General features: G+C 55.1%; 13 protein-coding genes across 19 annotated transcripts in view; 8 read left to right on the top strand and 5 right to left on the bottom strand.

Annotated features, from left to right (window-relative positions):
• The first annotated feature begins 2221 nt into the window (after positions 1-2221).
• Positions 2222-20604, top strand: C27H17orf113 (chromosome 27 C17orf113 homolog). 5 transcript variants are annotated; one of them, XM_040087100.2, is made up of 6 exons: positions 3704-3817; positions 8982-10362; positions 11031-11076; positions 12707-13331; positions 14286-16739; positions 20466-20604. In XM_040087100.2, the coding sequence occupies exons 4-5, from the start codon at positions 12813-12815 to the stop codon at positions 15816-15818; spliced, it is 2052 nt and encodes a 683-aa protein (XP_039943034.1). In that variant the 5' UTR covers positions 3704-3817; positions 8982-10362; positions 11031-11076; positions 12707-12812; the 3' UTR covers positions 15819-16739; positions 20466-20604. The 5 variants fall into 5 exon arrangements, with proteins under 5 accessions (XP_039943036.1, XP_039943034.1, XP_039943038.1 ...); XM_040087104.2 differs by lacking the exons at positions 8982-10362; positions 11031-11076 and adding an exon at positions 11497-12661 and having other exon boundaries at positions 3792-3817; positions 12756-13331; XM_040087102.2 differs by lacking the exons at positions 8982-10362; positions 11031-11076 and having other exon boundaries at positions 2222-3817.
• ZNF385C (zinc finger protein 385C) lies at positions 19166-32822 on the top strand. The gene is made up of 10 exons (XM_058423644.1): positions 19166-19334; positions 20466-20608; positions 21648-21737; positions 22717-22803; positions 25059-25169; positions 26571-26742; positions 27129-27545; positions 29017-29204; positions 29358-29471; positions 29768-32822. The coding sequence occupies exons 1-10, from the start codon at positions 19166-19168 to the stop codon at positions 29990-29992; spliced, it is 1716 nt and encodes a 571-aa protein (XP_058279627.1). The 3' UTR covers positions 29993-32822.
• NKIRAS2 (NFKB inhibitor interacting Ras like 2) lies at positions 32756-34901 on the bottom strand. The gene is made up of 3 exons (XM_040087105.1): positions 34731-34901; positions 34307-34548; positions 32756-33924 (listed from the first exon to the last, which is right to left on the bottom strand). The coding sequence occupies exons 1-3, from the start codon at positions 34822-34824 to the stop codon at positions 33685-33687; spliced, it is 576 nt and encodes a 191-aa protein (XP_039943039.1). The 5' UTR covers positions 34825-34901; the 3' UTR covers positions 32756-33684.
• Positions 34902-35130: 229 nt separating this feature from the next.
• Positions 35131-52303, top strand: DNAJC7 (DnaJ heat shock protein family (Hsp40) member C7). The gene is made up of 14 exons (XM_040087544.2): positions 35131-35248; positions 43556-43644; positions 43888-44012; positions 44099-44212; positions 44520-44594; positions 46066-46184; positions 47636-47789; positions 48529-48693; positions 49688-49779; positions 50233-50306; positions 50640-50786; positions 50987-51139; positions 51623-51685; positions 51991-52303. The coding sequence occupies exons 1-14, from the start codon at positions 35157-35159 to the stop codon at positions 52026-52028; spliced, it is 1500 nt and encodes a 499-aa protein (XP_039943478.1). The 5' UTR covers positions 35131-35156; the 3' UTR covers positions 52029-52303.
• A 4390-nt stretch (positions 52304-56693) lies between these two features.
• Positions 56694-62786, bottom strand: CNP (2',3'-cyclic nucleotide 3' phosphodiesterase). The gene is made up of 4 exons (XM_040087545.2): positions 62705-62786; positions 60066-60735; positions 59425-59564; positions 56694-58874 (listed from the first exon to the last, which is right to left on the bottom strand). Exons 1-4 carry the CDS (start codon positions 62705-62707, stop codon positions 58422-58424), a joined length of 1266 nt encoding a protein of 421 aa, XP_039943479.1. The 5' UTR covers positions 62708-62786; the 3' UTR covers positions 56694-58421.
• Positions 62787-63009: 223 nt separating this feature from the next.
• Positions 63010-71833, bottom strand: ODAD4 (outer dynein arm docking complex subunit 4). Its single transcript, XM_040087490.1, has 12 exons — positions 71711-71833; positions 71225-71356; positions 70787-70940; positions 68518-68579; positions 67676-67820; positions 66688-66912; positions 66188-66395; positions 64619-64705; positions 64239-64435; positions 63973-64073; positions 63681-63759; positions 63010-63246 (listed from the first exon to the last, which is right to left on the bottom strand). Exons 1-12 carry the CDS (start codon positions 71819-71821, stop codon positions 63164-63166), a joined length of 1584 nt encoding a protein of 527 aa, XP_039943424.1. The 5' UTR covers positions 71822-71833; the 3' UTR covers positions 63010-63163.
• A 1662-nt stretch (positions 71834-73495) lies between these two features.
• Positions 73496-98608, top strand: ACLY (ATP citrate lyase). Of its 2 annotated transcripts, XM_058423637.1 has the most exons (29): positions 73496-73608; positions 78997-79166; positions 80506-80628; positions 81630-81692; positions 81968-82158; positions 83103-83182; positions 83622-83756; positions 85060-85174; positions 85666-85802; positions 86215-86276; positions 86445-86562; positions 86694-86848; positions 87242-87332; positions 87726-87755; positions 89417-89558; positions 91324-91492; positions 92748-92852; positions 93086-93282; positions 93438-93519; positions 93880-93990; positions 94474-94601; positions 94794-94887; positions 95138-95292; positions 95647-95797; positions 96307-96450; positions 96631-96744; positions 97246-97328; positions 97568-97644; positions 97807-98608. In XM_058423637.1, the coding sequence occupies exons 2-29, from the start codon at positions 79008-79010 to the stop codon at positions 97899-97901; spliced, it is 3306 nt and encodes a 1101-aa protein (XP_058279620.1). In that variant the 5' UTR covers positions 73496-73608; positions 78997-79007; the 3' UTR covers positions 97902-98608. The 2 variants fall into 2 exon arrangements, with proteins under 2 accessions (XP_058279620.1, XP_058279621.1); XM_058423638.1 differs by lacking the exon at positions 87726-87755.
• Positions 98609-99666: 1058 nt separating this feature from the next.
• On the top strand, positions 99667-105884 carry KLHL11 (kelch like family member 11). The gene is made up of 2 exons (XM_040087111.1): positions 99667-100163; positions 100377-105884. The coding sequence occupies exons 1-2, from the start codon at positions 99667-99669 to the stop codon at positions 101971-101973; spliced, it is 2094 nt and encodes a 697-aa protein (XP_039943045.1). The 3' UTR covers positions 101974-105884.
• Positions 105885-106181: 297 nt separating this feature from the next.
• Positions 106182-109761, bottom strand: KLHL10 (kelch like family member 10). The gene is made up of 5 exons (XM_040087114.2): positions 109580-109761; positions 108369-108855; positions 107658-108275; positions 107058-107207; positions 106182-106550 (listed from the first exon to the last, which is right to left on the bottom strand). The coding sequence occupies exons 1-5, from the start codon at positions 109723-109725 to the stop codon at positions 106182-106184; spliced, it is 1770 nt and encodes a 589-aa protein (XP_039943048.1). The 5' UTR covers positions 109726-109761.
• A 958-nt stretch (positions 109762-110719) lies between these two features.
• On the top strand, positions 110720-115485 carry NT5C3B (5'-nucleotidase, cytosolic IIIB). Its single transcript, XM_040087115.2, has 9 exons — positions 110720-110769; positions 110892-110990; positions 111445-111514; positions 111939-111985; positions 112423-112508; positions 112695-112784; positions 113778-113940; positions 114060-114260; positions 114513-115485. The coding sequence occupies exons 1-9, from the start codon at positions 110767-110769 to the stop codon at positions 114621-114623; spliced, it is 870 nt and encodes a 289-aa protein (XP_039943049.1). The 5' UTR covers positions 110720-110766; the 3' UTR covers positions 114624-115485.
• A 312-nt stretch (positions 115486-115797) lies between these two features.
• FKBP10 (FKBP prolyl isomerase 10) lies at positions 115798-121411 on the bottom strand. Its single transcript, XM_040087112.2, has 10 exons — positions 121181-121411; positions 119718-119863; positions 119252-119441; positions 118854-118999; positions 118557-118746; positions 118170-118315; positions 117882-118071; positions 117406-117548; positions 117088-117251; positions 115798-116826 (listed from the first exon to the last, which is right to left on the bottom strand). Exons 1-10 carry the CDS (start codon positions 121399-121401, stop codon positions 116641-116643), a joined length of 1722 nt encoding a protein of 573 aa, XP_039943046.1. The 5' UTR covers positions 121402-121411; the 3' UTR covers positions 115798-116640.
• Positions 121412-123436: 2025 nt separating this feature from the next.
• P3H4 (prolyl 3-hydroxylase family member 4 (inactive)) lies at positions 123437-127492 on the top strand. Its single transcript, XM_040087364.1, has 8 exons — positions 123437-123931; positions 125265-125414; positions 125524-125695; positions 125767-125895; positions 126000-126145; positions 126230-126313; positions 126493-126634; positions 126725-127492. Exons 1-8 carry the CDS (start codon positions 123437-123439, stop codon positions 126733-126735), a joined length of 1329 nt encoding a protein of 442 aa, XP_039943298.1. The 3' UTR covers positions 126736-127492.
• Positions 127493-129618: 2126 nt separating this feature from the next.
• JUP (junction plakoglobin) overlaps positions 129619-131775 on the top strand; it is a 17408-nt gene continuing 15251 nt past the window's right edge. The window contains exon 1 of one of the 2 annotated variants that reach the window (XM_040087412.2): positions 129619-129684. The gene's annotated coding sequence lies outside the window, so the exon portion shown is untranslated. Of the gene's footprint in view, positions 129722-131775 lie in introns of both variants that reach the window. The other variant, XM_040087413.2, reaches the window with a different exon arrangement.

Raw genomic sequence — 131775 nt, forward strand, 5'->3', positions numbered from 1 at the left:
GCCTCATGCCCCTGAGCGATCGCTGCTTTTGGACAGCTTACTCACAACACTGCTCCAGCTCACCTTTGGTATTTTCTACAGCCACAGATTTATGAGGAATAGTTTCATTTATCTGGCCATTGCTGTGCCAGCTGGAGTTCCTCGGCGTGTTCTGGACTGTGGCACCAGAGCATTTGCCCAGACGAGCTCCCTGGGCACCAGCAGCTCCTGAGGGGCCAAAGCTAAGCAGATGTCAAGACCAGAGACAGCATCACCCCTGGCTAATTAAACTTTTGGGTAGTTTGTTTCCATGCCAAACCCCAGCTGACTCCACGTGGGCCCTGTGGCCCCCCAGGAAATCTGCACTGGGCCAGGAGGAACCAAAGTATGGTGGAAAGGTGGAACCCTCTGCCCTGTCCCTTCCAGGAGGGCCCTCCTCTATTAGATGGAAAATCTTACATTTTCTCTCTGAAACTATTTCCAGGTGTAATTTCCACCCCTTTCCTTGATAATTAAATATTTTTAGGTCATCCAATTTCTCCACCCTATTCACAGACTTGTCCTGGATGCCTTTGTAATTAGGCATCTCCCTGGGAAAGATGATGCGGGTGGGAGGCAGAGTCTCCCTTACCAGAGCCCTGCCCACCTTGGCTCATCCTTGGGGGTCAGAGCTGGGGGTCTGTGTCCCCTAGGATCGCCAGACCCCTCTGCTGACACATAGCTCCCAGCTTTGCTCCTTTTAAATTAACAAAACCAGAAATCTGCAGAAAGGATTCATTAAAAAACTGGGGATTAATCAAAAAATTGGATCCAGGTGGGCACTGTGAACTCAGCAGTCTCTGTTTATCAGGGAGGATCATGGAGGGACTGTGAGCCACAAACCCCATTCTCTTTGTGTGGGAAGCCCCCCGGGGGAGGAGGATTCAGCCCTTAAAAAATGTTACCTTAATCCTGAGCAAACTCAGGAGCAGGAAAGGTCAGCGCCTGCCTTCCTGGCCCGGCAGGGATGAACCGCCGGCGGCTGCTTCAGCCGGAGCCTTCTGCTTCTGATGGGGCTCAAGTTACAGAGCAGAAGAAAACTGATACACATTCTCCAGGTGTATCAGTCTTGATCCTATCTGGCGTCTTTCACCCCCAAATTATACCCTAAATCCTTGGCGAACAAAGTCAGCCAGAAAGGCTCTGGAAAGCTCAGGAGACTTGAGCAGGGGAGCAGTTCTGGCTGGGCTTTTATCCCCGTCTCCCTCCTCCTTTATTGATGTGTTCATTGCCCAGTTCTGGTCACTATTTGCCAGGCTGCCTCTGGAGTCTAAGGCTGGGAAGAGCCAGTTCTGGATGTCCCTCAACCAGCAAAGAATTTAACACCGCTCTCAGCAGGGTTCGGAGAAATCCCTCTGTTGTGGTTCCTGGAGTCTGTTGTCACTAAGAGCCCAGTGAACTGGTGTCACTGGCGGCCCAACTGAGCCCGAGCAGCCTCCTCCCCTTCTCCCTGCCCTCCCTCATCCTTGAAGCCACAGGCAGGATTCGAGCAGACCTGCCCAAGCAAGCCTGGCTCTAGGCGGCTGCTGGCAAATGCTTCCCCCTCTTAATTCATGTTTGGGATTTGCCTCTCCCGGGATTTGTGTGACGAGCTGAGGGCTGGGGCCATTTCACAAGAAACCCTCTGGCTCCATCCCTACTCTCTTGGGGATGTCCCGTGTGTGGACATCAACCTGTGTTGGAAAGCGGTGACCACGAGGGGCTGTGGCATCTGACCCATGTTGCCTCTGGGGTTTTTTTAGTGCCTCCCACGGGATGGTGCAGCTGGTTGTCGTGGCCCCCGGGTGTCCTTCTCAGCCACTCCAGGACAGACGCTTCAGCAGCTTCATCCCGCAGCGGAGGTTGTGGGGAGCTGCAGCCACGGGCTTTGCTCCCTGGGATGTTGGGGCAGCTGGCAGCACCACTGGGAGGGGGATGTGGGTCTGGACCCTGTGGGAGGGTTTGTGCTGCTGCCCTATGCCAGCTCCGGGGTCCAGGGACAAATATAGCGAGTTATGCACCGGACGGACCCACACTGCCGAGCTGGGAAATTCCAGCGATCCGCTGGGCTGGGCAGGGAGGGCCGGAGGCGTTAATGGCAGGGGCTGTAATCAGCACCTGCAATTAGCCTCTGCTCCAGCTGGCCTCAAAGGCTCGGCCACAAAGTGCAGCACCCCACACCGCCGTTCCTCCCTCCCACCCCTCCCTGTCACTCCAGCTCGAGCCCTTTCAGCCGTGGCGATGCCGGCCAGGACCTGCTCTCCTGGCTGGGATAAACGCAGCACGAGCTGCGGCTGGGAGAGGGTTTATTGAGGGAATTGCTGGGGGAACTGAAAGGGCTGGTCAGGGCTGGGGGCGAGGGCAAATGGAGGATGGAGTCAGGGCTGTGCATCGGTCCAGCCGGTCCCTGCCAGAGGGGCTGGAGGTCAGGAGATGCCAGACTTGCTCGTGGCTCATGGTTATCCCCGAGGAAAGGAGAACAGCCATCGTGTGGTCGTCAGCCCCCTGCTTCTCCCGGTCCTTTACGTTTCCAGCTCCCTCTGCTCGACGCTCCCTGCAGTAACGCCAAACTGCTGATGACATTAAACAAATTAATATCGGGTTTAAATAGCCTGCGGGAGGCCGGGCCAGGCGTGCGGGGCCAGCTGTCAATCCCGGATTAGCGAGTGCCCCGGCTAAACTTACTGCTGCTGTTAACGACCCTGACAGCAACACCCTGCCCGGGGCTCTGCCAGTGCTGCCCCGGTGCCAACCGAGCCGGAGTGAAGTCTGGGAGAAAGATCCATGCTGTGCCCTGGCCCTGCAGCAGCGCCCAGAGGAGCCCTGATGGCTTTAGTGCTTTTCAGTGCACCAAAGTTCTGTCATTTACCCCCAAAGTGCCTAGTCTGGCTGTGGCACACGGGAAGGGACTCAAGCATCTTGTGGTTTAGAACATGTTAATTTTCACTCTGCTTACGGCCCAGCGGTTTCTGCCCACCTCCTTGTATCGTTTGACTTGAGAAAAAATATTTAATTCCTTCCTTGTTCTTGTCTCCTGTTCAAGGAGGCAGGGGAGGCGATTGTTTCCTCTTTTCACAAGCAGGTTTTTCATCATTTCCCCGTTTAAAGGGCAGCAATGTAAGCAAGTCATGACCCTCGCCTCACGAGAAGAAGCCAAAAAACCAGCACAGAGAAGGTGCTGCCATGAGGAACCCAACTGCTGATGAACTGGTGGGGAGGACAGCGGGCTCATAAAAACCCCAATCAGGGGCAGCTGAGTCGAGCAGCCCACCCGGGCCAGGCTGCCCGTGTCCACTCAGGGTTTCCAGCACTCAGGGCTGGGGCTGAACGGAGCAGGGCCCCACGGCCGCGGTCTCCAGGCAGGGAGGGACACGCTGTCCCTGCTGCCGAGCCTTTCCCCGGCCTCGGGGTGCGTGGCTGCAGCTGAGTCTCCCCTCTCCGAGCAAACCCGGCGGTGCACGTATCCCCCCCAAGCAGTCACCTTAGAGAACTCTCCGAAAGAGCCGCGGAGGTGCAGCGGAGGCTTTGAGGGTTCCTCTCCCCTCGCCCCAAGTTTCGGGGCTCGGGCAGCCCCGGCTCGGGGGCGGCTCTGCGGGGAGGGGGAGCACCCGGTCCCCCCGCCCATTTTCACGCTGATACCCGGCAGCTCCGGCAGCTTCTCCCCCCGCGTTCCTGCGGGGCCGAGGCGGGGCCGGACGCGGGGCGAGGGGCGGCAGCGAGCGGGGCTGCGCCCGCCCGGCCCTGCCCGCAGCTCTGCCCGGCGAGCGGGAGGCACCAGCAGCGCCGAGGAGAGACGCAGCCGCATCCAAAATGCTTCTAGGTGGGTGAAACGCAACTTTCCCGCAGCCTCATCTCTCTCCCCGTCGCCCTCCATCTCTCTCTCCCCTGCATCGCTTCTCCATCCCCCGCCTCGCCGCTGCTCGGGGGTGCAGCGGGACCGGGGCAGTGCGGGGGTCCGGGGGGACGTTCAGCGGGGAGGGGGGACGTGGTATGGCCTCGCCGCTGTCCCGGGGCTACCGCTCCCCGCACGGCCCCGGCTTGAGCATTCCCGTCTTCTGCCGGGTTCCTTCGGCTGGAGGAAAGGGCACTTTTCAGCCTCTGAGCTGTTCTTTATGGATAGAAACGCACCGAATTGGTTCTTATTTCGCCGGGAGCTCTGCGCAGACTGTGTGTGTGGGGAGGGGGGGTCTCTTCTCCACTTTGCGATTTTGGCCACTAACTTAACTCTGAATAGTGAAACACTGAGGTTGGTTATTTACTGCCGGGAAAGAACCCCGGGAATAAGCGGTGCTCAAGGAGTCCGGGCTCAGAGTGAGGGGCTGGGAATGGGCTCAGCATCAAATTCAACTATTGATTCACCTGTGGGGTCCCCATCCTGCTCCCAGCAGGGCTTGGCACCCCAAATTATCCTCATGAGATTTTCTTGTTTCTAAGCGAACCATGTCGTTCCCAATTCCTTATTGCCGTTCTGCCTGAAAACCCCGTTAAAGAGCTGCTCGTGTTATTTGCATCAGCTGAGGCTGTACCCTACACCCACAAAATGGTCCCTCCCCGCCCAGCACATAGGCAGCCTGTTCCCTCGGCTCCCAGCCTGATAATCCTAATTACTTACGGGATTCAAGCTGAGTTTGACTCACTGCATCTTATTGATTTTTCCCAGGGCTGCAGAAAGAGGAGGGAAAAAAAGGTTGTGTGCTGACGGGGCTGGATTTTGCCCTTGCTCTTTGTCTGGGTGTCAGCTCCAACTTGTGCTTCTGCTGCACCTGCGATGCAAATGTTCCTTGCTTTTTTGTGTGATGTGAGGCTGGGGGAGAGCGACCGGCGGTGTCCTTGCCAGGGTGGCCGGTGCTGGAGCTCCGTGGCCAGGCTCGGCCGGCGCGGACTCGAGAAGAGGAGCAGCGGCAGCAAACGGAACGTGACGCTGTTCTTGGACCCGTTTCGTGTGGATTCAGGGCTGGTAATTTTAGTGGTTTTGTTTTTATCGGCGTTAACTTTGCGGCAGGTGCTGGGGAGGGAGGGTGGCCCCCGGCTGCTGGCAGCGATGGGTCTTGGCGCGTCGCTGTGGGCAGCGGCGCCGCTTCTCTCCGCGTGTGTGCGTGTGCTGTGCGCATCTGTGTTGGCATGGGCACGTCTGGTAACGTGTGGTTGGCATGTGCTTGTGGGTCCTGTGGTTGCCCGAGGGCAGTCAGGCTAGGAGCACGGATGTTGTGAGCCTGGCCCATCAGTCAGGTGCCTGTGTCCCATGGATCAAGCTGGCCCCAGCTGATCTTTCACGGATCAATTTAATTTTTCTAATAGTTTCAAACACAGTCTTTTCTCTGAAATGTCTTTCCCTGTCTCTCTGGAACGCGTGACGCTACTCGGGATATTTATCTGGAATACTCGTCACGCAAAGCAGGCTTAAAAGACAAACAAAAATCCAACCCCAGAGCTTGCTGTTCACTCTGTGTGGCCTCAGGTACAGAGGAAACATTGAAAAGCTTCAATTTTGACCCTGCAGTGTCTTGGCTCACGGATGATCCCCGTGCCAGGACCTCGTTGCTCCAGGTGGAAGAACGTGGTGGTCAGACAGTGCTTTCATGGTGACTCCAGTCCTCTCAGTAGCTGTGGGGTGACCGTGTGGGGAGCCTGGCCCCACCGACCTGCTGGGTTTGGCTTTGGGGCTCCTCTGCCAGATGGTGGGACCGAGCTTTCCCTGTGGTTGTTTTGGGTGGATTTCCCTGTAAATGCAAGAGTTGTTTTTATTACTGAGGCTTGCTCCAAGCAATGTCCTGGGGGACACATCTGTCCCCTGGTTTCAACCCTGAGCAATATTGTGGGGGGGCACAGGGGGCTCTGACCTCTTCCAACAGCCTCAGCCTCCCCTTCAGAGTATTTTTAGACCAAGCTGTCATCTAATCTTGACCTCCAGGATGATGTGGGCTAGAAAATATCACTGCGTCTCCAGCATCAAGCAGAGGATATAATTCACAAATCTCTTTAGTCCATTTTTAATTATGCCTCACCTTGCTGCAGTAATGAACTGCTAACAAGTATTTTGAGCAAACGTGAACTTTTTTTTTTTGAAGTTTCTCAGTGCCGATGCTCCTGGCAGGTGCTGGAGGCACTGAGGCTTTGATGCTTTGTTTCAGCACCCACCTGATGTCCCTGAGCTTGTAATGACTGCAGGGGCTGGGGATTTAGCAGATTGCTTTTTTTTTTGCCTTTCCTGAGCGGGATGTTGGAAGGAGTGGGCTGGCTGCTCCCACTCTCCTCCAGAGTGATTATATTAGCACGGCCCGGGTAGGAGTGGCGGAAATAACAATGAAATACTAGAGGTAGGAAATAAAAATCTTAATTAAAAAATAATGACAGATGTGTGTCATCTTCCAAAGCCTAGGCATGACCGTCCTGCCCGTGGGGCAGCCGTGGTTGCAGGGGAGCTGTGTTCTACAGCTGCTGGGGAGCTGTGCTCAGGGAATAACGCTGGGAGCAGAGAGCAGGCGAGGAGAGGAGAAGGGCTTTGGTCTCTCTAAAACTTGGGTAGGGAAATATGTGAGTGGATCGGGGTTTGAAAGCCCTCTTAGTCCCCCAGGACTTGCCCTACTGGAGTCTGAGCTGGTGGGTGCCCTTGGGACAATTTCCCCTTTCCTCCCTACCCAAGCAAAGCTGCGACTGGCTGAAGCTCACGTGGTTTCACTGCTTAGGGGGGTTTTTGGGGACCTGTGGCACTGTCACATGCAGTGGTTTAGTTGTCACCATGGTGGTTTGTGTGCAGTGCTCTGGGATGGCTCCGCTGAGAGGGAGCAGCCCAGCAGGGCTGGAGCCTGGCTCTGCCACTGACCCCGCTGGTGGCCCTGGCCAGGTCACTTATCCCCTCTCAGCCTGTCTTGTCTTCTCGTGGGTTTTCTTGGCTCTCTGGGGGCTCAGTGCCAGCCCAGCCCCGGCTTTGTGAGGGAGGCACCTGCCTTCAGGTGCTTCAATAATAGAAATCATTAATTTTCACTGCTAATGGAAGAAATGCTGCACTATGAAAAATGTGCGTTGGCTTGGAGGCAATTCAAAAGGCTGGTGGAGACGGGAGCCCCTAATTTGCTCCAAATTGGTTATTTCACTGGAATGGTGAGAAAGCATCAATCTGAGGAGCTTTTCTCCCTTTTCATTTCTGTCAGCCGTTCCTCAGCTGTAACAAATTGGACTTGGCTGCAATTTTTACAATTTAAACAGTGTCCAGAATAAAGGCTGAGCTGATCAGGGGCTCCAGTGCACTCCTGAGCTCTCCGTGTCTCTGGAGGACCTGGCCCTCTCCCCACCACCCAGGGAGGGGTGGGCAGGGCAGTGGAGCCCGTGTCAGAATTCAGTGCTTGTCACCTCCCTCTTGCTGCCACCAGCCAGGGTGAGCCCACATCCCTGCCGAGCCCCTCGGGACCTGCAGCAGAGGTTGGTGGGGTCTCGGCTGGGCTGCACCGGGCTGGCAGCGCTGCTGGCCGTGACACAGGGGACACTGAGCTGATTGGAATCTCTGCTGGGGGAGGCATCCTTAAATGCTGGTTTTTTCAGATCATTACCTGGCAGATGGGGAGCGTTGGGAATTAAAATCCATAGGGAGCTGGGCTCAATGCTTTTGGACAAGGGAGGAGAAGATGCTCGATAGAGCAAGACTGATATCCAGTTTTGCTGATTTTGATATCAGTGCTGTGAGGGGAAGCTCCCTTTAGCTCCTGGGGAGCAAGATGCAGCCGAGCTGCCTCCCAAGGACCAGGTGCATGGACTGGAGGAAGCCCAGGCAGCGAGATCACCCTGTCCCTGCTTCTGCTCCTTGACAAAAGGGCTTTGCGCTTCTCAGCTGCTGCTCAGAGGAGCCTCAGCCCGGAGCTGGGGTCGCCGGCGGGGGGAGATGAGCATGCTCCCCCCCTGTCCCCAGCTCAGCTCAGTAATCCTGTTGTGGCCATGTCCAGAGTTTGCAGGAATGTCATCTGAGTTTATTTCAAGGCTTGTTCCCTGCCAGCTGCAGTCACGCAGCTGAAGGTTGTGACAAGGCTGTGCAGTGGAACGAGGCTGCATCCTGCAAGCTGGCAGTGGCTGTGGGGTGTGTGTGTGGGGGTCCCACATCAGCAGGCTGGGGGGCTTCTTCTCCAGCAGCACCCCATGGTTCTCTATCTATGACCCACTGCCCATCCAAGCCCCTCCACACAGACCTTGAGCATGCTGGAGCCAGAGCCTTTGTTCCCACAGTGGTGCTGGAAGGCCACCCCCAGCAGAGGAGGAGCAGCCCCCTGAGTACCCTGAGTTGTGCAGGAGAGCTGGGACACAGCTGGGAAATACTGGGGTCCCCCAGAGCGCGTCCCATCCCCTTCTCTGCGTGGGAACACCTTCTCCTCCCCACGTCCCTCCCAGTGTCTGCACATCCCGCAGGCCGTGTCCTTTCCAGATCCGCCCGTCGAGGCAGCAGCCCGGGGGCTGCAGGAGTATTTTTAATTTGGCTGAGCTGACATGGTGCCGGGTGCTCTCTCCCACATGAGACAGCGGCTCCTCACAGCCTTCCCCCTCTGCCACACACGGCAGCGATGGAACTGAGCTGTCACCACCTTCGGGTGCGAGGGATGCAGCCGGGCAGCTCCCATGAGTCCTCCCTCCCCTGCATGCCCCCAGCTCATTTGGGGGCTGTCACAGCTGGGGTTTTGGGTGCAGAGGTGAGCAGGGAGCTGCAGGGTGCTGGGTTTTTCCTGTGATGGCCAGGGGTGAGAGGGCTGGTGGAGCCAGGCACAGCGAGGTGGATGGGCAGGAGAACTGGGGGCTGTGTGGGGACGGGGCTCCTCGGGGTCAGCAGCTTTGGGAACACCAGCACCTCTGCCTCCCTTCGGGAAGAGTGTGTGCGTCATTTCCCAGAGCCTGACTGGCTTAGAGCAGGGATGGAAACAAAATCTCATAAATATCTTTGGACGTGGGGATTTGAACATTTTTTTTTTAGGATAATATGGCTGGGTTTGGTCTCTTCTGTTCAGCTTCTTATAGATGCAGTACGAAACCCTCGGGGAACCCATCCATGGATGTGGGGCTGGAGTGCTGGAAGGGGTGCCAGGGACCGGCCCAGAGCATCCCAGTGGGAGCTGCGTACCTGGGATCTGCTCTGGCTGCCGGAGGTGTGGGATGACAGTGGAAACTGGGACTCAGATGGAAACTGTGGCTCATGGCTGCCGCCGCCCTCGTGCCGCGGGGATGATGGATGTGCTGGCGCGCCCGGGGCACCTGCCCACCCAGCTCCTCAGGCACGGCACAGTCGGGAAAAATAGCAACAACCGGCTCGAGCCAAGGCGGCTGCTGCTGCTGCTGCAGGGAGGTAAACAGGAGTATCTCCACTCCAGTTCCCTTAGGAAGGACGCCTGACATCCGGCGGTTGCGTGAGGGCAGGGTGCTCGGCAGGGTCAGGGACATCCTGCAAGTGCTGCCCAAAATTCGTGTTTAAAGCTTGAGGCTTCCAGCAGGAATGGGTTTGCAGGGGAGAAGGGGTCGGTGGTTTCAGCCTTGCACGGAGCAGGCAGAGCAAGTGCGTTCTCCTCTGGAGTCCACTGGTGCCGTGGATCCCGGGGCGGGGGCTCCGGAGAGGGGTCCCCATGGGAAGTGGAGTTGGTTCCAGCCACTGCTAATTTGGGGTCGCTGACCTTCGCCGTCCTGCTCTGGATGCTGGGAACCAGGGAATGGGACCAGGGGATGCAGCAGGCTCCTGCCTAAAAACTCATTAAAAAGGCTCAATCCTCTTTTCTCGCGGCATTAGCACAAGAATAAAACGGGCGAGTTTTTCACCCCAGGAGCCGGCTCTGGTTTCACCACCTCCTGCTCTCATTAACCCTGGGCTGAGGTGGCTCGGGAAGAATGTCCCCAGAGCAGGAAGAGCCTCTTGCCCCGGGATATGTGGAGGAACCTAAAGAGGGGAATTAACCGGGGGCCGCCAGACCCCCGTTGGTGCAGAGCCAGCCGGAGCCAGGTACAATGCAGCTCCTAATCCAGGCAAATTCCGGTGGAACTCATCCCTCCTCATGGCCCAACTCTGCACCGGGAGAAGGGCGAGTCTGGGTGGGAGCATCCTTCAGCTCCCAGGCACAGGATATGTGCTGGGAAACAAGGAGCCAAGTTCCCATCAGGGGTCCCACGGGACACTGGTGCCCCTTGGGATTTCAGTGTTCTCAGGAGCCTTGTTTGGGGAAAGCAAAGGTGGCACAAAATCCTCTTTCTGGAAGTAGTCGAGAGGCTCTAAATTACACCTGCATTTATTGCTGAAAGTTTGGGGTTTTTTGGGCTGTGAGGAACCCCTCTGCTCATTAGGGAGCCCGGGGGCAAGAGGCTGTGTTTCAACCCCAGCCCTGCAGCTACGGACCAGGAGCGCAGGTAAGCCGCATTCCCTAAAGGGCTTGGACTTGCATCCTGCCGAAACTCCTTTGTCCACTGCCGTGCGGGCGGGAGGCGGTGACGGGGCTGCTCTGCCCGCTTCTGCTTTTTCAGCACACTCCCCAAACCCACAGCCACCCATCCTGGAGAGCTGCAAACCCTCCTGCGGCTCACCCTGCTGTAGGTGCGCAGCTCTCCGCGCTAAGAGACGCAGGCCAGCGGGCACCTCGGCGGTGCTGCGGGCAGGTGGAGCCGGGCGCTCCCCGTCCCCGGGGGCGCAGCCGCCGCCGTCCCCGCGGCCCTGAGGCCTTTTCCCGGTCGCGGCCACCGCTAGTGGCCACTGCCAGCGCCGGCAGCGTCGCTGCTCCAGACGGTGCTGGCAGCAAGATGGCCGCTGCCGTGCTGCGCTGAGGGCGGCCGGCACCCGCGGGCTTTGTTCCCGCAGCTCGGAGCCGCGGGGCACGGCGTGGTGGTGGTGCCTCTCAAACGCTGCCCCTCCCCACACACACACACCCGCCCTGCTTTTTGTTATATTTTTGGCTGAGTTTGTTTTGGTTTTTTGTGTGTGTTGGGGGGGAGGGTTGTTTTTTTTCAGTTTTTTGGGGTGGTTTTGTTGTTTTTTTTTTAATTGGATGATTTTTCCTTTTTTTCTGTTTAAAATCTGGGAGGTTTGCAAGCCTCCCCCGCTCCAAAGCTCATGGCAGCCTTTCCATGGTACGTATGTAGGGGCGGGTGAGCGGGGTGGGCACGCTGGGCTGGGCGCTGCGAGGCACGGGCACGGCGAGGGCTGAGGCACCAGGGACAAGGCTCAGGGCAGTTTGTCCTCTCACAGGTGAATCCTGATCCTGCCCAAACTTCCCGACGGGGGGAGAAGCGGGCTGGTGGGGGGACCGGAGTGTGACCCCCATCCCGAGCTGCTGCCGAGCCCCCCACGACGCGCAGTGCTGCTCTTGCCCGTGGGCAGCGGCACCGAGGGGTGCTGGGCTGGTGCCAGGGCACCGCGGGTGCTGTGGGAAGGGGTGCCACGGTGCTCTGCTCCATCACAACCCCCGCCCCGGCCTCGTGCATCCCACGCACTAATTGCTGCTTGATTTTTTTTTTTTTTTTTTTTTTTTTTTCCCCTCTCTTTCCAAGGTGGCAGCTTCTGCTGGAGCAAGTTCTGTGGGGATGGCTTGGGAGTGAATGGGGTCAGTGACAGGGAAAGAGCACAGGGATTCTCCCCCGGGGCCATTGCAGCCAGGAGCTCCGTGCCTGCCCGGCGCTGGGATGGATGGAGTCACTCCAGGGCCACTTGCCAGTGATGCTGAGAGCACCCATGGGGTGCTGGCTCTGTAAGGGTGGGCATTCACAGTGCTGGAAGTCGTGGTGTTGTTCTAAAGCCTGAATTGTGAGGGTTCCTTCCCCCTGCTCCAACAGCGCTGTGGCAATGGCTCTGGTTTGGGGGCTTGTTCTTCAGAAAAACCCCAAGTTCCTCTTGGTGTCTCAGCAAGTTGTGTGGACTGATGGTTTTCCCCAGTTTCCCTGCTGCTGAGCATTCATGTTCTTTCTTCTTTCCTCTGCATTTTGGTTCTCCCCCTTCCCCATGCAGTGCTGGGTTCTTCCCCCTCCTCCTACCAACACCTTTATCAAGGCTCAGTTTGGATTTTCAGCTTGGTTCATGGAGAAATGTGAGGATCAGACTGAGCGGGCTTGAAGTGTAGGGAGGAGGTCAAGTGAATGCTTAAACCTGTCAGGTCCTGCTTTGGTTCCATATTTGAGTGCTTTACAGCTCAGTAGATATTTGTGAGCCTGGCCTGGAGTGGATCCGGTGTGTCACCCCCTGGGAGGGACACTGGGATGCCACTGAATGTGCAGAGCATGGCTGTGCTGCCGGGGGACGTGCCACGGCTTTGGCAATTCCCTGGAAGAGAGACAAGCCAGGACTGAGAGCACAACGTGTGCGCACAGGCACGTGTGTCTGAGCTAGCTCCCAGTCACCCTCGTTCAGTGGGTGCCGCTCCTCTGGGGCTGAACGCTCCTTTTTGGGTGTTTCAGCCAGCGCTGAGCCTTCCTCACCTTCCCAAAGCCAGCTGCTCCCGGGGGAAGCGTGTGGGTGTTCCTGCGGTGATGGGACCGTGTGTGTGTGCGCCAGTCCCACCAGAGACACCGAGAGCTTCTGGTGAGGCTGATGAGGTGCTTGATGGGATCCCCTGCGTGATGCTGGGGCTGTTGCGCAGCCTGACCTGCCCTCAGCACCGCTGTCACCGCTGCTGTCGCTGTGCCACCGTCGCCGTGCCGCCGCAGCTGAGCCCTGGCTGAGGTTTGCAGGGCCCTAATCCCTTTCCCTTGTCTCTTTCATCTCCAGTCGGACCAGGAGAGTGGTAATAGACCTTCTTACTAAATTAAATGTGCAGGCTGCTCCTCAAGGCACGGCGCGGTTCAACCGTAGTTGATTTCCCAGCCACAGCAGCATGGTGCCTCCAGGGAAAAAGCCAGCTGGGGAAACTTCCAATTCCAATAAAAAGTGTAAACGCTATTTCAATGAACACTGGAAGGAAGAATTTACCTGGCTGGAGTTTGACTATGAGAGGAAGCTCATGTTTTGCATAGAGTGTCGGCAGGCGCTGGTGAAGAACAAGCACGGTAAAGCGGAAAACGCCTTTACCGTGGGCACGGACAACTTCCAGCGCCATGCGCTGCTGCGGCACGTCACCTCCGGCGCGCACCGCCAGGCGCTGGCGGTGAACCGGGAGCAGCTGGCCTTCGAGACGCGTGTCCACGGCCACCCCGAGCTGCGCTCGGTCATCAAGGTGGAGGTGAACCCCGCGAAGGTGGCCATCCTCACCACCGTCTACTGGATGGCCAAAGAGGAGATCCCGGATGAGAAGTGCTCCTCCCTGCTCAACTTCCAGAAGTTCAACCTGTGCCAGGCGCTGCTGGCCTCGGAGCACAGCGAGTACTACCACCCCGGCAGCGTCAGGGGCATGCAGGTGTGTACGCAGGGGCTGGGGGTCTGCACCTGGGTGACCGCTGTGGAGTGTGGTGGCCGCTGCGCCTGGCAGAGCAGGGCCGGTGCCCGTGCCCTGTGCGGGAGCTCCCCGAGCCTGCCGGGCTGCTCTGCAGGATGAAAGCTCAGGAGTTCAATTAGTACACGAGCGCTGTGGGTTTTCGCCCTAAACGGAGCGATCAGAAAGATCAAGTAGCCGGAGAGTTTAAGAAAGGATTTTCTGAATTTTACCGATGCTTCACGCCTGCTAAAATCAAATTAAATTTTGAGTGAGTCTTGGCCGTTTGCCAGGCTTTTCAGCTCTCTGCAGAGCCCTATTTTGCTGCAGATAGACTAAACCCACTAATTAGGTTTCCCAGCCTGTGGTGATCCTTGCAGCACTCACACACACAGAGGAAGTTTTTCCTCCAAAGTGGGGAGTTTGCCCAAAATGGGGAGAATTGTGAGTAAATGAGTAAAGATGGAAAAAATGTTGCCATTTTGCTGCTGCTCCTGCTGGGCCAGTGAATTGGAACTACCTGAGCTGAATGAGGCAGGTGGGTTCCTGATGTCCTGCCTCACTGCCAGCAGAGGTGGGGGCTTGGGAACGGGATGTTGGCGCTGAGGGGTCAGCGCTTCTGGTGGTGCTGTGTCCTGCTGCATCTGTAGGGCTGACCCCAAGCTCAGGGCAGGAACCCTCGAGCTCTCAGCAGCTTCCCCTGGTGCTTGAGCTGCCAAAGAGGAGCAGGAGGAGCAAGCTTATTAGGGAAAAAGAAAGTGATTTCCAGCCTCTGTGTGTGCAGCTGGTGTAAGGGCTTTTCCCTGGCTTGGGGACTGCAAGCCTGTGGGTGGGAGCCCACCCGCTCACTCTGTGCCGAGTGCAGCGCATCTCCCACTGCCTCTGAATCTCATTTGTGTTTCTCTCTCCCTCTCTGCACCCCTCCTTCAACTGGCCCAGGCAGCCATTGCCAAAGTCCTCCACAACGAGGACAGGCACAGGATCAAAGCCTCGCCGTTCATTGGGCTGGTGGTGGACGAGACTGTGGACGTCCTGGAGCACCGCAGCCTGGCCATGTTCACCACCACTGTCTCCCCCTGCAACGGGCAGACCTCCACCACCTTCCTGGGCAGCTTCGAGCTGCCCACCGGGGAGGCCTCCACCGTGGCAGGCAAGGTGGGTGAGGTGATGCGCTCCTTCGGCATCCCCACCATGAAGCTCACCTGGCTCAGCGCCGACAGTGCCTCGCTGGTGGCCGAGCGGCTGAGCGGGGTGGGGACGGCGCTGACCCCGCTCTGCCCGCTCCTCACTGAGGTGCACTGCCTGTCCCACGGCACCTCCCTGCTGCTGGCCGAGAGCATCAGCACCGTCGAGTACCTCCAGAAGTATGAGACCACCGTGGATGCTGTGTATAGGCTCTACTCCAGCTTCCAGGGGGAAGGCGGTAGCCTGCAGGAGCTGCGGAGAGTCCTGGACCTCTGTGAGATAGACCTCGGGAGCCCCAAAGCCGTCCACTGGACTTCTATCTTCCCAGCTGTAGAAGCCATCGACTCCTCGTGGCCCACGCTGGTGCTGCTGCTGGAGAGCGAGGCGGAGCGCTCGCCCGTGGCCCGTGGCCTCTGCGAAGAGCTCAAGAAGTTCCAGTTTGTGGCCTTCACCAAGATCCTTCTGGATGTCCTCCCCATCTTCCAGAAGCTCAGTCGCTTCTTCCAGATCGAGGACTTTGACCTCTCCATCCTGAAGCCCATAGTGTCTGCCACAGCCACCACGCTGCAGGCCCAGCAGAGCACCAGCGGCCAGAACCTCCGGGAGTTCCTCAGTGAGATGAACCAGCACCCGCAGGACGGCCGGGAGGGCGAGAGCCGCCTCTACTACAAGGGTGTGGAGCTGGCCAACTGCTCCCAAGTGCACCTGAAACACTTTGAGCACCTGAAGGAGAGCTACCTGGAGAGAGTGCGGGGCAACCTGCTGGACAGGTTCCCCAGCAGCGTCCTGGAGGCCATCAGCTCCTTCTCCGCCATCTTCAACCCCAAGTGCTACCCCCAGTCTCTGGAGGACATTGGCAGCTATGGGGTCAGCGAGCTGAATTTCCTGCTGCGGGTGTACTCGCGGGTGGTGGTGAGCGAGAGGGCCCTGAGCGACTTTCCCCTCTTCAAGCGCATCGTCTTCAGCCTCAGCCAGCTCTCCTTCAAGGACCTCTGTGTCAAGCTGGTCTACAGCAGCTCTGAGATGCACGAGCTCTTCCCAGACTTCGCTGTCCTGGCAGCAATTGCCCTGGCCTTGCCGCTGGGCTCGGTCCTTGCCGAGAAGATCCGGCGGGGCCGGGAGCTGCTGAGGCGCGGCCGGTCGCGCCATGCCAAGGACGAGGGGCTCTCCGACCTCATGAAGATCGCCATCGACGGGCCAGCCATCAGCGAGTTTAACTTTGCACTGGCCATCGAGTACTATGAGAGCATGAGGGAGTCTGGGTTCATCGTGGCGCAGGTGAAGTGAGCGTGGCTGGTGAGGGCCGAGCCCCCGGGGCCAGCTCAACGCCACCTTGACCCGTCACTGCTGGGGCCGGGCAGCCGCAGTGGATGGTGACCGGCTCTGTGCTGGGAAAAGAAAACAGAATCCTTTGCAAAGCCATGCTGCTCCCGTGACCACCTCTCCTTCATACCCCAAACCTCTGTTTGAATCGCCCAGAGTTCAGAATGCTGGGGCCGCCTGAAACCCCAAACTGCGATGAGTTTCTTCCAAGGGTTTGTCGTTATTTTGTTTTAGGGAGATGAAGGCAAAGCTCTTGAGCTCAAATGTCACGTTGCCTTTGCACGAAGATACCCAGCAGCTTTTGCTTAATGCTCTGCAAAAATACAGGATTTCTTATTCCGGAGCCTGGAGAGTGAATGCGGAAAAGGCAGCGCATCCTCCGAGCTCTGCGCCGACCCCAGCGTGCCTGGCGGTGTCGTGTTGGTGTTCCTTCCACACAGCCCAGGGTATTTTTAGCAGTGGCATCAAGTCATGATCATTTCAAGAGCGAGAGATTTAGGGAATGATATTGTAATGGCCGAGGAATTAGTAACTTTAAATGCATCGTTGTGTACATATGTGTATGTGTGTATATATATAAATATACATATATAAATATATATATTATAAAGGTCGATCTTAATTTTCCTAAAGTTTAAAGTATAAAGATATCTAAAAGGACTTTTTTTTTTGTAAGGACAGAATAAATTATGAGCAGGGGTCCAAAAACCGTCAATAGCTAATTCTTGTTCTTTCCAAAACGTCCTCACCTCCTGGAGTTCCCTTTGCACCCCGAGCTCTTGGCGACCTGCAGTGTGGGAGAAAGTCCTTCAACACCTGCTTTCGGGACCAACTGAAGGTGTTCAGCTCGTATTTCTGCTCTGAAGTGTTACTGTCTGTCCCGAGGTGAGTGGAGCTGCTGGTGCCCTCAGCAGCCAGGAGCTCAGGCCCCTCTGCCCACGGGTCTGGCGGTGCCAGCGCAGTGGCTGAGCCTGGCTGGGGTGCTGCTGGTGTGTTCCAGTGTGACAAAAAGCTGGTTTTGACGTGGGGGGCTGTGTCCTTTAGTTCAGGCTGATTCTAATCAGCAATAAACCCAGTGCAGCAGCATGAAGTATTACCTCAGCCGAATCCTGAGCGCTGACTCCTCTGCTGGGGCTGCCAAAGCTGGAAATGGGAGGATGTAGCAGATCTGCTGCCCCACGGCCCAGGTCTGGTTGCTCTGGGAGCCCAATGCAGTGCAATCTGTTTGTTGCTAGTCTGGATCCCAGAGGTGCTGGGGCCGCACTGGTGCTGCCATCATGTTGTGACTGGGTGTTGCTCCTTTTCTCTGGTCTTCGGCCTTTGGCATTGGGGAACCAGAGACAAAAGCTTTAAAGCTCTGGGTGAGGATTTAGAGGCAACATCAGAATTTGCTGAGAACGTCTCCCAAGCAGGAGGGAGCCTCGGTGTGAATAAACAGCTCCTTCTCCATCTGGCCTGGGCAGACTCTGTGCCAGATGCTCTCTGAGGCAGCGGCGTCTGCAGAGATGGGTCCTTGGCAGGCTCGTGTTGGGATGAGAACCTGCAGTGTTGGCCCCTTCAGAGGCAGCTCTGCGAGCTTCACACAGGCTGGTGTCAGAACACAACAGTTGCTCTGCTCTGCCTCACAGGGACCAGGAGAAAAACCTGCCACAGGTGTGTGTTCAGTGGCTGTACAGAGTGAAGGGGTGCGGGACAGGCTGGGGAGGACAGCCAGATACAGTCCGGGTGAGTTTGGTTAAATGTAGGGCTGAGAACTCCTTTAAATTCTGAGGGATCCCTACAAAAGTCACCCGTCTGTGGGACAGGAACTGGGCTGAGCTCCAGAGGGCTGGGAGGGGGCTGAGTCCCAGGTAGAGGATGTGCAGCCCCGATGGCTCTGGCTGAGCCCCAAGCAGGGGACACGCAGCACCACATCAGGGACATCGTAGCTTTGACATCTCTTGGTCAGGCCTGGACCATACCTGTGGAACTGGGGTGGGGGGCACAGAAACAACCCCTCCAGACTGCAGCAGGTGCTCGTGCCAGGAACACGTGGTTCCTGTGCTCCTCTCCTTTGCACCAGCCCCTTGGAATGCTCTGCCAGAGCCTGGAGCACGTCCTGTCCCAGGAGCAGCCGCAGTGCCAGAGCAGCAGCATTCGCAGTGGAGGTGTGGGGCTCTTCTGCCAAAACGAGGGGTGACAGAGCAGGGGCTGTGACAAAAATCTGCACCACAAAAAGCTGCTCCACCAGCGCAGCCCCACCTGCTGCTGGCCGTGCCTGTCACCTTGCGTAAGGTCGTGTCATTCTATACAGACCTGGGACCCTGCCACTCTCCCAAAAGCAAATCCCCTAAATTGAGTGACTAATTAATACCTAAAAATACTGCCCTCAGCTGCTGCCGGAATCTGCCCCGCAGCAAAGGTGAGGCAGGGCCCACAATGCCATGGCCCTGTGACCTTGGGAAGGTGCCCCAAAAGCATCCTGTGGGTGTCCCAGCAGGGTGTAGTGACATGCTGGGGAGCTTCCCTGGGGTGGCCTCAGCCCTGCTCCTGCTCCTGAGGGTCTTGTGTGCTTCAGGGACGAAGCCAAATGAGAAAAGACCTGCCCATCTGCAGGGTCTCACAGAGGTTTCTGAGCTCTCTCTGACTGCCTGGTTTATCCCAGCCCAGAAATGTGTTTATTCCTCAAATCTGGGCTCAAGGATGTGCCAAAGGGGTTGACGCATCTCCTCTGTACCGTTGGTGGGTGGCAGCCGCTGCAGGTGGTGGCCGATCCTGGGAGTCTGTGTCCCCTCAGGACTCATCCTGCGCCTGCCCAGTGCAGGAGCTGCTCCGCAGGGAGTGAAGCCTTCAGCCCAAACACCAGCTGAGCTGCAGCGTCCCTCGTTGTAGTCACTGATTTTGGGGATGAGGGGATCGCCCACCTCTTGTTCCGCCCATGTACATATATTTTATATATGTGTGTATTTTCTGTTTTTAAGGCCAGTGCAGTCCATGCAGATCACACTGACTGTGACTAGTGGCCCCCCTTGTGATCCAGCCCCAAATGCCTTTGCTGCTCTCGCGTGGGGCCCCGGCTTCGTGTGCTGGGGGGTCCCAGGGCAGCTCCTCTGGCTGTCTCAGATGATTTGATGTAGAAACGCTGTTTCACGCCTCAGAAGGTTAACGATGCACCCCTCACCCAGTCCTGCTCGCTGCTGCTGCAACGTTACTTATTTATTTTTAAGCGGTTTCACAGATTTCCCTTCTGGGCGACTCTGGAATTAACTCGATCAGTGCACGCCTGATGAAGCAAACTGTAATTCCTCCCTGGAGTCAGGCCTGGCTCGGGGATGGCTCCGGCGCCGTGGCAGAGCCGCCGCGTGCGCTCGCCCAGAAAGAGGTCGATGGTGCCCGTGGGGCTGGCGACGGGCGCTCGCTGCTCAGATCCAGGGAATCTCTCAAACTTTGAATTCCAGACGCACGTCTCGGATCCTGCGGCAGCCCCGGGATCGGCGCGGGGTGGGTGCGGAGCAGAGTGAGGAGCAGCTCCAGCCTGGGGTCCTCGCTCTGCGTGGCTGCCGTCAGGATGTGGGGGCTGGAGCGGGGCTCAGGCTCTGTGCTGTCACAAGAGGTGCTGGTGGAGAGCGTTCCTGCTGTGGGAGTGGGTGCTGGCCACTGCCAGCCTCCCACAAGGGTATTCTCAGGTCCAGGAGCGTGCTGGGATGGGGTTGTGCTGTGCCAGGTCAAGGGATCCATGATGCCTTTGAGGTGAAAGAGAACCCAAAGCTCAAAAAAATCCAAAGGAATGAGGAACACTGACCTTGTCCTTGTGCAGGAGAAGGGACTGGACTGTGGGTGGGTGGGAGTGGGTGTGAAGCTGTGTGGGATGTGAATGGGCTCTTCTGGCTCACGGCACTCTGAAACCATTTCTTATTTATTGTGTTTGATTAGTTAACTTTTATTTTAATTTTTCCCCCTCCTTTCTCCCAGAGCTGGGCAGGGACTCCCTCTGCCACTTGGAGGATGCTCTCCTGTGCTCATCATCTGTGATGAGTCCGAGTTGGGATGGGGAGCAGGCTGGAGAGAGATCTCTGCTTGGCCTTGCCTCCCTCCTTCCCTCTGTCCCACGGGTGTTTTGTGTTGAAACAGAGCATTATTAATAACTCCAGGCTATTTTTAAATCTCACGCTGGAGCGCGTGGTTCACTTGTGGGTGACGGGGAGTGGCGGCTGTACCGCAGGAGCGGGGGCAGCTCAGCCTCTGCTGCCGGTCCTTTGGCTGCTGCTGGCAGCCAGAACCTGCCCAGCCCTGGTGAGGAGCCCTGGTGGTGCTGGTGTGGGGCGCCCAGGGCTGTGTGGCTCCATGGGGGAGCCCAGGGAAGAAGGGGCTGCTTCCCTGGGGGAGATTTGGACACCTTTTGAGGGTTCAGGCTCCTGTGCCTGTCCATGCTCTGATGCTGGCTCCATCCAGCTTCAAACTGGGGTGCTGGTTTTGAGCCTGGAAGGCAAAGGAGTGCCTAGGGCCACCCTGGGCTGGGACCTTTCCCTGGAGGGGTTCTGTAGTCCATGCAGATGTCCCCGTGTGCTCTGTCCTCCTGCTGCGAGCAGGCATCACCAGTGCTAACGCTGCTCTTTCCCTCTGCCTGCCCAGGTCCCTCCGGACACAGCAGCCCCCTCTTGGCATCATTGCCCATCCCTGGCCGGCCTCTTCATCCCCCCTTGGACATCAAGCACTTTCTGACCTTCAGGCTCAACGGGACATCACCGCTCAACCTCTTCCCCAACTTCAACACGGTGAGTCCCCAGGGAGGATGGGCATCGGCTGCTGGACCCCTCCTCCCCCACAGCAGTCCCTCCTGTACATGGCACCACTCCTTGAACCCTACCAGGTAGTTTCTGGATTAATTCCTGGGGTCTTTGGCTGCTGGACGCCAGTTCATCGTGTCTGCTTTGCCCTTAGCTCGGAGAGGTTCCTGCCCAGCCAGCGCCTGTCAGTACCAGAATTAAAAACATGGTTCATTTTAACCAAGATCAATTGGATTTTGGCCCTGGAATCAATAGTAATAAAGTAGCTCTGGAGAGCAGTTCATTAGTTGAAAATTAAATAAGGAAAAGGAAAGAAAGAGAGGGAATGTACTAGAGATATGAGGAATGTGGCTGGTGCTGTGGATGTTGGGGGAGCCAGAGTGCTGGGGGCTGCTCCCACCCCCCGCCTGGGCTCCAGGTCCCCAGCCTTGGACCACCAACCCAGGTGCCTGGGGTGGGCAGTGACACCTCTAGAGATGTTCCATTAGACAGTTAAACTGCCACGGATGTGGCCAAGGACACACCACCGTGTTGGGTGTGAAATGGTGTTTTCCCTATGCTGCACTGCTCCCCCAGGCTGGTCCCAGCCCCGTGGGGGTCTCTGTAACCCCTGGGTGCTGCCTGGAATTGTTGTGGAGCAGGTTCTGCTCTGGGAAGGGCAAGGGCTGCTCTGATCTCTGCCCCAGAGGCCCTGCATGCCAGTGTTTTGGGGTTCAGCCAATGTTTTCTTTCATGAACCTGGAAATGGGACTTTGCTGAGCACCATCCCTGCTCACTGGCCTTTTGTGAGTGGCTTTGAGCTTGAACGTGCTCGGAAGGTGCAAATTATCGCCGAGATCCTCAAAGACAGTTCAGAAATTAAGTGCAGCATTCCTGTTGCTATTGAATGGGATTCAGGCATCTGAGTCCTTTAAGCTCTTTTGAAGCTCCAGCCCATCCTCTGCCCGGGCTAATGAGCTGGAACACAGGACAGGAGGGGTTTTGATGCCATTATAGTTCCTGCTTTTTGTCTGGGCTCTTTTTTTAGTCACCGGAGTCAGGAGTGAACTTGACCCAACGCCTGCTGTTCGCTCCTCTTGGCTCCCACCTGCCCCTGCCTCAGCGCCTCTTCACCCACGTTTGTTGCTTATAAAAAATTAGTAATTTGGAAGATGAATCTGGTACTTCCTGGAGCCACGCAGTGTCACACAGCTGCTGTGCTCTCTGTGGGCTCCTGCCACAGAGGATGGCTCAGACAGGGACAGAGATGCCAGGGGAGGCTGTCCCAGCCACTGGGGACCTGGAGTCAACCACTCTGAGCTCAGACCTGAGCCCGGTGTGTGCTGTTGGCTGACGGTCCTGGGGCAGGAGCTGCCCCTTTGGGGAGTGTCTGTGCTGGAGCTGTGGCTGAAGGAGGCTGCGTGAGGTTCAGGGCGTGCCGGGCTGGTGGCACTGGAGGAGCCAGAGCAGAGCTTTCAGCCCACAGGATGAAAGGCTGGAGCATCCCTGCGGCCTGGCCAGGCTGGTCAGCCTCCACATGAGCCTCAGTGTGAGGAGAGGGTAGGGGACAGCAGTCAGGGTCTGTCCCTTGTTGAGGTCACATTGGAGCTGCTCCGCAGCAGGGTCTGGGGTTCCCTTCTCATGCCCTGCATCGCTGGTGGTGCTGTGGGGGCTCAGCGGTGCCCTGCGGAGCGGGAGCTGTTTGCACTGCCCAGAACATTCTGCACTCAGAGCAGGTCACAGGGCTCCCACGAACCCAGCAGATGTTTTACTCCGGAGCGAACAAAACCCTTCCAAACCGCCTCCTGTCATTTAGAGCAACAACCTGGGGAAAAACAACCCTAACAGCACTGGAGGCACGTTCCTTGCTCCAGAGGCCCTTCCCTTAGCTCGGGATGTTGCAAATCCCCAGCACCCAGCAGCGCCTCGTAAAACTCCGTCAGCAGGCGCGATCTGAACGGATGCTGCATCCCTGTGAATTCCTGCTCCTGACCTCAGCGGCCGCAGGGAACTCGGCGCAGGGATCGCTATTTATATCGGCAGGAACATCCAGGGATAAATAAAGTAATGTGAGTCAATACGAATTGACTATAAAGCTGGGATCTTTATTCCCCAAGATCGCGGCGCCCAAAGCCACCTCCGTTGCTGGCTCCATTCTTCTGGAAACCATCAGGAAGAGCCTCAATCCCTGGCTGCAGGCACCGGTATGTAGGGCTGCAGCACAGCCCCCTGCCAGCCCCGTGGGAGCTGGGGGGACTTTTCCGTGTCTGAGAGAGCTGCGAGGGCGTGCAGGGGGAGGAGATCGAGGGATGTTTGCGTTCGCCTTCGGGGAGAAGCACAAGGGCTCTCAGGTGGCACCGGGCTTCAGAAATGCTTAGTGTGGGCTGGGGCTGGGCTGGGCTTCTGGCAAAGCACCTGGGACCATCTGTGCTCCCATGGGGGTGAGCAGCTGAGGGCTTGAGACAAGTGCTTGTGTTCGCTTTGGGGCAGCAGGAGCGGCAGTGGCCACCCCGTGGTGCGTGCCTTGGCTGGCATGGCTCGGGTTAGGGTGAGGAGCCAGGTTCTGGGTGCGCTGACCAGCCCAGCCCCTGGATCTCGTGATTCCTGTGCCTGCCCAGAGCAGTTACAGGTGCTCTGGTGGACACAATTCCTTGCTGTGCCACAGGGTCCAGCAGGGTGGACTTGAAAAAGCATGGGAGGTGGAAAGACACAGATTGGTGCCTGGTATAACCCCAGGAGGATGAGGAGACCCTGTGCTGGGGCTGCTCAGCACCATCACGGTGTAATTGAGGCTCAGACGTAGCCCTGCCACCACTGGCTTCACTGGCAGGTTTAGGATGAGGCCAAGACTGTCCCTGGCCTCATTTGTGTCCTTGTGCCAGCATCTCCCTTTCCTCTGCACCCTCCTCTGATCCCCACCCTGCTCGTGCTGCGGTGCTCAGGGTGTGGATGAGCCCATGGGAGCTGGCAGTGCCCGGTGGGTGCCAGTGTTTGGTGGGAGCAAACAGCTGGAACCTGGTGGCTCACGCTGCTGGGAAGGTTGGGGCCATTTTTCTTTTCTGAATAGAAAGGTGGGTGTTTCTCTGGAAAACAAGCACTGGCCTGGCAGCCCAGCAGCATGGGGGTGCTGCCAGCAGCACGTTGCAACGTTTGTTGTCAGGCATGGGGCAGCATCTTGGCCGTCTGTAGCTTCCTGCAGGTCTCTGCCGAACCCCAAATGCCTCTTCATTTATATGCCAGATAAGTGAGTAAAATTTCATAGCAAACAGGCACTTCATTAATCACCTGCTTTTACCATTCTGCTCACTCCTGGAAAGGAATTCGGGGTCTTGATAATGGCGCTGTTGTCCAGGCATGTGCCTCGAAGACTGATGCACCTGTCTCGGCAGTGAAATAGCTTTGTAGAGAAATACGATCGCTGAAAACCCCGGGCTCTCCTGACAGCAGGACTCAGATAAGATAATCTCCCTGTGCCACAGGGTAGGGAACAATACTTGCATTATAGATTGGAGCCACGCTCAGACAAAGAGGTTATTCTTATGTTTTCTTCCTTAATAAATGCATTTTGTTAAAAACAATTATGGCTTTTGGAAGCAGTTTGGTGCTTGGGTTGTGGAATGAGGCCGAGCCCTGAGGCGAGACAGAAGGGACAGGGCCTGGCACCGACCACATGCTTGGCCCCACCCCAGCCCTGGGCAGGCTGGAGGACAGAAAGGGCTCCTGGCAGGTCATGGAAGTGGTTCTGTGTGTGCCCAGCCCAGTGACCGAGTTGTCATTGCTGGGTTTGAGTGGGTGCAAAGCACATCTGGGGGCAGCCCAGAGGGGCTTTCGTGGGCACTGTATCTTGGGTGAGCTGTGTCTGGGGCAGCAAGCACTGGTGTCCCTCCTGCCCTGGCACCCTCATGGGCTGTCAGTGTCCTATGGCCCTGCTTGTGCCTTTGGCACATTCCAACTCTCTGGTGAAGAGCACATGGAGAATGAATGGCCAGATGCTTGTTCTGGCCACCTCTGTCCCCCATTTTGGTGGTTTCTGCTCCTGCAGAGGTCAAGGTTAGCCACTGAGGTTCAAACTGGTGATTTTCTACCTGTGACACAAGTGTCTGTGTGGTGGGAGAGGGGACTTGGGCACACACTGGGGCAGATGGGGTCTTTTCCCTCCTGCCAGACCCCAGCTGACATTCAGACCTTGTGGATTCGATGGATTCAGGAATGCTTTAAGCAGGACAGGAGCCGGTGTTGACACAGCACATCACCGTGTGCAGGGGAGCCTCCATGGCCGCAGGGCTCCTCGGCAGATGCAGCCCCTTGCTCCTTCCAGCCACCCAGTGTGAGCCCTGTGGCGTTGGCAGCGGCTCCTTGGGAGTGTGGCAAGCGTGGGTGTCCCCAGGTCACGGTGCCATGCCGGGGCAGCCATCAGGACACAGCACCCAGCCGCCCTCTGCCCTCCCTCCCCTTCCAGATGGACCCGGTGCAGAAGGCGGTGATCAGCCACACCTTCGGCGTGCCAGCCCCGCTCAAGAAGAAGCAGTTCATCTCCTGCAACATCTGCCACCTGCGCTTCAACTCTGCCGTGAGTGGGGCCACACGTGGGGCTGGGAGGGAGTAGGGGCCACGGGGCCAGCCCCTGCCAGGGGCATCCCCACCAAGGGGCCGGTCTCATCCGCCAGAGCTGCCTTGGTGTCTGGCAGCACGGGCGCCGTGGGCTGCTGGAGCTGCCTGCAGGGAAGCCCTGCCAGCCTGGCCCTGCTGGATCTGCCGTGCCTGGGGCTGATGCTGCTCTGCCAGCAAAACTCCCTGGTTCTGGGCACCCTGATTCTGCTCCACAGCCAAGCGGCTCAGAAAAAGCATTGCTTCCCTTTTTTCAGGCTGCTTCCCAGCTAGAGATGTTGTTCCAGGAGAGTCAGTCCCACTGTGTGCTCCCAGTGTGCCCCCCTGAGTGCCCCATGGCCCCATTCTTACTCTGCCCATGCCCCTCCAGGTCCCTCTGGCAGGCCCAGACCCTCTCAGCCCGTGGGTGTTCCAGCACTGAGGCTGTGACCTACTTTGGCTGCACCCAGCCCTGTTATCCAGGGGGAGTTTATTGTCTTTGCTAATGAGGCACCACGCTCGGGCTGGCCCTTTGCTTTCCCACGTACCAGCCCCAGCCCTTGGAAAGCCACAGGGGGAGGGAAGGGAAGGGATGGGATAGGATACTTCCCCATGTCGAGCCCGGGAATCCTCAGCTGGCCCCCAGGAATGCTATGCAAATTAATCTGTCCTACTCAAGGGTACAGTGTCTAATTCATACTGGGGTTCCTCCTCATAAATTGCCAAAACGGGGTTGTTTTGGGGGACAATGCAGCATTGTCCCTGTTGGGAGGACACCAGTGTTTGGGGGATTTTTTTTTTTTTTTTTCTTTTTGTGGCCATTTTTATCAGTTTGGTGCGGACATGAATCCATCAGAGCCACGCTTCATTATCCAGCGTTCACTGAGAGAGAGGAGCTGGGGATGTGAACCATGTGTTGGACACCCCTTAGGATACAGTGGGTGATGTGTCCTCCCCAGCAAAGAACCTCTTTATTTCATTTTTATAGCAACAACTCATTGTACGTTTCTGGAGGCATAAATTTTGCCTGGGAGCTGCTTTTAGGAGTGACTTGATGCATTTAATCACAGCAGGGTCCTTATCTCGCCAAGCAAGCAACTTGGTGATGTCTTAGAGAGTGATACCTTGGCCTCAGTATGTTGGTGGCAGAGCAGGCTGGGGAGGGGAGAGGAGGGAAAAGGCTCTGTGCTACTCCCCCCTGCCAAAACCCCCCTCCCAACACCCCTCTGCGGGGGTCCTACCCAGGGGCTGGGTAAGGTGCCTGCACTACAAACGTCCCTGAGCGTCCACATCCTGGGCCTGACCCCATCACCTGCCCTCCCCGTGTCCGTCTGTCTGTCTGGTCGCTGCAGTGACGTGTCCATCTCGGTTTTCCCCCCCCCAGAACCAGGCAGAAGCCCACTACAAGGGCCACAAGCACGCGCGGAGGCTGAAGGCCATCGAGGCCATGAAGAACAAGCAGAAGGTGGCGGGGGCTGCAGCGGGGACCCCTGGCCAGGACAGCACGGCCGACCTGGCCCCCAGCCCCGTGGGCAGCGGGGAGCTGGGCAGCACAGGTACGAGGAGGGGCTGTGGGGCTGAGGCTCGGTGTGGCAGAGGTGCCGCCGGTTTATAAATGAGCTCCCGTGCCCGTGGGGGAACAGGGGGTGTTTTCCCTGTGTTTTGGTGTCTCTGGGAGGTGTTTTGTATGGGTGTGGGAGAGAAAGCGAGCCCTGTCTCACACATCCCCAGGGCTCTGCCACACGCAGGGATGGGGCTGCTGGGAGCCGTGGCAGCACCGGAGCTCACCCGGGGGTTTTGTGCTGAGCCCAGCTTCCCTGCACTGCGGATAACAGCTGTAATAGGAGAGATCTGGGGAAGAGCTGCTCTTGGCAGGGATGGATGCATGCAGACATTGTCTGAGATGGTCTTGGGGAAGACGGGGGTGCTCCCTGAAATCCAGAAAACCTGTTCAGGCACAGAGAACTTTCTCTTCCTGCCCATTTCTTTCTCTTTTCCCCTTTTCCCCCTTTCCTTCCCCTCCTGCCAGCTGATGCCAGTAGCCCACAGGAGTCGGAGGGTGAGGGCAGCAGCCTGGGGCTGGTGCCCAGCACTGAGGAATCACCTGTGGAGCTGCCAGGCAGTGTTGCCCCGCTGGGCTCCCCGCCGGCCTCCGAGCTGTCGGAGGGCACCTCTGATGCCACCAGCGTGGCCTCCTCGTCCGCCCAGGCAGCTGAGGCGCAGGCGGCCGAGTCGGGCAGCAGCGTCAGCTCGGCCCCTGAGAGTGAGAAAGAGGGGAAAAAGAGCAAACAGCACCTGTACTGTCCCACCTGCAAAGTGACCGTCAACTCCCTGTCCCAGCTGGAGGCTCACAACACCGGTAAGGGCATTATTGGGGGGACAGGGGGGACAGGCTCCCTGCCACTTCATCAGGGCTCTGAGCAAAGCCCAGCCATGCCCCATAACCAAGCAGCCTTGCAGTGAAGTAGCGAGCATTAATGAGTGCTGCTGTAATTAAAAAAGTGTTTGTTAAAATGACCTGCACAGATAAGCCATGGGGCTTTACCTGGGCTGCAGCTTCTAGGATGAATTTTCACAAGGTCACATGCTCCTATTGTTCAATTCTCAGTTAAGGACATTTCCAGCTACTTTTTATCAAATGACTGAGGCTACTTTATTCTCCATTTAGCTCAAAGCTGATAGCTAGGGCTTCTTCCAAACCTGGAATAATACTTACCAAAGCAGCTCTGTGGTTTGGGCTTGTGGCCCTGTGGAGAAGACCCCTGGGAATGCAATGAGCTGGGGAGCCTGCAATGACTCCCAGGCTGTGTGGGGCAGCCCCTTGGGGTGGGCAGCTGTAGGAGCTGCTGAGGGTCCCCCTGAAGCCTGGGGGTGGCCAGGGTGGTAGCAGGGGGTGGCAGCCATGGCACAGGGGTGCAGTCAGCAGGCCCTGCAGTTCCAGCTCCTGGCTCACCCCTTTCTCTAGAGGATGCTTAAGTTGGGCACCCCAACTTTAAATGGAATGTCCTTTTCTGCCCCAGCTCAGCAAGTACTGGGAACCAATTCCTCCCATCCCACTGCCTGCTGGGGCAGCAGCAGCTGCCGTGTGCAGGGTTGGCTCAGGACACTGCTGCGGCTTAGCTGCAGACGTGGCCTTTTGCTTTCGTCAGCTCCAGTTACAAATTCAGGAGCTGATTTGGGGGAAAAGAACAAACAAACAAACAAACACTTGCAGGCTGGCGCTGCTCTGTGGCTGTCACACAGCTCCTTGCTTCACACCTTAAAAAATAGAATGAATTAGCAGCGGCTTAAATTACTTGCTCCCTGTGCACCCTCGCCATCCCGGCGCTGGCAGGGACAGGACAGAGTGCCCTGTCCCCAGGTGTGTAGGGATCTTGGGTTCCTCCTTCCCCACCTGCTGTGACCCTGCTGAGCTATTCCTGGCTCCACGGCCGGCTCTGCTCTGACCTTGGGCATGGCTCGGATGCTGCAGCACAGCGGGCGACGTGCGCCCGACTCCGCAGACTGTGCTAATGCCCGGGGACAGGCTCCAGACTCCAGTGCATGCTCAAAATAGCAGCTTCTCCAAAGCTGGCACATGGAGGAGGGGTCTCTGGGAAGATGGGCATCTCTGTTCTGCCTCCAACGTGCACCTTGGCAGGGTTTGGGAATGGGCTGCGCAGCGCTGGCAAAAATCCGGGCTCCCAGGCAGCTCCTTGTCCCCTCTGCCTGCAAGCGCTGCTGGGCACAGGTTGTTGGGGTTCCCCCAGTGCTGTTGGAGGGCACTGTTCTCGCTGCCATGGTACTGGTACCAGGCTGGGCTGGGTTTGCTGAGTGTCCCCTCTCGCCAGGCGCCAAGCACAAGTCAATGCTGGAAGGTCACGGCACCCAACTGCGGCGAGGCCGGGGCAAGCTGCTTTCCCGGGCAGGGCACAAGTCCAAGCGGATCGGGAACAAGGGAAGCATCAACATCCAGAACAAGGCGTTTCACTGCCAAGTGTGCGAGATCTACGTGAACTCCGAGACCCAGCTCAAGCAGGTGACAATGCCCTGGGAGTGCCTGGGCACCGGGTGTGGGTGTGCAGGGACTCTGGGTATGGGTACCTGCAGGGTGATGGGTGTACCCACAGTCCTGAGCCGTGCAGTACCCGGCTGTCCTGGCTCCCAGTGATCCAGCTGTTTTCCTCTCCAGCACATGAGCAGCCGGAGGCACAAAGACAGGCTGGCAGGGAAGCCACCCAAGCCCAAGTACAGCCCCTACAACAAGCTGCAGAAGAATGCTGCCCTCGCAGTGAGTATTCTCAAGGTACCTGTCTCCCTGCACAGCACTTGCTCGGTTTGCTTGCAAAGCCTCGTTCGCCATCAGCCGCCCTTTCAGTGAGTTATGGGAGCTGCTTCTCTTAAACCTTTGTTTCCATTGCCACAGCTCAGCTTCTCCCCTCAGGGAGGGTGAGCTCTGCTGGTGGGTTTTGAGTCTATTCCTGGGCAGGCCAGCATGGGGATAACTTGGGAGTGCTTTGGCAGCAGCATTCACAATGGCAGCACTTGTGATTCCTCCACCTGTTCTGCAGTCTCACGGTGTCTCCTCCTCCCTCCCTGCAGTCCAAGCTGGCTTTGCAGAAGCACCTCACCAAAACCCTGGCAACCCGTTTCCTGCCGAGCCCGCTCACTGCCGCTGCTGTCTGCGCCATGCCCGGACCCCTTGCCTTGCGACCGGCAGCTGCCACCACCCTCTTCCAAGCCCCGATCCTCGGACCAGCTCTTTTCCGAACGCCGCCGGCCCACGTCCGTCCCACGCCGGGTCCCATCGTCTTCGCGCCATACTAGAGCCGCTGGCCCAGCGAGGGTCTGTCCGCTGCGGCTGGGCTGGGCTGCGGGGGCTGCGCGCTGGGGGCAGCGCTCCTGGTACCTCCTCTCCTGGCTGGTGGGAAAATGTAGTCGTAGACATCAACCCCGGCTTCTCCTTCACTTGGAGAGGGCTCCCACTGGGGAGAGGTGCCCCGACAGAGCCCGGCCAGCCCCGCCGCTCATCCCCACCGCTCCCCCAGCCTGTGCTGGCCCTGTGCTCAGCAGATGAGCCCAGGCAGTGCACAGAAGAGGACAGTGTCCAAATCAGCAGGACTGTCTCATGGCCAGAGCCTGCCTGCCTGTCCTTGGCCTGCTGGCTGCTTCTTCATCGCCCTCCCAGTTACCAGACTGGAAGGAGAGGAGCTGGCTGGTCCCTGGGAGAAGGAGCATCCCTCTGGTCCCTGCCAGCCCAGTGGGAAGGGAACTGCGAGGGGAATCTCAGCCCAGCTCTTACTGGGAGAAACAACCCCAGCACAAGTGGGAAGCTGGCAGTTTCTCTCTCAGCCTGGGCTGGCTGTGCCCTTGCTATGCCTGCCTGTGCTGGCAGGGGGTTTCTGTGCCACCCACCAGCCCCCCATCCCCACAACTCCCTACGTCCCTGCAGCCAAAGAGCCCCCGTGGAGGCAGGCACCGGCCAGACCGACCGTATCCTCACTCCGAGAGCAATAGCTGACCCCAGGGCCGGCACCTCCTCCCTCCAAAGCACACGGGCCCTGCCCTGGCCCCAGAAGCACACGATGGGCAGGCTGGGCCCCACTCATGCCCAGCAAGGCCAAGAGAAGCAGGCTGTCTGGTACTGGCTCCCCGAGGAGGTGACCCTGTGCTTGGCGCCTGTCCTTGTCTCTGTCCCACCGCGGGGACAGTCCTGCCCCTACCTCCCGGGAGATGCTGTGAGGCTGCGTGAATGTCCCTAAAGCACTTTCAGTTCTCCAGTGAAAGGCAACGCTGCTGCTCACCTGCCGTGCCCGACCCTCCAATCCCATCCCAGTTAGGAGCTTCCAGGAAGTTACTGATGATTCCCGAACACAGAGGCGTCCTCAGCAGCCTGGACAATCAGGTGGCAGGTGCACCCACAGCCTGCGGAATGCCAGGCTCTGGAGGGACCTCGAGGCCACAGCTCTGTGTTTCACTGTGCTCAGACAGCCCAACATGACCTGTCTGGGACTGTCACCACGGCGCTCTGGGTGCCCAGCACGCTGCTGTACATAGAGAGTTGCATCCCAAATGGACCTTTCGCTGGAGGAACACCCCACCCCGATCTATGCAATCCAGGGGAGCAGCTCACCCGCCACACTGGCCGCCTGCAGCTCCCTTCGGTGCTGATGCATCCATGCAGCTGGAGCAGTGGTGGGAGCAGAAGAACCCACATGACACTGAGCTCTGTCCCAGCCCCAAGCCAGGGTTCAGACCTCTGCTGTGACTCCCATTCCCTCGGGAAGAGGCGGGTTGGTGTGTGCACCTGGGAATCCACACGCACAAGCACACATATCTGATGTCTCGGCCATAAGCAGCACCTGGATTTCAGATGGATTTTGCCCACCATGCTCTGCCAATGCTCAGGATGGGTCCTGGCACGGGGAGGTGAATGGGGAGAAGCCAATAGGCGACTCAGATGGCTGAAACATATCTGCTTCCCAGGGCTGGAGCCTTGGCGAAGGCAGGAAAGCTGCAGGAGGGAGCTCACACCTGCAGGGTCTGTGGGCAGCACCCACCGTGGAGCCCCCACTGCGCTCCTGCCACAGAGACAGGAGAGTGAGGGAGCCCCTGGGTGTGAATTCACCTACTCAGGGCATCGCTTCCACAGGGAAGGAGGAGAGTGGAGAGAGGGCACCAGGAGAAGACTGAGCAGCTGTGCACGGAGACAATGGAAAGGTCTTGCAGCAGTGGTGGGGTAGGTGGCTTGGAGCACAGCTGAGGGAAGCAAGACTCCCAGCAGAAACGGCTTTGCCAAGGATAGATGGTCCCACAACCCAGGGGACACATAGGGGTCCCACATCCCAGGGGACAGGAGCCTGTGCTGGTGGGGCTCCAGGGGACAGGAGGGATGCTGTCCCTGCTCCCCAGTGCCAAGCAGCCTGTGGCCAGCACGTCTCCAGCCGCCCCTACCCGTCTCACTGTGCCCTTCCCAGGCCCTTGGGGTCACCCCCAGTCCAGCTGCTGCAGCAGGACAATGGGTCCCCTCCTGTGCTGTCAGCCCCTGGGGCCGTGCCCAGCCTCTCAGAAGCACGGGGAGCCAGGAACAGCTGGGCTCCAGCTTGCAGAGAGCAAGGTGTGGCACCAGTGGGCCTGTTCCCCTCCATTGTTCCAAAAAGCCTGTGCTGGAGCCATGGCTGCTCCTCGCCCCTCACCAGTGGAGTCCTGACGCACTCCTGTTCTTGGCACTTTAACCCTGTGAAAGCCATTCCTTCTAGTAACAATAATACTGCAACGAGCTGCGTAAGAAACCCCCGTTATGGCATCCCCCCTGAATCCCCTCCTGCTCTCCAAAGCATTTACTGCCTTTGACTTAGCACATGCTGTACTAGGAGTAGGGATAGTCCATAGCGCTCGGTAACGTGTGCCCCTCTGTAAATAACCTTGGAGTGATGTGAAGTTTGATTCAAAAAACCAGAAAAAAAAAGAAAACCCAAAATGGAATATCCAGACTCTAGGGACTTGGCCAGTACCCTGCTGTAATGTTCATTGTATATTTTTTTGATGTACTATAACTGTTGGGGAAAAACAAAAAAAAAAAGGAAAATATTTTGATAACCGAATCTCATCGCTTTATTGTGTTACTCAGTAAATAAAAGGAACAAGTATAAACACATTGGGGCATTTAATCAGTTCTTTTCCTACATCCAGACTACCTGAAGGGAACGACTGTTGCTGGGTAGGACTGGGACACCTGTGCCTTGTCTTAGGGTGGTTCTGAGAGGAGGCAGCATTGTGACAGGTGGGCAGTGAGAGCTACCATAGCCCAGAGCATCTGGGTCAGTACAGTCCCAGCTCCTCCAAGGACCTAGGTATGCAGGTGAAGCACGACCCCATCGCCTCCAAGCTCATGGCTGAGTCTGCACCCAGGAAGAGGAGGGCTGGAATGGTGGATTTGGGCACCCTGCCCTCAGGAACAGCACCTGCCCTGCTCTAGGCATTCCCTGGGGCAGCATGCCTGGATATTCCAGTGCATAAAGGAGCAGTGGACACTGCCAAGGGTAAGGGACAACCTGCAGGGGAGCAGCACAGAGCCAGCTGGGGCAGGGCAAGGAGAACTGCCTGGCTGGAGGCAGGGCCAGCAAACATGCACTGCCCACATGTTATCAGGAAATAGAAAAAGAGGGAGTTGTTCCCTCCAGATATGGAGCTGTTCCCCACGTTCCAGCCAGCCTGTGCTGTGCCTCTGTTCCACTCTCCCAGCCTGCACATGAGAGCAGAGGGGGTCACTGAGTGAATCCTGACCTTCCTGTAGCACCTCTGACAGCATCATGGGCTGGGCAGGGAGAGGAGTGGTTCCTGTTCCACTGCCTCTCTCATCCACCAGGACCATCCCTAGGCCTGGGATGATTGTTCCTCCTGCCACCTGCTTCCCATAGGCTCCGTGACACCAGACAGGACTCAGCAGGAGGTTGTGTGCCAGAGAAGCAGGAAGGTGAGGAAGAGGTGGTGGCAGTGGAAGGGAAGGGGAAGCAGGCTCAGCCATCCATGGATCCGCTGCCCTTGTTCTTGCGGCTCAGGGGGAAGGCAGACTTGCTCTGTGGCTGTGTCATCTTGCTGGCCAGGTAGATGAAGGGCTCGATCAGCGTGCGCCGGTCAGCCACGGACACCTCCCACAGCTTCACCTTCTCGCCCTTGGCCCAGTGCTGGGCTGCATCGTGGTCCACCCGGCGCTGCTCCTGCAGGTCACACTTGTTGCCCAAAACCACAATGGTGACCTGTTCCAAAAGGGTGAGAAGGGCCCCTGACGACCAACCATGGAGCTGCAGGGCTGGCTGGCTGTGCCAGGGAGATCCTCAGTGGTGGGCCTGGCCCTGCCACTGAGTTCCTGTCCAGGTCACGGCCTTTTGAAACACAACAATCTCAGTGCTTCCTTCCCCTCCTGCTGGGGTCTGTGTGTCCCAAACCAGCCCCAAAGTGGAAGGAGCTTTTGAGCACCTGTATGCTCACAGAGCATCCCAGCAGACAGCCTGTTACTGCTGGGAGTCTCACAGATCAGGGACCCATCAGTATCTTGTGACAGGCTGGACAAAACGAAGGTGAGAACCTGCCCCAGGTGAGCAGATCCCATACCGCAGCCCCTTCTCCCGAGGGACTCACCTCCTTCTTGTCCTTGGACTTGTCTATCTCCTTCTTGAGCAGCTCGACACGCTTGAAGGACTCCTTGCTGTCGGTGCTGTAGACCAGCACGTAGCCGTCGGTGCAGGAGAAGCAGTGCTTGGGCAGCTCCAGCCCGTCCCGCAGCCCCCGCGTGTCGTAGAAGCGCACCTGCTCCCGTACGCCGCGGTCCGTCTCGATGGAGCCCACGTAAATGTCCTCCTGGGTCTCGATCATCTCCGAGCCTGCCGGGGTGGGCAGAGGACACGTGGGAACCCTGGCACAGCCCGGGGAGCTGCGCCCTCCTCACCCACCGCCGGTGTGCTTGGGGGTGACCGGGGCCAGCCGTGCCCAGGGCCGGACCTGCCCGCTACACCCGGGGCCGCCGCCTCCCGGGGGAGCGGCCTCTACCCGGCGCTGCACTCACCGACCACATGGTTCCCGTAGAGCAGCTGCTCCAGGATGGATGTTTTCCCGACCGAGGCCTGTCCGCACACCACCACCTTGCAGCTCTTGCCCATCCCGCCTCACCGCGCCCGGGGCAGCCGAGCCTCACCGGCGGCGGCGGGAGGGACGCGGCGGCAGCACAGCGCCCCCCTGTGGGCGGGAGGACCGCGAGGCCCGGCGCTGCCCTGGGGAGAGGGGCGTGGTCACGATAAGCCCCGCCCATCACCTGTGGAGTTCCGCCCCTCTGCTGGTACTGGCCCCGCTTGATGCAGCCGCCGGGCCCCTCCGCGGGCGCCCCCTGCCGGTTGGGCCCGGCCCCGCTCCGCCGGCGGAGGCCCCGCCCGTTCCGGCGCTCACCCCGCCTCGCCCCGCCCCGGTCCGGTCCGGCCCAGCCCCGCGCGGTAAGATGGCGGCGGCGGCGGCCGAGGCCGAGTGCGATGTGGTCATGGCGGCGCCCGACGGGCCCGGCGAGACCGACGGCGACGAGGAGGCGCGCAGGTAGAGCGGCGGCCCGGGCGGGGAGAGGCGGCCCCTGTCCCTCCCGGTGGGCGGGCCGCGGCCCGGCGAGGCCGCAGGGCCCGGGGCCACGGTGCTCGGCGGGGCCGGGAGCGCTCCCGGGGACTCCGGTCTGTTCTTGCCCGGGCGGACCCCGCGGGCAGAGTCCTCTGTCCAAGCCGGCCGGGAGCGGCGGCGGCCCAGGGCTCCGCAGCGGGGCCCGGCGGGCGGTGACAGCCGCGGGCCGCAGGCGGCGGGGCGCGCGAGCCGCTGGATTTGCGGTGCGGTGCCGGTGTGTCCCAGCGAGCTCCCGCTGCCTCCGTGTGCACCGGGATTAGAGCATCCACCCGGTACCGGGGTGGCCCAGAAATGCAGTTCACACCCTGTGTCCCGAGGCCGCACACCCTCACCGGTGTCAGGGGAGCGCGTTCTTCCCCCCGCCGGGAAGGGAAGGATTAAACTCGTGGGAAGAGGAGGCTCCAAACTCTCGAACCTTTTGCTGCTTCGTCACCTCATTCCCCTGGTTCCTGGCCCATTTGAAACCTGACCACAGTGAGTCTCACTCTGTCCTGCCTTGCTGTGGATAACGGGGAACAAGCCTTGGGCAGAGCCCTGCTCTGGGAATGCTCCATCATCCAGAACTCCTGGTTTGTTTGCACCATGCCCAGGAGAGCTGCCGATGTCACCTGAGGCAGGGCCAGGTGGGATCCCCATCTTTCCCACATGTTTTCCCCTCAGGAATGAATGAGCTGGAGTGCTGTGGGCAAAAAAAATGGGAAGGTTCCTGCCTAGGAAACTCCAGTGGTTTTAGTGGCAGATGCTGGGTTCATCTCCCAGGGAGCTGGAAGGAAAGAGCTGTTCCTGTAGAAGCTGAGGCATTTGATCTGGAGGGTGGATTCAGTGGAATGAAGAAGAGGAAACAAAACCAAAAGTGGCCTCTGAGGAATGGTGGTTTCAGACTCCCATTGATGGCTCCAGGGATTCTGTGGAATTGAGGCCTGAGGAGCAGCTCCCTGGGGAGATCCTGCTGAGCAGGAAAGGAGGAGCTGCTGAAGCGGCACTTGGGGCTCACAGAGCACCAGGATCGCTCAGCCTGTGAGGCTGGGCCAGGCCTGTGTGGGCGCATCACTCCTGCCCCCTGGGCAAGCAAAATGTGGTGTTTGAAATGGTAAAAATTTGCAGAGGTAAAACCCTGGCTGAAGGCACAGGTGTCTGCGGGTAGTGACCTCTGGATCCTTTTCTTCCTTCCCGAGGCCCTGCCGTGCAGCACTTTCGTTATGTGCCTTCATAATGTTTCCTTTTTGGGTTCTTTTGGGAATGTTGCTCCTTTCTCTTGGTAAAATGGATGCTCATGGGCAGGAGCTGATTCCTGGGTATTGCTCTGGAGGAGATAACCCTGCTCACCCCGATATCTTTGCAGTTCTGTGCATTAACCTCTTCCCTACCCCAGCCCTTCCCGATTCACTGCAGTGGCTCAGTTGCTCTCATGGAAATCAGAGCAGTAATTGCTGTATTGGGAAGTGCAGTTGAAGCCTTAGAAGGTGTCAGGTGTTTGTGAAACATCTTGGGCCGGGTAAGAGCTGAGTGAGCTCCGAATGGGACACAGTGATGTGGTGCAGCCTTTGGGATGTATCTGTGCTCATTTCCATAAAAATCAGCAAAAATAAGGGAAAACCTTTTCAGAATCCTTATGACAACTCAGCAGCGAATGTTCCATGTTCTGTTGTTTCCATTTAGGGATTACAGTACAGCAGAATATGGATACTTTGTTCAAGGACTCACCTTTGTCCAAATGCACAGTTCTGTTCTCAGTGGCTTAATAAAACTGGAAAGTCAGAAAACGAGGAAAAGAGGAGATCTGCATTTCAGAATGGCTGTAACTAACGCCCTGAAGCAGCTGCAGACATGCCAGAGGGCTTCCAGGGTACAGGAATGGCGTGTGGTCACAGGATAATTATTGTCTGCTGCTCTGCTGCCTCATGGATTGTTGGGGTCCTGGCAGAAAGTGTTGATGTAATTGTGTTAATTTTATCCGTTGGTGCACCAGTGCAGAGCAGCTGATGAGCAGGACTGAGCCACCCCTAAAAACTCACTTGTTTCTTCATTAATTTTAAAGGTTTCTCACCCATGGGAACAGTTTTTCCCTGCTCCCAGCTGCTGTGTGAGCTTGGGCCCCTGGAGCTTTGCCAGGGAGAATTTCCTTGTCATCTTCCTGGCACTTCTGGGTTCTGGCTCCCGTGCATGTTCCAGCCTGGATCTTTCTCCTCCTTCTTCGGCACTGGAGCATGTGGAAGCCTCTTAAAAAAATACCTCCAGCTGTTGGAAAAATACTGTTAGGAGATTGCAGAGACCCTGCTGCAGGCTTGGGATGTGTTGGTCCCTCTGTGGGGCATTGAAGTTTCCCACAGCAAAGTGATGAGCATGGTGTGGCCCACACAGAGTCCTGGAAGAACTGGCCGGGCAGTGGTCACTGGTCAGGTCTGGTGAGCACCAAGAGGCTTTTCCAGTGCATTAAATGAGGGGCATCTCAGTGAGGCTTCTCCAGAAGTGAGGAGTTTCTTTTCTGGAGGAGTTTCTCTCCAGCTTTCGGGGCAGCATTGGCAGGAGAGGTGAATCATCTGAAGGGCACCAGGTCATTCTGGGATAACCTGGAAAAGGCTCTTTTCTTCCTGTTCTCCCTGTAAACGAGCACTTGGGTTTCCCAGGTGATAAACCAGCCCATTTTACTCCTCTGGAATTACTTTATGATCTTATGATCATACCAGAAGCAGCAGAAGGTACTCGTGTAGTTGTTTGCTTCTCCTTCCATCTGCAGCGTATTTGAATATCTAACTTAGGCAGTTGCTTTATCCAGTAGGAAATGGTGATCCATACCTACGGTTTCAGCCCGTTTCCTTAACATGAAATGGGCTTTTTTGAGGTGAATCATAATGTAGAGGCAGTTGTTTTCCCATGGACTTGTTAGGCTGGCTGGCTTCCTTCGTTCAAAAGAAATTGCCTCCTTCAAAAAAATCCAGTCTCGGGCTGATTCTAGACCTTTCCATGGGTTTTCACAAAAGTGACGCCATGGCCCTGCCAGGCGTGATGGGGCCATTGCTGGGAATTAGGTTAATTCCGAGCTCCGGGAATTACATAACAGCACAATTAAAGCTGGGGCTCGGCTGCTGTTCTTACTTGTGGCTGCAGGCAGGGTTTGGGTCAGTTCTTGGATTTCTTGTGGCGTATTCTGGTTCTTGTGGCTCTTTTGGTCTTCTGAGCTTGCCCTAAGGTATGAGGAATGTTCTGAGGGTTTGGGCACCTTCTGGGTTCAGGTTCAGCTCTGCTCTTGGCGAAGCTTGAGGCAGCTCTTTGTTACTTTTCCATGGGTGAGTCCTTCACCCATCCGTGTAGATATTTGCGTGTCCAGACTCGGATTTCCCAGGCTGAGGGCAGTGTTGAGTCTCTGCCACGGTGTCTGTGCTGCCCAGGGAGCAAACCCGCTGGGAGTGCGTTGGGGGGAGCTGATGTGCCAGGAAACAGCTCTGCTGTGCCCTCAGCGGGTCAGCGCTGCCCAGCCAGGGCACAGCAGTGTGTGTGTGTGTTACACACCAGTGCGTGTGCCCACTGCCCTGCTGTGCCCTGGTGGGTCAGCACTGCCCAGCCAAGGCACAGCAGTGTGTGTGTTACACACCAGTGCGTGTGCCCACTGCCCTGCTGTGCCCTGGTGGGTCAGCACTGCCCAGCCAAGGCACAGCAGTGTGTGTGTTACACACCAGTGTGTGTGCCCACTGCCCTGCTGTGCCCTCAGCGGGTCAGCGCTGCCCAGCCAGGGCATGGCAGTGTGTTACACACCAGTGTGTGTGCCCATTGATCCGCTGTGCCCTCTGGTCAGCACTGCCCAGCCAGGGCACAGCAGTGTGTGTGTTACACACCAGTGTGTGTGCCTTCAGTGGTTCAGCACTGCCCAGCCAGGGCACAGCAGTGTGTGTGTGTGTTACACACACCAGTGCGTGTGCTCATTGATCCGCTGTGCCCTCTGGTCAGCACTGCCCAGCCAGGGCACAGCAGTGTGTGTGTGTTACACACCAGTGTGTGTGCCCACTGCCCTGCTGTGCCCTCAGCGGGTCAGCGCTGCCCAGCCAGGGCACAGCAGTGTGTGTGTTACACACCAGTGTGTGTGCCCATTGATCCGCTGTGCCCTCTGGTCAGCACTGCCCAGCCAGAGCATGGCAGTGTGTGTGCCTTCAGTGGTTCAGCACTGCCCAGCCAAGGCACAGCAGTGTGTGTGTGTTACACACCAGTGTGTGTGCCTTCAGTGGTTCAGCACTGCCCAGCCAGGGCACAGCAGCGTGTGTGTGTGTTACACACCAGTGTGTGTGCCTTCAGTGGTTCAGCACTGCCCAGCCAGGGCACAGCAGTGTGTGTGTGTTACACACCACTGTGTGTGCCCACTGCCCTGAGGAGTGTGCCCCAGTGCCCAGACACCCTCTGGGAGAAGCACCTTTCCCTAATACTCAACCTAATCCTCCCTCACCCAGCTCCAGCCATTCCCTGGGGTCGCTGGTCACCAGAGAAGAACTCAGTACTTGCCTCTCTGCAGCCTCTCATGAGGAAGTTGTAAATATATATTCCTTTATGCCTAACTCCTCACTCAGTGTCAAACCTCACCTGGGGACAGGTCTCTAAAGAGCACCCTGTGTCTTTCTGGCACACGGAGTGTTTTGTTTCTCCTCCAAGTCCTGAAAGAAGGGAGGGGAGAGTATTGCATGTCCAGGGGCAAACATGATGGCTAATTTTAAGCTATAGACATCTGCCTGCTGTAGACTGAATTGAGATCACCCAACTTATTTTACCCCAGCGGCTGAGTCACATCTGACAGCTGAGAATCTGGGTGGGATTTCAACCCCAAAAATGCCTGATAAAGGCACCATATCCTATTAAAGAAAAAACCTCTGCCAGAACTGCACAAAATAGGCAGATATGTTGCTTTCACCAGAGCATAACAGGAAAGATTGCTTGGTCAGGACAGGATTTTGGAGCCTTCCTTAAACCCTGGCTATTTTTGGGTTTTGCCACCATTTCATAACGGAGGCAGGCAGCAAAGTGGGAGTGCGGGTCAGGAGAGCTGGGAGATAGTGACTCTGCCACCTGCTTAGGAGTTGAATTTCTGTCACGGGTGGTACTGCCTTGGCACATACCTGCCCGGGAGTTGTGCCAGCACACCTGGACCAAGAGCTGCCGGGTTACAGATCCCTGAAGGTTCCCATGACAGAAAATCAGGTGTCTGCAGGAGAATCATTGCGAGCTGGAGTGGGAGGTGGAAGCCACGATCGGCACTCGAGCGGGGGCAGCGTGTGGAAGCTCTGAGGAGGAGGCAGGAGTTGTTAGGCAAGCGTGGGATTGTGTCACTGTGTGCAGGCTGGCTTCTCTGAGAGCTGCTGTGCTGGGAACGAGCAGGGGCTGAGCTTTCACAGGGCACGGGGAGGAGAAGGAGCCTTGTGCTGGTTCTTCTCTCCCCAGGCAGGCAGCGAGCTCCATCCTCAGAGCTTGAGTGTGCGAGGGAGTGTCAGTGCACGCAGCTGCTGCTTGTCTTCCTCCGTCTCCAGTTGTGCCAGAAGAGGTTCACGTTGGATGTCAGGTGGAATTTCTTCACAGAAAGAGTTGTCAGGTTTTGCCCAGGGAGCAGCTGGAGTTCCCCACCCCTGAAGATATTCAAGGAATGACTGGACGTGACACTCAATGCTCTGGTCTGGTGGTGATCCATCACAGATTGGGCTCAAAGATCTCGGAGTTTTTTCCCAACCCATGTGATTCTGTGGTGACAGTTTCTCTGGGGTGACCGGGACCAAAGCGCTTCAAGTATTAGAGATGCTGAGAAATACCATAAAAGAGAAAAAAAATAATTGCCTAGCTCACAAGGAGAGTCACTCCCACCAGCCCCTCCTTGCCTGTGGTGCATGTGAGTGATGAAAGACAAGCTTCTTACCCAGCTCCTTGGTGCAGCTCTTCTCCCTTTCTGCGTCCAGCATGGAGCAGCCCCGCGAAGACACCGACCCCGTCACAAAGACACCCATTCAGCCGGGGGCGTATTTTTAGCAAAGCGTGATTCTTCTTCAGTGTCAAAAGTAGCAAGTGGGGAGCGCAGGCCCCAGCAGCGCAGGAGGCAGAATGAGCTCATTCAGGCCGCAGCATCTGTTGGGGTGAAACAATCCCCAGTGAGATCAGGGGCTGCAGTTCTCCTTGTTGGAGCCAGAGCCGTGGTAAACAAGGGCTGTGTGCTCTGTATGTCATCAGGGCACAGCAGGGCAGAGCTGCTTCTGTCCTGGAGCTGGAGCTGGAGCCCAGCCTGACAGCTCCAGCAGGTCCTTTGCAGTCGTGCTGTGGAGGTGATTTGCTTTCGCAATTTTCATCTTTAAGCCTTAGGCCATGTGAGCAGCAGAAATACCTGTGCTCTCTTTTCTGACAGTGTCACCCGAGGCACTGTGACTTGTTGATAAATTGATATGTATTAAAATGCTTAAAAGGAAAACAGACCAATAAAAAAGAGTAGAAAGCAGTAATCCTTGTGTGGGGGTGTTTCTCTGGCGTCTCAAAGTGCCGGTGCTTTCTGAAAATTGGTTTTGCCGGGGTTATGTTTTCTTTGTCCTATTTTCCCAGCTCTTCCCAGGAGTTTGTGGCAGGTGGGATGCTCTGGAAGGCAGCCTTTAGCTGTGTTTATTAGATAGTAATTCCTCATGACAGGACAGGTAAAATGGCTAAAAGATTTGTGACTTGGCCCACTGTGCTGGACAGGTTGTGGTGGTGGCTCAGGTGAATTCTGTCATTAAGACTGTTCACCCATTTCTTTAGACTGTACAACAGAGGCCTGAGGGAATGAACTTTTATAGGATCTGTGATTTGCTTTTCTATTTGTGATTACAGAAACAAGAGAACAGTGAAACTCTTTACTGCCCAGGTTCCAAAAGTGCAGAAATGCCGAGTAGGTTTTGCACTGTATTCAGATATTTGATCTGTGATATTCAAAAAAGGTGGTTGTGTCTGGAAACATTTTAATCACGCAGAGCTTGCATCCTGATGCTTGTGATACGGATCAATGCCACCGGCACATCCTTGTTGCACATCGTTGTAGCTGGGAGGGTGCAGAGCTCCTGGGACTCTGGTGGGTACTGGCTCCCGAGGAGAAGCCAGGCTGGGGCACCTGCCTCAGGTGTGATGCTGGGAGGGCTGTGGCAGAGGAGGGATGGCAGTTTCCCGTCTCCAGTGGGTGAGTTCATAATTTTCTGGAGCAGGGGTGGGAGGAGCTGACCCGAGAGCCAGGACAAGGCCCTTGGGGGGCAGTGGGTGTGTGCTACCCCTTGCTCTGCCACAGTTTTTACCCATCTCATCTCATCCCAGGGTTTAACTCCTGCAGTGCTGTGGCTGGACTCAGCTGGGCTGAGCAAAACTTAAAACTGAAAGTGAAGAGCACACTTCCCAGAGCCCAGTGTCCATTGTTCTGCCAGCTGGGAAATCTTTGATGGCTCAGTGAAAACAACCCCTGCATGAGGTGGTTGTGTGGGAACAGCCAATGGCAGCCTGAGCAAGGCTGAAAACATGGGAACTTGTTCCAACACAATTCCCTTTGTTCTCTCCCAGGTCAGCCTGCTGAGCACTGCTTGCATTCGCTGCTCCATCACTGTGATGTGCTCTCCCTTTTGCCCTGTACAGGTGAAAGGCTGAAGGGAGATCAGAGAAGAGAAGGGCTTGGTTTCCCTCAGGGGAAGCTTTGCTTTCGAGAGTTTAAGGGAAGCTGCTTTAAACCATATGTTGTGTGTTTTTAAATGTCCCAAACTGTCTCTGCAAATGCTTGCTCTTGAGTGTGAGGACTATTTCTAGACCTGTTGCCAAGGCAGTGCCAGGCTTCTGTTGCAGGCTTGCACCATATTTCTCTTTGATTTAGCTGTCTTTTGAACGTGGAAATTGTTCTTGGCTCTGGTTCGAAAGTATGTGGGACTCCTGAAAGAGCCAGCACTGTCTCTTTTGTTCTGAGGTGCAGCACCTTGCAGGAGGGGGCTGTTGGATGAATTCCATACAGGGAGTTCTGCTGGACTCTCTGAGGGGACTCAAAGGTGGCTTTAGGCTTCTCTTGCATCCCTGTAAAATTTGGCCAGGAAATATCCCTGGGTAAAGTGCTGGAGTATCTGGGAGGCAGCAGGAAATGGGGTGTGCTGAGATCTCACAAGAACAGCTTAAATTCAGAGCATTAAACAGTTACACTGAGGCTGCTTGTCATGGTCACAATCTGTCTGGTGCTCAGTTCTTCTGAAAATGTGGTGTTTTGCTTCCTTTCAGAGAAGCAGAAGCATTCAAGGAGCAGGGAAATGCGTACTATGCCAAGAAAGATTACAACGAAGCGTTCAACTACTACACAAAAGCCATAGGTGAGGACAGCTGATAATACCAATCTTTTCTGAATACCGTGTCTAAAACCGGAGCTGGTTGCTGATTTCAAACCCACCAGTGGGGTTTCTGACGGCACATGCTGAATGAAAACCTCCTGCCTGCTTTAATTACCTTGGGAAATGTCAGCAGATCGATAATGCCGGTCAGGGCCAATGTTCTTAAGCGCCACAAGTTGTGCAGCTGCTGTGTTATGCTGATAGTGAGTCTTGCATTGTCTCCAGATACATGTCCCAATAATGCCAGCTATTATGGGAACAGAGCTGCCACGCTCATGATGTTGGGGAGGTTCCGAGAAGCACTGGAGGATGCTCAGCAATCAGTCAGGTTGGACGACAGCTTTGTGCGGGTATGTGAAGAGCCTCAGGCACCTCGTTCAGTCCCTTGTGTGCACCTGTTACAGCTCTTGCAGCTCCTTTTTCCCTGTGTTCCCAGGGCCATCTCCGGGAAGGGAAGTGCCACCTTTCCCTAGGGAATGCCATGGCTGCCAGCCGCTGCTTTCAACGGGTTTTAGAACTGGATCATAAGAATACCCAGGCACAGCAGGAGGTAAGAGGGTGTTCAGATTTAACTGTCTCCAGTAGATGAGGAGGCTGAGCTGGAGAAATGGAGAGTAGTGTAAGGCAGCTGCCACTGTTGTGTCTCTTTCCCAGGGTACGTTTTCCTGGACTTCCAGTTCAGTCACTTTATTTCCAACTGATTAATGCTGGCCAAAGTATTCATGTCATCTGCATTACTGGTCCATGGTATGCAGTGGTTTTGGCTTTTGACATTCAGGGATTGGCTGCTCAAATGCTGCTTGGTGGCATTTCAGAGCAGAGGCTATCCTGCAGCACTCGTGTGTTCTGTCTTTCAGCTGAAGAATGCCACCACCGTGCTTGAGTATGAAAAAATAGCTGAAGTGGATTTTGAGAAACGGGATTTCAGGAAGGTGAGATTAACTTGTTTGGCGTGGTCCTGTATAAGAACTGGCATGTTTGATGTGGCCCAGGCAGGTTTCCTTACTGGGTGTTTGGGAGGTGCTGTGCTGCATCTGTTGGAGCAGGGCTGGTGAATGGTGTAAGCTCTGAAAGTGGCAGAGCTCATGCTCCCTGAGCGCTGACCAAATGACAAGTGAGGAGGTGCCTGGCTCAGACCAACCCTCTGACATTGTTTGCTTTGCAGGGTGAGTGGAGTCATGATTGGGCTCTTTGAGACAGATTTTTTCAGCAGCAGCATTTGATCACGCTTTGCTCCTGAAATGCATATCCAGGATTCTTCTTTCTCAGCTCTTTGAAAGAAAAAAAAACCCAACAAACCCAAAACAAAATGGCAGGCTGTGTGCTAGCCAGAGGCTTGTACAAGGAGGAATGCAGATCTGCATGGGGCATTCTCCTTACAGCTTCCAAATCTTTCTTCGCAAGGATTGTAACAGGATGCAGCTGGTACTGACTTGATAGAACAAGAAATGACAGCATGAAATCTGAAAGGCACCAGGCACTTCTCATGCAACTGTTTCTGTGCAGTGGATGCATGTAAGGCTCAGATTTATCCCAGAAAGGAGATTGTCTGGTATATTGAGCTCATTGTTCAGGTCACTCTTAGGCTAAGCTCAAGGTTTTGGAAGGGCAAATCCCAGCTTTATATCACCTTTTTCTGAGGAGTAAATGTGTGATCAGTCTGAATTTCACGTGCCTGCATTGCACGTTCTGGGCATCTGCATCTGTCCCTCACTTCTCCAGTCCCAGTTCACTGGGGAGGCTCACATGAAACGTGATCTTTGTTTCTGGGGAGCTGCTCCTGCCTCCCCCAGGAGCCCTTGGCTCTGGAGCACAGTGCTTCCCACAGCAGGGCCCCGTGATGTCACGGGCTGAGGAGCAGATGAACCTTGGGAACAATGCCCTGTTCTTGCACAGATGTCCCCAGCAGAGTGCAGGGATGGAGAAGACCCGTTAGCTCACCCTGCCATGGCTGTCAGGCCAGTGGAAGATCAGCCCTTGCACTGTACTTTTTTGTGTTTTGTCCAGTCCAAACTGTCTCAATCTATTGAATTTCTGTCCCTCCCACATGTCTTTATGCTGCAGGAAACAGGGGCAGGATTGTCCTTCTTGGCCTTTTCTTAGGGCTTACAGTTTAGAGGAATTAAAGGGATGGGCCTCCTACAGGTGTCTGTTGAGTCTTGTGTAGTGCTGTGTCACAGAAACGCAGCAGATGCCTCAAACCTTGGCACACAAAGCCCTTTGAAAGGTACAACCTGCACGTGAGGAAAATTTTCCAATGAAATGTGTCTGCAGCAGCAGTGGAGCTGGGTGTCTGCACGCTCGCCTTCCTTGGTCCAACACGAGTCTCAGGCGTGGGGCAGCTGTTCAAACCAGGCCCTTGGCTCTTTGCTGTGCTCACACCTGTGGTTTCTTCCACCCTAGGTTGTGTTTTGCATGGATCGTGCTTTGGAGTTTGCTCCAGCGTGTCACCGGTTCAAAATCCTCAAGGCCGAGTGTTTGGCGCTGCTGGGCCGGTACCCCGAGGCACAGTCCGTGGCCAGGTGAGTGTCCCAGGGCTGGGCAACACCTGGTGGGGTGTCCTGGCTGCTGCCTGTGCTCTGTGCCTGGAATAAGTGAGGGGATAGAAAATACAGATATTACTTAGTGCTTGTGATGGGAGGGGAGTGTGTGAATTTATCCCTGTGAATTCACAGAATCACCAGGTTGAAAGAGACCTTCAAGGTCATGAAGTCCAACCCATGCCCTAACACCTCAACTAAACCATGGCACTGAGTTTATAAACACATCCAGGGATGGTGACTCCACCACCTCCCTGGGCAGGCCATTCCAGGACTTTTATCACTTCTTCTGTGAAAAACTTTTTCCTAAGATCCAGCCTATATTTCCCTTGGCACAGGCTGAGGCTGTGTCCTCTTGTTCTGTCAGTGCTGCCTGGAGAAAGAGACCAAGCCCACCTGAGCACAGCCACCCTTCAGGGAGCGGTAGAGAGTGATAAGGTCACCCCTGAGTCTCCTTTTCTCCAGGCTGAACAACCCCAGCTCCCTCAGCTGTTCCTCACAGGGTTTGTGTTCCCAGCCCCTCACCAGCCTTGCTGTCTCCTCTGGATGCGCTTAAGCGTCTCAACGTCCACCCTGAACTGAGGGGACAGAGCTGGACACAGCACTCAGTGTCCACCCTGAACTGAGGGGACAGAGCTGGGCACAGCACTCAGTGTCCTTCCTAAACTGAGGGACAGAGCTGAACACAGCACTCAGTGTCCTTCCTAAACTGAGGGACAGAGCTGGACACAGCACTCAATGTCCATCCTAAACTGAGGGGACAGAGCTGGGCACAGCACTCAGTGTCCTTCCTAAACTGAGGGACAGAGCTGAACACAGCACTCAGTGTCCATCCTAAACTGAGCAGACAGAGCTGGACACAGCACTCAATGTCCATCCTAAACTGAGGGGACAGAGCTGGGCACAGCACTCAGTGTCCTTCCTAAACTGAGGGACAGAGCTGAACACAGCACTCAGTGTCCTTCCTAAACTGAGGGACAGAGCTGGACACAGCACTCAGTGTCCATCCTAAACTGAGGGACAGAGCTGGACACAGCACTCAGTGTCCATCCTAAACTGAGGGACAGAGCTGGACACAGCACTCAGTGTCCATCCTAAACTGAGGGGACAGAGCTGGGCACAGCACTCAGTGTCCTTCCTAAACTGGGCACAGCACTCAGTGTCCATCCCAGAGCTGAACGCAGCACTCAGTGTCCATCCCAGAGCTGGACGCAGCACTCAATGTGCAGCTTGAGTGTTCCTGGGAAACTGCATCCACAGCATCCACACCCCATTCACAACCATCCATCCTGCTTCAGGAGCCTTCTGTCCTTTTGACGTGTCTGTACCACAAACCTGTTAAAATAACTGAGTACCTCAGTGGAGAAAGGTGCTCGTGGAGGTCAGAAGGAAACGGGAACGGGGAACGTTTCCTTTATTGCTGTGTGTTGCAGTGATATCCTGCGGATGGACTCGACGAACGCCGACGCGCTGTACGTGCGTGGGCTGTGCCTGTACTACGAGGACTGCATTGAGAAGGCTGTGCAGTTCTTTGTGCAGGCCCTCAGGATGGCCCCTGACCACGAGAAGGCTTGTCTTGCCTGCCGGGTAAGCGCTGGAGATGGAGCTGAAAAATCACTGGGGTTTGGCGTTTTTTTTAAACCCAAGGCGTAGTTTGGTTCTGCTGGATCAATCCCTTCTTCCCTCCCTCATCATTGTTTTTCCCAGATTTCCAGGAGCAGGCAGTGTGTCCAACCCTTCCCAAAGATAACCAGCTGCTGCCTCAGATAAAACCAAGCTCCTAGAAAGTGTTTGTCAGCAGATTGTGATACTTTGAAGCAGCCTCCCCTTCACTCTTCTTTGTTCCCTTTGGTCAGATAGAGGAGCAATAAAACCAGATAAATTGGTTCTAAAGGAACTCCTGACTTCCAGGTCCAATATCTGGGCCAACACCCTGACTTTCAGTGAACACTGTTCCTTTGTGTTGCTCCTTCCCTGGTGCGGTTCTTCGACCAACTTTAAATTTGTCCACGTGCTCTCATAAAGTGAGCTCCCCGTCCTTTTATTTTCATCTATAAATTTACTGCACTGTCATGTTCTCATCCTAAAAACTAGGCAGCCTTTTTCCTATGGAGGATGCCTGGAGCTGGCACTTAGTGCTTCTCTTCGGGGAAAGGCAAAGTGCTTCCAGATCACTTCAGCTGCTGGAGCAAGGCTGTGACTTGTATCCAGCAGCAATGTCTGAAACCAGATTAGAACTGTTGTGTCTGAGGACCCTTGTCTGGCAGAGCAAGGTGCCTGATCCCCCTGACCTCATGTCCTTACCTAAGTGTGTTTCTCCTTTCAGAATGCCAAAGCACTTAAAGCGAAGAAGGAAGATGGGAACAAAGCATTCAAGAAAGGCAACTACAAACTAGCGTATGAACTGTACACAGAGGCACTAGGAATAGACCCAAATAATATCAAAACAAATGCCAAACTCTACTGCAACAGGGGGACGGTTAATTCAAAGGTAAGGGATGGTCACCTGGCAGGTGTCTGTCGTCATATCCCTCACCTTGGCAGTGATAAACTGCAGATCAGTTATTTTGGAAAGCACAGGCAGCTGCATCTCTGAGGCCATGGGCAGGGTTTCAGGGTTTTGTGCTTGCACAACACTTGGATCAGCTCCCAACAGCCAGCAATCGACTCCTGCAGGAACAAAACTCAAATAACTTGGGCTGCACAGAGTGGGAGGGAGAGGAGGGACGTGCTTTAGCCTTATCTTAGTCAGCAAAAAGTACCCCTCTCTCTCTGTTTGTTTCCTTCCCAGGGATGAGCAGATATATTTTCTCATTCTTCTCGTAAATCATGTCTTGCTTTGTGATTTTATGTTAAAAAAAAGACATAATTTAAAGCCTCATGACACTTCAGCTTTGCTGTTGAATTTTAGTCCTGCACTATCCAGAGAAACAGCCAGTCATGTGACAGTGCTCCCAATGCCCACCCTGTGTCCCCTGGGCATTTTTCTTCCTCAGCTGTTGCAGTGTTGATGCTGCTTGCCCAGACACCCCCACTTGGCTGTTCCCAAAACCTGGGAAGTGGGATGAGCTGGAGGCCACATAATGGATGTCTGAAAACAAACTGGATGTCTGAAAACAAACAATGCTTTTTCTAGGAAATACTTCTTTTAAATATTTTGAGGTTTATCTTCCTGCCCAGGAATTAGTTTGGACACAGAATTGGGATTGTTATCAGGAAGGTCCTTAGTTTTGAGTGCATTTCTTACACAGAAACACCACATAGCTCTGTCATGTCGCTGGCCAAGCTTCTGATTTTTTTCCCAGGGAACAAAAGCTCAGTGTTTGGGGGAAATTGGGGGGGGGGGGGGGGGGTGGAAATCCTAGACAGAGACACAGAAAACAGTGAGATTTTCCCAGATTTCTTCACACCTTTCATTTGCTTAAAGTCATGATGCAGAATTTGTTCTCTGCATGGGGTTCACTCACTTGTGCCTGACCTTGCAGCTTAGGAAACTTGAAGAAGCAATCGACGACTGCACGAACGCAGTGAAGCTGGATGACACCTATGTCAAAGCCTACCTGAGGAGGGCACAGTGGTGAGTACACCTGAGCAGCTGTGTGGGCAGGAGTGTCCTCCTGGCAGCTCTGAGGGACAGGGTCACAAATCTGGAGCTCAACTACATAGAAGAGCTGGAGGCCTGAATTTTTTCCTCTTCCTTTTGCTGCTGAGGAGGTGGGGGTAGCCAGCTCAGGCTGGCTGGGATCAGTTCCTGCGGCTGAATATTGGAATTATCACGTTGTTAAAGCAGAACTTGTGCTCCCAGAGGAGGTGACAGTGTCCTCTTGGAGCCCAGAGTGCAGGTTCCTGTGCCAGGGTTTCCCACAAGTGTCAGGGCTCCCAGCAGTAGCCCTGTGTGGGCTTCTCTGAGGTCTGATCTGCTGCAGTCCAGAGCACTTCTCTTAATGCACATCCACCCAAACAGCCTGTACTGAGCCCCTTTGGATGTTCCTGTGAGGGACACCTTGGCCACCAGTGTTTCTTTCCACAGTTACATGGACACAGAACAATATGAAGATGCTGTAAGAGACTATGAGAAGGTTTATCAGACAGAGAAAACAAAAGGTGAGCACAAGGGCACTCTGTGTGTGTGCACAAGTTTCCCTGAACTGGCAATTTTTTTGTTGTTCTTTTTTTTTTCCCCACAATATGCTGTGATCTGCAGCATAATTCCCCAAAAGGACAATATGGAGAAGCCCTCAGTAGCACTGGAAATCCCTGTCTCTGGTCTGATTTCTCTCCCAGCACTGAATGCTGAGATGATGGTGTCTGAGGCCATGCACTGGGTTCAGAATGCCTGCTTTTGGTTCTTGTTTTGACTGTCCCCTTGCTTTTTGAGTGGCCTGAAGTGGAAGGGATGGAGTAACTCCTCCCCTCTGGTGTTGTGCTCCTTTCCAGAACATAAGCAGCTGCTAAAGAATGCACAGGTGGAACTGAAAAAGAGCAAACGGAAAGACTACTACAAAATCCTGGGGGTGAACAAAAACGCCTCTGAAGATGAGATCAAGAAGGCTTACAGGAAACGAGCACTAATGCACCATCCAGGTACCCACAGCAGTCCCTCTGTGCCCTGTGCAGCCGTCACTGAGGCAGAAATGCACGTGGAAGAGGGAATTTCTGGAAAATAGCAGCTCTGACCCCACAGGTCTGGAGCATGTTCTGGGACAGGAGCTTGGGAATGTTTAATAATATCTATTTTGCACTAGAAATTAAAAGCTTTTTCCTGCTTGTTTGTGCATCCCCAGACCGACACAGTGGAGCAAGTGCAGAAGTACAGAAGGAAGAGGAGAAGAAATTCAAGGAGGTTGGTGAAGCCTTCACCATCCTGTCAGATCCCAAGAAGAAGGCTCGCTATGACAGTGGGCAGGATTTGGAAGAGGATGGATTAAACATGGGAGGTCAGTGCTCTTTACAATACTCTGCCATGGCAGCCTTTAACAAGATCAGACCCTTTAGAGTCTGCCTTATCCCCTAAAGCCAGCCTCCTGTTGGGAATGGTTCCATGAATTGACTTGGTTTGGTCCCTGACAGCGTTGGGATGGCAGCGCTGAGTGTTTCTAGCTGAGATACTGGTGGGTGTTGTCCTTGGGCAGTAGCTGCCATTAGGCAGAAATCTGTCACAGGGTGTGTTAAATAATGTAATTGTGGGTCCCTGAATGCTGCTTATCCAGATCCTTGGGCTGCCCCGTGGCAGGTTCTCTCTGGGACAGCTGCTTTACCTGTTTGTGGTCCCTACGTGGCCCCAGGTGCTGGGAGCCAGCCCTGTCCCCCCTGCTCAGCCACTCTGAGTCTCGGGACCCTCAGTGAGCTGACAGCTCCTGAACTGTGGGAATGTGCTGGTTGTTTCGCTGCAGCTCATGAATTCCTTCTCTTCTCTGTAGAATTTGATCCAAATAACATCTTCAAGGCCTTCTTCAGCGGGCCAGGGGGCTTCAGCTTCGAAGGTAGGTGAGGTGTTCTCCTCCCAGCCTTGGAATCGTAAGTATACAGATCCCCTGGCAGGACAGCTGGGACTCCCAGTGGATGTGCTGCTTGAGGAGAGTGCTTGGCTGTTGCACAAATCCAAGAGCTTTTTCAAAGTTCTGCCTGACAATGTCAGCTGGTGGCTGCTTCTGGTTCTTCTGAGTGCCAAAGCCACAAACCCAGGGGCTCCTCGTTCTGGAGCTGTGTGTGGGCTTGGCCATCCGTGTGCTGCACTAAACCCATTTGGCTTTGAAAAGTCCTCATTATCTTCCATTTTCTTTTTCAGCTTCTGGGCCTGGAAATTTCTTTTTCCAGTTTGGCTAAGAAGCAAACAAACACAAATCAAACCACACATACCTGATCTGCTTCTTTTAACCTCGAATACGGACAGCCCCAGACTCCTCCTCCATCACGTCTCGTTGTCCTTAGAGCAGTTTCATTTCTGGGTTGGAGCCTCTGTTTGTGTGTTGTGTGTGTGAAGAGGAAACCAGCTCGGGAGGGGAAGGCTTGTGAATTTTGTTTTACTGTTAACTTTATTAAAAAACAAACAAACAACAACGAAAAAAAAAAAAATAAAGCTTTGAAACTGTTGGTCCCTCCATGCTGGCCCGTGCTTTCAGCTGCTTCTGCCCCTCAGCACAGAGGATTTCCTGGAATCTTCCCAGAATCCCCACATGTGAGAGGGAGAAGGAATTCCTGGTTTGTTCTGGTTGCTTCCAAAGCAGCATGTCCAGGGTTTGGAGTAACTTTTAAGTTATCTTAATCTTTTGGAAATACTGCCAAGGCTCAGTCCAGTTTCGTACAATCCCATTTCATCTGCAAGCCTGGCTTCTTGGCTCTTTTATTTCTTTTTTTTTCTCCATGGTTCTCTGAGCAAGGCCCACTTGGGCATTAAACTTCCGTGGTCACGTGTGAGCTTACAATTCTGTGTCAGAGAAACGCTGCTTAAAGAGCAGCTTATGTGAGAATTCCCTGTGATGCAGCTGGAATTAAGGGCTTTGTGTTCCCAAGATTGTCCTGTTTAAGGGAATATTGAATTTGCTCTGGGCTGAATTCCTTCACTGTACTTTTTTAAATTAATCCACTTGAATATTTTATATTTGTGCTAAACTTGATTTTGTTGAGCTTGATGTGTGATTTCCTGTTACTGATCCATGATATGGGTGGGTCTTTCAATACCAAGTGAATTCCAGGCAGGGATCGTGGGTGGTTTGGGACGTGCAGCACTGAGCTCCTGGCGTGCAGCAGCTGTTTGTTTTCTTAACCTGGTTGAGTGGTTTTCCCCTGGCAGTGATTTACTCCTCCAAAGCAGCAAGAAAAAGCAAAGTCCAGCTCTGAACTGTCAGTCTGTAACTTTCTCTTACGCAGTGTCAGGACGGGAGCTGGAGGCCTGGAGCTGTGTCCTGATGGGTTTGGTGTGGAGCACTGCCTGTTAGCAGTTTGATTTTCACCTAAAAGGTGGTGTTACAGCAGGGTCACAGCTGGGAGAGGGCTCTGGTCCAGAATTCCTCCTTTTCTCTACTGCATGGACAGCACCTTTTGTCCAGGCGCCCTGTGGGAGCTCCTGTCTGTGCCGGGTTCTGGAGCACTGTCAGGCCCAGCCCCGGGAGGTTGTGCTCAGCCTGGCACGTGAGAGGAGCAGGAGGCAGTGGGGCCGTGCCTGGGGGTCCTGAGCTGGTGCTCAGTGAGGGCCAGAGGGGCTGACCCTGGCAGCGAGGGGCTGTTGGAGCTGGGCTTTGCTCAGAGAATGGGTGTTTGTGCACACAGGCTGGGCTTTGAGACACAACCTCCCAGGGACTCTGTGTAACACCTGATTTGCCTTCCCAAAGCAGAACAAACACTGCAGGGAGCTCATTGCACGAGGTGATCACTCGGAATGCTTTGTCTTCCTCCCTCCCAGGGGCCGTGCGTGCCCTCCAGCAGGGCCGAGGTTCCAGCCGTGACCTTGCTGTCGTGGTCCTGCTGTGGTGTTTGGTCAGGATTCTCGACAATCTGCTTTCGTAGAGAGAAAATTTTAAGGGCTTAAATTTTAGCACTGCAGAACAGAGTATTTTACAACTCGTTTGAAACTCAGCTTTCTAAGTGAGCCAGTGCTGAGTGATGCTTTCAAAACCCGACTCTCCCACGTTTATTCCGATGTCAGGTGTCAGGGATGGACCCACCCAGGTGCCCCTAGAGCAGCTGGGTCCTGGCACTTTTCAGGTGAAATGGTGAATACGTGGGGAACTGAAATACTGGTCTATGCACACTGATGCTTCCCCAGCTTTCCTGGCACTGTAAATCAGAGTTCTCAAGGTCTGTTTAGTGGCATTTTGGATCCATGACATCTCGTCCTGTGTGTGTGTGTTGATGTCACTGTACTGTCTGGGCTGTTCTCAGTCTCACGCTGAGCAGAGCCGTGTTCTGTGTCTGTCAGTGGGTTTATTCTCATTTTCCCCTGCCCCAGGGAAGTGTGACCAGCTTCCTCCCTCCCTTCCCTTCTCTCCAAGCTGAGCGAGCCTGTTCCTTGGAGCACAGGAGTGGAATGGCTCTGCTTCTGGGAGAGAAAATGTATGCAGCAGCTATTTATAACCTGTACATGAATGCATGATTTAATGTAGTTTAATATTCATATGGTGAGTGCCAAGACTTTCTGCAGAGCGTTGTTACGTGAATCAAGGTGAAGGCAAATGCGTAGAACCATGGAATGGGTTGGGCTGGAAGGCTTTAAAGGCTCTCAAGTCCAACCCCTGCCATGGTCAGGGACACCTTTCACTAGCCCAGAGTGCCCCAGGCCCTGTGCAGTCCTGTTCCCCCCGGCACAGAGCAGGGCTCGGTGGCACCTGGCACCTCAGGGCAGCAGCAGTGTCCAGTGGCACTGTGACCTCCACCGTGTCCCAGCACGGCTGGGGGGGACAAAACTCTGCTTCTCTCCAAAAAAAATGGACTCAGCTGTGCATTGCTTGGAGCGTTACCTCCACACATGGTTCCAGGACATCATCCACAGGTTATGGTTGGGTGTAGCTACAGGGAAGTCAAGTGCCAGTGCTCCAGCTGCTTACAGCCCCACAGGGAGCCACCAGCCCCATGGGAGCCACCAACCCCACGTGCCACCAGCCACAGGGATTTGCTGCAGAGACCACAAATGAGCATCTTCAAGCGATGCTGTGCCTGTGCTGTTTCTGGGACAAAGAACACACAGAGGTGCAGGAGGTGTTGCAAGGGCTGCCCAAGGCACAGGCATGGTGGGATGGACTGGACATGCTTTGGTGTGACTCTCAGCCTGGCAACTCCTGGCCAGGGTCTCAGGGGGGATGGCTGGTGCTGCGAGAGCTGCTGCCAGCAAGAAGGAGCTGGAAAGAGCAGAACTGCCATGGCTGAGAGCCAGACCAGGCTGGTGTCAGGGGGTGTCTTCTACCAGCCAAGTTGGGAGTGGGTGCTCTGAACAGCTCAAGAACTGGCAAGTGGCTGTCAGCTTCTCTGGGGAAGTTGTGAAGAGAAGTGTGTGAGGAGCGTGGCTGTGGGCAGAGCTGGCATGTGAGGGCTCTGCTGTAGGACAGCAGTTTTGGCAGGGAGATCAGGAATTGTGTGGCCATTAGGCTTTGCCTTGGTTGTGGTTTTGTCTGGCCATGCTCATAGAATTGTGGAACAGTTTGGGTTGGAAAGCTGAGGTCCGTTCAGGAGGTTCTGGCCACCCTCTTAAGGCTCCTCATTGCTTTGCACAGAAATGTACCTGGGTTGGTTTTGATCCTGGGGGTCTTCAGTGAGCAGGACCCCCAGTGCTGCTGGCTGTTGTAAATGTAGAAATGCAGGTTGGAAAATGGGAGAAAGACAAATTGTTCAGGTACAAGAGTATTATCCATGGAATACGGGTCCCTCCATTCTCTGTATCTGCTGGTACAGCGTGGTTCTGCTGTGCTGCCGTGGTGTGTGTGACATGGAGGCTGGTGCCAGTCCCTGTCCAGCCACACTGGCCCTGGATCTGCAGCCCTCAAACAGCCACAGGGTTGGGCCATGTGCTGCTTTGCCATTTCCAAATGACTTCCTCAGTTTCAGTAATGACTCCAGATATTCTCTTATTTCCAATGGATGGGTTTCATCCTGTTTAAATTCGTGCCTTGTCCTCTCCCCTCCTCTTCCCTAGGGAACAGGACAGCTATGTGCTGCATCCATCTGTGTCCCTGGAGCAGTGCTAGTCCCTGGGTGGCTGTGTCAGGGCTGTGTCAGGGGTAGGTGGCAGTAGCTGGTGGCTGTCCCTGCCCTTGGCTCTGTGGGGCTGTTCTGGGTCCCTGCATGACTGTGAGAGCCGATGTGAAAATGTGAAATGCTTTGGCCTTCCTGGCCAGGCCCGGCTCTCCCCACTCCCAGCATCGTGGATGGGTTTGTCCCTTCTTGGAGCAGTGCTGGGCATTTCCCCTTACCCAGATCCGAGCTTGGAGGGAGAGCTCTGGTCTGTTGGTGGGAGCTGAGACACTGTGCCCAAGCTGGAGCTCCAGGGGTGGCCCAGGAGGGCAGGATCCATGGGGAGCCTCCAGCAGGAGGAGCAGCCCAGCCCTGTCCCCACTGTCCCCTAATGGCTCGTGTGAACAGAGTGTGGTGTGAGGTGGCATCCCAGGGGCCACAGGGGGAGCACCCAGAACCCCACAGTGCACGTGTGTCACAACATCATGGAACAGTCAGGACAAATCCAGGCACCGATGCGAAGCCGCTTGGAGAGGAGCTTGTCCCTGCGCTGCCGTATTTATCTGAATTGGAATTCGGAATGTTTACCTCAGTGTACATAGCTCAACCTTTCCCTGGGAGGAAAGGGGAATTGCATGGAGCAATCGCTGTCTCATTGCTTTGCCAAACTCCTCATCCTCTCCCAGCCAGGCTCCGCATCGGTACCAACTGTCCCTCTTGGACCTTTCTAGGATGTGAATGGTAAAAATGTGAATATTTGTTGTTTACTTCCTTAGCAGAACTCCTGATGCCGTGTTTGTATGGGAAATCAGCCTGAGCAGACCCATATGCAATCGGTTTTACTTTATTATAAACTGTATATGATGTACAAACTAATAAAAACTCAAACGACGACAGTGTCACTGTTGTTCTTGAACAGGCAGATGAAGGAGAGATTCCAGCCGTGTATTCCGGTGCTGGAGTGATCTGGGCGCTGGAGGGGTGGGTTCAGCTGGCCCCTGAGCAGCTGCTGGCAAATACCTTGTAGAGCTTTGGTGAAACAAACCCTTGAGGTTCTGTCAGGCTGAGCGTTGGGCACTCGGCTGCTGCCAGTGCAGAAGCTTGGAGGGATTTACCAGTGAAGGGTCACAGGTGCTCTGGGTGAGTTTACAGCTCACTATTTTATGTTATAATGAGAATTTATTTTTTGAAATAATCTTTGCTTCTGAACAGCAGGAAGTATTTTGCTTTCATGGCAGAGTGTTTGGTACCAGAAAAGCACCAAAGCTCTCCCTGCTTTTGGCCTCAGCAGTCAGATGAGAAATGCCCCAGCAACACTGGACTCAGGGTGAGCCGTGCCCAGCGCCAGCCCCAGCCCAGCCCACGCCTCAAACACAGTGAGTATTTACAGTGTTAGTGTGGGTTAATGCCACTCTGCTGCTCCCCAGACCCTGAGCCCAGAGCAGGAGGTCGAGCTGGGACCTTCCCTGGGGCTGTTAGTGGAGCTTTGTGTTAAACAATGCTCAGGAGCCACCGCCCCGCTGGGCCAGGGCCTGGCAGAGCACAAACCCAAGTTTCAATAGAACAGATTTAATGACAGAAGTGCTGGGTCAGTAACTTCCAGCCAGGGTTTAGGTTTGAGCAGACGTTGAGTTACACGGTTACGGTGTCTCTGCTTCCTACGCTACGGGGTTACTCCAGCCTAACTCTTAACATTCAAGTGCATTAGAGGAAGGGAGTAAAATCTTGCATGAAGTCCAGTTGTGTACTTCAGACATGATTTTAGTTTCTATCAAATAAGATGGAAAAGATGTTAGTTCATCTCTTCCACTCCCTGCCAAGGCAGGGTTGTTCCCTACAGGACAGCGGATGGTGCTTGGTCCAGCCCGGGGGGAGGGAAGTGGCTCCCTGTCCTGGTGTTTCACTTGATTTCCCCAAAGTTCATGGTTGGTGTCTTTAAGACATAACCATGGCACAGTGCCCTCCTCCTGGCTGTCCCCAGAGCATCTCTGCTGTGAGGGACAGGAGCTGGGATGGAGCCCAGCTACGGGACCGGCCTGCGATTAGGTCTGTCCTTAGGGGCCAAACCCTGGGTAAGGACAGGACTCCTGACAGGAGTGACCCACGCCTGGGTCTCGCTAGTTCTGACCCTGTAATCAGCTGCCAGAGTGGCCAGTGTCAGTCCCTGGGTGTAGGAGGGGAGGGAAATCCTGCAGTTCCCTTGGCTTCAGACCAGCAACTGACAGGCTTTGGTCAGTGCCAACGGGTAAAGATCGAACGATTGTGGTTCAGAGGGAAGCGATAAAAGCCCCAGAGCTGATCTTTCTCCAAGGAAGAAAACAAGCAGGACACCCAGCTGCTTCCCTCCAACACTCACATTAAAATCCATGACAGTTTCAGGCAGGAGTTGCTTGTTTTCTTCCTCTTCTGAGGCCGATAACTCCCCAGAGGCTTCACGCTGGGGTGGGCAGGAGGGTTGACTTTAGTAAAGGTAGAATTATTTCTCTTTACACTTTTAAGGTTACAGGAGTTACTTGCCTTTTAAAAACAAACCGAGGAGCTGCACTGCCTGTGCTCCTAGATGATGGTGCAGGAGGTAAAGGCAGAGCCCCGTTTGTTGGTGCTCTGCGTTGGCACGAGTTTTCCCTTCCCATAGTATCCCGAGAATATCGCCCTGACATCAATCTTTTTCGCCAGAACAAGCATCCACATACCGTTATCAAAATACAGCAGTTTCCCTCCTCCAATTTCCCCCACTTGCTCCCCTTTGTTCCCCGCCTTTTCCAGCTTCACAAACTCCAGCAGGTCGAGCCCGGTCTGGACGGCTTCGACGCCGTTGGCGCAGCCGAGGGTGATGTGGGCGCGGCTGCCCCGCGGGAGGTTGTCCGCGGGCAGGATCTTGTCGGCGTCCCCGGGCCAGAGCAGCAGCTGCTGCTCGTTCAGCTCGATGCGAGCCCCGACAGTCTTTGTGGTGATGAACAGCGCCGAGATGGAGAGGGTGAAGCCTTTGCCGTAGGCAGCCTTGACGGCCTGGAGGAGAGGGACACGCAGGCGGGACAGCGTCAGTGCCTGCGCCTGGGGATTGGCGGCGCTGCGCCGGGCTCACCGTGCCCACGCTCGGGGACCTGGCTGCTCGTGGCAGCTCTTGCTGTGACACGGTCAAAATACCCAAGAGCAAGGAGAAGGTCGGTGCCTGATGTCCCAGCTCCGTGGATTCGGGGCTGGTAACGTCTTTGTTCTTCACAAATTCTAATGTTTAACCTGGGCTTATGAGCTCTGAAATAATTGACTGGGGAGTCTAAATGCCTCAATTCATCGTAATTCAGCTCAAGCTGTCAGATACTATGCTGAAAGTTATTGGGGCAAGTGGGAGTATTTTGTTTGGGAATAGGAAACAATCACCATCTCCACAATTTGGAGTTTTCTCTGCACAGGGACACACAAATGTAGTTCCTGTCCTTGTATTTGGCCTCGGGTCAGAGCAGAGCCCATCCCAACCCTCTCCCAGGCTCGTGGATGCCCTGCTGGGGAGGGAGGGGATGTGGGGGGTGTGGGGAGGAGGTGGGACCCCAACACTCACTTCCTGCTGCGCATATTCCTCGGCTCCAGCTGCTTTGCCAAACTCAGTGTATTTCGTGGTGCAGTGCAGGACCCCAGGTGGCCTCTTCACAAAGTAGCTGGTGAGATCTATTTTTATTTTGGGATCTTCGACAGAAGGAACTGCAGATACAGGTAAACAATGTCACTGTCACAAAGTGATCCCCCCAGTGTCAACCCATGAGCCCTGGTCCCATCTCAGCTCCCTTCCCTACCACAGCCCTCACTTCTCATCTCTGCTGGGGAGCACTGGAAACCAAACCCCTCTGCATCATTGTGGCTCATCCTAAACCTGATGATGTGAGAGTCCCCTAATGGACAGGGCTGTTTAGGCTTTCCCATTTTCCTCTCTTTGCCTTTTTCCCACCCAGCCCACTGGAACCCAGGATCCCATGTCCTGCTGCTGCCACCTGAGCTCAGTACCCTGTGGGGACAGAGCTAAACAGACTGGGGAAAAGCTCCAATTTATTTTTACTTACAAAACCAACTTTGTCAACTATGAGGACCAGGTTAGTAGCCTTAAAAAACTTTTCTTGTTGACAGCTTTAGAAATTGACTTTAGAAGCTGATCAGACTCATTAACATCAACAGGTAAGAACACGGTAAGCCAACATCTATACATACAGTATTTACTCTCCTTTTTGAAGGCTTTGAGACTCCCAAGCTCATCCAAGAACGCCTGGCCAGCCTTCCTCAGGATCTCCGAACTTCTTTTGCTCAAAAACCACCCAAAATACATGGGGAGGAATTCCTTCTCCAAGCTTGGCTTCATCTTCTTCAGCTCCTCCACAGACAGTTTCCATTGATTCTTGTCCTTTAGCTGGGGACAATCCAAGCGCCACGGGGTTTTGGGCTCAGCAAAGATGACTTTGTACCGGTACTTGTCAGCAATGTCAAAGAGCTGGTCCAGCCGTTCCCGCTCATGGTGAGTGTCATCCAAAACAATGACGCTGATCTCCCGTTTGCAATAGTCAACTAGATCCTCATCCACCTTGGAGTACTCTTCGGGAATGGTGCTTCTTACGGATGGTGCAATTTTATAGTGATCAACAGAGATGACCCTGCAGGCATCTTTGTACCGATCGTGGATGGCCTGGGCGAGGGTGGACTTCCCGCTGCCAGGCAGGCCCCGGAGGATGAAAAAGGTTTTGGATTCTTTGAGTGTGGAGATGGTGTCTTCGTCATCCAGGAACGGGAAATGCAAACTCTCAGGTCTCTCTTTCGCTGATTGAGTAGACATTTTTCTAAATATTTTAGGCAGGAAAGTGTGACTCTTCTTGGAGAAACCTCTGTTCTGAAATGGAAAGAGAAAACACTTTGCAGGGCAGGAACCCCAGAGACAATGTGGCCCTGCTGGGTCCTGTAGCGGAAAGGATGGGGCACAGGAAGCATCTCCCCCACACTCCCTCACTTGGGTGCCCTGCTCAGCTGACACCTTCTCCCACATCCCTGGTGGCACAGCAGGGATCCATGGCATCCCACCCAAGGGCTGACGGTTCAGCCCTGCTCCCCGCTCTGGCCTCGGCAGCTGCAGTCCTGCCCCACTAGGAAGGGGTTTCTGAGGAACCATGAGCTGCCACAAAGCTCCCACCCAGGCAGAGCTCCTCGTGTGGCACATTTAGTCTGAACACTTGAACAGCCGTGGCTGCCAGATGCGAGGGCAGTGACCCGTGGAGGAGCACAAGGGGAACTGAAAGTCCCTGCAGGTTGAGAGCTGCCACACTCCTGTCCCTTCATCTGAATCACAAACTCTGTTCCCAGGGAAGAGGCTTGTTTCCTAGAGCAGCCCTCAAGTTTAACGTCGTGTCTCTCTCAGCTGCACTGAGGATCAGTAGCTGAGCGCCTCACAGGAGGGAATTCGGGCTCCTCTTGGGAAGAGCAATTTAGATGGCTTCCAGGAAAGCCAAACCCCTCCCAGCAGCTGTTCGGCAGAACTCGAAAGTGAAACCTCGAGTGCTGGAGGAAACGAAACACTCGTGGCTGGCAGCAGCGAGTGGAAAATACCACTGGCTGCTGGCACAGGCTCTCCCTCCCCTCCTGCCAGCAGCTCTGGTAAGCAGAATCCCAGATTAATTCCCAGCAGGGCCTGGGAAAACACGAGACTAAAAGGAAATGAGGGATTTCTTCAGCTGTGCAAGTCCTCAATAGTATCAATGAGGCAGACACTGTTGGGGCAATACACGAACTTTCCACCCTCCTCAGCTGCCTGTGGGCCCAGCCTGGGATCCACTGGACCTGCTTAAGGCAAAGACCGTGGGAGTGATGCCCAAGAAGTGAGGTTTGCCTTCAATGCAAAAATCGAGAAGTTTTACATAAAACATAACTGCTCTGCCTAGGCCAGAAAAATATTTTTCCAGTTTGCCGTTTTTAAAAAACACTTTTCAGATATTAATTTCCCCATCTCTTTATTCCAGAAGGTGCAGATGGGTTTTGGTTCCAAATGCCTTGGGAACGGGAGCAGGACCCCACAGTTCCCCTGGGCTCAGCTGCAGCTTCACACCCAGACAGGGACAAGCCCTGAGAGCAGCAGGGACCTGCGGGCTCCCCGTGCTGCCTTCCCCGCGGACTGGGGGCTCCAAGTGCTCACAAAGAGAAGCCGGTGAGTTACCTGGAGCGCTGCTCCTTCTCGCAGCACCGGTGCCCCGCTTGCCAGGGGGTCGCACGGCCGGAGCCGGTGCTGCGGCGGCCCCGGGCCGGGCTGTCCCCGCACCGGGCTGTCCCGCGGGCGGGGACCGGGGCCGCTGTTCTGCCGCGGCAGCTGCCGAAGGGACTGAGGCGCTTTTCAGCCCCTCGAACAAAGGAACAATCGCGGCCCCCCCGGGCTATTGTTCGCCGCCGGCTCGGGGACAACGGGCGCCTTCACGGGCCGGGCCGGGCGGACAAAGGCTCCGCAGAGCCCGGGGGAGCGGGGTCTGGCCGGACAATCTCCCATTGAGCCGGGCCCGGCCCGCCCCCGCCGCCCCCACAAAGCTCCCGCTTGTCTCCTGCTCCCCATGGAACAGGGGCTCGCGTGGAGGGAGCGATGGCTCCCGGGACCCCCGAGACGGAGCCACCAGCGCCCAGGGCCGTTCTCGGGGCCCGGCTGCCTCCGCTCCCCCAGACCCAGCGCCCACATGTCGGCGAAGCCGCCGGCGCTTCCGGGAATCGAAACCTTTGCCGGGCGGAGCGGCGGCCCCGATCACGATGCTGATCCCGATGCTGGTCCCGATGCTGGTCCCGATCCCATCCCCGATCCCAGTCCCCATCCCGCCGGTCCCGCTTACCATGGTGAGGGCAGCGGCTCCGGGGCGGCCGCCGGTGCGGAGCGGCGCTGCGGGGAAGCGGCTCTGGGGCGGGCACGACCGCGGCTCCTTTCATAGCCCCGGGGCCCGCCCGCCCCCGAGGGCCGGGCCGAACCCTCCCCGGGGCAAAGGGGGGGCCCGGGGCTCAGCCCCCCGCCCCGCCCGGAGCCGGGGATGCTGCCGGGACCGCCCGAGGGGGGTACGGGGCGGGGAGAGCAGCGCTCCGAGCACGGCGGCGGCTCAGACCAGCTCCTTCCCTGCTGGGGACACCCCACTCCAGTGCTGGTATGACGCTTGCTCAATATTTATTTAATTTTCCCGCCTAGGCTTTACTTTCCCCCAGTGCTCTCCTTTATTTCCTTGTCCGTTTTCCCCTCTCTAACGATTCCGTCTGCTTTATGTATCGTTTCCTTCTGCTTATGTACCGTTTCTGGCTTCCTCTTACGGCTTTTCAGCTCGATTCCCTTCCTTCCTTTTTGCATTCTCAGTGGTGCTTTTTATGTTTTCACTGCTGAAGAGGCGATCTGGGAAGGGAAAAGGAAACTTAAGCCAAGTCCTGGAACTCAGCAGTTGGGCACAAGAAAGACTCCTGGGCTCCCTTACCCTCACCAGGAATCTCACTCCCGTCTAGGTCCTGGGATGGCAGGTGCTGCACGGCCTGAGGGGAGCAGCCCCGGGCAGTCCCTGCCAGGACCCTGCCGCCGAACCCGGGGTGTGGGTGACACCGGGCCAGCCCGCAGGGGACACTCGGGGAGCGCGGACATCTCCCACACTTAAGCTGCTCACGGCCGGGCCTGGGAGCGCAGCTGAAGCAATGCTGGACTCCCACCAAGATTTTAATTTAATACTTGCAAGGAAGTGGGTGCTGTGGAAATTCTAAGGTGCTGCTGACGTGCAGAACAGGAGAGTGGGGTTTTTTTTTCCCGTTTCTGGGTGCAGAGGTGTGAATGACAAGTACCTTCATGTAAGGAAAGCGTCCTGCATTTGCCGCTTTTGTTCAGCTCCGCAATGAAGCTTTTGCTCACGTTATCCAAGGCCTGAAAGGGATGAAGTTCTTAATAAAAGCCCTAGAAATGCAGCTACATACCCAACATTTTCCTGTTTTCTTTTGTTTTCTGCTTTCATTACCAAATCCTTTCCTACTGTAAAACTGCATTTCTACGGCATTACTGGCTGGAGTATTCCAGCTGGGATAACAGCTCCTCACAGAGGCTGCCCAGAGCTCCTCCTCCCCTCAGCAGCCCCCTTACCGCAATGATGGCATTTTGAGCAGCTTCACTGGGCACGAGCTTCGCCTTCTCCAAAGCCCTTTCAAAATTCAAGATTGCAGACGGGTAATCTTTCAATTTCACTGGAACAGACAAGGATATCAGCTGGTTTAGCTCAGGATCAGGAGAACACCAAGAAGTAATCAAGCCAGTCTTGCTCTGAGCTGTTGCTTTGGCTGTTAAATCCTAGAGATGTTTTCAGACCAGCTTCTCCACCCTGAGAGCAAAACCTGTACCCACATCTTTACCTTGTGCCTGTGCCACCAGCACCGTGGCGTGGAGCTGCCACTCCACATCTCCTTCTTCATCTGCTGACTGCAGGGACTTCTGGCCGTAATCTTGGGCTATTTCAGCTTTACCCAGCTCGAGGTAGCACCGCCCAATTTCATGGAACAGCCAGGCCTTCTCCAGGCTGGATTGAGCCAGCGGAATCTTCTCCTCCCAGCTTCAAGCAGAGTAAGACAGATACAGCTTTACCAACCCTTTACGACTCAACCACTGATGTGATAGCAGAGGGCTCGGGTGTGAAAATTTCCCCAGGCCTGGCTGCAGTGAGAACACACAGCTGAAGAACCACGGCCTGGGTCACTCCAAGCCCCTGATGCCTTTGCTGCTGGGCTGTACGTACGTGTTGATGGCCTGCTGGAACTCGCCGATCCGGGCGTACACATGGCCAATGTTGTCCAGGGCCCGGGACACGGCATCCGTCAGAGCGCTGAGACAGGGAGACAAAGGGATTGTGGCACTGACATCGTCCTGTTCCTCCCTCACTCTGGGTTTCTTCAGCCTCATGGTCCCTTTGGTGCTCCCCATGCCCCCAGAAAAGTGTTGGGAAGTAAAGGGCCCAGGTCAGGCTGAAAGTCATTAAATCAAGGTTGATTTTTGACTTTTGATTTTATCTACAGCTCTGGCAGCTGACCCCATGAGACACAAGGGAAATGTGTCTTTGATTATTATTAATTTATGTGCAAATCTGGCAGCCCTTGGGAATGTCTTTCCACTTTTCTTTGCTTCTGTTTCCCTCTGTGTCCCTGACAGTCATGGATGATTTCTGTGTTTCAGAGCAAAGACACAAAAAGGTGTCTGCAGTGTGTCTCCAGGCTCCTGACAGCAGCCCCGACCCCGCGCTTGGACCGAGCTTTGCTCCATGCTACAAGCAGCTCCTTCTGTAATAACAGACCCTGTGGGCTTTAATTTTTTTCTTAATTATCCTCATTCTCATCTTCAGAAGCGGCTTTGCCTACCCTTACCTTAGCGATGGAAAAGCCATTTATATGCGAGGAGCAGATAAATGCGACGGGAGTCATAGAATCACAGACCGGTTTGGGTGGGAAGGGATCATGCAGTTCAAACCGCCGTCGCGGGCTCATTAACGCGGGTCATTAACGAGTCATTAGCGGCGGCTCCAGCCGCCAGAGGGCGCGGCCCGCCCGTCACCGCCGGTGCTCGAAGGCAGCTTGGGCTTTCGAGAGCTCCCAACCCCGGGCGCCTCCGCCCGCCCCTCTCCTGCTAATCCCTGCCTTTACCTGGCCAGCTCGGGGAGTGGCATCACCAGGAGAGAAGCAGCCTTTTCCTAAACCAACATTTATTTCCAAAAGGAGTTTTGAAAATGAGAAACAACCACTCAGTGACGGTTTTAAAAGCTCAGTGCGCTACTGCCAAGCGTAAGTCCCGAATCACTTCAAGACACGGTTCCATGATTTCTGCTATGCTTTGCAAACTCTTGCTAAATCTAAGATTACATTTTGCTCCACTGTGGTTCAGCTGGAAGAGTCATGGGGTGTGTCCAGTGCAGACAGGAAGAGACCTTTATTTCGAGCCATGCTAAATGGTCTCTATGAAAAGGAGTTTAAGACAAGAAGTAGCAGAAAACTGGTGCAGTTTCAAGCCTGATTTTCCTGAGAAGGAAAAGCCCACTCAAGATTCAAGTGCTGAGACTGGGATTTGTGTTCCTGTTTTGTTTTGCTATGGCAGAGGTTTTGATGTGCCCTCTGCTGTGGATCCTTAAAAATCTGCTTCAGGCTCCTTATTTTGAATTAGTGAAGATAAAAAGTCACCACAGGCCCTAATACTTGGGCAGAGCTGAATGTGTAACCCTGTTAAACTCCCCAGGTGAGAATTACGTTACCTAATGCTAAAACACCCCCACAGAGGCACTTTCCCCTTTCTCCACCCGCCTGAACCTCCCAGAACTTACTTCTGCCTAGCACAATCCAGATCCATCTTATGGCTGCGCAAAGCCGCCTCCATCTGTCCCATTGCCAGCTGTGCATTCCCAATGCAGTTGTGGAGATCCCCAATCAGTTCATTCTTGTTGGGAACTTCATTCTCTGACCACGCTTGTATCCTTTTCAGCATACGCTCAGCTTTCTTGCAGCTTTCCTCAGCGGAACCTCTGGCCAGCACTGGGGTGTGACACGGAGACATTGAGAAGTTGTGAATTCCCCATCCCTGGAAGTGTTCCAGGCCAGGTTGGATGGGGCTTGGAGCAACTTGGGATAGTGGAAGGTGTCCCTGCCCATAGTGGGGGGGTGGAACGGTCTGAACTTCAAGGTCCCTTCCAACCCAGACCAACTTGGGATTCTGTGAGACTGGGGAATTGAGACCTGGTGAAGTGGCCAACCCTCAGAGAAGCCTGGGAATAGTTTAAGCTCCTCACAGCAGTGGGAGGCACTCAGCTTCCAGCCAGGGACCTACACAGCTCAATATCCTCCATATTCTTTGCGATGGATCTGCTAATGTCAGACGGTTTCTCTTTCTTGTCCTGCATCCGGCCCTGCCGCTGGACCTTGCGCTCGTACGCCCGGGCGTACATCGGCTTCTGCTGCTGCCAGAAGTCCCGCCGGTGGTTCAGGTAGGAGATGCCACTCAAAACCAGGTCCATGACTTTGATCCCCTGCCTTGTGCTACTCTGCATCAAGTCTGGAAATAAGATAAGGTAGAAGTCAGGTGAGAATCAACAGACCTGAGCTGCAGCTCAGTGGGGAATTGGTTGGGAATGTTTTTCTGTTCTGGCACAGACAGTCCTGGAAATGAAAGTGTCCTGTGCTCCTCAGAGCTGAGGTGATGGGGGAGTTAACAATAAACTGTTACCCATCCCGTGGGGTTCAGTGAGCTGAGCTCATGTTCCAGCCTCACATCTGCTGATCAGAGCCAAGAAGGGGCCCAGTCGGTGGGGCCAGCTGTGCTGAGCACCTGGCCTCTGGGACAGAACATCTGTACGGCACATCTGTACTGACAGGGCACTTTGAACAGTGCTGTGGATCAAGCTGGCAGATGGAAACTGAGAAGGCTTTTACCTGCCTGCAAACCAGACCGCCCACATGTGTAATTAATGCTGGCAACACTGGAAAACTTGTGAGCAAACCAAATATTAATCACTTCTCTATTTCTGGGTGAAAAGTTCCTTAGAAATATGACTAAAGGAGAATCATCTTTGTGCCTTTTTCTAAAATAAGATACTTCTCCAATTCCTGCATCTTAACCTTAACAGCATTTATAACAAACCACAGAGGAGTCACAGCCCCATGAGCAGACACCTCCCTGTGTCCCCACCACTGCGAGCACCATGTGCTATGTGAGCTCTGGTACAACTAACAAAGAGTCACAGCGATATAAAAGAAGAAATAAAGAAGAATAAAAAAGGGATGAAAGAAAAATAGAATCTGCTGAGAAGGAGAAACACCTTCATCCTTGAGCAACTTCTCCAGGAATGCCTTGTCAGCATAAAGCGCTCCCAGAAGCTGTTGCTCTGTTTTTGGACTCTTCTTCTTCGTCTGTTTTTGATCCTTAGTTGGTTTGTTCTGCTGTTTCTGCTTGTCTTTTTTGCTCTGCAGTTGGAAAAAAAAGTAAAAGGAGTTGGGGGACATCAGTGGAGAACACTGGAATGAGCGGAATTCTGTTTATGCTCCATATAAGACAGCTTGTTTTTTAAATAAAAGCAAAAAGTCAGTGTCTCAACAGCTGCTTTGGCCAGGAGCAACTGAAATTCTGCAGCCAATTGTGGTCCTTGGGGACCATGAGGGTGTTACAGAAAGGGTAAGAACTAGTTCTGGCCTCTCAGAGGAACAAAACACTACTGCAAGGGAGCACCCAAAAGTGAAGCAAGAAAGAAAGTGATCATTATCAAAACTGTGACCCTTAACCATCAGGTAAACCCAAAGTCAATATTGGAGCTCACTGTGCCCTCCTCGACCTCTGAGCTGTTACTCAATAGCCTCGGATGGGTGTCTGGCAATACCTCCAGATACGAGCTAGAGGAGGAATTCCAAGTTTTGTTCCTGCATGTTGGCTCTTCCTGCCCTTCTGCCTTCCCCTTTAACTTCTGGGTGGCTTGGGCCAGACCTGCTGTAGAAGCAGGTGACAAACATTCTCATGATGAGCCAGTGTGTTTTAATGCTCAAGAGGCCCTTCAGCAGCTCCACTGCTCCCACAGCCATGTCCCTGTGGGGACTGTCACTCCTTTGGTGCCCATTTCAGCATTACAGCAACTCTAGAAGTTTCTTCAGCAGGAGCCCCGTGCTGTACCTCTGCCTGCCTGCTCACAAAGCACAGCTCCTCCTTGCTCTCCAGCTTCACCAAGGATGGATCTGCAGACACAGAGGAGTCTGTGTTAGTGCTGCACAGCAGCCATGCAGGGTGTCGTCCGTAAAATGCCCATAAAGGTGCCAAGCCCAAAAAGTTCTGTTTCAACCAAAGCTTTTCTAATTCTTTCCCACGGAATGGCGGGGTGTTGGTGTGTTCTGGGAGCAGGGAATGCAGCTCATCCACCAGATCCTCTTGGGATTTTACTTCACACGGCACCAGGGGCTACTGATGCAATATTCCTACAGACAGGGTGCACCCTGCACAGAAACTGAAGGAGAAGGAGCATAAAATGGAAGAAAAGGTAATTTAAAGGTTTGTGCACTGATTAAGCCACAAGGCCCATTGTGTTTTCACTTGACCCACAGCACCACCATCTCTCTGCACCCTGGGAGGGAAGAGTGAGGAACAGCTCTGTTTGGTCTGAGGGATGGACAGAGCTTCTGAGGCTGCTGCAGAATTCCCTTTGGCACAGCCACGGGGCCCAGACCCGCAGCACAAACACAGGCAGGTCATGGGAGCAGGTGTTCCCTTCCATCCAGGTGAAGCAGAGTCAGGGAAGCAGTTTGGGGATGTACCCTGCGTGCATTCATGCGTGTGCATTTCCCGACTATTCAAACATCCAGATGCATGCTGACGTGTTTCCATGCTTCCCTGCATCTACGAGCTATTGACTGATTTAAAATAAGAGTTTTCTAGTTTTTTAATCCATTCTTGTGCCTGCAGCCCAGGGGGCCCAAGGGTGGTTAGAGATCTTGGCTCAGGATATTGAGCTGGGAAGATTTCATCTGGAGCTGTGATGATATCTGAGCATTGTGCTAAGCTCAGGAAGCAGCAGGAATGGAGGAAAGCAAACCAGATCTGGAAACCTTCCCTGTTTTTTAAATAACCATCCCATATGAAAGCGCTGCAGGCTCTTGTGCTACTGGCACGTGTTAATCCCTGGCACTGGGGGAGGGCTGAAGTTTTGAAATTCTGGGAGAGGGAGGCCCTGGCCTACCTGGGAATCTGTGTAGGGTGTGAGAGGGGTGTGCCAGGTGCTGGGCAGGGACAGGCTCCGGGATGCACCGGAGCGGCTCCGACCCACCGGGCAGGTTTGGCAGCCCCAGAGAAGCCCTGCACGGAGGTTCCACTCACGTGTCAGAGGTGGCAGCCCCAGGTGAGACGCATCTGTGCCCCACAGGGGGACACATCCTGTCCATGCCTGATGGCAGGACTGAGAGAAAAACTAAGGGAAAAGGGATTTTCTGTTTGTTTTGAACCCCACGAGGTCCTTGGCCTTTCCTGTCTCTACAGGACTTGCTCGGTGATCTGAGCCAGGAACGGTGAAAGCAGAGCTTGTTACAAGAGTCAAAGTTTCACTGCTCTTTTGCAATGAAAGTTGGAGGAGAGTCAGGATTTCAGGAGGCCAGTCTGGGGTGGCATGGCACATTTCATTCCAAGCTTTGAATACAGGGATAAAGATCTCAAAATGGATTCTGTAGTTAGTGCTGGAGGTAGATCATAGAATCATGGAATCCCAGAATGGGTTAGATTGGAAGAGACTTTAAAGCTCATCCAGTTCCATCTCCTGGAATTCCACCTCCCATGGGGAGGAACACCTCCCACTATCCCAGGCTGCTCCAAGCCCCATCCAGCCTGGCCTTGGACACTTACAGGGATCCAGGGGCAGCCACAGCTGCTCTGGGCATCCTCAGATGCCAGGGCCTCCCCACCCTCACATGGAAGATTTTCTTCCCAATATCCCGTCTAATCCTGTCCTCTGGTAGTGGGAAGCCATTCCCCCTTGTCCTGACACTCCAGGCCTTTGTAAATAATGTTCTCAACTTTCTTGTCAGCCACTCTCATGTACTGAGAGGCCATAAGCAGGCCACTGATGAGATGAGCTGCTCTGGTCTGTATTCTCTGGAAAGTTTCCACGATGATTTTGGAAACTGGAGTGTCAGGATTAACTACAGAACTAAAGGAATCACACACTGTGTATGAACAGGTGTTCAGGGGAGAAAGAAAGAATGAAAGAAAAAAAGAGCAGGGTTGTCTCTTTGTGGTGCTTCCTGGTGCTTCTGGATTTATCTGCCACAAATAACACGGACCCAGAAGCAGAGAGGCTCTGGTGTGGGGCTCTCGATTCAGTTGCAGAGCTGATTTGCCATCAGCTGTGCCCTGAACAGCATTGTCTGGGCTCATGGGGCCAGAAAGGGACACTTCTTACTCCCAATGCAGTTGACAATCGCCTCCTCAGCCTTGTCGATGCCCAGCTGGAACTTGTGCAGATCTGGGCGGAGCCTTCGGCCCCGGTGGTAAAACACCAGCGCGAACTCAAAGTCACCCATGGTGTACAGGGTCTCTGCTTTTTGGTAAAGCCCCTAAAACGACATTTTGGGGAACAAGTTAACAACATGAGGGAAAACTTTGATGGACCTCAAGTAACTCCTGTCAGGCATTCATGAGAGCTCAGGGCTGTAACAACTTGCATACATTAAACCCCAAACCTGGAGGTGCCTGAGCACCTCAACAGCTCCGAGAGCAGTAGAAATTGAGAGTGCTTGAAGTGAGCTCTTTCCTCACAGCTCAGCCTCACACCCTGCAGGGTCTCACAGATCCAGGCCAGCCTTTGGCCAACCCCCTCTGACCCCCTTCAGCTGGTTACCTCGGGGAATGTTTTGTCAATTTGGAGCGAGGCTTCAGCATCTTTCAAGGAGTTTTCAGTGTCTCCAAGTTTCAGAAAACACTTGGAGCGGGTGATAAGGCAGTGCTTGTCTCCTGCTCTCAGCTTCAGTGCCTGGAACCACAGATATGGACATGTCACCTGTGCTGGCTCAATACCACAAATACACAAGTTGCAGGTACTTGATGCTGCAGTTCCCACATGGATCTTGACGATGGATGAGGATAAAACTACAAAGATTTTACTAAAAAGAATCTTCTGGGTTTTTTTTCACAGGTTCTCTGTGCAGCAGGCGCTGCCCTGTCCCTGAACTGAGTCACCCCTCGCGTTGGGACCTCCTGGGAACACGTCCCTCCGTGCCTCCCCCTCATGCCGCGGGTCCCCGCGCTTCCTCCTCTCCCGCCCGAACCGAACCGCGTCCCGTCACGGCGGCCCCCCCCCGAGCCCCCTCCCGCCGAGGGCCCTCACGTCATTGAAGCAGCCCAGAGCCTTGTCGTGCTGGCCACGCCGGCTCAGGGTTATCCCCTCGGTCATGAGATTCCCGAAGGTGACGACGGGCAGGTCATCCTCGTCCGCCATGGCTGCGCCGCGGCGCCGTTGCCAAGCAACGGTTACCGGTGACACCCGCTTCCGGTTGCTTTGCCCCGCCCCGGAAGTGACGCACCGCGCCCGCCCGGTGCCCACGTGGGTGCCGGTCGCGGTCGGGTCCCGGTTGCGGCCCGGCGCTCGGTACCGGGTGGCTGCTCGCCGTGCCTTTGGCCCGACCCGACTCTGTTCCCGTGTGGTTCTGTTCTTCCACCCGCGTCCCCGGAGCTCTGCGCGGCCGCTCAGTACAGCCGCGGTGCCTCGGCGGCTGCCGAGCACCGGGCAGAGCCGGTTCCTCTGCCCCAGCGGGTAATGGCCTGTGTGTTCCGTAGGGGCAACAGGAGGGCAGCCACCGCCTCCCTACAGTCGGTTATTGGGTACTGGTTTGGTGCTCGCCGCTGGCACCGGTACCGGTTTCACCGCTGAGGGATGTAATCCCGGCCAAGTAATTGACGAATAGCAAATGCTGCTGGTTCACTCACACCAGCACTCCAGCCCTGACTTTATTTTGGCGCTGGGTCAGAACCTTCGCCAAGATTTGTGCTTGAAACACTTTGTTCCTGCCAAGTGACTCAGTGTAAGGGCGGGGGGAGGGCATCTGTCCCGCTCGGAACCGGTGACATTTAATGTCACCATGAGGCAGATCAGCGCTGCCAGGCTCCGGACCCCGCTCGGCGCTGCCCCGGGTCTGGCCCTGGCCCTGGCCCAGCGCCGCTCGGCGGCCGCTGCTGGGGCGGGAGGCGGGGTGGGGGGGTCACGCCAGGGTGGGGAGACACGTACTGCCGAGCTCTGGAGTGGGCGGCGGTGCTGACACACCCCATCCCCAGGGAGCCGGGCAGGGAATTTCAGGCAGATTAAGCGTTCGGTAACTGTTTTGCAGGGAGATTTTTCCCCTGCTGGCACCGCCGGGTCTAACACGCCGTCGCCAGTGGGGTGGGCAGCAACAACGTGTTCGTGAGGGCTGTGTGAGGTCTGTGCCCAGCCCGGTGACATTGGCATGGGGACACCACAGTCCCGGCCATCGGGGCAAGGCCGCCTGTGCTGGGTGCTCGCTCAGCGCCGCTGATGAGCGCGTTAGTCACAGGCTGGAAATACCGGGGAAAAGTGAATGTGGGGTGTGTGTTCCTAGGAAGCAGGAGAGTAGTGACGGCTGCCCTGAGAGGCTGGTGAGGAAACGGGCCAGCGGGGAGGCAGGAGGCTCCCGGTGCCTCGGGAGCGCCACAGCGGTCTCGTCCCGCTGCCTCGCTCGCGTCCGCGGGGATCGCGCTCCAGCGGTGCCGGCCGCAGTGGCACCGGTGATCCGGCTCTGGCAACCCCGCCACACCCCCGTGGGTGCCACCGGGCACCGCCCGCCCCCGCAGTCACAGCACGGCCGTGGGAGGGTTCTCTGCATGTCCCGGCGCCGGGCAAGGAGCCCCGTTCCCGCCGCCGGTACCGTTGGGCAGTGTGCCTCTTGACGTCATCGTGGCCGGTGACGTCAGTGGCGGCGGGTCTGGCGTGGGGGGTCACGGCCGCGGGCACCGGCGGGGGCGGTGCGAGGGTGCCGGAACTACAACTCCCACAAGGCCACGCGGCCGCACCCCACCGGCGGCGGCCAATGGGTGAGCGGCGGGCGCTCAGGCAACGCGCACGTGGCAGCGGCGGCGGCCAATGGGCGGCGGCGGCGGCCGTAGCCCGATGGGCCGGGGAGGTCGCGCTCCGCGAACAAAAGGCGGCGGCGGCGGCGCGAACGGAGCTAGAACGGCAGCGGAGCGGGGCGGCAGCGGCCGAGCGGGGCCCAGGTGAGTGCTGGGGTGGCTGCAGCGCCGAGCCCTGCCCGGCACGTGGCGGGGCCTCGCACGGCCCCTCTGCCGGCGCCGCCGCGGCGCCCACGCGTCTGGGGCGGGAGCCGCGCTGGTACTGGTCGGCCCCGACAGCTCGCGGTATTGCGGGCGAGACCCTGGAGCGGCTCGCAGCCCGCGGGAGCCGCGGGTGTGCCGGTGGGAGCGTCCGTCCCGGTGCGGTCCGGGGCGGAACCCCTCGCTCCCGCCGGCACGGCCGCCCCTGACCTTGCGGGCGGCGCCGCCGGGGTCTCCTCGCAGCGGTGCTGATGCCTGCTCGGGTCCCGGTGGCCGGCGCGGCGCCGGGGCACGGGCAGTGTGCGGTGGTCACGGCGCAGAGATTGCCAGGGGGCAAGGAAGGGGGTCTGGCTTTACGCGTATTTCGCCTCTGGGTTAAGGGGGCCTTGGCCAAAGCACCTCTGCTGCCATAAGGAAAATCCTTTGGTGGCCATCCTGGAGGAGCAGCCCCGCGTCGGGATCACGCTGCTCCCATGCGAGCAGCAGTGTGCACAGCCCATGTGTCGCTCCATTCCCGGGACAGTTGGCTGTGTTCCAGCTCTCCTGTTTGCTGCTTGCAAACACCTCCTGTTTGCCTTGCTGCTTTCGAAATTCTCATCCTGCTGTACAGACTCTCCCTTCTCTCTGTTGAACACTTTGTTGTCTGCAGGCTGAAAGCTGAGGTGCACCCTGACTATCCTGTTTGGATGTTTGTGCACTTTCTGATCCCTAACTGGGTTTGGAGCTCAGAGTATCAGCCCTGCCATCCAGTTCTGTTACCTGAACCCTGCTGGGCTTCCCGCATGTGAGACTCTGTGGCTCTCTCCAGGTATCAGGGCTCTTCCCACACTTCCAGTGCTGCCTGAAATGGTTCCCAAGCAAGAATAGCCACAGTTGGAAATCCTGCCCAGCTGTGGCAGCCTTTACTGCTATACACCGTGCAAGTGATTTAAGGAATAACCTTGTTAAAGAGCCCCAATGCTGCAGAAGGTCTTTGATGACAGGATTCCCAAGTTCCCCCCTTGTGGCACTGGGTGCCCACCAGAGGTGTGGAGTCTGTCTGCTGCTCTCTGTTAGCCACATGTAACCGGTCCATGGTCCGTGCTCCTCCCTGGCTGCCGTGTTTTTCTCAGAGATTCCATGTGTGCAGGGAGCCTCCCCCAGAGCTGGGCATGCAGCACCTGTTTGCATCACCCTGCGCTGCATTTCCCAACCGCAGCTGAGGGACCGTGACCTCGCATTGGCCGCGGCACCGAGCCCCCACCATCCTCTGATGAAACACTCGGGTTTGCCAGGTGGGAGCTGATGTAACTTTTCATGCTGCCATGGGCTGAAAATACTGGCTTAGCTTGAACTATGTTAATAAATGACCCAGAATGGAGGGGAGAGGCTGCTTTATGGTGCGGGTTTGTTGACACAATTCTTGGGAGAGTGGGCGTCAGATCTGCACTGGAGAGGGAGTCCTTTCCTCCTGGTGTGAAGTGTTGTTCAGGTGTGATTGGAGGACGGTACCAGTCTGGATCTCAGAGAATTCCATGTGTGAGTACCCCATTCTGTGTGAATACAGACTGGTGAAGCTGAGTTACATCTCTTCTTCTGGTTAGAGGAAAAACTAAATCAAGGTCTGTAATACTTTTTCTCCCCTTGCAGGGCAGACAGTGTCACACTGAGCAGTGCCACATCATTGCTCTCCTGGGTGTCAGGGAGACTTTGCCTGAGTTCCGTGTCAGGAATTCCTCCCTGTTTCTCCATCTGTGTTTCCTTTGGATTTGTTGCATGTGCCCTTCAGCTGGTTGCTGATCTATTGAGGCAGATGCATCAGTTATGTCACAGCAAACACAACATCCAGCTTGAAGACTCTTGCCTGCCTTGCCATCATCCTGCTGATTTTCTCTGTCAGTACACTCAGGAAACTTTCCCCAAGCATCAATGTCTTTGCATATATTTGACAGGTGATGTTTTAAGGCAATAAGTGCTGCTGAGCTCCTGAAAATATGATCTAATTTATGTCTCTTACTTGCTCTGGACTTGCTAGCAAAGGCTGGAATCTCTTTTTGAATCGGTGGGTATGGATGATGAGAGAAAGGTCTCGAGGTGTTGCAGAGAAGCTGTTTGTGTTGGAGCCTCACTAAATGAACACAAGTTATTAATGGAAATATGTGGCACTTGTGCTGCCGACTTGAATCTGTGCTTATGTGTGGTGAGTGCAAGGTCTGGGGCCTGCGGTGCTGAGAAAACTGCAGATCAGTCTCGGCTAATGAATGCTGAACAGAGCAGTGGAAAAGAACACTGTTATCCCACAGCTTTGTTTTGGGCAGAGAAGGGGACATTTTTCCTTCGTTTATCTTCAGAGGTGCAGCCACTGCTCTGGTCAGCACTGCAGGTGCTAAGCATGACTGAAAATAAGATTGTTCTGATAGATGAGAGTTTGAACCTGTCTCATTCCTGGGAAACTGGGGAGATTCAGGTCCTCTGCCTCTGTAGTGACATGAGTCTGTGTCCCTGCTGGGTGTTAGCAGAACAGATGCAGTGAGTTAATGGACCTGCTCTGATCCTGTCCTCCTGGTTGTCAAGGGACCTGCACGAGCACACACAGGCAGGAATTGCTGATGCCCTATGGATTATTTTCCTGCTGATCTCTTAGTTTAACAGTTCAGCAGACTGAAGCAATTGCTTTTGTGCTCTCTCTCCCATGAGGAAGGCAGGGTTAGAACAGTGGAAAAACTGAGTGAGGGGCGTGATTAAAGACTTGCTAATATTGAGGAAGCGTGAAACTCGGACCAGTAAGGTCAGAACAGCCTCATTCCTGCTGTTCTGTTGCCATGACACAAGGATGTTATTTTTCATCTACTGCTATTGTAAGAATTCTGTAGTTTCCTTTCTTTACCCTAGTAGCGTTACTGTAAAAATGAGGTGATGAAGTTGAGAGGGAACCAGGAGAGCAGCAGAATGGAGCAATGTAAAAAAGACCAGAAATGGTTCTGAGAGAGGAACAGCTCTGCTCTGTGTCCCTCAGGTTTAAGGAACCCCATGTATGTCACTTATTCCCACTGAGGTTTTTTTTACAGGACTATTCTCAATAAGACCTGAGGGACACCCTGGGTCCAGTGTCCTGCAATTGCAGGGTATTCATTGGCATAACCAGCATCAGCCTGAGTGGTTTAATTTGTAACTGTGGACTGAAGTTCTGCAGTGCTCTGCTCAGAGGCACTGTGACACCCTGGAGAAATGACAAAAACTCAGGTTTCTTAATGAAATATGTTTGCCATTTCCTTTTACCCATCTGCTTGTGCTGCAGTGACATACGACACTGCTTCTCTGGGACAGGCCCTGAGCAGATTGTGGAGTTGATGGATTTCGAAGGGCTTTGAAGCAGTAATATTGCAGCTCCCTTCCAGGCAGAACAAATGGTGTCTGCAGGTACTGTGGGAGCAGGGTTTGCTCTCAGAAATAGCTCTGCTTAAGGTACGAATTCCAGTGGAAAGTTTTGGGCTCTGCAGTACAGATGACCCGTGTGTGGCGCTTGTGGGAGCGTGGCTGGGTGTGCCTGCAGAGTCAGGCTGGGCTCTTGGGTTGGGGTTTGGTGTCCTCTGGCTGCTGACAAGAGCTCCCCTCTTGTCAGACCCCCTTGGCTTTGGCTCTGGGCTAATAAACGAACAGAGGCTGTTTCAGCGAGGGGCAAGTGTTTCTAGTGACAGGAGCCGGGGTTGAGTCTGGTGAAAGATGGGGTGCTGCAGAAACGTTGCCCAATCCTGTTTTAAAGCGGGATTAAATTGGAAGCTGCGCTGGAATCCTGTTCAGGTTTTACATCAGAACTCTTTGAAAGCAGGCCCGCTGGTCTTTGTCTTTTGCCCTTGCTGTAGCTTTGCCTTTTCGATTCTTAACCCTGGGATTGCATTTGAAAAGATGACAGTGGCAAAGTTGACTGCAGGTCCTTAAGTGTAGTGATCAGATTTCAGTAATAGCGCTTAACTCAGTCTGACCTGTTTGGTTTGGGAAGCTCAGGGAATGCAGCCTGCCTCCTGCTATCGTTGGGATGGACCAACCTCCTTCTTTCAGCTCTAGGGAGAAAAGTTCTTTATTTCTAATTATGGCTAGTTAATTGCTGCCTATTCTGTGTTTGCTTATAGGATAAATAGCCCAACTGATTACTAATGGTTATTACCCAGAGTGCAGCACAAGAAATAACTGGAATTTGTTAGCTGTTTCCCTCTCTGGGTCTGAAGTGCGGCACGTGTTTTGCGGGGGCAAGTAATTTTACTGAGCCGTTCTCAGTTGTCCAGCTGCTCAGATAGAATCTGAACTCCTCTTTTTTTGTCTTGGTGCACCTCTGCTTTGCAGCCCTCCCAGAATCCATCCCAAGGGTGCTTTTGCTTCCTGCTGTACTGGCTGTGCTTGGGGAACAGTGACATGACCCCAGTCACTCAAAATGCAGGAGGATCTGCAGCTTGAGCATCCCTGTCAGCAGTCTGACCCCCCCCAGACATACCAAACCCACTTCTGATCTGTGACACATGCAGACAGGGCCACTGGGATGAAGTATTCTTTTAAGTAAGTGTTTGTGGCAGCTAAAAATAAATGTATCTTTGACACCTACGACTTTTTGCTGCATATCAAAAAGAACAGTCGCACTCTTGAGGTCAGGAATCATTTGCTTGCATCAGTTGGTAATATACTCGAAAAGAGAAGAAAACCATCCATAGGAAAGGGACTGAATTAGGAATTTTTCTTAAAAAAAAGGAAAACCAAAACAAACTGCCTAACCTTAATCTTTGTTGTTGTCTTGAGCAACCTTTTCTATCAGATGTAAAGCTCTTTCCAAGAAACCTGGTTCTGAAACAAGAAAAAACAATGATGTAAACCTATTCTAGTTTCGGTAATCCTGGCAGTGTTTTCTTTTCCCTTTAGAAAAGGGATGGGGATTGCTGATGTGCCCACAGTCAGGCTCAGCTGGGAATATGGGATGCCTCAGAGAAGTGAGTGGGAAGCAGGGGTACCCTCCCTGGAAATGCACCAGGAAAAGGAGTAGGTGGGTTACACCAGGAGCAGTCGTGGGGTGCAGTGACACTGGAGAGAGCTAGGCACTGCCTGGACGTGAGGGCACGCTCCAAGATGTGACTTTGGGAAAGGCTTGATGGTGGCTGGGACAAGCTGGATGAAAATAGGGGAACGGGGTAGAAGTTTTAAGCACCATGAGTAGTTCTTGCTCATCAGGGGAGTTTTATAATCTTATGTATAATGGGGAGACTTTGGTTTGCTTTGGGTTTGTGCTGAGCTGGGTGATGCAGAATTCTTGGCCAGAACAGGGCTCTGTTCCTGATGGATTTTTTGGGTTTTTTTTCCCCCATCCAGACTAGGTAGCCATGTCAGCCAAAGCCATCTCCGAGCAGACAGGGAAGGAGTTCTTGTACAAATACATCAGCACGTCCTGTGCCATCCAGAACCGCTTCAAGTATGCCCGGGTCACCCCAGACACGGACTGGGCACGGCTCACCCAGGACCACCCGTGGCTCCTGAGCGAGGTAAGGACAGGGACAGCAGCATCTGCCTCCCTGGAACACCTGAGCACTGCTCCAGATCCTTCCTGAAGGACTGGTCACTGCTGCTGCTCTGCCACAGTCGCTCCCAACCCTGATGAAGGAACAAGCCTTGCTTCAAGGCTCAGTGTCACCTCATGGGGGGCCAATTATTCCATTAAGAATGTGAAATACAGGAGCAGAGGTAGCTGTGAACCAGTTGCTCATAACTGCACAGAAGGTAAAAGAGGTTGATTCGGAGATGTCAGTCCCTGTTCTCAAAGCTTTGCTCTCTGAAATCAGAGAGTAGTCTCTCCATGTCTGGCTTTAATGTAAAGTTGGGGCACTGCTTAGTTTTCTTGAATCCAAGCACAATGTCGGGGAAAACTTCCTTTTTTAATTTTTTCAGTGCAAAGTCATTTATCTCTGTATCTCATATCCTGACACTTTGTGGAGTGAAAACATACCCAGAGCTCTTTTTATTAGCTGTCCACACTGGCTCCTTTCCAGTGGTTAATTATATTAAATCATTGGCTGGAGAACATGAATGTCTCATAGTCCTTGACTGACTGACTGATAGAAGCCCTGCACTAATTAGATGTTCTATGCTCAAGTGCCTGAATGAGCTGCAGGAAGAGATCAGCAGTGCCTCTAAAAGCCTTGCAGGAAGCCAAAAGGGAGCAAGGATGCTCTTGGACCTTTAAGGCAGGTTCTGTAAGGCTGGAAATGGCTTCAGAGTCCAGCAACAAGACCAGGCTCAGTGTCCTGTACTGCAGCACAGCGTGTTCTGACTCTTAAGCTGCTGAAGTTCCAGGACATATCAGTGGTACAGGAGAATGACACCCAGTTCTAGTTTGGTTTTTTAAAAAGTATTTGCAAGCTAGAGATGTGTGTAACCCAGGAGCAGCTATCCATGGGTATCTTATAAAGAGCCATGGTCAGTTGGCTGAAATGTGCATGAGCCTGGCCTTAGCCAGTCTCATAAGCAAAGTGTAGTGACAGCAGGAGATTATTTTATTTTCTTTTTGTGAGCAACTGTGTCTGTCATGACTTTTATTGGGTTTTTTCAACCAAAAAAAAGAGAACAAGTTATCACCTCAGCCTCTGATGTCTGCTGACAGCTGAGTAGAAACAAGGTGGCTTTTCTCAAACTACAGCATAAAACCCCCCAAACTTGCAGGCGTGTCCTGCCAGGAACTGGATTTGCCAAGATTAAAGGAATTTTGCAAGGACGTGGGCTGTGCAGAACTGATTTAAGTTTTTATTTCCCTTTCTGCAGAGAACCACTCAACCAAAGTCACTTCCTAATGCTTCTTCCTTTAAATCTCTTGCCCAACCTTTGTAGCGTTTAGTGGTGAAGCCAGATCAGCTCATTAAGAGACGTGGGAAGCTTGGACTGGTTGGGATTAACCTCACTCTGGATCAGGTGAAGGCTTGGCTCAAGCAGCGCCTGGGCCAGGAAACCACGGTGAGTGCTTTGTTTTTGTTCCCAGGACAGTATAAAAGCTGTAAAATCACTGGTCCTCTCCTGCAGCCAGCCCGTGCGTTTTGGCTGATGATTGAGTGTTACTTCAGGTCCTTATTTTAACTCAGTGCTGCTGTGTAATATTTATTTTCCTGGGGATGACAGTGCAGTGCTAATGATAATGAAGTGCCTGCCATCCCTGCTGCTGTGTGTTGGGAGCTGATGGAGTTGTGCTGCCTCAAGGAATTGATGCCTTTGGCCCTGCTGGGGTTGATTTGCCGCTGGCTCGGAGCCGGTGTGGCAAGAATTGGGAAACAGCAGGAGCAGCGTCGTGAGTGCTCCCCATTGGGAAAACAATGGGTGTGGAAATTACTCCTTTAGCACAGCACAACAACCATATCTAAAGCAAGGACTGGACAGAATTGGCACCACTGGTTTCCTTGGAAGCAGGGAGTATTCCGCCCCCCCACCCCCCCTGTTTCTCTTGAGCCTGGAAACATGGGTTTGGATAACAGGAAAGTGGCTAAACAGAGCGGTTCCTGGACCCATAAGAAGAGGCTAAAGGATTCTCTTGCTCTTCTGTGCTCCCTGATATTTCAGGGTGAACACTACTCTGGGGCCTCTGCTCCTGCCACCAGCTCAGGAATTCCTCACATCTGCTTTTTCCACTACTCCAAGAGCAGCCCAAGCCCTTGTGTCTCATGTGCTGGGCAGGGCCCAGTGACAGCGCTGTCTCTGGGACAGGAGAGGAGAGCGACTGTCCTGGTGTAATTCTGATAGCCCTTTGTCCTGTTAGGAATGGGAAAGGTGACCGACTCCTGTAACCAGATAGCCTGAGGTGACAGTGCTGAGGGCTGTGCTGGACAGGGAGGAGTGGTTCCCCAGGAGGCACGGTGGAGAGGGATTTTAGAGGAGTGCTGATTAATTCTCAAAGCTGTCCTTATGCTGTCACAAATGTGCTGGACAAGTAGTTATGGGTTGTTTATCTTGTTTTCTGTCCCCAGATTGCTAATGCGAAGGGAATCCTAAAGAACTTTCTGATTGAACCCTTCGTCCCTCACAAACAGGTTAGTACACCATTAAAATGGGCTTTTGAATCTCTTCAGGCTTGCATGCTTAGCTGGGTTGGTACAATGGAGAAAGCAGAAGTTTGAGAGTGTGCTGTTGAGCTGACAGTGTTGCTGCTCACCCCTGGGCAGTGTCAGGGCCACTCGAGCACTGCTGCTTCTTGGGAAGCTCGATGTTGGGCTCAGCTGCCCCAATCCCAGCACTGGCACAGAAACCTGTCCAGGGTCTTCTCTGGGTGTCACTGATAAATGCTTGTCCCTGCTCTGTGGTGCAGGAGGAAGAGTTCTACGTGTGTGTATACGCTGCCCGTGAGGGAGACTATGTGCTCTTCCACCACGAAGGGGGTGTGGATGTGGGAGATGTGGATGCCAAAGCTCAGAAGCTGCTCGTGGCAGTGGATGAGACGCTCAGTGAATCGGACGTGAAGAAGCATCTCCTGCAGCATGCACCAGCTAACAAGAAGGAGTAAGTAGAGATGCAGTTCTGGGTAGGACCAGCTGTGCAGCAGCTGCTCTCTTTTATCTCAGAGCCTCATCCCTCTGTTTTCTTCACCCTGAAGCTCATTCTCCTGCCTTTCTTGCTGCTCTCCAGAATATGCCGTGCATCCTGAATCCAGGCTCTCTGACCTTATCTCAGCTGTCTGTAAAACCCAAAAATAAGGTTCCCTAGTGCTGAGCCTTTACTTGGCAGCGGCACTTGTCAGCCTGCTTAGGTCTCAACCTGAGACTGGAGACATGTACTGAATTCTGATCCTTTGTGCCAGCACAGAAGTTTCTTTTGTTTAGTGAAATAGTGATGAGATGTGGCTCTGACTGCTAATTCATAACTTCCCTCTCCCTTGCTCTGGTCTAATCTCCGAAGTCCTGTTCTTCCTTCTGCAGGCTTATCTGTAGATCTCAGGGCTTCTGCATCTCCCTCAAGCAGATGCCCATACCTAGTTAGCCTAATATGAGTCACGATTTTTCCAAACGTAGTGGAATCCTTGCTGACATTGTGCAGTGCTGGAGAGTGAAGGAGCCTGTCACTCCACCAGTTCACTGCAGCCTCCTCCCCATCACAGCTAACGAAGCTCAGGTCTGACAAAGATGGGTATCAGCAGGGAGGCAACGATGTGCTTCTGTCTTGTGGGGAGATAAATCAGACTGCACAGCTCTGACAGTTGTGAGCAACTGTGTCCTCAGCAGAGTTTGGTGGAGGGTAATTGAGATGAGTCATCAAGGTCTTCCTTCCCTTGAGTCATCCATCACCCAGGCTCCATCCAGAGAAGATGAATGAGAATGAAAGAAATTGATGCCGAGTAGATTTGCAGATTGCCACTAATACCAACGAAGTCAGCAGGCTGTACTTAGATTTGGCTGCTTTCGTTAACTTGCGTTACTTTTCTTTCTTTTTTTTTTTTTTTTTTACAGCATCTTGGCCAGCTTCATCTGTGGCCTGTTCAACCTTTATGAAGATCTGTATTTTACGTACCTTGAGATCAATCCATTAGGTAATGGATATTTTTGGGAGCAGAACTTTGTGTTCTGAAATACTGAAACGTGTTCTTGATCCTTCCTTTGGTTCTGTAATTCACAACAGCACCAGGTGCCGTGTGTAGAAGTACGGAAGTGGCAGTGATGTGTCTTTGAGCTGTTCATTCAGTGAATTAAAAATGAGGAAATGAAAAATTCCTGTGAAGGAAATGTTAAGGCAGTACTGAAGGATGTAAAAATTGCACTGTTAGAATAAAACAGCCCCTGAGACAGAGCCATGGCCACATTTCCTGGTTAATTCCTCAGGGAACTTGCTGGGGCTGGTCAATACTGCCCAGTGCCAGGGGAAACAGCAGTCCACCCAACTTCTGCAATGATGTCTGTGTGGTACCAGATGTTGGAGTAAATCCCTAATGTGTCTCTGTACAACCCTAACTGTGATGTTTTCCACTGCAGTGGTGACTAATGATGGTGTTTACATCCTTGATTTGGCTGCGAAGATTGACGCGACGGCTGACTACATCTGCAAAGTGAAGTGGGGGGATGTGGAGTTCCCCCCTCCTTTTGGAAGGGAAGCTTACCCTGAGGCAAGTGCCAGCTGGAATTCCTTCACTGCGTCCTGAATTCTTCATTGCTTGTATGCCCATGGCATTGCTGTTTCCAGTGGTTTTGTTGCTGTGTCCTGTACTCCTGGGACCGCTCAGAATTGCACTTTGAACTGCAGTTGCTTCCCAGCTCTCTTTGGTCAGTTCATTAATTCAGAACTGACTTTTTTTTTAATGGAGGCCAGTATTTAAAACTTTCCTCAGCTGTGTGCCAGAGCTCTGTGCCTGTGCAGAGCTTCCTTTTGTGGTTTCTGCCCAGGTTGCTCCCCTCAGCATCACTGTTTTTCTCTTGGAGCAGTGGTTACTGGGAGCCCTGTGGGAGCTGATGTTCCCTCAGTGTTTCAGTGACAGTTCTGAGAGCAGAGCAGCAGCTGCAAGTGCTGCATCCAAGTGTGAATCCAGAGAAAATAATCACCGTTCCTGAAACTTTTTAAGTAAGAAGATGTTAATACACCTGTTTTTCCAAAGAGTGAGGACAAGATGAGGGCTGCAGGCAGCACTTTGTTGTAAAGCTGGCAGTGCCTGTTCCCTCTCCAAATTCCCCAGATCTGTACTGCTGGATGCACAAGCACTGCTCCAGACATAGGTCCCAGCAGCTTCAGATGCTGTTGGAAGTAGAGCTCTCTCCTCTATTCTGTTACTTATTTCAGGGGTCTGTTCTTCTCTCTCCAAAAAGATTTCTGTCCTGACTTTTTCATTTTAATGATTATAATTGTGCTTCAGTTGGAAGGTTTTTGTGCTGTGGCCAGGAAATCCATTTAGCTGTTCCTTTCCGTGTAGCTTGCTGGATGCCAACACTGAACTCAATTTGCTCTTAAAAGGATTAGTTTAGGTTTTGTCTCTGAATCATCCTTCTTGAGTCCCTGGGAAGGTTGTTATGGCAGAGTCTTTGCTGGGAATGTTAATGAACCCTGATGAAGTGCTGCTCAGCAGCCTGGCACACTGGGCTGCAGGAGCACCACGTTGAGCCAAATTACAGCTCTCGGTGATTATGTTCCTGACTCCAGCACAGCCAGAGTGGTCACCGTGGGTGAGATGATTTTTAGATTTCCTCAGGTCTCAGACAAGGCCAGTACAGACTTTACAGTTCTGTTCTGATTTTGTGCCTGTCGTGTGATGGAGGGATGGAGCTGGGCCCTGTCCCTGACAGCGCTGTGTTTGTAGCTCTTGCTGTCCCTTAGCTGTAGCTGATGAGGTGTGATTGCTGTGAGTCCAAATGAATGAATCCCTGGGATGGAAGAGGCAGGTGCAGGAGGAAGCTGAGGTTGTGCTGCTCTCTCTGCAGGAAGCTTACATTGCTGACCTGGATGCCAAGAGTGGGGCCAGCCTGAAGCTTACGATCCTGAACCCCAAAGGCAGGATCTGGACCATGGTGGCTGGTGGTGGTGCTTCAGTGGTGTACAGGTAATGGAAGCGAGGTTTCCAGTGGCTGGTAAGGATTTCAAGTGCTGGGAGAACATAATTGCTGCAGCCTCTGGAAAGTAGACTCTCCTAGAGCCATTTTTCCCATGCTGTGACCGTTTGGGATCTCTTCAGAATGAAGATGCTGTACGGATTTTTCACCAGGCTATGGAACATAGCATCACCTATGGAATTTAATTTTGGAAGGATTAGGGTTAGATACAGTTCCTTTCTGACTTACAAAGAAACAAGCTGGCTGGGGGCTGTTAAGGGGGTAGTATGATTGTTGTAGTGGTCACTGAGTTTGTATCTGGGGAGTGTGGCAAGATTAATTGTGACTGGCACCAAGAGGAGAACAGCTTTGTTTTCAGCAGACAGCACTGTCCCTCTGTTAAGAGTCCCACTTCCCCAGGGATTTGGAATGCTTTAGGAACTTTATAGTGACTCAAATTATAACTGATCTCTTAAATAACTGGTTTTTTTTTTATTGTCAGTGACACCATCTGTGACCTGGGGGGTGTGAATGAACTGGCAAACTATGGGGAATACTCAGGAGCCCCGAGCGAGCAGCAGACCTATGACTATGCTAAAACCATCCTCTCCCTCATGACCCGAGAGAAGCACCCAGAAGGTAAGGGAGATGCTGCAATTCCGAAGCTGTGAAGCTGTGTCTGGCAGAAGAAACAGGGCAAACCTGGGCTGTTACTATGCTTAGCCTTCCTTGGCAGAGATTTGAATGTACTTCTGCCTTCTGAAGAAATCAGGGCTGGATCTCTGTCAGCTCTTGCTTCAAAGAGAGGACTTTTGGTTTTCCATGGGGCCTGAGAGACCCTTATCAAACATTCTTGCTTGGGACAAAGCTCTTATCTTCCAGGCTCTATTAAACTCAACTGCTTTAGGGTTTTGTGGTTTTTTGGTTTTTTTTTTCTGCTAAACATAACTGGTTACTCTGCAGCTTTGTTTCACTTTGTCCTTAACTGCTTCCCGATCTTGGAGTACTCTGCTCTTGGAATGGTTTCACTTACCTGTGTTTCTTCCCTCAGGGAAGATCCTGATTATCGGAGGCAGCATTGCAAACTTCACCAATGTAGCAGCCACCTTTAAAGTAAGTGACCAGTCTCAAACATCAGCAAACACAGTTGTCAGCCCCTAACCCTTCTTCCCAATTCCACATTTGGCGGAGGCTCGTAGTCCGTCTCTTCCAGTTACTGAGATGATGGGACAGGGTAAATGTCTGGCTGCCCGGGTCACCTGTCCTGTGTGTTTCTTTTAGGGTATTGTGAGAGCAATTAAGGATTACCAAGGCCCTCTGAAGGAGCATGAGGTGAGGATCTTTGTCCGAAGAGGAGGCCCGAACTACCAGGAAGGGTTACGTGTCATGGGAGAAGTTGGTAAGAACCGATTTTTGTTCTTGAGTCTTGTTTCTCCCACTTGCTTTCTGCTGAGCTTTCTCAAGGTTAAATCCTTCACTTTGGTTGAGCTTTCCCCTGAGGATGCTGACTGCTCTCGTGTGCTTCCACAGGGAAGACCACGGGGATCCCCATCCACGTCTTTGGCACGGAGACCCACATGACTGCCATCGTGGGCATGGCGCTGGGGCACCGGCCCATCCCCAACCAGCCGCCCGCCGCAGCCCACACCGCCAACTTCCTCCTCAACGCCAGCGGCAGCCCCTCGGTGAGCTCCTTCCCCACTCTGGGAAGGGAACATGGGTGAGGAGCCTCCTGAAGGCAGCTGGCCCTGTCCCAACAGGCTGCAAACGCGTTTTGGCCGCCAATGTGTTTGTAGGAAGATTTAGGAAAACAAATACGACTCCACCGGTGCGGTTTATCAGGAGAAGCCACCCCAATGCCCATCTCACTTGTGCAGAAAATGTGGCCTCTCCAAGCTGACAATGTGACTGTTGGACCTGCTGGGTCATTCAGCTGTCTGCTGCTTGACTGAAATGATCTGAAAACTCATTTTCTTTGTAGTAGACCAGTGTAGCCAAAGTGGTGTCACCTCCTTCTCTGTGCTCCAGGCCATCCCTGGAGCACTGCCTCTCACTGACTTGGCTTCTGAATCTTTCAGACTCCAGCACCGAGCAGAACCGCCTCCTTCTCGGAGTCCAAACCAGATGGTATTGCTCCAGCTAAGAAGGCAAAACCAACAGCACCTCTTGGTAAGTCCAGCCCTGGGAGTGCTGCTGGCAACGCTCTGCTGTTTCCAAAGGCAGGATGGGCATGAGACAAAGGCTTTTTTTCCCTAGATATAAAGGGAAGCAGTTTTGTGGTACCTGCCTATCTTTGTCTTGAGTGTAGTTAAGTGGTTTGGCAGCTCACTTGTGCCACGAGCTCATGCACACAGCCAGTCAGAGTTGCCCTGATCTGGGACGTTCAGGAAGAGCACAAGAGGAAGTACAGTGAGAGGGCTCCAGTCTGCTTGCTTTTTAACAAGAGCAAACCCAAAAGCCCTGAGTGCTGTGGAGAGGAGGGACTGCTGCAGCACCTGCCTAGGTGGGCTGGCAGCAGTCAGCTCTGTCATACCATTGCATGAGTGATTCTCTCTTTAACAGATTCAATCCCAGCCTCCAGACCTGGTTCAGGTAGGACCTGTGTGACCAGCTGAATGTGCCTGGCCTTGCTGGCAGCTGACTTTTTTAGTTATTGGTTTTGTTGCTGTCTTTTCTCTCCAAAAGTTTGCTGTGTTGTCTGGTCATTTACTCCTGCCCAGCATATTTAGCTGTCACCATGTGAACTTCTCATCTTCCTATTTCTGGGACAGAGAGGGCCAGGTCTCAAACTTTATTTTTTCCCATCCCCCATACAACCATCACAGAGAAGAACAGCCTGAGGCACATAGTGAAAAGTTCTGTTCCCTTTGCTTTCCAAAAGGAGGAGTCCCTAATTGTGACCAATAACTGGTATCTCCTTTCAAAGAGAAACAGTGTAGTGCAGGGGCCCTGGTTATCAGGTTTAGAAAGTACAGTAAAGTCACAAATTAACTAAATGTTGCCTTAACAGTCCAGCAAATCATTAAAGCTTGTTCTCAGTGAAGTTATTTTATAGGGACTTTAAGACTCTTGGGCTCTGTGCTGTGTGAGAATAAACTGCTGAACTGGGGGCAAAGTAGAGCTTCGAGTTACCTCCCTTATAGTGAGGAGGGACAGTTGAAGGAGAATTCTTGGATTGTTGCTTGCATGCTCTCAGGCAAACGTCATCACCTCTCTGGGTCTGCGTTTCGGTGTTCCTGGGAACACTCATGGTACCCCCTTGCAGGCACCTGCAAGATAAACAGAATTGTCAGTTCCCTCATGGCAAGTCACGTTGCAGTGAATCTGAACTGTGAGTGTGTGGGGCTGGAGAGCAAGGACTGATTTTTTTGTTGAAGCCAGAGGAACAGTATCCTGTTTAATCCCTAATGCTGTTTACCTTTGATCCAAATCCAGAAAACATTCAGCAGTAGCCCAAATTGGCATCAGCAGGTGGATCAGCTCTGAGTTTTTACAGGTTTTAAAATTAATTCTGCCTGGAATCAGAAGGAGGGCCTCAATGTTGTGCTGTGACAAGTGGTGTAAATAGACTTTAAGCCAACAGTCCATCCTCACTGGCTGAGCTGTTGCTTTTCCTGTGACTCTGTCCCCTGAAGCCAAGTTTTGGGCCATATATATATAAATTCTTGGAGCCATCAAATTTGTGTTGGATTCTGATCACTTTAAAAAAAAAATAAATTCCTTTATTTTCTTTGTTCCCCCTATTTCCTGCCTGGTGGGGTTTTTTTTGATTTTTATTTGTTTTTAATTTCCTATCATCCTGCTATGGTGCCCTGACCAGCCTCCCATGGTTTGCTTAGACTGTGGGCTATGTGTAAATGAATACATGAAATTCAAAGTTCTCTTCAGCTTTGTATAAGAAAACTGGGAGAAAATATGAAAGGCCCATGAGAGGAGAAGCAGAGGCAGTTTTCACTTCTCTCCAGCTCCCTCCTGTGATTCGCTTGCCCAATTAGTGAACCCCAAAACCTGGCTGTTGTGTTCAGAATCCAGAGAATGGGTGGCTGCTTCATCTACAGTTTCTTCCTTAATTTGGACAGTGTGGCTACTCCATCCTGCAAACTGCAGTTCATCTCCTGGGCTCAGTTTGGGGTGGGGAATACACTCATCCAGGAGCCTTTCAGCAGGCATTGGGCAAAGTTGCAGTTTGTGTCTTGCTCAGGCGTACAGTTTGAAGATTTTGGGTTTTTTTTTTTTCCCCTCTCTCGGAGCAGGTAAAGCCACAGCACTGTTCAGCCGCCACACCAAGGCAATCGTGTGGGGGATGCAGACCAGGGCTGTCCAAGGAATGCTGGACTTCGATTATATTTGCTCCCGGGATGAACCCTCGGTGGCTGCCATGGTTTATCCATTCACGTAAGTGGCCTGTGGCTGTGTTGCTTTTCCATCTCCCTCCAGCTCTTCTGTGACCTTCCTCCTCTCTGTCTCTGTGGTTCTTTAGTGGAGTTCTGCCCTGGTCTCCATCCCTGCTGGAACACCTTCTCCTCTGCTCCCTTCCACCCCCAGGTTGGCTTTGTAGGCTGCTTTCTTCAACCATTGATTTTGGGCTGCGCTGTTGAAACAGCTTCATGTTCACCACAGAACTGAAGTTCCATTTCATGTGCTTTGAAAAGAGGTCCAAATTCTGTTCTTCACTCAGTGAGTAAGGCAGGTGTGAACTACCTGGGCTTTCTTTCCAGTCCCCTGGCTCAGCAAAGTCAGGCAGGCTGTGTAAGGCTCCTTCCACTCCCTTGCTGTTGGCTGTGTGCTTGTCTGAGACACCTTGATTTGTGCCTGCAGCAGCAGGAATTACCCCTCCAAATATTATCCAGAATCCAGTTTGTCAGCTCTTGCTGACAAACCAAAGCAGGTATGTAGCCAAACAAAATTTAAAAAAATAAAATCTTGTTCGTATTCTTTCCAATAGCAGCAGAGGTCGCTTAGCAGGCAGGAAGCCTGTGGATCCTTCAGTGGGATGGGGAGTTCCCTTATGTGTTTATCCTCTTTTACTCATCCCTACAGGGATGAGAGGGGCTATTGGGTGTGCATGAGCTGTTTTATTGCACCTCCTCAGTGTGGGGGTCTCCCTGTGGGACAGGGCAAGTAGGGAGAAGGGAAACAGCTGCTGTTGTTTCCAGTACAGTGAGGTGATAGCTCAGAGCCACCAGGCAGGAGCCTTGGTTCATTCCTGTGGTATTTACAGACATCCTGGAGAGCTGATGTCTAATCAACCTCTGTCCTGCAGAGGATTTCTCCTCTTGACAATTAAGACCTTGTACTGTTATTCTGCAGCTCTGATGGTAATTGCAGCTCTGTAATAACTTCTCAGCAAGTGCAAACCTCGGGTACTGAGGGCAGGCACATCCATTTCTGTAGGTGAGTGGCAGCCTCTGACAGTGCTGCACTTGATTAAGGAGGAAAAAGCAATAGGGATTGAAGTTTAAAGCTACCTGTAATTATCTGATTCTGCTTGACCTTTTGGAGGGATCCAGGCTGGCAAAACCTGGAATGTTCTGTCACCAGTGTACTGGTATGGGAGCACAGCCAGTATCCACATGCTTAAATGACTGCCCAGTCAGACTTCCCTGCAGTTCCAGTCAGAGCATCTACTGTGTATGAAATACCAACAGTGAAACCTTCCCAGGTGCTTCCCCTCCAGTGCCTGTGGGATAGGCAGAGTCCCACTGTAGCAGGATTGGGAAGCTGAGTGGCCCTCCCATTGCTGTCCTGGCTGTTCACCACAGGTACTGGTTTCCTGTTCCCCCAGTCCAGTGTTAGCACCAGCCCAGTGACACAGCTTTGCACGCCTCTCATTCATTACTCTTTCTGTGCCTCATTCTGTCTTCCAGCTTGGAGTAGAGTTAAGGCTCTGGTAACTTCACTGTGGGAGAGCTCATTCATCTTGCTGGATGCCTCTGTCCCCATTAGCCCGTCTCCTTCCATATGCTGCTCTGTCCTATTCTCTGAAGAACCTTCTGCTGTCATATGGCCCCTCCCCAGACACGCTCACGTGCTCGTGAGTGTCTCAGTCAGTCTCGGGGGCTGAGGATGGGCTTTGGAAACTCCTCTGTCTGCATGCGCTGTGTCTCTTTGCCTTTCCAGTAGCCTTAAGGTCAGGGCTTTTCCATCTTCTCTTCCACAGCGGTGACCACAGGCAGAAGTTCTACTGGGGCCACAAAGAAATCCTGATCCCGGTCTACAAGAACATGTCAGATGCCATGAGGAAGCACCCGGAGGTGGATGTTCTCATCAACTTTGCGTCCCTGCGCTCTGCCTATGACAGCACTGTTGAAACCATGAATTACCCCCAGGTGAGTGCAGGATCCAGAACAAGCCCAAATGAAGAAGGAAGACCTTGTCAGCAGGGTATTGGTGTTTCTTAGAACACGATGGCATTAGCAAATTGTCTTGATCTTCTGACTGTCACCGAGACACATAAAGCAATCACACGCAGACAAGAGATTTTCGCAGAGGTTCTTCTGATCCAGCTCCCAGCTGAAAGAGCGGAGAGAAGAGATACCCGTTGTTTATTCTTTTACTTTTTATACATTTGTGGGTCTAGCAGAAGATTGGCTTTTTGGGGTTTCCACCCCTCAGCCTCAGTGGCCAGACGAATTGTCAGTTACAATTGTTTTCAGGTTAGAAATATGCAAACAAAAGACAGAGAATGAAAAACAAAGGATTTGTTTATATTACTTCTGTGGGAAAGGTAGAAAAACTGCTCTAATATTCTACAGTAACTAAAAGATCTGACTCCATTTATGAAAATCAAAAGGCTAATAAAGAAACTCAGAAAAACCAGGGTAACATCTGACTTAGCAGATAACCCCCAATTCCAACCCCTTGCAGAATGTAAGGAGGATGCTGGGAGTCCCTAGCAAATCCTGATGCTGGACTTGGAATTTATTTAAGAGGAACTTGGTGCTTCTTGGTTAGCAGTCACTGCTTCAGGCTGACTATAATGCAGTGCTGCTCTGATGTGCAAGTGTGGCATGTAGGTAAAATCTTACAAAAGAAAGGCCTTGTAAAATCATGGCTCAGGCCTGTTACTTTGGCTAAGTATAGCTAATAGCTGGCCTGACAAGTGTCTGTGAGAATCAGCCTGTCAGCTTGCACCCGTGAGAAAGGAATGTGCACCTGAGGCAAGAAAGATTCTACCTGTGTGAAATGTCTTCCTCCCAGGAGACAAGTATGTAAACACTGTCAGAGAGGAAAGTTTTTGACTGACACATACCCTAGCAAATACTAACCAATGAACTGAGTTACAGTAATTTGCTAACCAATTAAAATTAAACACAGTGCCTTCTGATAACCATATAAATATGAGCTGTGAAGGATAGATTGGCGATTGTAGATTAAGAAACAGATGTCTTTGTCTGTCCCTACTGCAACATACAAGGGGGAGAAAATTCCTTGACCAGAGCGTTGAGCCTTTTGTGAAGATCATGGCAGCCTGCAGATTCATGCATTCAGCCTTGCTGGATGAGAGTGCACAGAGTGACCTCCCGAGGGCCTGACAAGGGGCTGCTCTGTGGGATACCAATGGTTTTCTTTCTCTTGCTGCAGATCCGCACCATTGCCATTATTGCCGAGGGCATTCCAGAGGCCCTGACACGAAAACTGATCAAGACAGCTGATAAAAAGGGAGTCACCATCATTGGTCCTGCAACTGTAAGTACTGGTGGCCACCTTCTCCTGTCTTTCTCAACCTTCAGATCAGCTTTCTCTGATGGTTGAAGTGTATCCTACAATCCACTTTGTCTTTAGTCACAGGAAGTCTCTCATCCTAAAGTCTTTGCTATCCTCCTTTCTCTATACAAATGCTGGCAAGGCTGCCTTACACAAACATTCCTCAGTTTCGTGATTTTTAAAGGGCTTTACGCCTTTCTCTTATTCGCTTTTAGGTTGGTGGGATCAAGCCAGGTTGCTTTAAAATAGGCAACACAGGAGGCATGCTGGATAACATCTTGGCATCGAAGCTGTACCGCCCTGGCAGCGTGGCCTACGTGTCCCGCTCTGGAGGGATGTCCAATGAGCTCAACAACATCATCTCCCGAACCACCGACGGCGTCTACGAGGGGGTGGCCATCGGAGGGGACAGGTACGAGGTGGCACCTTCAGCAGGCACTGGTTTTCAAGTCGGTCAGCAGAAGGATTGTTAGTAATTGGGAGAAGGAAGAGCAGTTTGGGTGTTGATTTTTCTTTTGGAAAAGCGTGTGAATTAAATTTCTACCGTTTCTCCTGTATTGCACGCAGATATCCTGGTTCAACTTTTATGGATCATGTCTTGCGTTATCAGGATACTCCAGGAGTGAAGATGATTGTAGTACTGGGGGAGGTGAGTGAGAACACTTCACTGTCTGAGAAATACCCGTGTGTGGGTTTTTGTTTCGGGAGCATCTGATCTGGTTGCAAGGATGCTAAATATCAGCTACTTCTACTGTTCTTGAATGTTCCAAATTTTATTTCTTGCTGCTTTTGTCAAAAGAAATTGAATCTATTCCATAGGCAAACATAGTCTTCCCTATTAAAAAAAAAAAAAAAAAATTAAAAAGAAAAGTCAGGAGGTTTTGTTCTGAGACTTCAGCCATTATTCTGTGAAAAAGGAGAAAAACTCCCAGAAATGCTTCTGTGTGTGTCTTGGAGCTGGTTTTATGAAAAGTGCAGCTTGGAAGGAACCATCTCTCTCTCCCTGCAGATTGGAGGCACAGAAGAGTACAAGATCTGCAGGGGCATTAAAGAAGGCCGGATCACCAAGCCAGTGGTGTGCTGGTGTATTGGTACCTGTGCCACCATGTTCTCCTCAGAGGTATGTGCAAAAATGGGGGCAAATGCATAAAATAAGGATATATCCACAACAGGGAGAAAAACACAACTTCACTCATTGTATCTAAACCTTTCAGTACTGGCAGTAGTAACTTTAATGTGCAGAAGTTCATAAATATTAAATGATAAATTTCCAGGGGATTCTGCTTACTAGAGAAGGGAGCCCAAAGATCCCAGGGAAAGCAACAAATTCCAAAGGCTGCCTGTTTCTGGAGTGGGGATGGCAAAGATCTTATGTTAAGCAGCTCTGAAGTGGGGCAGTTTAGGAAGGCAGAATGTGAATAGATGAGCCTGGAAGGATTCCAGATCCCTGTGATTGCACTGCTGGCTCTGACTGCAGGGAGGAGTTTTTGTAGCCCAGAGGAGACAGATGTGCAGCCACTGGTGTTCCCAGTCAGGGCTCTATTGTTGCACTCTCTGCAGGTAAGTCTGTATTCCTTAGTGCTCTCCCTTTTCCTGTTTGTAGGTGCAGTTTGGCCATGCAGGAGCTTGTGCCAACCAGGCCTCTGAAACCGCTGTAGCAAAGAACAAAGCCTTAAAGGAAGCTGGAGTGTTTGTTCCCCGGAGTTTCGATGAGCTGGGAGAGGTCATTCAGTAAGTCACACTCACAGGGAACCTTCAGCAGTGGACAAAAGCTGTCAGAGCACCGATTCTGGCCTGATAGGGAATATATTTCTGCTTAAGGAAAGCAGCTTCTACTTGTTCTGGAGTTTTAAGGTCTAGGTTGGATCACCTCACTTGGCTCTCTTCCAAAGACCAGAGTTACTGAATGGATTCTCTCCCTAGGTCTGTATACCAGGATCTTGTGGCCAAAAGAGTGATTGAACCAGCTGAGGAAGTGCCTCCTCCGACTGTGCCAATGGATTACTCCTGGGCAAGGGTGAGCTGTGCTGGATTTCCTGCTTTTGGGTTTCTTAGAATCAGACAGGGCTGTGATTCTGGATGCCACCTTGGGGTTATACTTCGTGCTTTGTAGTGTTACTTGTGAGCTGCTGGCTGTGCTGGTTCTGGGCTCTGGAAGCTGCTCTGAGGGCAAGCCTGAGGCATTGCTGTTTGCCCACTCTGCCCTGTGCTGCCCCTTTCTGTTGGTGTGGGTTGTTTAACATCCTGTCTTTACCCTGCAATTTCAGGAGCTGGGACTGATTCGCAAACCAGCTTCCTTCATGACCAGCATCTGTGACGAGCGAGGACAGGAGCTGATCTACGCTGGGATGCCCATCACAGAGGTCTTCAAAGAAGAGATGGGAATTGGAGGGGTTCTAGGCCTCCTCTGGTTTCAGAGGAGGTGAGGCTGCTCTTATGAAAGCTTGCGGATTCCTTGGAGTTTTTTCTTGTTTATTAACAGACTTTTAAGCAAAAAGAGTAACTCCATGATTCTTTTGGGAAGGTAGATTCACTGAATGCCATCTCTGTATTCCCTCCATGACACCCTGTCAGCATTTTGGGTTGCATACAGCGTGTTTTAATCTCAGGATTAAGTTTTCCATGAGTCTTACGGTGCATTGAGAAAATTTCTGTATTCTAGGCCTGATTCACACTCTGTGACTACTTGTGTCACCTCAGCTCTGGAGAGAGGGGGGGACTTTACAAACATTTGCATTTGTGTTCTGTCCCTGACTGATGTGGTGTCTGTGCCCAGGTTACCCAGGTACGCCTGCCAGTTCATTGAGATGTGCCTGATGGTGACAGCAGACCACGGGCCGGCCGTGTCTGGAGCCCACAACACCATTGTCTGTGCCAGGGCTGGCAAAGATCTGGTTTCAAGCCTCACTTCAGGCCTTCTTACTATTGTGAGTACCTGATATTCAGGAGGTTTAGCTTTGTTACTCATTACTCTAAGTTTTATTACTACTAATTTTTGGTTTGGTTGCAGAGTCACAGACTGGTGGTGTCTGTCCACTCACATTTTGATTTTCAACTCTAATAGTTTGGTCCTCCCTGTTTCAAATCTGGTCCATTTTTCCAGTAAGCCAGACTAGTTTGTCTCCTTTGAGTCTAGAGAGATTTTGTAGCAGCCAAATTGCTGCAAGTGTTGACTCTGTTTGATTGCCTGAACTCTGACAAGAGTTACTAAAACAGACACTGGACTGTGTTTTTCCCCATGTTGTCTCTAGCAGAAATGCACTGGCTCCAAATTGGCACTTCTGTGAGAGATAAGCAGATGCTTTCTCTCGGGTGCTTGCCCAGCTCTAATGTCATGAATGCCAGAGACCAGGAGGGTGGATGGGGGACATAATCTTGGGTTTGTATCTTAATTATGGAGCCCTTTGATGTAATTGCCTTTGTGTCCTGCACCCAGGGTGACCGGTTTGGGGGAGCACTTGATGCTGCAGCCAAAATGTTCAGCAAAGCTTTTGACAGTGGGATTATCCCCATGGAATTTGTGAATAAGATGAAGAAAGAAGGGAAGCTGATCATGGGCATTGGACACCGAGTGAAATCAGTAAGAAAACTGCATTAGGTCAAACCGGAGGGATTTTTAGGGATGGGTGGAGGAGAGCAAAAACAAAGGAAAGAAAATTGGCACTTTTCAGAGGCAGCTATTGACCGAATTCTCCCAAACCTACAAAGAGTATTCAGTAAGGGGCAACATCGTTGACTGTAACGTGCTCTTAACTTGCAGATAAACAACCCTGATATGAGAGTTCAGATTCTCAAGGACTACGTGAAGCAGCACTTCCCAGCCACTCCGCTGCTGGACTACGCACTTGAAGTAGAAAAAATCACAACTTCCAAGGTGAAAGGCGCCAGCATTGAGCTGCTCTGGGCACTGCTTCTCATGGGAGGGAAAGTGACTGGGGCTTAGCTGTATTTTCAGTGCAGTGCTTCATAAATTGTTGCTGGGGGTTGTGTCTGGGGTAGAGTTGAGACCGAGTACAGCTGCAGGTTGGAAAGGCTGAAGGCATTTGGCTGCAAGGAAAATGCTGAACAAGCTGGAGCGTGGTCTATGTGGCCACTGTGCACACTGGCACTGCTGCGTGTAAATCCAAGGCTGTTGGCACAGGCTGGCCCATGAAGGGATCCTCTGGGCATTGACCCAACTGACCCTTTTTTGGGGCTGGTTTTCCAGTATTCCCATTAAGTGTAGTTCTTGCTCAGGCTGCTGAGCAGCCTCTGCATCGCTGGGATGGTGTGTCCCCAACCACAGGCAGCCCTCAAATCACCAGTGGAAGGTGCCAGGTGAACACCATTTGCACTGTTGACATTTTTATTGGGGTGTGTTTTTGTTTTCTTGCAGAAACCAAACCTTATCCTGAACGTAGATGGCTTTATTGGAGTGGCCTTTGTTGATGTGCTCAGGAATTGTGGCTCTTTCACACGGTGAGTGAGGGGGAAGCTGTTCTTGGATCATGGTCCTATGAAGCTGCACTGCACAGCTCCTGAGGGGCAGAATTCCATGACACAGGGAAGGAAACGTAGCCTGGCCTGGCTTTTGGGGGCGGAAAGCTATCAGGAATTTGTGAGGCTTCTGGCACTACAGCAGGGGACAGCCCCCATCTGAGATTTGATTTCTTAAATAGATGATTACCAGGAGCCAATTATTTTCCTTTGTTTTGCAGGGAAGAAGCAGATGAATATATTGATATAGGAGCTCTCAATGGCATCTTTGTACTGGGCAGGAGTATGGGATTCATTGGTGAGTTTGCCATGTCCTCCCCACCCCATCCCCTCCTCCTGGGGCTGCCCTTCCCCAGGAACACCAGACAAACCTGAAACCCAGGGGCATTCGATGCACCCCAGAAATCCAGCTCAAGAGGAGGGATGGGACTTTTGTAACATAAACCCACTCCCCTTTCAGGACACTACCTGGACCAGAAGAGATTGAAGCAGGGTCTGTACCGTCACCCTTGGGATGACATATCCTATATCTTACCGGAGCACATGACCATGTGAGAAGCTGGTGTTGCCTTGGAATGCACCGGACAGAGGGACAGCCACAGTGGGACTGTGATGTAGAAAGATGACTTTTGGGACAGAGACGTCGAGCTGCCTGGTCAAACTGTGCAAAGTGACTGTTTTATAAGGATAGAAACTTACTCTTAATAAAACCAAAACTTGTGCTATTCCCTCTGTTACCTGCTGTATTTGATACTGTCTCTCACACTTTTATTTTTTCTATTCTCATTTCATTTTGTTTCCAGAAGTGATTTAGGGTTGGGGGGTAGAGTTTGGCTCACAGGTATGCCTTACTGAACCTAACTCTGGTAACAAGCTGTACCTTTCCCATGAGGGGAATGTGCCTGTCATTCTCATAAGCCATGATGTTGGATTGTTTTGTTGTTCGTTGTTTTTCCATATGTTTACCATGTTCTTAGCCTTGGTCTGGCTGTACATGAATCCTGGGACCACTGCTGATGTATAACCAATGTTAATCGAGCTGGTGTAGTAACTTAAAGTGTAAAGTTGTAACATACTGCTGTGAAAACTGTGAAATCCCTGTGTCTGTATTTATGCAAACAACCTCTCCTTTCCTCTGACTGCTACTCTGTGCACTGTCACTCATGTGATCTGCAGCTGCAAAAGTATCTCAGTAATAATTTCAGTGTCCTCCTTGTCTGTGTATTGTAACCAAATGCAAATAAATACACATTACTAATTTATTCTTTTTCCATCTCTGGCTTCTGCAAGTTGTCTCTAAACAATGTCTAGGGCATGAGTGACAAGTTGTAATTTAACAAAATACCGACCTTCAACTCAATTACTCCTGAGGGTCTATTTCAGGTGCTTTAAAAGGGGAGAAATAAAAATCAAACTGCATCCAGCCTTTAACTTGCCCATTTCAGTGTAGGTAAAAAAGATAAAATTTAGTAAAGTAGAGACTAAACAGAAGGACCCGAACTAGCTGTGATTGATACAGCATTATACAAGAGTATAGCAAACATGAAATAACCACATACAGCTGACTGCAGTGTAATAAAAAACCCATGGTACCACAAAGTGAGAGAATTCCTGATTGCTCAGGTGTAGCCTGGGAGGGCAGAGGGCACAAGAAGAAAACTATGAGGCTCAGGGTGGGTCTGATCCGTGGCACCTGAGCTCCCCGGGGCGCCTCCACCAAGGGGAAGCTGAGCGGCTGCCATATCCCGAGGCCTGCGGGCTGAAGGGAGGGAGAGCCGGGGCTGTCCCGGCCTGAGGGGACGGGGGATAGGGGGAGGTCCTGAGGGCTCCGGGTGAGGGGATGCGGTGTCCCGGGATGGTCCCGTGGGCTCCCGGACTGAGGGGATGGGGCTCCATGGGCGTCCGAGTTAAGGGACAGCGGGGTCTCGTGGGTGCCGGGCTGACGGGACAGGGGATCCCGTGGGTGCCGAGCTGACGGGACAGGGGATCCCGTGGGTGCCGGGCTGAGGGGCCGCGGGGTCTCGGCGGGTGCCGGGCTGACGGGACGCGGGATCCCGTGGGTGCCGGGCTGAGGGGCCGCGGGGTCTCGGCGGGTGCCGGGCTGAGGGGCCGCGGGGTCTCGGCGGGTGCCGGGCTGACGGGCCGCGGGGTCTCGGCGGGTGCCCGGCTGAGGGGCCGCGGGGTCTCGGCGGGTGCCCGGCTGAGGGGCCGCGGGGTCTCGGCGGGTCCCGGGCGCTGCGCTGGCTCCCGCTCTCCATGCGGCTCAGCCCCGCAGAGGCGCGCTCTCTCCGCCAGGGGGCAGCGCCGCGGCCCGCCCGCCATGTCGGATAAGATGGCGGCAGCCGCGGCCTGTCCGCAGCCGCAGCCCGGTCCCAGCCCCGGCCCCGGTCCTGGCCCCGGTCCTGGCCCGCCGGCGGCCGAGGCGGAGCGCGGGGGCCCGCGCGGCGGCGCGGCGGACGGGGAGGCTGAGGCGGAGGAGTTCGGGTGCCCGGCGCACTGCTCCGACCTGGCCTGGCGGCAAAACGAGCAGCGCCGCCACGGCCTGTACTGCGACATCACGCTGGCTTTCGGCGGCGCGGGCATGGCCCGCGAGTACCGGGCGCACCGGTCGGTCCTTGCCGCCGCCACCGAGTACTTCACGCCGCTGCTCTCGGGGGGGTTCGCGGAGTCGCGCTCGGGCCGGGTGGAGCTGCAGAAGTGGAGCTCGGAGGGCGGCCCCGACCCCGATACGGTGGAGGCCGTTATCGGTTTCATGTACACCGGCACCATCCGCGTGAGCCCCGGCAACGTCCATGAGGTGCTGGAGATGGCGGACAGGTAAGTGCGGCCGGGGCGGGGGCTGGCGGGGACCGGGCCACGGCATCAGAGCATCGCAGACTGGTTTGGGTTGGAAGGGACCGTAGAAGTTCACCTCGTTCCATGCCCTGCCGTGGGCAGGGACACCTTCCTCTATCCCAGGTTGCTCCAAGCCCCATCCAACCTGGCCTTGGACATCTCCAGGGATATATAACTCCATTGTTTGTCCTGCAGGTTTCTGCTGACCCGGTTGAAGGACTTCTGTGGAGAGTTTCTGAAGAAGAAACTGAACCTCTCCAACTGTGTGGCAGTTCACAGCTTGGCCCACATGTATTCCCTGAATCAGCTGGCCCTCAAAGCGCAGGATATGATCAGGAGAAACTTCCACAAAGTCATCCAAGATGAGGAGTTCTACACTTTGCCATTTCACCTTGTCCGGGACTGGCTCTCAGACTCAGAGATCACAGTGGACTCTGAAGAAATTCTCTTTGAGACTGTTCTGAAGTGGGTTCAGAAAAATCCTGAGGAAAGAGAGAGGTACTTTGAAGATCTCTTTAAGCTGCTAAGATTGTCTCAGATGAAACCCACGTACCTGACTCGCCACGTCAAATCCGAGCAGCTGGTGTCGAGCAACGAGGCTTGTGTGAAGCTGGTGTCCGAGGCCGTGGAGAGCCATGCCCTGCGCTCTGAGAACCTGCAGTCTGGGAACCTGCAGCATTCTGCCTGTCCCGCCTCGCTGCTGCCGCGCTTCGGCCAGAACATGGACGTCATCATGGTCATCGGCGGCGTGTCCGAGGGCGGCGACTACCTGAGCGAGTGCGTGGGCTACTTCATCGATGAGGACAGGTGGGTCAACCTGCCTCACATCCACAACCACCTGGACGGGCACGCCGTGGCCGTGACAGAGTCCTACGTGTATGTGGCTGGCTCCATGGAACCGGGGTTTGCCAAGACCGTGGAAAGGTACAATCCAAACAGAAATATTTGGGAGCAAGTTTCAAACCTAATCACCAGGAAGCACTCCTTTGGCCTTACTGAAGTGAAAGGCAACTTGTACAGTATCGGTGGACACGGCAATTTCAGTCCAGGCTTTAAAGATGTGGCCATTTATAATCCTGAGCAGGACAAATGGCTGAACCTGGAGTCAGCACCGAAGATCCTGCGGGATGTCAAAGCTGTGTCTGTGGAGGACCGGTTTGTGTACGTGGCCGCCCGCACCCCGGTTGACAGCGACAGCGAGGATGGGCTGAGGGCCGTTATTGTCAGATACGATGCTGAAACCAGGCAGTGGCAGGACGTGGAGTCCCTGCCCCTCATCGACAACTACTGCTCTTTCCAGATGTCTGTTGCCAACACCAACTTCTACCACACGGCATCGTGCTGCCCCAAGAGTTACCCCATAGACAATGAGGAGGCCAAGGGAAAGATCTCCAGCAGGGCCTCGGATGAAATCCTGGAATCCTTGCCCCCCGAGGTCCTGAGCATCGAAGGGGCGGCTATTTGTTACTACAAAGATGATGTGTTTATCATAGGGGGCTGGAAGAACAGCGATGACATTGACAAGCAGTACAGGAAGGAGGCCTATCGCTACTGCGCCGAGCGGAGGCGCTGGATGCTCCTGCCCCCAATGCCACAGCCCCGCTGCAGAGCCACTGCCTGCCACGTGAGAATCCCCTTCAGGTGCCTGCAGGGAACACAGAGGTACCCCATGCCACAAAATCTCATGTGGCAAAAAGATAGAATAAGGCAAATGCAGGAAAGGCAGATGCAGGAGATACATCGATACTCCCTGAGCTTACGGAGGATGCCACGCTCCCAGATCGAGTGCTAGTGTCTGCAGTGTCACTCCTGATGAGCCTAGGAAATAAACCCGTTCGTTAAGCTTGATGTGTCTTTATAAGACATGAGGGTGTGGATTGGATTTGATGCATAAAACCAGCATCTGTGGTGTGCTGAAAATTCAGAAGCTCAGAAGTTGAGGGTGGGTGGGAATTGAGACACTCCTTGAATCCAACAGTATTCCTTAATGATCCGCAGGGAAAAGCTGTAGCCTGTATCAGACTGTGAAGTGTCTCCGGGAGCATTAAGCCTGTTACTTCTCTCCTCAGATCTTTGGTTTGAAGGGTTTCTGTAGAGTTAGTCTCTAACAGTTCTACTTGGAAAATCAAAGATCTCTCTCTTAATAATTTAGTGGTTACATTTATGTGTGCTTGAAAGCACCTGTTTCATTTGCACTTATCTCTTGACATTCCTTTGATTCTCTCCTCAGTGACTAAACTTCACAGGATTGCTGTTGGTGTACTTGGCTTTCCCAAGCTGGAGGCAAGTGCAATAGTTCTGTGTGAAGCAAAAGCACAATCTTCCTTTATGAAATTACTTCAGGATGTTTCTATGTGTATTCAATATTTTGTATTTGTGTGTTGTAGGGAGGCTGCAGAGTTTGTTTATAAGTGGATGATTGGTTGGACACAAAGACACTTGCTAAAAGAGAGCTTGAGGCGGTGGATTTTTTTTAGGTGTATTTGTAGGTTTGAGTCTGTCTCTGACTCAAACTTAGGAACTTGGGTCAACAGCTTGAGCGAAGGAGTGACAACCATCGATGAGCCACCCACCCACCCACCCTGGCTGTTCAGTTCTGTCAGAGTGGAGCACTGAGAGTGGGATTATTTCATGGGAATATAGTGAAACCTGAGCTACTCGTAGGTCTTTTCTCAAATGTTGCACGTTTTAATTCTAGTGAAAAGTGATGGAAGAGCCTGCTGTTCCCAGCCTGTCTCTGACAATCAGAAGCCTTTGTCCTCCTGTGCTGTCCCAAGGGTCTCCCAGCAGCTGTGCCAAGCTCTGTACCAAGCTGGCACATGTGCTCCTGCAGCAGGGACAGCGGGCTTTCAGACTCTCCCAAGTATCTCGATTTCCTCACTTGCTGTGTTGGGGAGATTTGAGCTCATTTAAACACCTTTTGGCATTTTGAGGTGGCTGTTCATGCAAGTGCCCTGGTTGGCTCTGGATTGTTTCCTGCTGCACTCCCAGGGAACAGAACGTGGGATAGTCCCTTTGGAGCATCCCTGCCTCTCAGTTATCTGTCCCACTGAGCGCTCCTCCTCCCCAGTCCAAGAAGCTCCAGGACCCTTTCATTTACCGAGAGTTTCAGTGTGTACTTCCTACCTCCTTTTCTCCCCATCCTTCCCTTCTTTTGAATGTTCCAGGTTTTTCCATGCAGTCTAACTCAGGATCTTAGGGAAGGGAATGGGAGGAGTAACCTGGGTATTACAAAACTTGTGTAGACAAACCTTTCTGGAAAATGTGTTAGTGTTCTTGGTTCATTGATGATTTGCTGGTGGTTTTGATGTGGGTGACTTGGTTGCAAAGAACTTTTAACCAGTTTGGGGTTTGTTTTGGTCTTAATTGTTTTGATGCCTGAGCTGCTCATTCTCCTTTTCCAGTTCAACAGGCAGCCCAGATCATATCTGAAACTTGGGGTAAGTCTTTCCACCGCTTAGTGTGTAAAGGTTTCTCTGATCTGTATGTCCCTTACTGCTCCACTTTGTGGTTCGTGGGCTACTTTGATTTCAACAACTTGTCTGTTTGTGGGAGAGTCTCCAGCCTTAGTTAAAAGAACTACCAAACTTGAAATTCTGAAGAGTTTGTCTCAGTTTACTCCTCTGTGGTAACCATGTTGTATTTTCTTTGCCTGTTTGGTTGTTGGGGCAGGTGAAGTCTATGCTACTGGCTTCATGCAAGAGGAAATAGGTGAGTTTAAGGTGATGTTTGCAGGTGACTGTTCCCAAACAGCTGCTGCAGGCTCGTAAGCTGGGGGTTGATCCATGGAGTCTGGCTCATAGACTCTTGCAGTCTGGCTGGAGTAGGGTGCAGAATTGCTGTTCCTGTGTGATAAAGTTTGTGATAAAGTGTGCAAATGCCTCTAGTGCTGAATCCATCGATGTAACAGCAATTTGTGGGAGCTGATTTTAAGACACTTTCCCAGACTTTGCACCAAAGCAACGGAGAGGAGTTCATGTCCTCCACACCACTAAACCAGCTGGAGGGATTTGACAGGCAGTTGGAGAGTGGTAGGTCACCACCACAGCTCTCTCCAAGCTCTCTTGTACTCTGTCATCAAATACAATTTGTAGGGAGAAACACCAAGATGGTTCTTCCAGTTGGAATAGGAGCCGAATATTTAATGCATGGCACTGTGCAATAGAGGCGAGAACAAACCTTGCAGTCTTGCTTTTTCTAAGCAAAATTGATATTGCACTTCCCAGGAGGACTTTGGGCTGACGGACAAGCTGTGGCGTTTTCTAAAAGCACTCCACTCGGAGGCAGTGTGAGCCCTGGACAGGTAACCCGTGTGTGCCAGCCGCATGCTGTGTGTGCCCTGCTGTCCCTCCGTGTGCTCCGGGGTGGGGGGGCCTGGCAGCAGCACTGGCTGCTCTTAATGTTTGCTCTGCCAGTTCTTGGATAGCTTGAAGCGGTTGGGCTTTTTTAGCCTTGAATCCCAGGGGATCAGTGGCACCGATGTGGTTTGTGACTGATAGGTTGAGCGATCCATTGCATCACATGAGGTGTTGGAAGAATTGCATTCGTGGCTCTGGCTGCAGTTTAGCCCGTGAATCCATGACAGTTCCACATGCCCCTGACCACCAGGTGTTTGCTGGGTGTTTATCAAATGATCCCATAAAAAAAAGCCTGGGAATTCTTCCCATGTGTTTCTAGAGGCTGGTCAGCTCTCAGCAGGGTCCCAGTGTGTGTTCAGTAAGGGTGAGAAGGCTGCTGGACTCACTGAGGGAAAAGGACATTGTGGGGAGTTTCGCTTCTCCTTAGGACAATCACACCTCAACACCTGTCCTGATTCCTGCCACCAAACACACAAACACCCATTTCACATCTGGGCTTTCTGCTCAAAGTACCAGTGGCACCTGCCAGGTGCTGGCCATCACTTTAGTAACTCCCAGGGGCCGTATGTGTACATAATATTTTATAACTACCTGGATACTCCAGTAGTAGCCAGGGCTTGTTTGTGTTTTTAATGACTCCGTTGCTCATAGTGGGAGACCATTCCAGAGATGAAGCAAACAGCCCAGTGTTACATGTGCTGTGAACAACTGTACCCAGCATTCTGCTTGACTGTTACAATGGCATTTTTCTCCATTACAGTAAATATTAAATTCCAAACTCTTGGCTCATTTTGGGTGTTGTGGAATACCGTGGTGGCTGAAAATAAACCGAGTCCCAAGGAATTAGAACTTTTAATGTTCTTAATACAGCCTTGTAACAGGGTGTTGTAACATCCAATGGGCTTTGAAATTGGATGTGTAAAGAAATGGTTTGTGGCTTGGATTTATTTTCAGCTCTGTCCACCTTAGGTTGGGGCACAGGCCATCTCCTGTTTGACAGTCCTGGGTGGATTCTGATAAAACAGGTGCTCTTGAGGATCTAACCCTGTTACTAATATGAATGTAGAGTGTGGAACTAACGAGCTGTTTGATGACCATTAATAGTCAAATTCATCTTGAGGGTCCATGTCACTGTGGGTTGCAGCAGCTCTGCTCTCCTGGCATATTAACAGAGGGACAGCAGTTTCCTGGGGAGCAGCACTCCTGTCCTTACCTGTGAGGTAAAGTAGTATGTCATAGGCTCTTTGAAACAGATCCTGCTGTCCTGTTCTTAATCTTAAGTACACTGTACTAAAGTTATTGTAAGAGGTGAATTAATGAAAATAAACCTTTTATTTCTCTAGCATTCTGTTGTGCTTTTGATTTTTTAAGCTGATATGTAGGATGTGGCTGATACTCACATTGGGTAGTGCTGTTGAGTGAAAATTTGAAATCCTGATGATCCTTTTGGCCTGTCACAATTGTTTCTATTTTAGAACAAGAGAACATACTCCCCTGCTGCCATGGGGACTTTATTACCTGAAGAGAACTATTTCCACAGGCATCCAATGATGGGATGCTCAGAAGACTTTATTAGATACGCAGATCTATTTACACAAGCATCCAGCGATGGCTGATCACAACACTCCTAGCTAAGGGCTATTTACAACAGTGAGCTCTGAGCTGACCTGGTGAACAAGATGTCCGTGGAGGAGCTGTGGTGGTCGTGTTGCCTGGCGATGTATTCCATGACATTGGAGAGCCCTGGCACCACGCAGCAGCTGACGGCGCTGCGGGGGATGCCCATGCTTTGGGCGTTGTACCACTCGTTGGTGTCCTCCTCGTAGCACTCAGTGGCAATGATGGTGCTGAACCCATTGAAGCCCCCGACCACGAACAACAGGCCGTCCATCACCTCAATGCCGAAGTTGCTGCGTGGGTTTAGCATGGAGGGCACGGCGTGCCAGGTGTTGGTGATAGGGTTGTACGCTTCCACGCTCTGGAGCCGGCTGTTCCCATCAAAGCCTCCAACCTGTGAAGGCCAAAGGGACAGAGCTTGAGAGGGGCTTTTCCTCAGCCAGATCCTGGCGTGCACAGTGAGATGGGAACTGCTCCTGCCTCCCTGGCTGCAGTCTGAGCATGGCAGAGAACACGAGGTCTCTGAACATGGCTCTTGCTATATTGTTCCATGCTCTCTGAGGAGCTTACCAAAGCACTTTATGCAACTGTCAGTTTTGACAGGTCTCCAGAGGCTGGATGCAGTCCATGGAGAGGATAAGCAATGGAAGAACAGACCCAAGCCTCCACTCTGGGCTGCTGATGCTGTTGGCAGCGGCAGAAATTATGTTCCTTGCTGCAGCTGCTTAAACATTGCCAAACACCATTTTCATACTCAAAAGCATGTGATGGGTAATAACGTTCTCAGGAAATGTGTCAGCCGTTCTGGCTCTGACTTCCCTAAACCTCATGTAAACACCCTGGGGGTCTGGGAACTGCAGCCACCCAAAGGACTGCAGTGTTGGGTGCTGTTGGCCCTTACCGCGTACACTTGGTTCCCGTAAGCCATCACCCCAACTCCGCTTCTCCTGCTGCTCATTGGGGCAATCAGGGACCACTGGTTTGTGGTAGGGTTGAACACTTCAGCTGAGCTGAGGCACTGATCGCCATCAAACCCACCGCAGATGTAAACCTGGGGACAGGAGAGGTGGGAAACTGTGAATGGGGGGGTTAGACCCTTGGTGAGGAAACATGTTGAAGAGAAAACGAATGGTGTAGCAGGATTTTTGAGGTATTTTGTTTTAGAATGGGGATGGTCTTGGCATCCTGGGTTTGAAGTAGCAGCAGTGCAAAGAGTCGATGCCAGCAAGATTTTGACTCCTGATTTTCCAAGCTGCATGAAGCAGGCCTGGTATTGCACCTATGGCCAGGAAAAGAGCTGTTGGGCACCAGGTGGACAGCAGCTCTGGCAGAGTTTTTGTACTTCTGGTTGCATCTCTGCCACACCAGGCAGGCTGCTTTATACCTGTAGCTCCAGGACTTAATGCATTGTTACGAATTCAAGTGTTAGGAATTTAGTGAGGGTTTATGTGAACTTTCTTCCTGCAGCAACCCCGGCTGCTCTTAGCTGGGGTTAGTTTACCTTTCCATTCAGCGTGGTTGCACTGGCGTCGCTCCTCTGCTCGTGCATGGGAGTGATGAGGGTCCACTGGTTGGTGTCTGGGTCATAGCACTCGGCTGTGTTGAGCCGCATGTACCCATCAAACCCTCCCATGGCATAGATGGAGTTATGCACAACGGTGACACTGACGTAGCAGCGCCGGGAGTGCATGGGTGCTACCTGCTGCCACGTCTTCTGGAGCGGATCGAACCGCTTGACGACGTTGAAATAATCTGTGCCATCGAATCCACCGATAACGTAGACGTGGCCTTTCAAATAAGCCGAGCCATGATAGGCAACGGGGCTCCCTTGCTCCCGGGGGATGTTCAGCCACTTGTCGGTGCGGCCGTCGTAGGTCTCGATGGCGCTGGTGGCGCCGCCGCCGCTCCAGCCCCCGATGGCGAAGAGGATGGCGTAGGGCAGGCGCGGCCGGGTGAGTAGGTTGGCATTGACTGAGGAACTCTGGCCAGAGGAGTTCAGGTCGTAGATTTCGGACAGGGCACTGATGATGATATCTTTGCAGCTGGCATTGTCTCTCACGTACTCGTGAGCTTTGATGTTGTTCATGAAGTAGTCGGATTGTAGGAGTGCCAGTCGCACCTGAAACATGCAAGGAGGAGGTTGGAGTACTAATAGTGATGGTTTTCCCCTCGGTAGCCTTTGGGGACAGCTCCAAAGCAGCGCTGCACCCACCTTGCTGAGCAAGCAGGCGATGTGCTGCCTCCTGTTCTGCGGGTCATGAGCGATCCACCTCACCACAGCCTCAAACACGGCTTCTTCTCGCCGCACGTTAAGCTCGTCCTTCTCAATGATGTGTGCCAGCTCCTCGGCAGAGAGGTCTAGGAACTCCTCGGACACTCGGGACACCTCCTCGAAGTGATGCAGGATGTACACGCAGGCAGCTGCGCGCAGGTCGGGGCAGTAGTAATAGTCAGTGAGTCTGCAAATGCCAATGCAATTCTCAAAGCACAGCCTGGAACTGAGGAACTCGCAGCACAGGCTGACAATGCCCATGACATTAAACTGATCTGCTGCAGTCAGCAAGCTCTCAACGTTGTCCTCTGTGATCGGCACTGTCCCGGTGTAGGCGTAATTGATGATGAGATGCAACATTTCAGCTGAAATGCCAGGGATATGATAGACCATCTTGTCTGTGCTGTCCCAGTTGGTAAACAGAGTCCTGAAAAACATGGTGTTGCTGCGTTAAACCCTGCCTCTGGATCCCCTGTGCTCCCCCTGCCTCCAGGGCACCAGTTTTGGCACTGGTAGGAGCCATCCTGGCAGACCCCATGGTTTAATGATTAACGATGTAATTGCTGGTTGTTTGAAAAAGGAGACACAGCCTCTGGAGCATACCAGAGCTGGACGCAGCCGGGCAGAGGGTTTCACCTGAGAGGAGCAGAGGGGCAGAATCCCCCCATTGCCTGCTGCCCACACGGTGGGGATGGGCCCAGAACAGTGGGGGGTTTCTGGGAGGCAACCAGGGCATGTTCAGCCTCTCACCCACCAGCACCCCAAGTCCTTCTCCCCAGGGCTGCTCTCAACCCACTCATCCCCCAGCCCAAATTGATACTGGGGTGGGGTTGCCTCAACCCGGGTGCAGCACCAACACTTGGTCCTGAACCCCAGAGTCACAGGGTGTGGGGAAGGCAAGGCTGCCCTGTGGCAGCTGGGCCAGGCTGGCCAGGCTCCAGCCCTGCACTGTGTCCGGGGCTCCTCTGGCACCACTGCCAAGAGCCACGGATACGTGGATTAATCCTGGTGTTCAGGGAGGTGTGAGGAGTATGGGAAATCGCTTGACGAGAGGTTCAGTGCAGGTGGAAGTCCCGGAGAAGTGCTGAGGCAGGGTGACCTCGATCAGGGAATACCATTTGTCCCCATCCCCCTGTGTTTCAACTCCTGACCTGAAGTAGTTACTGCAGCAAGAGAGGATGAGCTTGTGAGCCTTGAATTCCACCCCATCCACACTGATGATCACATCACAGAATCTCCCTTCTAGGCGCAGTTCATTGGAGATGCTGCAACTCTTATCGCTCATCTTCCTCTCCATGTTGGAGGATGAATATTTGGTAGGTGCCAAGTTATCCCCCACGTTGGAGCCAGAGGCAGTGGATCTTGCTGGGGAGTGTGGAGCACTCTGGTGTTGCCCTCAAACATCCAGCACTGAACCCCCTTGCTGGTTCTGGCTTGTGCCCCATAATGACATCACGGCATTCTGCGGTTGCCCCCAGCCTTTGCTTCCCCACAGCCTGGGTTATGCTGGGTCCCAGACCTGCACCGTGTTGATGGTTGCTTGGAACAAAACCAGCCACGTGATCGATCCCTTGGCAATCCTTCAGCAATATTTCACTGGGGTGTAACAGCCCCCAGATGTGGGCAGGAACCACTGCTGAAGGGTCTTGTACCACCTGGCCCAGGAGGAAGCTGAGCTACAGTCCAGCTCATGTAAGTGCTGTCACACGCACTGTCCCTGCTGCTTTGTCACTGGAGTCGTGCCAGGGAAGGTTTAAGTTGTATATTGGAAATGCTGGGAATTTTTTTTTTCCCATGGGCTGGCCTGGCACAGGCTGCCGAGGGCAGTAGTGGTGACTCCTCGTCCCTGGAGGTGTCTTGTGAACGTGGCACTTAGGGACATCGGTTAGTGGTGGCCTTGGGCAATGCTGCGGGATTGACCTTTTAGGGCTTCTCCAGTGTTCCCTGACCCAATGTTCTCAGTGTTCCGGGACTGCGGAGTGGAAGTCGGTGACTTTTTTTTTTTTTTAATATATCTTTCGCCGTCCCTGCTCATCGCGAGGGAAACGCAGCCGCCGGTCGGAGCTGCTGCGGGCGAGGGGCCGAGCGCGGGGAGGATTCTCCGGCTCCAGCAACCACCGAACGCTCCTCGAGCACGGCCCGGACACCCGAGCACGGCCCAGACACCCAAGCCCCGCCCGGAGCCCCGAGCACGGCCCGGAGTCCCTGAGCCCCGCCCGGAGCCCTGAGCACGGCCCGGAGTCCCGAGGCCGAGGCCGCGGCCGCGTTCCGGTGCCGCCCCCGCTCCGCCCCCGGCCCGCGGCTGCGCGGCGCGGATCGAGCGGAGCGAGCGGCCGAGATGGTGAGCGGGGCTGCGGGCCGGGAGCGCGGCCAGGACGGAGGGACAGAGGGGCCTGGAGGGTCTCGGTCCCCCCGGAGCTTGGGAGGGACCGGGCCGGCACCGAGCGGGGTCTCTGCCTGCAGGTGCCCGAGCTGGAGAAAGCCACGGTCCGGATCCGGCAGCCCGAGCGTGTGCGGGGGATCATCCAGGCTCTCCGGGAGCAGGGGGTGGCCAAACTGCAGGTACCGTGCTCTGTCCTTTTCTCAGCTCCCCTTCCTCGTCCCGCGGCCGCGGCGCGGCTTTTCCCATCCCAGCGAGGAAGCGCCTGGGGCGAGGGGTGCAGCTGGAGAGGGAGAAGCCCCAGAGGACAGGGAGTACGGGGCTGGTGGCTCCCCCGGAGGAGCCTTTTGGCTCCCAGTTTATGAAGCTTTCGCTGTGCGCCAGACCCCAAACCCCTGCTCCGCCCAGGCAGGACGAAGCCATTCGGTGGCGATAAGAGCTCCGGGATGGGAGGGTGAGGACGTTCACCTGCCTCGGGGCTGGTAGGAGTGGCCACGTCGTCGCTGCCAGCCTGTGCCCACTGGAGACCAGTGGTGCTGGGTGCACGTTCTCACAGGTGGCAGCGCCTTGGGCTCACGCTGGCCAGTGCAGAATGCACTGGGTGACGCACGGATTTGGTTTTCTCCCCTCTTCCAGGTCATTTCTGACTTCGACATGACTCTGAGCAGGTTTGGTTGCAATGGCAGGCGCTGCCCCACATCTCACAGTGAGTGGAAGCCGTAGTTTTTACTGTCGCTAGTTCTGTTTGGTTTCTGTGTTTGTATTTGATGTGGTTCCTGTCATCCCCTGTGCCCTCCTCTGCCAAGCCTGGCCGCTCCATCCTGTCCTCCCCAATGCAGGTCTGGGCCTCAGTGCCTGCTGCAGGAGCCAGCTCCTGAGCTGCCTGTCTTCATCCCACTGCCCATGGGCACCGAGGCTGCTGTCTGGCCAAGCCAGGCCCTGCAGTCAGAGCTTGCTGCGGGCTCAGAGTGGGAGCCACTGCACTGGGACCCCACAGTGAGCCTGTGCTCGGCTCACGCTGTCACCACGGCTTGTGTTGGGAAGCGCCAGCACTGAGATGCAGGGGAGTTGCTGTAGAAAGCCCATTTATGATTCTGTGCTGCATCATTGGTGTTTTATTTTCCTTGCAGATATCCTTGATACCAGCCGTGTTATCAGCGAGGATGGCAAGAGGAAGGTGGGTGCTGTGTGTAGGGCACCGCTTGGTGACTTGTACCTGTCACCCGTCACTGGGAGGTCGCTCTGGTCGCTCTGGCAGCTCTCCCAGCTGTGGTGGCTGCCAGGATGGAGTGAGAAAGGGTCCAGGCTGCATTTCAGCCAGCAGTGACAAAGGAGAAGTTGAAAAGGGAACTCGAATTTGCATGTGCAGCTGTGGGTGTTTCAGTTTGATGAGAGGAGGAAGGGGAGGGCTGTCTGTACCTGCAGCATTTGGAGCAAGGTAGGGGCCAGCCAGGCTGCTGGGAGTTCCAGGGATGTTCAGAGGGAAGCTGCTCAGTGACAACATTTTGGTTGTGTTTAGGAAGAGCTTTGGAGAACTTCAGAAATGCTAGTTTTGTTTAGTCTCTTCAGACCTGATGTTCACTTCGTTCTTTTTCCCTCTGGGTGACACTCCAGCTGAAGGACCTGCTCCACTATTACTATCCCATTGAAATAGATCCCAACCGGACTCTGGAAGAGAAGCGTCCCCTCATGGTGGAGTGGTGAGTGCTGTTTGTGGTCATCTCGACCTTGTCCTGACGACCTCTTGTCCCTAAGGACCACAGGACCTGAGGCTTGAATCATGCCTGGACTTGGCAGCGATCCCACAAGGTTTAATTGTTGTTTCTGACTGCCAAGAGCCCCTGCCTCGAGCTCTGTCACTGCTGCCTTTCCCATGTCAAATACAGGTGGACCAAGGCCCATGAGCTGCTGGTGCAGCAGAAGATCCACAAAGGTGACATAGCCCAGATCGTCAGGGAGTCAGAAGCGATGCTCAGGTAAGAGCACGGGGTGTGGTGTTGAGGTTTGGGCACGGGGATGTGATGCTGAGGTACAGCTTGGCTGCTCACAGCCCTTCTCTCCTGCCCATGTAGCCAGGTCTCTGTGGTGTCACCACACTGCAGCGTGACCAGTGCCAGCCTCCCTTGCTTGCTCCCTGGGGCTGAGTTCTCATGAAGTGAGAACATGAGCCTGAGCTCGCTCCCCTGCTGCAGGCTGCTCCCTTCCTGCTCTGAAACCGCTGCCCCTCTCCTGGGCCTCGGCAAGGAGCAGCTGAGGGGCTGGTGCTGGGCACAGCTCCCCATTTGCAGGGCAGGATGCAGGGGCAGCACGCAGCTCCCTGCTTGCAGCAGAGCTGTGTTCTTTGCACTGGAGCTCCCAAGCCTTATGCAGGCCCTTGGCTCAGCAGCAGATTTCACCCACAGCACAAAAATGTTGTGCTAGAACTTGCTGCTAAAGCTGACATGGCAGCTGTGGCCCTAAGGCTGGCTTGGAGAACTGGGCTCTGCCAGATTGCTGCCAGGCTCAGGGAGGAGATGGCTTTTCGTGAGCCCAAGTTCCACTTCTGCATGGAATTGTGTCCTGGCAGACTGTCACAGGTTGTTCTGATCATCCTCGCAGCCAGTCTGACCTGTTGCATGTTTCCCACGTGGTTCCTGGCAGCGCCCACTCGTGTGGGTGTGTGCAGACAGGCTGTGCCCTGTGCCCCTGCCGAGCAGCTGATGTGCTCAGGAGATGCCAGGAAAAAGGCTGGAGTGTCCCCACGAGTGCCTGCCCAGCTGCTGCACCCACAGCTCTGGGGTTCTGCACAGGGAAAGCCACAGGAGCGCTGGTGCCACAGAGAGCTGTTTGCAGAGCTCACGTGTGTTTGTTTGGGAAGTGGAGGGCAGGAACTGGAGCTGGGCTGAGCGTGCTGCCAGCACAGGGCACCAGGCACCACGCCAGGAGCTGTGTGGTAACACAGCCCTGTGTCATGGACACTGCTGCTCTAGGGATGGCTTCAAGGAGTTCTTTGATCAGCTGCATAAGAACAACGTCCCCCTGTTCATCTTCTCCGCTGGCATTGGTGATATCCTGGAAGAGATTATCCGTCAGGCCAATGTCTTCTACTCCAATGTCAATGTGGTGTCCAACTACATGGACTTCGATGATGATGTGAGTTCTTGCCTTGCATCTGTGTGGTGGGTGTGTGAGGGGAGTGGTGTGGGCTGGGGCTGGTTAGCAGTGACACCGTCGGGTTAAGAGCTGTCTGCTTGTGTGCCCCATGCGCTCAGGGAGTCCTCACGCACTTCAGGGGACCCCTCATCCACACCTACAACAAGAACAACACCGTGCTGCAGGGCACAGGGTACTTCCAGCAGCTGAGCACAAGGACGAGCATCATCCTGCTGGGGGACTCCATGGGTGACCTGACGATGGCAGACGGCGTTCCCAGCGTGGAGAACATCCTCAAAATCGGCTTTCTCAATGACAAGGTGGGTGAGAGGAGCGGTTTAGTGCTTCCCTAGCAGCCTTCCTCAGGTGTCAGGCCAGCAGGGAGGGGCAGGGGGCTGCCCCAGTGATTTGTACGAGCTCCTGTGGGGTGTGCAGAGGGACCTGGGGGTGTCTGCTGGGCTCCCTCTGTGTCTAGGAAATGGTCTGGGTAGTTACTGACCCCCTTGTCGGTAGTGAGGGCTGTGAGTGGAACATCCTCACCCTCAGCTGTCGGTTGTTCCTGGTCCTGGCAGGTGGAAGAGCGGAGGGGGAAGTACCTGGACTCCTATGACATTGTGCTGGAGAGAGACGAGACGCTGGACGTGGTGAACGGGATTCTGCGCTACATCCTGACTGAGACGTGAGCTGGGCACACGGTGTCCCAGCTCCGGCCACACAGCGGGCACTGGGCAGCAGGCACTGGAGGGCATCTGCTGGTACTGGCTGGGCTCCATCCTGCCCTCACTGATGCCCTCAGCCAGCCCTGCAGCAGGAGAGTGTGAGATGGAGGAAGCTTCTCCTTCCCCTTTACCCCAGCTCTGCCTGGCTCTGCAGTTTCCCACCCAGACTGACTCTGTCCTGCTCGGACTTCATCCCACTGGGAATTCACCCCGCCACCTCCTGAGGCCACGACAAACATTCCATGTTCCAGACAGAGATGTTCTGCACTTGCTTCAGCAGCTGAGGGTGGAGTGGAGATAGTTGACTGTGGGCTGAGGACAGTCTCTCTCTTTCCCACCCTGTTTCCTTTGGGTTTCAAAGCTCCTGGGCTGACTGGTGCCAGTGGAGTTGCTGGGCTGGTGTGGTCCTGCTGGCCACTACATCACCCAGTCCCTCATTCCCTGTGTAAACCAGCAGCTCTCTGGCCTTGTGTCTCAGCTGCCCCGTCCCTCTTGCACCAGTACAGCTCTTACTGTGGAAAAAGAGCTTTTTCCAGCCGTCCCTGAAGGCCCTGGAGCTCGGCTGCTGCTGCTGCCCAAAGCCAGGAGTAAGTTTGTCTGCCAGGGATCAGAGGGGTGGGGATGGGGGAGGAGGGGCCAACGGCAGAATTTTGAATTTTAAGTAATGTTCTACTTGACCATGTTTGTGTACTAAATTTCTGGGCTGCTTCTGGGCTCTCAGAGCAGCAGTAGGAAAAGACCATTTTATTGCTGTATAACCTGTTTATGTGGGACTTTGGGAAGAGCAGATTTGTTCCCTGTTTTGGAATAAAAACATAGTTGGCTAAAGCTGGGTCACAGGTGGTTTGCACACAGCACTGAGGGGCTGGAGCTGATCTCTTCCCTGGGCTGGCAGCTGCCTCTGCTCCCCAGCTCCCCATCCCACCAGAGCCCCCCAGCCCTCACTGGGTGCTGGAGCTGAAGCTCTGTTTGCTTTGGTGGAGGACCCCAGGCAGGAATTTTGGTTTCTCCTGCCAGACCCAGTGGATGCTGGAACCTGGAATCCCCCTGGGCACCCCAACACATGGGAAGGTTTCATGGCAAAATAACCAAACACAGTCAAACTCCTTGGAAACCTGGAGGAATTGTTTATTTGGTGCAAGGCAGAGTCCTCGTTTGAGGGGTTTGCTCTGCACTGCTGTGCTCCTGCATTTCTTCTTTCTCTGTCAAGGACACACTGCAGAGGCTTTGGGAGCTGGCAGATGCCAGAGCTGTGCTGGTCCCAGCAGGACCTGAGCGCTCCAAGGCTGTGACCTGCACTTAGGCATTGAAATAAATGGGTCTGGTTTGTCTCAATCACTGGGGGCTGGGAGGTGGGGAGGGTGTGAAGGGCGACAGTGCTGCTCCCTGAGGGCTGGGGGATGAGGGTGAGGATCTGTTTCCCTTCTCCCAGCTGATGAGGGGTTTGCCAGGTCCCACAGTTCCAGGGGTCCCAGACTTTTGGAACAGCAGATGCTTGCAGAGTATTGGGGTTTCACCCTGGGAACCTGAGCCCCCTTCAGCCTCTTGTCCTGGGGAGGATGGCAGAGCAGGGACTGGGACAAAAGGCTTCTCTTTCTTCTCTCTCAAGAATTTTAAGTGTTTATATTAAAAAAACCCAATCCCCAACCCTAAACTACAAAATGCTGTGGTGGAGGTGAGGAGGAACCCCCCCCTACATCCTGCCTGGCCCCTGAGGCAGCACAGACAGGTGAGGGGGCTGGAGCTAGACCTGCAGTCACTGATGGAGGATGAAGGGGCTGAGGGAGGGGACATCTTGTCTGGGTTTATTAGCTGAGGGCTGAGTTTTCCTGCTCAGGAGAAGGCATCAAAATACCCTCAGTTAATAAAAGGTGAAAATCAAAACCCGGCCCCTGCAGGACTGGGGAGGGGCAGGGGCAGATTCCCAGGCCATGACATGGCCAGGATGAGTCCTGTCTCCAGGAACACCGGGGACTGCTCCTCAGAGCTCCTCATGGATCTTCTCCTGGTCCTCATCCGACTTGAGCTTCAGCTCGTCGGGTGTGATTTTCCCGTCCTGGTTGCGGTCCTGGTTCTGGAACATGTCAGCAATGACTTTCTCCGGGTCGGAGCTGGGCATGAGGCGGCCTTTCCCCTCTGCCACCTGGGTCTTGATGAAGGTGGAGAACTGAAGAGGGAAGAGAGGGAAGCTGCTTGGCTTCGCGCAGCCAGCACCAGGCAGGGCAGGGAGACCACGGCCCATGACAAGGACAGGTAGGGACGGAAGCAGAGGCTGCCTTTGGGGACACTGCCAGCGCCCAGCAGCAATGCTGTGGCTGGGGTGTTCTTCCTGCACAGCTCTGCGGGGGCAGTGCCCAGGGGCAAGGGCAGCAGCGCCCTTCAAGTGCCCCCATTTCCTCCTGCTCCCCACCATTTGGGACCCACTCACCTCTTCAGCAGGGATCCCCCCATCCTTGTTGAGGTCCATCTGCTCGTACAGGCTGGCCGGTGGCTCCCCGTGCCAGATGAAGAGGTAGCCCTCAGGAACGCCCTCCTCCATGGAGATCAGCTCCACCTCGAAGCGGAGCACGGCGCTGCCAGGCACCCCCCGTGCTGGAAACACAGCAAAGCCCCAGCACCACGGTGAGCAAGGCAAAGTCCTGAGCCCCACGGCCCTGGCAGGGCGAGGGGTGATGGAGCCCAGCAGGGGCCCAGCAAGGCTGAACCACCCAGTTTGCATTGCACATGTCGGTTGTTTCTCCCTTACCTCCGCTCTCCCCGTGGCCCAGGTGCGGGGGGACGATGAGCACCCGCCTCTCCCCTGCACACATGTCCAGGAGGCCACTGTTCAGCCCCTCGATCACCTTGTTGGCCCCCAGAGTTACCTCCTGGGGCTTCTCATAGTCGTGGCTGCAGGAGGCACAGAGCAAACGGTGCAGGTGAGACAAGTCCCTCGGATCTAGTGGGCAGCCCTGAAATCCCAACCCTTCCATCCCACCACGGCCCCGAATCCCACATCCTCCATCCTGGTACGCCGTGAAATTTCCACACCCTCCCTGCCACAGCCACGTCCATCCCACTGCGTCCCCTGAATCCTTCTCCCTGCTGCCGCATCCCGCTGCCCTGCAGCCGATGCTCCAGCACTGCCTGTTGCAGAGAGGATGGTCCCCAGCCTGCCCACCCACAGCTCAGTGCCAGCTGGGGTCTGGCCCCAGGAAGGACGGGAATGCTCGGGGCACGCACGAGGAGAAGAGCCGGGTGCCATCCAGCAAGGAGCAGTTGTAGTGGTAGCGGACAAAGTCCCGGTTGCGGGTGGTGACGTTGCAACCCTCGGGCCGGAACACGGTCTCGATCTCCACCGGGTCCGCAGGGTTGTGGAAGTCGATGACGTGGACGTCAAAGATGAGCACGGCTGAGCCGGGAATTTTATCTCCTGGAAGAGGAGGATGAAGAAAGCTGCGGTGAAGCCTTTCCCTGCTTCTTCCCACAGCCCTTGGTGTGCCCAGCCCTCAGAGCCCTCTGCAGATTTACCTGCGCCGTTCTCCCCGTAAGCCAGGTGTGGGGGGATGACCACTCGGCGGTGCTCTCCCACGCAGACCCCTTGCAGCCCCTGATCCATGCCAGGGATGATGTAGCCCTTCCCAATGTAGGTGTTGTAGGTCTGATTGCGAGAATAACTGCAGCAAGAGAACCCCCAGCACCATCAATCCCGCCAGCCCCTACACCCCTAACCCACACCCCTTCTCCCAGCCTCTCCTGCTCCCCCAGGAACCAAACCTTGCTCCAAGAGATGTTACAAACAGATACTGTCTTTTTAGCCTATTTCATGCCCATTGTCTCCTCTCCAGCCTTTCCTTGCAGCTGTGGGGCAGGAGAGGACATCAGGGGCTCTCCCAGTGCGGCCACTTCCTCCCGCACCTGGAATCGAAGAGTGTCCCATCCATGAGTGTCCCATTGTAGTGGTAGCGGACAAAGTCCCCGGTCACAGCCCGGCGCTTGCAGGACTCCGGCACCTCCAGGTGCTCCAGAAAGACACCATCCTTGGGATTGTGGAAATCCACCAGCAGCACGCTGAACACCAGCGATGCCTGCGGTGGAATCACGGTCCCTGAGAGAGGACACGGGTCAGCCTGGAGGAGGGTCCTTCTACACCAGGGGGCTCTGGCCAGAGCTGGGAGGGAAGGGGCTGGCACAATGGGGTGGTGCCTGGCTCACCGTAGCCCTTCTCCCCATAGGCCAGGAATGGGGGGATGATGATGCTTCTCTTCTCCCCAGCGCACATGCCCAGCAGCCCCTGGTCCATGCCCTTGATCAGCCACCCAGTGCCCACATAGGTGTCATAGGTGCTGCCCTTGCTGTAGCTGGTGGCAGAGAAATGAGGGTGGGGATGGCTCTGGGGCCACACCAGCAGCCCCAGCTGGAGCAGTGCTGAGCCAGAGGCTGATTTGTGGGGTCATGGAGCTGCACCAGCCCCGCTGGGGAGTGGGAAGGGAGTACAGGGTGAGGCTGCTCCAACTGTGTGTTCAGCCTGGTGGCCCTGTGTCAGGGCAGAGGGTGCATGCCAGCCCCACAGGCCTGTGCCCTGAGGCCAGGGTGCACCCCAGTGCCCATACCTGGAGTCGAAGGGGGTCCCGTCCAGCAGCGTGCCGTTGTAGTGGTACCGCACGAAGTCCGAGTTCTCCACCGTGCGGTTGCAGCGCTCGGGCCTGGACAGGGTGGTGATCTGCAGCTTGTCGTTCTTGTTCCAGATGTCCAGCATGACGACGTCGAAGTACAGGGTGGCATCTGGGGGGATCAGCCCCGCTAAAGGGGCAGCAGCAAGGACAGAGCGCCTTAAGTGGGACCAACACTGAGCCCAGGCCAACCACGGGCTCTGTGCCCTGAAGCCTCCCCCGAAGCCACTGCTGGAGACCCATTCCAACCCCTGGGAAAGCAGCACAGTCTGCCTGGGGGCAGCATCCCTCATTCCCAGGGAAGCCCCACTTCAGCACCGTTCGCCCTGGCCGTGGAGCCACAATTAGGTCGCATCTGGAGCCCTCTCCCTGCTCCCTCATCCCCTCCCGTGGCAGGGCCCCTTACCCACGCCGATGCTGCCGTAGCCCAGGTGGGGCGGCACGATGAGGTGACGCCGCTCGTTCACGCACATGCCCTGCAGCCCCCGGTCCATGCCCGTGATCAGCCGCCCAACGCCCACCACACCGGCCACCGTGGCCCCTCGGTCATAGCTGGGGCAAAGGGACACACTCGTCAGGGGTGAGGAAAAGGATGGAGCTCCCAACGCTGCCAGTGCTGGTGGGGCAGAGCAGAGGGACAGGGCTGCCCCCTGCCCAGCGTGCAGGTGTCCCGTCACAGCCTGAGGCCCTGTGTTACAGGCAGAGCCCATAGCTCAAAAGCATGGATCCTTACTGGGCTCAATCCCACGCTGCTGGAGGGCAGCTGGCGCCTGGGGCACTGGTCAGGAGTTCACCCTGACCCTGCACCCCCAGAAGCTGTCCACATCCTCCCCAGATCTCACCCATTGAGCTGGGATGGAGGCCAGCAGCTCTGGGGCTTCCTGCTGCTTCCAAATAATTTTGCGTACAGCACATTGGAGCTCTACGCAGTGATGAGGAAAGACGACGTCCCAGCCTCATTTTTAAACTGCAAGTTCGTTTTTATTTTTAAACTTTCAAATACTCCAAGAAACTACTGGGGCAGCAGATGTCCTCCTGGCGGAGAATTCTTTTAGCAGTGAGTGTCCCCAGGCTCTCACTGCAGTTACTTTCTCCCCCATTGATGCTCACAAGAAAGGTGAGCGTATCAAACAGTGAACCCTTTTCCTTTCCAGAGTTCCAAAAAAAACCCCACCTGCCTGGGAAATTTTTATTGCAATGTGGTGCTGGGGTCTGTGACCCCAGTTCTCCCCCCCTGCTCATGGTGCTGCAAACCAGGGGCTGCCCCAACCCTGATTCCCGGCCAGCATGAGCAGAGCAGGGACGAAACAGGGGCCAAGGAACACTGAGCCCAGCAGAGCTCTGGGATAATGAAGGGTTTTGCCGCTGCCACGTCTCAAAGTGCTTAAAGCATTCCCCTGCCTGTGCAGCACATGTAGATACGTGTTCCTGAGTGCAGAGCGTGCCAATTAGGGCCAAATCACGCCCGTGACCCGGACAGGCGATCCCACAGCCCTGCGGAGCTGAGGGGGTGCAGGATCCCGGAGGGGCTGGGAGCTTCTGCGCGACCCCGGCGGGGCAGCCCCAGGCAGGGGCTACAGAAAGGGGCTGGGGGTTCGCTTCTGTACACGTGTTCAGAGGGCTCCCTGTGTTACCCCAGCACCCACCAAAAGCCCCCCGCGGCTCAAAGCCGGGGGTGCCGGGCGTTGTCTGGCGCAGGCAGCCGCCTGCTCCGGCCCGGCTGCCCGCGCCCCGGGGCTGGGGGATCGCATGCGGGGTCCCCGCAGCTGCCTGCCGGCCCCGGCATGCGGGCTGGGGGCTGGGGGAGGCATGCAGGGTCCCGCCGCAGCTGCCCCCCGCATGCAGCCGGCACAGAGCCGCGGGCGATACCTGGAGTCAAACTTTTTGCCATCTTTAAAGGTCCCATTGTAGTGGTAGCGAATGAAATCCCCCATCTGCGCCTCCCGCAGGCAGATTTTGGGAATATAGTATCTGTCTATCACCACGTCTTCTAATGGGCCGGGGTCCCCCAGCGCCGGGGCCCCCAAGACGCCCAAGAGGAGGAGGAGGAGGAGGAGGAGGAGGCAGCGGCTGCCCGCGGCCGTGGCCATGGCGCTGGGGCTGAGGCGGAAGGGCCCGGCGGGGAGGAGGAGGAGGGCGGGGGGGTCAGGACGCCCCTTTCCTGCCCGGGACGCCCCTTGCCTTCGCTTTCCCTTCCCCTCCGCCCGCCCAGCCCGGCCAGGCCCTCTTGGAATTTCTGTAGACGTGTCCGGGCCCCGCCGCGCTCCCCCCGCTGCGCGCCGAGGGCTGACACCGCGGCACGGAACGATCCACGGCGGGAGGGGTTGTTCTTTTTCCCTCTTTTGTTTTTCCTCTTAGTCTTTCCCCTCCTTTTTAAAATTTCTCTTCTTCCCCTTCTCCCCCTTTTTTCCTCGTTTTTTCTTATTTTCCCCTCTCATTATTTACACTCTCTCTCTTTTTTTTTTTTTCTTTTTTTTTCTTTCTTTCTTTTTTTTTTCTTTTCTTGGGCAATTCTTCCTCCGAAGGAAAAGCTGACGGAGGCATTGGGGAGCGGCTGCACGCCCGGCCCGGCCCCAGGTCCTAGCGCTCCTGTGCCTCCTCCCTTTCCTCCTCCTTCTGCCTCTGCCCCCTCATTGCACCCGGCCCAAGATGCTGCTGCTCAGTCCCAGCAGTTCGGGAGAGTAAATAAAAGGAATGAAGTGTTTTAATAACGAGTCTGCTGTTGGCAGAGCCTTTACTGAATGGTGATGATTTAAAAAGTTGAAATTCTCCTAGCAGTCCTTCCCAAACAAACACAGCCTCAAGCGCTCACGGAGGTGTTGCCCACACATCCCTGCTCCCCCAAATCCACCAGAAGCAGGACCCTTGGCAAGAGCCAGGTGGGAGATGCAACAGGTTGATGAACCCAAACCTAAATCCCAACCCAGCTCCTCCGAGGCTCAGTGCTCCCAGCGAGAGCACCAGCTCCAGCAAAGCACCCTCAGCTCAGCGCCGGGGCGCTCTGCAGCCCCCCAACACCCCACAGCAGTGCCCGGAGCAGCCCGGGGGGACACGTCGCTGTCCCGATGGCGCAGGGCAGTGAGCGCCGACAGGGACGGTGGCACCACAGCCGTGTGTGGCGCTGGGCACGGCCAACAGCCTCTGCCCCGCCGGGAGAAACCACAGCAGCGTCCTGGCTCCGGCCCCGCGCTGTGACATCCCTCAGTGCCACCGTCCAGCCGGCGACAAAGCATCGGGTTTGGGCCGGGGCCAGTGCGGCCACGCCGAGGCCTGGCACGGGACAGCTCTGAGGCCGGGATCTGGCACGGGGCAGCTCTGAGGCCGGGATCTGGCACGGGAGAGCTCTGAGGCCGGGATCTGGCACGGGACGGCTCTGAGGCCGGGATCTGGCACGGGGCAGCTCTGAGGCCGGGATCTGGCACGGGGCGGCTCTGAGGCCGGGATCTGGCACGGGACGGCTCTGAGGCCGGGATCTGGCACGGGGCAGCTCTGAGGCCGGGATCTGGCACGGGGCAGCTCTGAGGCCGGGATCTGGCACGGCACGGCTCTGAGGCCGGGATCTGGCACGGCACGGCTCTGAGGCCGGGATCTGGCACGGGGCGGCTCTGAGGCCGGGATCTGGCACGGGACGGCTCTGAGGCTGGGATCTGGCACGGGGCAGCTCTGAGGCCGGGATCTGGCACGGGACGGCTCTGAGGCCGGGATCTGGCACGGGACGGCTCTGAGGCCGGGATCACGGGGCAGCTCTGAGGCCGGGATCTGGCACGGGACGGCTCTGAGGCCGGGATCTGGCACGGCACGGCTCTGAGGCCGGGATCTGGCACGGGGCAGCTCTGAGGCCGGGATCTGGCACGGCACAGGGCGTGTGGCCTCGGGCTTGGCACCGCCAGCGGCGGGGACACCTCCGGCCCGGCGGTCCCTCCCGCGCACTGCGGGGCTGAGGCTCCTCCGCTCGGGGGCGCGCAGCCCCGCGCACCCCCCGAGCGCCCCGCGCAGCCCCTGCGCGCTCCCCGCGGGGCCGCGCTAAGACCCTGCGCGCCCTCCACGCACCGCCCACCGCAGCGCCCGCCCCCTGCGCGGGGCCCGGAGCGCTGCGCGGTGCGCGGGCGGTGCGCGGCAGCGGGGATGGGCGGCGCGGGGCCGGTGCCGGTACCGGCTCCGCTGCTGGCGGTGCTGGCGGCGGGGCTGTGCGCGGCGCAGTACGAGCAGTACAGCGTGCGCGGCTTCCCCGCGGCCGCGCTGGAGCCGCTGCAGCGCGCCTACGAGCGGGCGCTGGAGCGGTACGCGGACGCGCAATGGGCGGAGAGCGCTCAGGGGCTGGAGGCCAGCCTGCGGCTCCACAGGCTGCTGCGGGACAGCGAGGCGCATTGCCACCGCCGCTGCGCCGGGGAGCCCCCCGCGGGGGAGGGTCCCGCCGAGGAGCCCCGCGGGGAGCGGGACCCCGCGTGGGAGTGGGAGCGGGAGCTGCGGCTCTTCGGGCGGCTGCTGCTCCGCGCCGGCTGCCTGCGAGCCTGCAAGCGGGAGCTGCCCGTGTTCCAGCTGCGCTACCCGCCGGCGCAGACCCTGCGCGACTTCCAGCGCCGCCAGCCCTACCAGTACCTGCACTACGCGCTCTTCAAGGTGAGGCGGTGCAAATGGCGGGGGGCAGGGGTGGGGGGTGCTGCTTCTCTATCCTGCACCACTGATCTTTCCCTTCCATCCTGCACCCCTGACTAGGCACACCTCTTCCCGTGTCTCATCCTGTGCCACTCATCCTATAGCTCCTCTTTGACACCCCCATCCTGCATCCCCATCCTGTGCCCCCCATCCTACACTCTCGGCCTGCACCCCCTGATCTGCCCACCCTGAACCCCACTCCCGTCTATCTCTGCACCCCCGGAGCCATGCTCCCCTCCATCCTGCGCCCTGCTGTCAGGTGCTTTCCCTTTCCTTCGCTCCCCATCTGGCCTCCCCCGCCAGCTCCTCCATCCTGCCCCTGAGCCGTGGCACGTCAGCATCATCTGGGACACATCAGGCAGGACGGCTGGGGGGCCCTGTGGTTGTTCCTTCTGCCCCACCTTGTGTTGCTCTGGTTTCCCAAGGTCTCCCTGGACAGGCAGAGCATTGCCTGGGGAGAGCGCAAAGGGGCTGCCCCAGCTGAGGGGTCCGAGCTGCAGGGTGCTGTGCCTCTGTGATTGTGATGGGACATTGTCTGGATGCTCCATAAGAGAGGACTTGCTCAGCTTCACAGTGCAGATGTGGAGGGAGGTTTTGTGGAGGGAGATTTCATAAGGCACCCCTCCTTGGGTGCCCATGTGTTGGCCAGAGTGTCTCTGGCAGGGGACAGTTCTCTGGGCAGGGTCCTGGTCCCTGGCCGCCGGCCACTGTGGGTGCTGTTTTAGCACTCAGCGCTGCAGCCCCACTCACCTGGCAGTGGCAAGGGACTGCTGCCTGGCTTCATCCTTAATGCCTTTTCCTCTTGCTGCTCTGGCCCAAACCCATTTCATGAACGGATCATTTAAACCACCCTCCCTCCCTGCCATCTCACCCCCTGAAGCTGCAGCCCGAGAGCTCATAAAGCAGCAGGGGTGGCAGCCAGGTCTGATGGCAGTGCTGGAGAAGAGCAGACGTGTGGGTCAAACCCACGTCACATGGATCCACCACCCACCACGTGGATCACTCCTGGCTGGATGTGGGAGCCCATGAGGGGCTGAGCTGTCCCTGCGCCCACCATGGGCACAGCCAGGAGGTTGGTGTGGCTGGAGTTACCTGCAGTGTCCGTGTTCCCACATCCTGTCTGTTTAGCACTGCTGGTGGCTGATCGTGCAGCGTGGGTTCAGGGCTGTTCCCCACAAGGATCACCCCTCTGTCCTGCAGCCCAGGGGTCTGCCTGGGTGCTGGGGCCCCCTTGGCTGCAGCATTGCTCAGGCTGTCCTGCAGCAGGTCTCTGCACCGGCTCCTCCTCCCTCCACAGTCAAATAAGATCGAGAAAGCCGTGTCTGCTGCCCACACCTTCCTGCAGAAAAACCCCAAGCATGAGATGACCTTGAGGTACCTGAACTACTACAGGACGATGCTGGATGTGGATGAATACCTGGTCGACCTGGAAGCTCAGCCCTATGAGGTAAGGAGGGGATGGGGCTGGGGCAGGAGAGGGGCTCCCCAGGGCTCAAAGGATCCTGCCAAACCCCGAGGGAAGCAGCTGTCCCTCACTAAGCAGTGGTCCTTGGCAGCCCATATTCGTGCGGTCAGTGAAGCTGTACAACAACGGGGATTTCCGGAGCAGTGCAGCCGACATGGAGCAGGCTCTGGCCGAGTACTACAAGGCGTACGAAGATTGTCTGGCCGGCTGCGAGGGTGCCTATGAGCTCCAGGAGTTCAAGGACTTCTACCCCGCCATCGCAGGTAGGGGAGGGCTGGGGGACAGCAGACTTGGGGCGGTGACCAGGGGTGCAACGCTCGACATCTCCCCGCAGACCACTTTGTGAGCGTGCTGCAATGCAAGGTGGACTGCGAGACCGAGCTCACCCCCAACGTGGGCGGCTACTTCGTGGAGAAGTTTGTAGCCACCATGTACCACTACCTGCAGTTTGCTTACTACAAGCGTGAGTGCCAGTGGGAGCAGGGGACTGTGCCCTGGGGCACCCTGGGGTGCGGAGGGCCCTGGGAGGGGTGTCACCCCCGCGTCACCTGGCGCTGCTCCCCGCAGTGAACGACGTGCAGGACGCGGTGCGCAGCGTCTCCAGCTACATGCTCTTCGACCCGGGTGACACCGTGATGCAGCAGAACCTCGTCTACTACCGCTTCCACCGCGAGCGCTGGCGCCTGCGGGAGGAGGACTTCGAGCCGCGGCCGGTGAGGACCCCCCAGCCCCCCGGCCCGTGGCCCTGCCCTGCCCAGAGAGGGGCTGACACGGCCCCTGTCCCCTGCTGTGCCCAGGAAGCCGTGCGGTACCACAACCAGACGGCCGCTCAGAAGAAGATGCTGGAATTCGCCCGGCAGTACCTGCAGGATGACGATGAGGTACCCGATGGGCCCCACGCGGGATGCAGCTGGTGCTTTTTGGGAGGTGCTGGGTGGTGCATGTGGGTGCTGCAGGGACCTTCTTCAGGTGGGGTCTGACCCCCCAAACCAGCCCTGGGGCAGAGATTGCAGGTGAGGCTGCCGAGCCCTCCCGCCTCCTCCTGCCCCCTGTGCTGCAGATGGAGGTGGATGGCGGTGAGGGGCCAGAGGTGCTGGACCTGCCCTCCGACGGCGAGTTCGAGGGAGAAGGTGACTACGAGGAGGGCTTCTTCGCAGAGTGGTGGCAGGAACCCAAGACCAAAGGAGACAAAGACGACCAAGGTTCCTGATACCAGGGCTGGGGGCCGTGCTGTAGGGTGGGGGGGTCTGCTGCCCACACCTCTGGTGCCACCAAACTCTCCTTGTTTGCAGAGATCCTATGATGAGCCAGGTGAAGGGGCACCCAGCACCAACTGAGCTGGATGGTGGTGGCCTTGTGATGCCATCTCGGGGACACCGGGCTTTGGGCTCCTCCCAGCCACCGGTAGAAGCTCAGACTCGTGGGGAGGGGCCAATCCTGCCTGGCATCCTGCAGCAGGGCTGCCTTTGCCACCTGGACGTCTGCTGCCCTGGCACAGCCCAATTCCCATCAGAACACCAGCAGCCCTGAATGTCCCTGCCTGCCCAGGAGCCTGGGCCACCCCTGCTCCCAATGCCCCAGGAGCCCTGACTAGCAGTGATGCCCCACAGCCCCGAGGTTTTCTGTGTCCCTCAGTTGCTCCCCAGGAAATGTGGATGATGCACCAGGATCGACCTCTGTGTTGTCTTGAGGGGCTTGGGGGGTTACCCTTACATAGGGAGCAATGCACAATGCTGCTGGAGCTGGTCCTGCCCCTTCCTGAGGCTCCTGCTCCTGTTCCTCCAGCCCCCCGGGCAATCTGCCAGCTCCCATAGCCCAGGTCCCCTTGCCTCCCCAGCCTGGTGCTACAGGGGGCTCCTGGTGTGCCACGTCCCCGTGTCACCACTGCAGCCTGGTGAGGCTGTGGCGCCCATGCCCTGCCCGTGCCTTGAATTTTTGCCACACCAGCCCTCTCTAGCCTTAAGCTCCGTTAATTTAAGATTTCCCCTCTTGCACAGTTGCTCTTTTTATGTATTTACTGGTGCTGAACTTTTAATAAAATCCGGACTGGTCTTTTCTCAGCTGCCTCCACTTTCCATGCGCTGCCACCATGGGATCCAGGAGCTCAAGGTGGGAGAGGCTCTGCTGTGGGAGAAGAAGGGATGAGTTCAGGCCTGGGTGTTCCTACAGGTGACTTGAGGGAACTTGTGGGGCTGGGGGAGGCCATGAGAGCTGCCAGGCTCCTGTGAGGCTCTGGGTTCCCTGAGGGGGACTGCACTTGGGATCCCTGACACCCCTGTTGTGCAGGGGAGGCTCTCAGGTGGGGTAGGGAGGGAGCTGCAGGGGGCTGGAAGGCAGGATGTCCTACCCCATATGGATCTTTGGGGTGTGATATGCATGACCTGACAGTTGTTTTGGGGTGCAACACTGTGACACAGCTCCTTGGGGATGCATCATCCTTCTCCTTGGATTGGAGGGTGCAGCCTGCACCCCCTGGATGAAGGGGGGGGGGTGGCAGAGGGGGATGACAGCCTCCTGCCTGCATCAGGGCGTTTTGGGGGTCGCTGTTGGTGCTGACAGGCCTGTGCCAGCCCTAGGCACGAGGTGTCGGGCAGCGTGTGGCTGCTGGCTCCTCCCTGCCATGTTCCCGCTCGGCGTGGAAATTGGCTACGAGGACTGAAACTGAGAGGCTGAATCACAGCGTTGGCCCCGGGGAAGGGAAGGGATGGGAATGGAAGGAAGGGGGTGGCAAGAGGCTGCCAGCACCCCACCCTGCCCTGCCTGGAACCCCTGTTCACCGGGGCTTCTCCAGCTCTGCAGGGCACTGGGTGGGGGCAGGGGCTGAGACCCCAGACCCGTGGGCAAAGCTTAGGGCTCAGGGAGGCAGTGCTGGGAGGGAGCAACCACTGCACCCCTGTGCCGGGAGAGGGCTGTCCTATCACTTGGGGTTTGTCACCGATGGGTCACAGCCACCTCGGGAGGGGAGTGCCAGCCTGGTGGGGTGTGGCTGGCGGCACTCGCGAATGGGTGAGCGAGAAGCACTCAGCCCAGGGGACAAAGGCCTGTGGATCTTCCCAATAGCTGGGCCAGGGTGGTGCTGTGCCCACGGGGCCTCCGCCCTGCTCTGACACATACCTGGGCACAGTGTCCCCTCCCCAGCCCCACACTCGTGTGAAGACAGTTCCATGCTCCCACCGATCTGCTGGCACCAGGCAAAGCCTCGCGAAGAGTCGAGCTGCAGGGCAGTGCCAGGGTGCAGAGATGGGATAAAGAGTGACCGACTGGGGACGTGGTAGGGGGATGCAGGGGCAAGGCTGCAGGAAGCGATGAAGGCATCGTCGCGCTTCCCTGACACCCTCGACCTTGACCAAGAGGGAAGCGTGAATGAGATTTCTGGCTGACACCTCAGCTGCGCTGTGCCCTGCTCTGCCATGTCGCGCCGTGCTGTGCCGTGTGCCCGTTTCCTTGTGCCGAGAGCTCTCTCGTTGTGCTCCGGATCTTCCGCTCAGCGCACAGCCATGAATTCCCTTTTTCTGGCACGGGCGGTGGAAGCTCTGTCTCTCACCTCCCTTCGGAGCTGACAATCCCCGCCTGGCAGCGCTCACAGCCAGACGCGCCAGGGAACCGTGCAGGCAGCGGGGGTGCAGGACGGTCCTTCCTCATCCTCACCGGGGCAGAATCCTCCAGCTCCCCACACCTGGGGGTCCTGAGGTGGGCTGCGACGTATCCAGCGGATGACTCGGCCACCGGGTGACGGCGGCTTCGCCCGGGACGCGGCGGCAGCACCCGGCCGGACCGGTCCGGCGCGGACCGTGTTGACGCAGCGCCAGCAGCACCGAGCCCTTCCCGAACGCCGCTTCCTGCCGCCCCCGCGCTGCTGCCTCGGGGGGTCCCCGCACGTCCGGGGGGGTCCCCGCGCCCCCGGCCCTGCCCAGGGGCGGCTCCGGGCCCCACCTGGCCGCGCCCACTGACGTCACCCAGGTGGTCCCCGCGTGGTCGCGCCCTCGCGCCGCCGCCGCCGCGCCCCACGCGCCCCGCCCCGCTGTCCAATCAGCTGCCGGAGAGGGGCGGGGCGGCCGCGCCCCCGCCAATAGGGAGCGGATAAACACGGCCGGCGGGGGCGGGGCCCGGCGGGCCCGGGCATTGATGGACGTGCGGGGCAGCCAATAGTGGCGGGGAGGCGCGGGGGTGGGGCCTGTGGCGGGCGGGGCAGTGCCAGGGGCGCTGCTCGCCTTTTGTTCGGGCAGGAGCGGGCGGGCGGCGGAGAGCGACGGTGAGCGGGGCCGGGGCACGGGCACCGGGGCGGGACGGTGAGTGGGGTCCAGGCACTGGGCACGGGTGAGCGGCGGTGAGCGGGACTGGCGCACCGGGCACGGGGAGCGACGGTGAGCGGGGCGGGGCACCGGGCACGGGGAGCGACGGTGAGTGGAGCCGAGTCAGCGAGCAGCGGGCATGGTGGAGCGACGGTGAGCGGCAGTAGGCCGGCGGAACCGGGCAGGGATCGCTCCGATGAGCGGGGACGGGTCCAGAAGACCGGGCTGGAGGAGATCGTGGCGGGGAGGGTCCGGTGAGCGGAGTTGGGGCGGCCGGAACGGGGCCGGGTTCGTGGCCGTCGGTCGTACCGGGCTGGGTTGCACCGGCGCCGTGCGGACTCCGGCGTGCGGGGCTGGGGAGCGGCTGCGCTCCGGGCGGGGAGGATCTGGGTGTCCGGGCCGGGCAGCACGGGGTGTTCCGGCTCGGCCTCGCTGCCGCCGTCTGGGGCAGGGCTCCCCGAGTGCTGCCCCTGAGCTCGGCCGGTCCTGCGCCGGACCAGTTGGGTGGGTCCCCGGGGCTTCTCCCATCGGCAGCTGGGCTGCCCCGGGCTGTCCCGGCCCCTTCCCGGAGCCGCGGGAGCCAGTTTGCGAGTCGCTGCTCCGCGCTCCTGTGCGAGGAGGCGACTCTGTCCCCGGCCCCGCCCGGAGCTGCCGCCGGGCGGGCGAGGCCCTGGCACGGCGCTCGCCCGGTGCTGTGGGGCTCTTACGCAAACCGGGCTGCTCCGTGCCCAGAGTCACACCTGGGGACGCCGCGTGCTGCTCCCGAGGCCACCTCGGATCGCCTCGCCATCGCCGTCCCTCACCGCGGGGCCGGGGCTACCCTTCGCCCACGGCCAGGCATGTGAGGTCTGGGGGCTGAGAGGGCCGAGGGGGATGCGGGTGAGCTGACACCACCCAGAGAGCCCCCCGCGGGTTAGGGATGCTGGGCACAATGCGGACGGGGGGGGTCCCCGCTGAGCCCCTGACAGCGGACATCCGCACCGGGGAACGGCGGTGGGGAGCGAAACTTGGCTGTTTGTCTGATGTTTGGAGAGGAGAGAGCGCGCTAATTGCGTTAGCTGAGTGATTAGTTTAATTAATCAGGTTTACAGCACAGATGAAAGGATAATGCTGAAATGTTGCTGGGAGTTGCCCGGAGAAGGCAAACGTGGGCTGTCATACAAGCAACGCGGGGAGACGTGTGCTGGGAGAGGAGAGCGAACGCTCAGGAGGGCACGGCTGCTGCTGGGGACGGGACAGGGTGACCTGCGCCACCGCTGTGCCCGCACGGGTGCGAGGGCATCAGCCTGCACCCTCTCCAGCCAGGCTGGAAGTTCTTGCACCTCCGGCTTCCCCGTAGCGCTGTTGGGGTGCCTGGGTGAGTCCCTTGTCTGGTTTGATGTTCCCTTGTCAGCTTCCCCATACCGGTGGGGGCTGGGGGCGCCCCGTGACACAGCCCCCCTCAGTCGCTTCACCTCCTGCTCCAGCCCACGTCGTGCTGGTTCTGGCGCTGGTGCCAACCCCGAGCAGCTCGCGGGTCTGGTGTCCGTCTGCCGTCGGCTGGTGGGGAGCCGGGGGCGCAGCGTCTCCCTGCCAGCTGCCGCGGGGATGGAGCTGGAGCGGTGCCGGGGGCGTTTGCTCCGGGCTGTCAGCCGCATCCAGGGCAGGTGCAGTGTCCGCGGGGGCTGCTCCGGGCTCCGCTCTTGGAGTGTCCGGCCCAGCCGGAAACAGAGATGAGAAAATTACAGGGGTTCATTTCTGTGTCCTTGTCGGTGTTGGAGCTGGCTGGAAGGGTGCAGGGCACCCAGTGGGAACTGTGTTCTCACGTTTGAAGCCTGTGATCGCTCATTGATTTGGAGGATTTCCATGAAGCGTCATGAAAAACCCATTTCCCTGCTCATTTGGCTTGAACAAGTTGGCCATCAGGACGGGGACGCACGGAGCTCCTGGCAGCGGTGGCTGAGGACTGTGCTCCCTCCTTGCACTGAGGCTGCTGAGCCGGGAGCAGGGACAGACGTGCGTTCCCCGGGGCTCAGGGGAAAGGTGGGGCGGCCGTGCGGGGCCCTTCCTCA

The sequence above is a fragment of the Hirundo rustica genome, chromosome 27 (assembly GCF_015227805.2).
Source record: "Hirundo rustica isolate bHirRus1 chromosome 27, bHirRus1.pri.v3, whole genome shotgun sequence".
Taxonomy (NCBI): Eukaryota; Metazoa; Chordata; class Aves; order Passeriformes; family Hirundinidae; genus Hirundo; species Hirundo rustica.

What these genes read in the sequence shown, in the direction of transcription:
- ZNF385C (XM_058423644.1), top strand. Translation starts at nt 19,166, where the DNA reads ATGGCTCCGGCGCCGTGGCAGAGCCGCCGCGTGCGCTCGCCCAGAAAG. An exon ending in TCTTCCCCAACTTCAACACG is followed by an intron (nt 20,609 to 21,647) that starts GTGAGTCCCCAG and finishes CTCTTTTTTTAG; the next exon opens with TCACCGGAGTCAGGAGTGAA. An exon ending in TCGCAGTGAGTATTCTCAAG is followed by an intron (nt 29,472 to 29,767) that starts GTACCTGTCTCC and finishes CCCTCCCTGCAG; the next exon opens with TCCAAGCTGGCTTTGCAGAA.
- C27H17orf113 (XM_040087102.2), top strand. Translation starts at nt 12,813, where the DNA reads ATGGTGCCTCCAGGGAAAAAGCCAGCTGGGGAAACTTCCAATTCCAAT. An exon ending in GCAGCGTCAGGGGCATGCAG is followed by an intron (nt 13,332 to 14,285) that starts GTGTGTACGCAG and finishes CAACTGGCCCAG; the next exon opens with GCAGCCATTGCCAAAGTCCT.
- NKIRAS2 (XM_040087105.1), bottom strand. Translation starts at nt 34,824, where the DNA reads ATGGGCAAGAGCTGCAAGGTGGTGGTGTGCGGACAGGCCTCGGTCGGG. An exon ending in CTACGGGAACCATGTGGTCG is followed by an intron (nt 34,549 to 34,730) that starts GTGAGTGCAGCG and finishes CCACCCCGGCAG; the next exon opens with GCTCGGAGATGATCGAGACC. An exon ending in AGTCCAAGGACAAGAAGGAG is followed by an intron (nt 33,925 to 34,306) that starts GTGAGTCCCTCG and finishes CTTTTGGAACAG; the next exon opens with GTCACCATTGTGGTTTTGGG.
- P3H4 (XM_040087364.1), top strand. Translation starts at nt 123,437, where the DNA reads ATGGGCGGCGCGGGGCCGGTGCCGGTACCGGCTCCGCTGCTGGCGGTG. An exon ending in CTTCTACCCCGCCATCGCAG is followed by an intron (nt 125,696 to 125,766) that starts GTAGGGGAGGGC and finishes ATCTCCCCGCAG; the next exon opens with ACCACTTTGTGAGCGTGCTG. An exon ending in AGGACTTCGAGCCGCGGCCG is followed by an intron (nt 126,146 to 126,229) that starts GTGAGGACCCCC and finishes TGCTGTGCCCAG; the next exon opens with GAAGCCGTGCGGTACCACAA.
- KLHL11 (XM_040087111.1), top strand. Translation starts at nt 99,667, where the DNA reads ATGTCGGATAAGATGGCGGCAGCCGCGGCCTGTCCGCAGCCGCAGCCC. An exon ending in GTGCTGGAGATGGCGGACAG is followed by an intron (nt 100,164 to 100,376) that starts GTAAGTGCGGCC and finishes TTTGTCCTGCAG; the next exon opens with GTTTCTGCTGACCCGGTTGA.
- NT5C3B (XM_040087115.2), top strand. An exon ending in GCGCTGCCCCACATCTCACA is followed by an intron (nt 111,515 to 111,938) that starts GTGAGTGGAAGC and finishes TTTTCCTTGCAG; the next exon opens with ATATCCTTGATACCAGCCGT. An exon ending in GCGAGGATGGCAAGAGGAAG is followed by an intron (nt 111,986 to 112,422) that starts GTGGGTGCTGTG and finishes GTGACACTCCAG; the next exon opens with CTGAAGGACCTGCTCCACTA.
- CNP (XM_040087545.2), bottom strand. An exon ending in CAAAAAGGAGAGTAAATACT is followed by an intron (nt 59,565 to 60,065) that starts GTATGTATAGAT and finishes CTGTATCTGCAG; the next exon opens with TTCCTTCTGTCGAAGATCCC. An exon ending in AGGAATATGCGCAGCAGGAA is followed by an intron (nt 58,875 to 59,424) that starts GTGAGTGTTGGG and finishes CCTCTCCTCCAG; the next exon opens with GCCGTCAAGGCTGCCTACGG.
- KLHL10 (XM_040087114.2), bottom strand. Translation starts at nt 109,725, where the DNA reads ATGGAGAGGAAGATGAGCGATAAGAGTTGCAGCATCTCCAATGAACTG. An exon ending in TCGCCTGCTTGCTCAGCAAG is followed by an intron (nt 108,276 to 108,368) that starts GTGGGTGCAGCG and finishes TGCATGTTTCAG; the next exon opens with GTGCGACTGGCACTCCTACA. An exon ending in CAACCACGCTGAATGGAAAG is followed by an intron (nt 107,208 to 107,657) that starts GTAAACTAACCC and finishes TCCTGTCCCCAG; the next exon opens with GTTTACATCTGCGGTGGGTT.
- FKBP10 (XM_040087112.2), bottom strand. Translation starts at nt 121,401, where the DNA reads ATGGCCACGGCCGCGGGCAGCCGCTGCCTCCTCCTCCTCCTCCTCCTC. An exon ending in GGGACCCCCTTCGACTCCAG is followed by an intron (nt 119,000 to 119,251) that starts GTATGGGCACTG and finishes CTCTGCCACCAG; the next exon opens with CTACAGCAAGGGCAGCACCT. An exon ending in GGGACACTCTTCGATTCCAG is followed by an intron (nt 118,316 to 118,556) that starts GTGCGGGAGGAA and finishes CTCTTGCTGCAG; the next exon opens with TTATTCTCGCAATCAGACCT.
- ACLY (XM_058423637.1), top strand. Translation starts at nt 79,008, where the DNA reads ATGTCAGCCAAAGCCATCTCCGAGCAGACAGGGAAGGAGTTCTTGTAC. An exon ending in ACGCCAGCGGCAGCCCCTCG is followed by an intron (nt 86,849 to 87,241) that starts GTGAGCTCCTTC and finishes TGAATCTTTCAG; the next exon opens with ACTCCAGCACCGAGCAGAAC. An exon ending in CTTCAGGCCTTCTTACTATT is followed by an intron (nt 95,798 to 96,306) that starts GTGAGTACCTGA and finishes TCCTGCACCCAG; the next exon opens with GGTGACCGGTTTGGGGGAGC.
- ODAD4 (XM_040087490.1), bottom strand. Translation starts at nt 71,821, where the DNA reads ATGGCGGACGAGGATGACCTGCCCGTCGTCACCTTCGGGAATCTCATG. An exon ending in CTGGATTGTGCTAGGCAGAA is followed by an intron (nt 64,706 to 66,187) that starts GTAAGTTCTGGG and finishes TCCCTGTCTCAG; the next exon opens with CGCTCTGACGGATGCCGTGT. An exon ending in TTCCAGCAGGCCATCAACAC is followed by an intron (nt 64,436 to 64,618) that starts GTACGTACAGCC and finishes CTCTGCTTGAAG; the next exon opens with CTGGGAGGAGAAGATTCCGC.
- DNAJC7 (XM_040087544.2), top strand. Translation starts at nt 35,157, where the DNA reads ATGGCGGCGGCGGCGGCCGAGGCCGAGTGCGATGTGGTCATGGCGGCG. An exon ending in GGCGACGAGGAGGCGCGCAG is followed by an intron (nt 35,249 to 43,555) that starts GTAGAGCGGCGG and finishes GCTTCCTTTCAG; the next exon opens with AGAAGCAGAAGCATTCAAGG. An exon ending in GGATGGATTAAACATGGGAG is followed by an intron (nt 51,140 to 51,622) that starts GTCAGTGCTCTT and finishes TCTTCTCTGTAG; the next exon opens with AATTTGATCCAAATAACATC.